The sequence below is a fragment of the Silurus meridionalis genome, chromosome 10 (genome assembly GCF_014805685.1).
Source record: "Silurus meridionalis isolate SWU-2019-XX chromosome 10, ASM1480568v1, whole genome shotgun sequence".
NCBI classification, from domain to species: domain Eukaryota; kingdom Metazoa; phylum Chordata; class Actinopteri; order Siluriformes; family Siluridae; genus Silurus; species Silurus meridionalis.
Window position 1 is genome coordinate 16,264,218 of NC_060893.1, and position 144,179 is coordinate 16,408,396.

Genomic DNA, 144,179 nt, shown 5'->3' on the forward strand with positions numbered 1-144,179 from the left:
AATTACCTGGAGAGGCAGCCATTTCCCCCAGATGTCAAGCAGAAAGTGAGAAGGCAAGAGAATGATCGAGCAGGCTTGCAATGAGTCTTTCAACCTGGGGAAAAGGAAAAGTGGGTGCGGTTGTGCAGCCTCATTCTGCTTTAACACAAGGAAGACATGGATTTAATCCAGAGCAGGTTTGCAGAACAGCATTCACACACAGAATGCTAAACATCCCAAGATTTTATACTAGTGCCATGTGACAGAGATCATGCGGATTTATGGTTTTCTAGCTTTCCTATTCAAGCATTACTCATTTCCTGTCAATTGTATTTAATGTAATGCATGCATCAGTGAGGCTGCTCATTATGCCCGCTCTTTTCATTGAATGTAAAACCCTCTGAGAGGCATTTGTGTATGGACCTCAGGGGCAGCAGTGGTGGTCATGGTCATGGTCCTGGTCAGTGGACCTTAACACACAAAAAGACAGGCACAGGAATTGTTTTTGACTTTAGTAACCCTCTTATGTTTCTATATCTAAGATCCCAGGCACAGCTTCACTGGCTCATCCTTCAGGTTCTAAAAATAAACCTGACTAAGAAAGAAACCCATTCATGTTTTAGAAATAGACAAGTATATGTATTGCCTGTGCCCGTTTCTGTTTTGTTATGCCCAAAACACAGACAAGACCTCTTTCATTTTCATTCTTTGTATTTTTCAATTATGCAACCTGTTTTTTAAAAGACTTCAATCTGCATTTTGACAGATATCACTGAGGATTAAAGGGCAAAATAATATGGCCACTTGGTTGTAAACCATATTGATTGGTGCATATGGCGTAGGCATACTTTGAATTCTATAAAGATTAAAATTTGTATATTTTAGAAATTGTGACTATTCACACTAGTCACATTCTTGAGACTAGAGGTGGACAAAACGACATTTGTACTGCAGTATGCAACAAATTTTTCATTACAAAGAGGATTTAAATTTATGGTCAAAAGTGAACTGTCGAGTATGAAATGTGCAGCACAAACACACATTTGTTACTGTTACTAAATTTACAAATATTGAACAATTATGACTTTTAATTATGTAAAATAAAAAAATTAATACACATTCCTGCACACATTTGTAGTTAAGATCAATTATACACTTGGTTGATGTAGCTGAGATTGATAAACAGTCAGAATCAGAAAGCACACACCATCACGATGGGCTTATTTCACTTGTTTCAGGTGGTGTACCGTACAGTAAGTCTTTTTATTTGATTAACACAAAAAGTCAATTTCATGCTTATACTGGTTTTTAAATCACTAAATTCAGATCAGCTTTTTATTACATCCTTAATATGAAAAAAGAAATATTCTCACAAGCAAATACATGGTCGAATATTAGTTATTTAGCTGTAATCATTCTTTCATTAATGACAAACACAGACTCCTGCAAGAGGTGAGGAAGAATTCTCATTAATCTTCTTTGTGAAAGAGGTTGAAAATATGTCAGGCTTGTCTCAGACACACTAATTGACCTGCACTGATGTTAGTGCACCAGAGGAAGTTTCTGTGATGGATTTTCTGTTGTATCATTAAAAGAATGGATGTTAGATGAGCTTGTTCAACCAGTGAAGTAGGCTAGTTTTGTTTTAAACTATTATGTGATAATCAATTAAATGCATCTTTATGTATCCCGCAGGAAAATTGTAATTGCGTTTTGCAAAATTTAAACATTCAATGCAAAAACACACAAACACACCCCTAGGCATCTAACGTCATTATTTATTTGTCTTCCTAGTTGCTCTAAAATGTTTAATATTCATTTAAATTGGACACAGTTCTTACAACAGTATAAGAAGTTGTGATGAGCATAGGCATAATAAACCTTACAGGGATGCAGTTTGAAGTCACATCAGGTAATTGATCCACCTAATGCGTCATAGTTTCTTTGGTACCACCATATCATCTATCTTCCTCCATCTTGGCTTGTCGTGTGCATTTGAACGCTAATATAAGCTGTGTAAATATACCAAAGGTGGAACTATTTTTAAAGCTGAAGGTCCCATCCTTATGGCTCCTAAAGATACTCAAGGCTTCCATTCACACTCCCATTTGCAAGATATTCATAATTTAAACCTGCACATTGCCCCTCTCATGCTATTCCACGAGTGAGGAGTCAGCCAGCTCTTTCCAATCATCTCAGTAGGAATCAGTTTTCTGATTTGTTCTTCTGGCAGGGGCTTGATTAGCATCTAGTTCTTTCCCACTCCCTCTCTCCACTTTTCATTATGGAGATCGGCAGAAATTCTAAAGCCATCTGCTACTTCTAGGAAGCTTGTGGATTTGCATATAAAGGTCTCTTTAAAATTTTTCTTCATGGAGAGAGAGAAAGAGAGGGAGGCTTGAGTGTGTATTGAAATTTTTTTATGGAAAATGACTGCCAATTACACACACACTTTAGGTAAGTAATTAGTCACAATAGGGTGTTGATTGTTTTCATATTTCAGCACACTGTAAAGTGTTTTATATCTCTTATGCCACAGCAATGTGCCAATTCTCTGCCAGGAAGTTACGCAGATATTATGTTCTTGATTTGTCAGTCTCTTGGTCTAAGGTCTTAGGAATGATTATTTTGGTGTTTATAAGTTTATTTTTCAATGATCATTATCAGCAGATGACTTGATTAGATTTTGAATTTGATTGAAATTGAATCAAGGTCACAGCAAGGTCCCTAAGAATATGGGTGAGATATTGGTCAGATTTATATGGAATTATCATTGTAAACTTTAGATTTTGAAATTGATCCAAACTGCATCAAGGTAATAAAAATGGAAAAACGCATGCTTAAAGTATATTTAATGAGTAGTTCTGACTTAAATTAGTAGCAAGAAAGGCTTGTTAGTGATTGAGGCTCCCATCGATGTAGCTCATTTTATTTATTAAATAGCTAAATGTCCTTAAAAGCCATAGCATTTTGTTTAAATAATTTGCAAACTTGTAAATTAAATATTGGATATTAAATATTTTCAGTCAGAATAAATATGTATAAGCTGGAATCCCTCTAAAGGGACCGGTGGACCAGGGTCATACCATCAAAATGCCACCCAAAATGTTTTTGTTTGCGTTTAACTATGATCAGGATATTTTTGCCAAATCCTAAGATTAACACTGCAAACTGAAACTACTTCACTTTTATAATGTATTCAGTTCATTTTGCACAACATTTGAAAGTCATTAGTATAAGCAAATACTATAATAATTAGTATGCATTATTGCAACCCAGGCATAGCATTAAGTCTGTTAGTTACATAAAATGAGAAAAGCTCAATGCAGGAAGCAGATGCAAGTGCAGATAAAGCCAATCTTTAAAAAAACAGGCAGAACAATTTAAATCAAATGGCAAATCTATGCTTAAAAAAAACATTGGTCAGGTGATAAGCAAGCAGCATCCAGAGGGTCACAAAAACAAGGCAAACAGTTCTGCCATGAGATATCAACACTTGGAATAAACAACTCTAAGTTTGGAGACCCTCTGTGTGCACATCTGTGCTCAATCAATAGCTAGAGGAAACAGAGCGTTGGAGTATGTGTGAGGTTTGGTAGTTGTATTCTGTGTCAGCCATATTGGGAGGTCTCGGTGGAGTTCCCAGCTGACTGAGATCTGACACTGTTACTAATCGGACCGGTGTGGTTTTTCTTTCTTTGGTTTTGTGTTTTATGTGTTTTATATGCACCTGCACCCACCTTAATACATGACCACATATACACCATAATTCAAATGCATTTACATTAATGTCATTTGGCAGATCCCCCTTTACAGAGCAGCCTGCAAAAATGCACTGTATATGGGTGTCTGCCAGATGCTATGTATCATCATGATTTTCATTACATTTTCATAACATGATGACATGACCATTATGTTTTATGCCACCTTTAGAGTATGTTTTATGTACAGCCTGGGGTTGTTAAATAAAATGCTATAGCTCTGGTTATAAACATTTAATTCATTTATTTATGTGCAGTTTATTCAGAATCCGAAGCCTTTCAAAGGAAAACTATTACTGTACCTTGCACACACATCACACTCATACACACCTAAGGGCAGGTTAGTGTAAGCAAATTACTACTAGCATGTTTAAGTGCTAGTTAGCAGCAAAGATAACAGAAGCTAGCAATAGTGAATCCGATTGACCACGCAAATTCTAATCTAACAAAACAAGTGAAGCTGACCGTACAGTCACATAAAATGAAAAAAAATAAAATGACCCATTAAACATCTGGATATATTTTGGCTATATAAAGATAAAGAGAATGATTTGCAGAATGTGGCAAAAGTAAAGAACCCCAGACCACAAGCTACACCATTATGAATATTCACAACAATCAAACATCTTACTGTACTGTGCTTGTTTGTCTGGATTTGATGCAGTTTGTATTTTAAAGTGGAATTAGTGTAAAATGCTAAAATCTTATTGTAATCAAAACTACATAGAATCAAAATACTGAATGTTTTCTATTTCTTTCCTGAATTATATGATTCTAATAGTCAGGTTATATTCTTTCATATCACTGGTTTTTTTTTTTTCTTAAGTTTATAATTGATATACAGTTAAAGTTCAGTTTAGTGTAAAATACATAAATGAACTTCCATTCCATATCATTATTTTATCATATCATACCTTATTGTACAACCTGCCTAATATTTTTCATTTTATATATATATATATATATATATATATATATATATTTGTACAGTTTTTCCATTGCCTTTATATTAATATACAATGCCTATATATAATAATAACCTTTCACTTGTACCTTTACAACAGTTGCATATTTATTCACTGTACACACACACACACACACACATTATATATATATATATATATATATATATATATATATATATATATATATATATATATATATATATTATTTATATATTATTTATTGCACTTCTTGTTATTGTTTTAGTATATATATATATATATATATATATATATATATATATATATATATATATATATATATATATATATATATATATATATATATATATATATATATATATATATATATATATATATATATATATATATACTAAAACAATAACAAGAAGTGCAAAACACATTAACAAAATCCAAAAACAAATGAACAAATCCAAAATCACAACGACAAGCCAGACAAACTGGAAAAGGTAGGTATAGGTTGTGAATGGAAACTTACCGATCATTGGACGAGACACCTGTCGTTTACCTGCATATCTTCAATGACCGGTGTCTTGTCCAATGTGTTTTGCACTTTTATCTATCTATCACACTTATGTTCGTTGTTGCTTGTCTAAGAACTTAAAATGAGACAATGATCCATCCCTGAGGATATTTTTCAACTTCATTTCTGGTTACATGAAAAAGAAAAATCCCTGCTTCACTGGACTTTGAAAATTATGAGGCAATCCTCTAAAGAGTATGTGGTGGTGCATTTAGTTTTGCTACTACGATAGAAATGCATGATAATATGCATCTGCAGCCGCTTGGCTCATCCACAGAAGGACATTATTTATTTATTTATTTATTTATTTATTTATTTATTTATTTATTTATTTATATTAATTCATCTTCACTTAGCACTTTATCCTGGTTAGTGTTTGTTGAATCTAGAGATTGGATACGATGGAATTTGATCTATCTTATTTGTTTATGTATGTATTATTTATATAGAAATAATACACAGACATTTTAAAAGAACTAAAATAGATGAAAAGGGTCACAGTCATTCTGGGTACAGGGGTTGTGGTTAGTGTTGGGCATAGCGGGGTTAAAATTGGGATGAAAAATCGAGTAGATGGTAGGAGTTAAGGATTTATAATAGGTGTTGTTTGATTTCTGGGTAATGAAAACTAATACAAAAAAATGTGTTGCAGAGGTTGAAATTTTTCCCTTCCCTGCTTTTTAAAATGCAAAGAAATGCAAAGCCATTTTTTGTTTACATAAACAATTTTGTTCTTAATAAGAACATTGCTGAGGTCTACACTATTCATTTTTACATATGACCAAATTGCTTAAATATTTGACCTGACTCTGTATTAAATCTCACATTATTAAATACCACTGTTAATCCAAATGCACATCCCTAATTTAAATATGTATTCACTCATTTTTTAATCAGTTCATTTTTCTTGGTCAAGGTTGCAGTGGGTCCAAAGCCTTTCCAGGAACACTGGACACAGGATAAGAGAATTTGCACAGGATGAGACAGCAGTCAGTTACAGCACACCACAAACGCACACGTTCACAAATTGATTCACCCATGTACACTTATGCAAATAATGAAATGCAAAAGTCGTCCAATGTCTAATACACACTCCTTCATCACATAGTTACACATATTATTTACCTTGTGCCTATTCATAACATGTAAAAAAAAAAAAAAAAAAGAAAAGAAAAAAATCCCTGATGTCATTAGCTGTCAAATGGCAGGAAGGCAGGGCAGTTGCATTTACATAAAGCTGTCAATCATAAGTCAGCCAGTTGACAGTTTAATTGGTCCATTGGGTTTAAGTGGTGACTGTATGGTCCAATAAGAATTAATTAGAAAAGCTGTTGAAGCCGTCAGTTGTTTTGAAGATGTTTATCTTAACAATAGATGCCTAGATGTCATCACTAGAGCAGCAAAAGTAGTGCTTTCTCCATGAGTTGAACAAGTTACCCATATAATTTGATCCTTATCTAATAACTAGCTTTAAAATGTATAAAAATCATGAATTAGGATAGAGTCCAATTTCACTAATCCTATATTTTGCATAAGAGAGAAGACGATCGCAGATGTCCTCATTGTAAAAGGCTCTTCTTAGGCTATTTGTATAAATAATCAACTATGCAAAAAATGCTTATTACCACAATACATAAAATGCATTCATAGCTGTAGATGAATTTTAGTCCTGTTAGTGAAGTCTATTGTATGGCACTAGACCTGCAATTCATATTAGTAAGTGATGAGTAATCCCAGAGCTATTATGCAAAAATCCCCTTGCAAGAGCATCTGTTCTCAGTAGAAATTGATTCCATCTAGTATACGGAGTCAATAGCCGGCATGCTTCAACTTTTAGCTAGCGTATTTGCAATAAATGAAAAGCAAATGTTGACAGTTACTGGACTAGATTTATTGAATAAGTATTAAACAATAAGATAATATTGATACCAGAAAAAGTTTCTGCTGTTACCTCTGTTGACCTCATGGTTAAAACTGTTTTCTAAATATTAATCTTTAGTAATTGTTTACCTGACCAATTGTATTCTATTTATTATTTGTATTATCCATATGTTTTAGGCATTTCCAAAGAACTTCAATATTATAAACTCTGCATGTACACTAACCTCAAACTAACCTTAAAAGAAAAACAATAAAATATAGTTTTAATGCTCACATGTGCCTTCTATGTAATAATAATCTGTATACTGTATTTTACTTGCTCTCTGTCTAATATAATTGTTGCTTACATTTACACCCATCCAGCATAATCTTACACTCACATTCAAAGCTGAATTCAGAAAGGTACTAAGATAAAAATTAAGGTTAGTGGTATTTTCTGGACCTTTTCTAATGAGTTCAAAACTCATAGTCAGAAGTTATTCTCTCTGGTAAATTTATACTACTTCCTAGTCATGCTGCATAAGATACTGATGTTTTATTCCTGCTGTGCCACTCTCTGGTTGATATAACTGTGGTGCACAATTTCAGTACATGACCACTGTGCTTTTGCATTTCAGTACCACCTTCACTTGCAATTTAGTTTTTAACTGCAGTGCATAACCATAGCAGGAAGCACTGAAGACTTGCACTTACCATAAATGGTGGTTCATGCCAAATATATACTATGTGCTATACATATTCTTTTTTTTAGTTCATTTTTTAAAGCTACTTTCTCTCAATATGTAGGTTAGAACTGTACAACTAAATTAAGCATGAATGTTCTAATCACTGCTCCTGTTTGCTTTGTGCCTTCGTGGCTTGTTTGCATGCACTCACTCTGCTTTCCTTTCTCACTTACTATGCCCTCTCCTTAAAGCTGAGCTTCTGTAATCCATCATAGCTATCCGACAGGATCCTTGACCCCATCATCCCTTTCCACTAAGTCTAACAACAGAGAGATTGAGAGAGTAAGAGAGAAAGAAAAAGAAAGAGATGGTTCACCTTGACTCAAGATGCATCTTAATTCCTGATTTCCTGGTGAATGGATCTACAGATACAGTTTAACGTATTCTCTCTTTTTAAAGCACAGCTGTCATAGACAACAACTATTAGATTAGGACTAATCTAATCCTGTAGCTGTCAACTCCTCATACTTTAAGGGTTTTCCTGAAGGGATAGTGATGTGATATATATATATATATATATATATATATATATATATATATATATATATATATATATATATATATATACATGAACAATTTATCTACCACTAATGTCTATATAATATTGTCTTTAATTTAACAAACAATCATTGTGCATTTTACCTAAAAACTAGAGAACCTGGCAGTAACTCAGAGACATTAGGAGAAACTGTTGAATAAACCAAGTAATGCACAAAGCACAACCAAAGCTGATCAATGATATCAGTATTTACAATACAGTTTAGCCAGAGGCAATGTAAAGAGTTGCTGTCTTATTGAAAAATCCGAAATCAAGATTATGTACATATAGAATTATACAGTAATATGGAGTTATGAACAAGAATCTTTAGCTTTTTTTATCTGTAGAAACCCGACAACTGTGTGTATCCAGAAAAAGAAAATTCTAAGAAAATTCAGCATCCTTAGACCTTCAAGAAAACTCACACAATCTACAGTTGTGTTCAAAATTATTCAACCCCCAATGCTGTAAATGGTTTTAGGGAATTTAGTGTACATTTGTAATTGTATTCAGAATGAAATCCTACAAGGACTTCTTAAAGAACCATATGCAACTAAAATGACATCAATTAGTTTTGTAATACAGTAGTAAATGTTTCTTTTGTGAATTCTTCATTGACATAATTATTCAACCCCTTAAAGACTACCACTCTGAAGAACAGAGGTTCAATGAAGTGTTTTCAATCAGGTATTGAAAACACCTGTGGATATCAGGGAGCAGCAATAAAGCCTAATAAGCACCAATTAGGCAGCTTTAAAATGACTGTGATACTCAGCTCCTTCTAGACATTTACTGGTGTGGTTACAAACATGGTGAGGTCAAGAGAATGGTCCAGGAAGACAAGAGAACAGGTGATTACTCTTCACAGGAAGGGCAATGGCTATAAGAAGATTGCAAAGATGTTAAACATACCAAGAGACACCATAGGAAGCATCATTCGCAAATTCAAGGCAAAGGGCACTGTTGAAACGCTACCTGGTCGTGGCAGAAAGAAGATGCTGACTTCGACTGCTGTGCGCTACCTGAAGCGTAGTGGAGAAAAGTCCCCGTGTGACTGCTGAGGAACTGAGAAAAGATTTGTCAGATGTGGGTACTGAAGTTTCTGCTCAGACAATACGGCGCACCCTGCGTAATGAAGGCCTCCATGCCAGAACTCCCAGGCGCACCTTGCTGTCCCCAAAGAATAAGAAGAGTCGACTGCAGTATGCCAAAAGTCATGTGGACAAACCACAGAAGTTTTGGGATAGTGTTCTGTGGACTGATGAAACAAAATTAGAACTGTTTGGGCCCATGGATCAACGCTATGTTTGGAGGAGGAAGAACAAGGCCTATGAAGAAAAGAACACCTTGCCTACTGTGAAGCATGGCGGGGGGTCAATCATGCTTTGGGGCTGTTTTGCTTCTGCAGGTACTGGGAAGCTTCAGCGTGTGCAAGGTACCATGAATTCTCTTCAGTACCAGGAGATATTGGATGACAATGTGATGCAGTCCGTCACAAACCTGAGGCTTGGAAGACGTTGGACCTTTCAACAGGACAATGATCCCAAGCATACCTCCAAGTCCACTAGAGCATGGTTGCAGATTAAAGGCTGGAACATTTTGAAGTGGCCATCGCAGTCACCAGACTTAAATCCGATTGAGAACCTCTGGTGGGACTTAAAGAAAGCAGTTGCAGTGCGCAAGCCTAAGAATGTGACTGAACTGGAGGCTTTTGCCCATGATGAATGGGCGAAGATACCCGTAGATCGCTGCAAGACACTTGTGTCAAGCTATGCTTCACGTTTAAAAGCTGTTATTACTTTAAAAGGATGTTGTACTAAGTACTAAGATTGAATGTCACTTGGGGGTTGAATAAAACTGATAATGATGTGAGCTCAGAAAAGACATTTGTGGTTATTTCATTATAAATGTTATGTTATATTTGTCTGACCTACACGTGCCTCTTTGATTTAATTGTAAGCAGGATGACTGAATGATCATAATCAATGTCAAACCGACCAAAACAATCAATTTCAGTGGGGGTTGAATCATTTTGAACACAACTGTATATGTGAATATTCATGATGTGCTGGGATTTCTGGACACATGATGTTCACCCATTAGCCCATATTTTTTTCATAATTTCACATTTTCCCTGAATTCTCATATATTCACATGGTGAAATAAGCAGCATGTTGACGCCATGGGTAGCATCACCACCCCACAGCTTCACTGTCCCAAGTTCGATCCTGAGCTCAATTTACTGTCTGTGAGGAGTTTGACATTTTCACTTAATATCTGCTTCTTCTTCCTCTTCTTCTTTCGGCTGCTCCCATTAGGGGTCGCCACAGCAGATCCTCTGTCTCCATACCCCCCCTGTCCTCTACATCTGCCTCTTTTAAACCAACTACCTGCATGTCTTCCCTCACCACATCCATAAAACTCCTCCTTGGCCTTCCTCTTTTCCTCCTTCCTGGTGGCTCCATTCTCAGCATTCTTCTACCGATATACCCCATGTTCCTCCTCTGCACATGTCCAAGCCATCTCAATCTCGCCTTCCTCACCTTGTCTCCAAAATGTCCTACATGCGCTGTCTCTCTAATGAACTCATTTCTAATCCTGTCCATCCTCATCACTCCCAATGAAAACCTCAACATCTTCAGCTCTGCTACCTCCAGCTCCACCTCCTGTCTTTTCCTCAATGCCACTGTCTCTAAACCATACAACATCACGGGTCTCACCAAGTCCTATAAACATTCACTTAATATCTGCATGTGTAAAAATATACAGGTTACTGGACTGGCTATGCCTAATTGCCCTTTGGTGTGAATGAGTGTCTGATTGTGTGTGTAGCGCTTTTTGCAATGAACTGGCATCTCTCCCAGGGTGTAGTTTAGACTAATTCCCAGTGTTCCCAAGATAAACTCCAGATTCACTATGACAGTAATCAGTGAGAGATGAATGAATGAATGAATGAATGAATGAATGAATGAATGAATGAATGTTATCAGAAATGTTTACATGATGTTTGACTGAATTCACATCAAATTTAAATCAAGGTAAGCCATTATGAAATACATTTAATCTATATAATTCCACATTGCTCACGTAATCGTTTGTGAAAAACAAATGACCACGTCATTTCTCCATTAGGGACATTCCAAGAATTAATTGATTGCGTCACAGCTCCTTAGCTAATGTGTTGTTTTTCTTTGTGCATGTGCTCGTGCGGCAATTAAGCGTGGCTTAGGTCACTTTGACTGTGTGTGTGTGTGTGTGTGTGTGCGTGCATGTGCATGTGCACGAATGTGCGCGCATGTTCCATATCTGTGAGCGTGTGTGGATTGTTTGATCAGTCGGTTTGTGCGTAAAATGCCGAAACTTTTCCTCCGCTACTTGTTGCACGCTGGGCTGGTCTGGCTTTTTAGATCCGAGCCTCCGATGTGAAAATCCACGGTTCCTCTCGCATGTGTGACGGAGGTCTTGAGACGGAGGTAGGTACAGTGCAGTAGAGAAGGAGCTGCTCCGTGCCCCCCGCCTCTCTCCCCCGGTCCACGCCGGGAGCTCCGCCTCTGTGGACCGCTCGGAGGCGCGGAGTCCTGGGCTGCGCCTGCAGCAGAGCTCCGGTGCGCCTTCTCTCTTCCTCCTTTTTCTCATCTTCTTCCTCCAGCGCGCGCTTCAGCACGGACTCACTGGAGGACTATGCGGAGCTGCGCTGCTGATGCGGAGTAGAGCAGCCCTGGAACATCTACCGTCATCCTCACACGTAAGTTCTGCCTTCAAAACTCTGATCCTGGGGGTTGAAAATGTAATCCGCCGCAAAAACATACCGTCTAGGAGGATTCGTCAAGAGAGAGGCTATTGCAACAAAGACCAGGATAGAGAATGGTTTATTAAGTACTTTTTAAAATAATTAACTGCAATAAACCTTTCAATAAAAATAATAATAATAATATTAATATTTATACTACTACTACTACTAATAATAATAATAATCAACAGGTGTCTTCTACTTGTTTTTTGTTTTTAATACTTCTTCTTTTTCACCACACGTGCTCTCCTATTTGTAAAGTGTGAACACTTAATTCGGATTCTACGTAAAAGAAGGTTTGTGCTCAAGCCAGGGACAATCTCTAATTATGTCCAGGCCACACAGGCCTGAAACACTGTTGCTCAGATCATTTTTAATTACTGAAACAGTTCAAACATGAAATGTTTGGTATTTACACAAACTGTACATGTGAACACAGAACACAAATTGTCTTACGTTGTTCCTAAGACATCTTAATAAAAGGTAAACACAAGATCATTATATTAAAAAGTTAGTTTTCTCACAATTCTACTTTCTTTGTATGATGCTGAATCATGCTGCGTTTGTGTGTTTGGATTTGTTCTTGATCCCAGTTTTCCAAAAGCGATAAAGACTGGATCGCCTTTATTGGTGGATATTTTAATGTATTTATCTGCATTATGCACTATGTAGAATTTTTTTATTGTCTTTTGATAGCTTTTGCTAAACTTTACCATTGCAAAATAAAAAATAAAAATAAAAACACAAAAAAATACATTTTCCTGTAATCTACAAAAAATGATATTACAATACAATACACAACAATTATATCTTATAAGAATTACTGTATTAATAACATTTACAAATATAATTTAACAACTGGAACAAAATACATATTTCAGCATCCTTATTGTGTGTAGCAATAGAAAGGTTTAGTGTTATAGACATACTGATGATACTTTTAGAAATGAATATTGTGTCATTTATTCGATTGCATCAATATTGCTATTCATATATGGTTATGGCTTCAAGCCATTGTGTACGTTTATATGCAAATTTATTAGTGCGTAGTTACTTTCATAACCTATTACTCTTTGGATTCTCTAGTTTTCAGGTGCCACACATTGTTTGGCAACTGTATGTCAGTGTGATCATTGGATGAATGCTATCATTTGATGTCACTTGTATTAGATGCTTTCTGACCATCCTAAGGCCAGTAACAATTGGCTTGCTGGCAAACTGATGATGATGTATTGCACAAAGCAAATCATTGTCAGTGTGTGGAATTGAGTCTAAATCTTTAACTCTCAGTTCTAAGACAGTTGATTCAGATAGATTAGCTACTTTTATGGACGTAACATAGTGACATAGCACTTAAGGGTTTTACTTGACTTAACCACATGTTATCATCATTCTAAACTATTATTTTAACCCTGGTTAGAGAAATGTTTCACATTTGGAAGCTTGGAACTGGATTCAGCACTACGTTTTACCCAAAATTACAACCGCATGCACTGTTAATCCCACATTGCAATGCTAAATATGTACAGTCTAAAAACGATGCAGAGTTATGGCGGGATGCTTTGCACCTAAAATGCACACAATCAAAAATTGATTGTCAGGTGTCTCATATTTTGTGTTTTGTACAGTATTAGAACACTGCATGTTGTGCGTTTCAGAATTTGCAACATTTACTTTTACGGATGCGAAAACACAAGGCAAGATATTATTTAAAGCATTTGTATGCTGTATTCATCCTGTCATCCATGCAAATAAGACTGTTAGTACAGCATTTAGGAATATACTATTAAATGATCAGGATTTATTGTTATCCCTGGGCAAAGAATGAGCTGTGTGAAAGATAATCCAGGATTCCCTTTCCCTGGGGTTTAGAATGACCCAGGGTTAACTATTTGAAGTGTGAAAAGAACAAGTGGCTTGTTAGGACACATGGGATCTTGAGAACATTGCAACTCCTGCTGTGCAGTCTATATCCACCTCTTTCTTTCACTTCATCTCACTTCCACATAGCGATAACTGTGATAACAGGAATTATCTGGATATCAGGAATAATTGATGCTTCAAAACATTAAATTTAACTTTAAACTTACATTTTTTAATAAATAAAAAAATATAATCATTGACAAAATCAGTGGGGTATAAGAGAAATAAACCACTGTGGAAATGCATATATGTTCTATACAGCTACACCATGCCATCCAATTATTGATTATTTTTCTCATATATAAGTATTTTTTTTCTTAGCTTACCAACCTTGATTAAATTCCCATGTGTCTCTCAACCATATACTCTATGTGAGTTAAGCGAGCAATTTTGGACTTGCTCTTCAGGTGAGTTCAATCTCTCACTACTTTCTCTCACACACTGGTCTTAATGATCATGGCAGAATAAGTCACATCAGCTCATCACATAGGCAGGGCGAGTCATATGGGTCTTCATTGCCACTGATAAGCCTGAGACACTTAATTGTGATCTGTGTCCTGAGTTTCTCCCAGTATCTCAGTCTGCTTGCAGTAATGAATTATTCCGTATGCCTAATGACCCAGCTGGCCTTGCTCTGAATGGTCTCAAATTAAAACACCACCAGTATTTCTCCATATGATTAATGCTATGTTTGAGTGTGTGTAAAGTTCATTTAATAAGTACCTTACTGTATTTAATGGCTGCTTTCTCAATGAAGGAACTGCAAAGTTGGAAGAAAAGAATGTTCACGTTTTCAGCTGAATTTATGTGTGTTGAAATGAACTGGAGAATGTCACTATACTGTACATCTGATCACTTCATATTATAATATACTAAATTGTCGAGTTTGCATGTAAAACAGATCTAGGGCATTCAATTCTCAAATATAAAGAAGCCCTGAGGAGCATGCTGTAAAAAAATACAACATGCTTAATTACCTAAAGATTATTTAAAGCTAAATAAGTCACATTACAAAATATACAGTAAATGTATTTCTCTTGTGCTCCATAAAGCAAGTAGAAATTGGACTAATAAACCCTTTTTTACTTTATACTGCATGGGAAGATATTTCTAAAACGAAATGCTAAGCTGACTTCTAATGAATTCAGAACTATGGGTGAAACAGGTTTTGCCCATCTTAACTTTTCAGGGAAATGGATAATGATAGGGTTTTTTTGTTGTTGTTGTTGGATTTCTTTTTTACAGCAGGACTGGTTTTAACCTCGAGCAAAACAGTGACATGTAATATGTGCAAAAGAAACATTTTGTCTCATTTAAATGCGAGGGGACGCACAGTTCTGCACATTAAACAAATCCTGCTATTCCAAAACAAACACTGGATTGGTGATATTATGATAGAAATTTTTGTTTACTATTAAATGTTAAGTGTATTTCTCATACAAATCAATGTTTTCTCATCTGATTGCACAATTCGAGTTGTGTCAATAAAAATACTTGCAGTTCAAAAAATCTAAGGCAATGATTTCCCGCTTTTTATCTATTTTACTTGATTTATTTATGCTGAGAATAATACAGCATTGAATCAATAAAAGTTAAATAAACAAATAAACAAAAAATGTTCAACTAGATTTTAGAGTGTGGTTGTGGAGATTTGTGTTCAAGCAGCCACAGTGGTGTAGTCATGTCAGGTACTGATGTAGGATGAGGAGGCTTGGAGTGCAGTCAGCGATTCAATAGAACAATTCAATATGTGTTCAATATGTGTCAGAGTTCTATAGTGGGCTTCTCAAGCTCTTTCGCTCCAACCCATGTATGCTACTGTATATCTTCATGGAGCTGACTTTATGTGAAAGGGCATTGTCATGTTTGAACAGGTTTTGGTCTCTTATTTTAAATGAAGGGAAAATGTAATTTTACCGCATTCAAAAATGTAATTGCGTGTCTCCAACTTTGTGGCAATAGTTTGAGGAAGAACTTATACAGCGTGAAAAGACCAGCTATAAAGATCTTTTAAGTGTAGGTTTACACTAATTAAATACAAAATACATTTGAATACATTTACATTGAAAACTTGAGTTGTTGTGTTTATTATTTGTGTTTTTATTTATTTTGTGTTCTGCTTATGCTGTATTTTTTGTTTCTTTGTCTGCATATTCATTCATAAATTATGCATTTCTAGACATTTCTGAAAATGTTCTTTTTTGCTTCACTTTGCTTCACATTTTAAATCAGCCATATCAAAAGGGCATCCTGTTGTAATATATTGGCTTTTGTTCACACAATTCCTCCTGAGAACTGGATAGGCTTCATATTTATAATGCATTGTTTCAGTGTTCAAGATCGTGCCTGGGTTGATGCATAAATATTGTTATGCAAAATAAGTTTTCAGACCTTGTCAATCCTGGTTTCATGTCAAATATATTTCATCTTAAAGAAAATCCTGTTCACTGTATATAACCTAGAGCCTTTGTTTGCCTATAATTGATTCACAACATTTACTTAATAATGCCTCTGTCAGAATTGGTTTATAAAGACATATGCAAATGTGTACTGTACCTCAGTCATTAAGCAGATCCAGTAGATTTTAAAGTGTTAATCAACAGCTTTAAAAGGATTTATTAGGACACTTAGATTCTAATACATCCTCTAATGAAGTGTTTATGTGAATTAGGCAGCTCTGAAAAATAGCACATGAGAACAACTGGTATTTTAGATTTTAAACAGTGCTGATATTTTTTTTTGGAGGGGAAATAAGATCAAAGCATTCATAATCAGAGTGATATTAGAAACCATGCCAGTATATGCAGGATGGATCAAGAGGGAAATACTGAAGTATATTACTAAGTGGGGAATTTTGATAATAAAACTGAATGAGACCAACATAGTTTTTTTGCATGTATTTTTTGCTCTGTTGCGAGTTGTGTAGTTGTGTTAAGGCTCAGCCGTAGCTAAAGTGCCATGAAGGTTGTGTGTCATGAATGATAAAAAGGCATGTCTTATATTCAGTAGCTGATGTATCTGTATGCTATTAAGTATAAAGGCTTAGTGCTAAGTGTAGTTTGTTCAGTGTCAAAATATCAGAAACTGTAATGCTCTTCCGTAGTACACTGTCTACCTCCTTTTGTCCTCTTTCTTCCTCTAGCTCTTTGTCTCTCTCTGTCTTTCTCTCTGTGTCAGTATCTCTTTTGCTATACTTCCATTGCTCAATTGTAATTCCAGCTAGAGCTTTGTCCTGTGATGGCCAACACGAAAATCCCATTTCCGTACATTCGCTGTCTGAGCGAGAGAGCAAGGGAGATGTAGACAAGAGGTCAACAAGGATAGACTGGAATAGGCAGAGTTATTATTCTTCTTTGTGTGTCTGTGTGTTGGGGGGTTGCTTTGATGTGTCCCTCCAAACGGATGAGCATTTTTACAGATTCTTATGGCAGTTGAGCTCATACCTCATTCCAGACTTACCTCCCTAAAAAGCACCCACCGTCAATTTTATTAGGAACACCTCTACACCTGAACAGCAGTTATCTGACTAGTTATTCATGTGACAGCATTGCAGTACCTGACAGCTTCCCCTCCTAACAGACCAAGAACAAGAACATCTATATCTATCTAGGCAATCATGGGCAGAGACTTACCTAAACTGGACAGCTAAAACTAGAAAAAATATTTTAGACACATTTCTACACCTGTTTAGTTTTGGAGTCTGTGGCAATGATAGCCTCAGGTTTCGTTTCAATTTTTCTGTTGGAACCAAATCACCCCAAAGTTTGATGTTGTGTGCATGCTGAGATTCTTTTCTTTACACAACAGCTGTAACAGCTGTTTCCTCAGATCTCTCTAATTAGAAAGGTTTTTCTACGACTAACTGTTGCTCACTCAGTGATTTTTGCACCATTTTGTGTAGGCTCTAGAGTTGGCAAATCCCATTTGTCAACAACCGCCATTTTACAGTCAAAGTCACTTTGTCATCTGATGTTTAATGTGAATGTTACCTACAGATTTTTTTTTTTTATTGCACTGCTACCACATAATTGGCTGATTAGATAACTGTCTAAATGTACAGGAGTGTATTAAAGTATTATAAAGTAAAATATGTATAAAAAAAAAATGGACGATAGGTATATCCATTTGTTCTACTCTGGGGTACATTATATAGCTTTACGGCTAGTGTCCACATTTTTTTGGCCTGCCCCACAGATTTGGACAGCCCCCAAAAGATGTCTGTTTAAAGGACAAGCTCTTGTCTGTATACGAGAGAGAGAGAGAGAGAGAGAGAGAGAGAGAGAGAGAGAGAGAGAGAGAGAGAGAGAGAGAGAGAAAAAGATTTAAAGCAGTGACCGATGAGTTGCAAATGTTATGTGACTCACCATGCTAGAACTGCTAAAATATGCTAACAACACTGACTGGTTCATAGCACCATCTGCAAAACAGACTGGTTCATGACCTGGTATGTAATAAAAATAAGAAATAAACTATACATTTTGCAATCCCAATCACAAATGAATCCAGGAAGCAGAGACACATTTGTGTTGTCAGAAAATGTTTCTATTGTTGAATCTACACTATTGGGCGAAAAATGATAATTACAAGCATACGTGCTTGTTAAAAAAACGATTTCAAATGCATTAGAATTATTATAGTTTATTATAGTTTAATATAGTTCATTCTCCTTGTTAAAATAATCTGTATTTATTATATTATTTATTTAGGGAAGATTAATATATTTTCAGTGTAAGCTGAACTATGCAGTTCTGTTGTTGCATCATTTTGGAATGGATGCCACACAGCTGTAGAATTGTTGATGGCATGTATTCATTATATTAATCATTCAGTGCATAAGTTATTGTCAATCAATTCTACCCTAAAACTAAATCAAATAAAACATTAGAAACAGTAGAACCTGAGAGCTAATTTAAATCTAAAATATTTAATAGATAGTTGGTTAAATATGGAGTCTTATTGATGACTTCGCACTTATATGAATATTATTAAAAAAAGCACAGCTACTGTACAAAATCATGTTATTAATACAGCTGAATAGCTTCTGTTATACTTTTCTAGAAATGCCCTATTACAGGGTGACTGTGCTTTCTGCAATTTTTTACTGTAGCCAGAGGTATTGGTTTTAAGTAGCAGAATAGATAATAATACCTTAAAAAATTAATTTCTTCAGGACCTCAGGGCTCACAAAATGGTGAGGTGACCTTGCTTTATATGCTAACCAATATTAGTATAAATATTTCACAGTTGTTATAAACGCAGCTGTATAAGTAGACATGTTTCAAAACCTTTGCATGGAATCCCACACTAATTAATTTAAGCAAACATCCAGATTTGGTGGGTGTGCTGTAGCCTATAATTATAGGGTTACAAGGTCCTTAGTGTTAGCAAAGCCCCTGAGCTGTGTGTGGTAATGATGAAGACGTTGGGTATCACTTTCCTTTGTGTGTTACACTGTCCTGTGATGGCGCATGAGTAACCGTTTAAAAAGATATGCTTGGTTGGATTTTGGAGGAAACCCTTGTTAGTGTTCACAGTTCCTAATTTGTAACAATTGTATAATACCGTTGGGTGGGATTTGATTACAAATAAGAAATAGAAACATTAACAGAATCAAGGGTTCTAACATTAGGATGTGAGGATTGTGACTTTAAACTTCAGCTTCAACATCCATTAAATACTGTATAGTGCTTTAACCCATACAAATTGCTACTATAGTATTTTATAGTTTTAACAGTCACATACATTTACAGTACATGCATAGGTATACACACACAAGATTCCACACAGCACTATGCAATCACTCACTTTTACGTTGTGTGACACACACTTGTTGGTCCCACAACCTTTTAGTCCCTCAGGAACTGGCACTTTTGAAAGGGTTCCATTTCCACTCTGTGTCTCATGTGTTTTGATCTCTCTGAATTCTGTGATCATGTATCATGTATTATCTATGGGCCTTATGCTCTATGAGCCTCCCTCTTTTCATCCCTTTTCTTTTTTTTCTACTCTGTTGAAAACAGAGATTTCTTGTAGAGACAGGTGCCTCTGAGGGGATAAACCTCAGCCAAGCCATATTGTAAGCTGTTATCAGGTCTTGATTTATTTATTTATTCTTTTAAGATTTTTTTTAAAAGTCCTTAAAACAGTCAGCAGATCAAACGATTAATTCAAAAGTTACTTTGGCAAAATCCATTCCAAATTGTAATAAAAGCACATTAAATCCCCCGACACAGTGTGCAAACAGAGTGCCAATAATGTGTCAGGCCCAATTTCACAGTTTATTCTGTTTTTTTCTTTCATCTTAAATCAGCGATGAAGAATTGTCTCCATGGGGATCAAACTGAGCATGTCCTGGAGCAAATCAGGCTAAATCAAAGAGAGAAATGCTGATCAATTCAGAGTGCTGATAGGCCAAGATTTCGTTGCTTGTTTGTTAATTGTCCTGAGACTGTTAAATCAATTCCTATTAATAAAATGTGAATCTGTGACACACAATATTAAAGAGCACCTGATTCTTTTTTTCTTTTTTTTTTATCTATGAATCTTATTTTTTCCATGCAAAATTGAATACAATCCTAGGTTTTAAGGGCATATTTGAGACCCATAGTAATGTTATGTTCTTCCTTTACCCACAGTCCGCCTGTGTCTGTATCTGTATCTGTTCAGTGATTCAAATTTCTGTACTGTGATTTTCCTGAATTTGGTTTAGACAAAAAAGTAGAACAACAGAGAAAAATTATAACAATTCTAATAATAAATTGCAATTTATAGAACATAACTTTATACAACACCCACAATTCTACACCCACAGTTCCTCAACCTCAACTACATTACTTGAATTAAGTCTCATGCCAAAACCTTGTGGAACATTCCATCATTCTATCTAGCAAGCTAGCTGTGTCTTTCTTAATCCTTTATAATGGCCATATAAAAAACTTTCTTTCAGCTCCTCCCGTTAGGGGTCGCCACAGCGGATCCTCCGCACATTTGATTTTGCACTGGATGCCCTTCCTAACGCAACCCTCCCCATTTATTTGGGCTTGGGACCAGCACTAAGAGTGGCTGGGGTTGGTTCCCTGACCGGGGATCGAACCCGGGCCGGAGCGGTGGGAGCGCCGCATCCTAACCACTAGACCACCAGGGACTTTATAATGCCCAAATGATATCTTTATAATGCATATTATATTTTAGTTAAATATCAAGTGAAAACATTTAATAAAATTTAATTAAATGTCAATTAATTTGGGGATAATGCAGTGGTGTAGTCACATTGCGCCCTCACAGCTCCATGGTCCTGGGTTCAATGCTGAGCTTTAGTTGCTGTCTTTGTGGATTTTATGTGCATAGTCTTATTGTATTCACACGGGTTTCCTCTTGGTCCTCCAGTTTCCTCTTACATTCAAAAAACATGCCAGAAGCTGGATTGCTTAAAATAAATTGCTCTTTGGTGAACAATATTGTGAATGTGGTGACACGTTCAGAATATATTCCTGTCTCATGCCCACTGAACCCAGGTCACCCATAATGCTAGTCAGGATAAATCAGCGAATAAGGGTACAGTAAGTGTAGATGATTTTGTGTAGACCCCAGTACAGACATGATGTACAGTAAATTTTAGCTATGTAGAGTGGCTGTTAAAATTTTAATAAACAAATATCTGTATTTTTGTTTTGCATATTATGTTCATTATTAATAATGTATTTATACTCCCCTACATCCCAAATACAAATATTCAGCTGATTGTGTTGTTCAAAGATTTATTTCCATGTAAAGCAACAATATGATTATGATTTATGGACATTCCTTTTCTAATTAAATCTGTGTGCCTATCTGAAACAATTTCAGCATAATTTATCATGTACACTAATATAATTTGGTAACGCTGTTGAACAACACTATAGTGGACCTCTACAGCAATTGAACAATATATTTCAAGCTTTTATACAAAAATTATGTGGGCAAAACCTTGACACAATTGTACTTCACTATTTTCCTAATGTGTTAAGCATTTACATGAAAATGGATAGTGTTATTTTGTAGCTGGAAGCCATTGTTTGGGAAATAGATTGCTCTTTTGTGGATGTGGAAATGTAATTTTCAAGGTAGAAACACTTGTCCCTGACTCTATAAGGTTTATTGACAGGCATATTATTTGTGTGTTCCTGTGGTCCAAAGTGAATGATGGTGTCTATGTGTGTGAGAGAGAGTCTCAGGTCTGTATTGAGTGAATAGATTTTCCGTGTGTTCCTGGTTACCCCCTGAGGATTCAGACAGAAGGGTGTGTGATCAAGAAGAGTTGTCCTGGCCTGAGAAGGTCACCTAAAGCTTCCTTACAGCACAAACACCAAAATTCACCAGCACATTAGTTCACAAACCACCTAAAAATCCTACCAATTTTGAGTGCAGTTGTAAAGGTGTTATGTCATGCATTTCCCTCCTAATAAAAGTTGAGATGTCAAGATCAATACAGGCTTAAAAGCTGGGGTCACTTTTAGATCAGAATCGACATTTGTATTAAGACTGATGCACTGGTTTTGTGCAGTGAAAATGTGTGATGTTCAGTAAGATATTGCTTGTGAACATAGGAGTTGTTTTAAAGCGTATTGCTATCATAGTGCAAAGGTTTGCATGAGGACATTAGTATTAGAACAGCATCAGGTATACACAAAGTCGTCACATAAAAGGGGGGAAAAAACGATTATTTTGTCAGATATTTTGCTGCTGTGGTTTGGCTCCACTTGTCATTTTCGAGGCATGAGTCACTACAAACCAGTACAGTCTATTTCTGAAACCTTTATCCTATGATAAAGCATTTTTATCCTGATGGGAGTGGTCTTTTCCAGGATGAACAGTTTGATGAGGATGAAAATGTCATCTAGTCATATTTTATTCACATTTAGTCTCAACCCAACTGAGCACCTATTGGAGATTTAGAAGCGATGTGTTTGACAGCACAACCATGATCAAAACACTACTTGAGGAAAGCATCCATCCTGCACTCCTTTAGAGACTTGTAGAATCAGTCACACATTAATGTATGCATTAAAGGGGTTTTAGTGGCTCCACTCCTTACTAACATTCTCGTATCAATATTTTGAGCAACAATGTCCGACAATTTATCAGTATTAATGCTTCATCATCTGTGACAATCCACTGATCAAGCCTGAGGTCAATGTGGTGTGTGTGTGTGTTTGGGTTGGTGTTTACTCTTCAGGATGAGATCTTTGAATATCGAGTCTAGGTTTGAACTAGGTTCTAGGTAAGAAACAAGTCTTATTCACTTACTCACTCTGCTCTTTTTTATTATTATTTGTAGTAAATCCCCAACATCTTGTTGTCTTTTTCTTTCCTTACACAGTACCACCAAGTATACTACTTTTTAGATGTAAAGATTTTGCTACCTGCTCAAGATTTGTACCAATTGATTCAATGAGAAATGAACAAAAAACATACTTCGATATTTTTTATTGTTACATTTTTATTTACTTTTGTTGTACAATTCTTTACTTGGCACCCAGTCACACATTAATTATTTCTCCATTTTCCTTTCAGACCAGCAATGATGCATCGCAGGCACACCACACTGAGGGAAAAGGGGCGTCGGCAGGCCATTCGAGGCCCTGCATACATGTTCAATGAGCGTGGCACCAGTCTCACTACAGATGAAGAGCGTTTCCTTGATGCTGCTGAATACGGAAACATCCCTGTTGTCCGCAAAATGCTTGAAGAGTGCAAAACGCTCAACTTTAACTGCGTGGACTACATGGGACAGAATGCACTGCAGTTAGCTGTAGCCAATGAGCACTTGGAGGTCACAGAGCTGCTCCTAAAGAAAAAGGGGCTTGCAAGAGTAGGGGATGCTCTGCTGTTGGCCATCAGCAAAGGCTACGTGCGAATTGTTGAAGCTATCTTAGCTCATCCGGCGTTTGCAGGAGGCCTGAGACTAACGTTAAGTCCCCTGGAACAAGAACTTAGAGATGATGACTTTTATGCATATGATGAGGATGGAACACGTTTTTCACAGGACATAACACCAGTGATTTTGGCCTCGCACTGCCAAGAGTATGAGATTGTGCACATCCTGTTAATGAAAGGAGCCAGGATAGAGAGGCCTCATGACTACTTCTGCAAGTGCAACGAGTGCACAGAGAAACAGAAGCGTGACTCTTTTAGCCACTCACGATCACGTATGAATGCGTATAAAGGGCTCGCAAGTGCCGCCTACCTGTCGCTTTCAAGTGAAGACCCTGTACTGACAGCTCTGGAGCTCAGCAATGAACTGGCACGACTCGCTAACATCGAGACAGAGTTTAAGGTAAGAGCTTATTCAGCTTTATTTGTTGTCTGGTTCTGTCAGCTAGCTGTAACTGAAACTCTGAACTCCTTATCAGTGGCAAGTAAAGAAACAGTGATTCTTTAGATAAATAAAATTAAATATATAATCATTAATTTTAAGAAAATTATTGTACCTGATCACTTAAAACCTACCAGTTACCTCTGAACAACAGTAAACTTATTTGTTATCCTATTTGTAATATTTGAAAACATGCCAAAATATGTCAGCTTATTAACCATTTAACTACTGAGAAACACAGTGTTCTTATGGCCACTAGGATACAACATAGCTAGCATAGTTACTACCTGGCAATAATGATAGTCAGATAATGTAAAGATGAGGGGAAAATAGCCATGAGATATACAATATCTTTTGTGAATTAGTAAATCCATCCAGCTACATCTAAACCATGTGCTTAATCAGTTGATCAGTTATGGGTAGCTATGTTGGCTTTCCTAGTACAGCATTTGGTTAGTGTTCAGTTACGGAGAACTTTTAATAACATCTTTGTCAAAGAGAACCAACGCTGGCAAAAGAGCAGTTTTTCTAACTAGCCTGCTGGTGCAACCTTGAACTATCAGACTTTCAGCCACCATTAATTACACCTTGTATATGTTGTTACAAAAAGCCCTTTTTGGCAATGGTGGGTTAAAAATGTCGATGTGAATATAAAATTGGTTAAAAATCAGGTGCCTTGACATCATTTTGCTACCTGGGATGTTGTTTAAATCCCAAATAATCTAATGAGATTAGGGGTATAACGGTACACATATCCGTACTGAAAAATTTTTCTTATTGGGCTTTTTTGCAATCCTTTTTACACAATTCAAATCTGAGTTCCCTCAGGAATGTATTAAGTGGTGGGCCAAGTTTGTTCAGTCTCCACCTTGCACTTGACCGCAATGTTTAAAATTATTATTATAAAACAAACACAACAAGTATCAAAACTAGAGTTAGCCATAAGTCTTAAAAGGAGAAAATTCTGACAGAAAGGATGAAAGGAATGCAATCATTTGTTAAATTGTCCTCAAACCGTTAAATTGTCAAATTGTCAAAATGTTAAATTGTCCCCTAAAATTGAACTGAACCGTGACTTAAATACTGAGGTACGTATCGAACCGTGAATTTTATGTACCGTTACACCCCTAAATGAGATCAAGATAGCAGTCAGGTTGGTACAATATTTGCATGTAAAATCAAGTAGCTAAATACTACTTATTTCCTTCTTGCTTATATTCTCCTATAGAACTATAGCTCACTATCCCTTGAGACCATGCCAGCGTGTGATTTGTCAGACTTTGTCAGCAGCACATTCAGCTATTTTTGGTAACCCCAGCCTTATTATCCACCATTGTTGTCCTGCTGTAATGGTTGACAGATGACCACCTCTTTCATAACATGTTCTATACACTCCCTCTGCAAAGGTTTTACAGACAGGCTTGTGCACATATTTTTTTGTGATGAAAAAGGAATTCAAGCAGTGGTTTTTGTAAACATTATACATTTTACACATTCATTATGCATTCTTTACTGAAATTCTAAACTTTTAAAACTTACAGATACTACAGATGGTTTCTATTTCATTTTTTTCAATTATAAACAAATTAAAATGATTGTTTATGAATTTAAAAATGAAACTGTCATAGTAAAAGTATTTCATTGATCTTGGCACAAGGTGGGAATATACTTTGAACATTACACTAGACCATTACAAGACACCATGTTTGCAAGGATTCATACCTGGAGACAATTTTTGGCAGTTGGAAGAAAACCAGAGAACAGAGAAGAGACCATGGGTAAGAATATGCACAAAAACCCCTCTTAAATGGCAACCTGAGCTGTGAGGTGGCTATGCTAATGGTTTGTGCCACCATGCTGCCCCCTAGCAGATATCTGCAAAAATATTAATCAAATCATTTCTTCACTTGGATGCTTACTCTTTAAATCTGTAGATTGAAAGAGTGCACATGCAGGAAATATTTCTGACCACATACATCATGTGTCAGGGAGCCACCAGCCACGCCTCCCTCCTTCTCTCAACACTCTCACTCAGCCTCTCTCTGCTACAAATCACCTACACCTGTCCTCCTCCTACTAATCACCTACACCTGTCCTCCATATACCTGTCCCCTTTATAAGGTCCCTATTCCCCTTCACTTACCGTCCGATCTACCAGTTACGATCATAGATCACCCGGACTTCCTACTTCTCCTGTTCCCTGTGCTTCCATGCTCCTGGCTACTCTTCAAAGGGAGCACTTAGTTACGTGTACCATTTGCTCCAGCCACATCTCAAACTCTCGTGTGTGTATGTTTGCACAATAAAGACATTCTATTTTGCTCCCGGTTTCTGACGCCTGGTCTATCCGTGACATCATGCTAAATAGCAAGTCTATTATGTCTAACAGTATATTTGTGATCGAGTGCCGGATGTGAGGAGATGCAGCGCAACACACAGCTTGATGTGTCTGCAAAATGTGCGTGCTGCGAGACTGAACTTAACATTACATTTTCTAAGACTGTAGCTCATCACAACTGCATCAATTGTGCTCGGGGCCACATAATAAATGCTTTCTGTGTGAAGTGCAAATTGTGGTTTAAAAGCCACTGTGAAGTAGGAGAAAAGGTCAGTCATACAACAATCAAAAGGTTTACTAAAGAGGAATTAAAAGTTTGGCCTATACAGTGCATGATAATAGACTAATTACTATGCAGACTAACAGTTTCTCTGCGTTTTTAATATTTCTGTGCTGCTGTGCAGAGACATCCATTGGCAAGCTGATAGACAAATATGTTTTTCTCTGCTGTATATTCTACTTTTATATTGATCTATATTGATTTTTAATCCTCCAGATTTACAGTACATAGTGTTATGCAGGTAAGAATGTAAATTATTCCACTGAACCACAGGACTTGTCAAATATAAACCAGCCTTCAGGAAATAAGGCAATATATCATGTTATGAGCACTTCTTTCTGTAGTGGCAGAGGAGAGAGAGCGGTCATTTTAGATTTAATCAAAGGAAAGTACTTGTGACAGTACATTATTTAGGTATATAAAAGAACCACAAGGTCCATTGTTGCATTATGCATTGTAGCATTGGTGGTGTTACCAAAGTGCTTTTATTTATGCTTGTGTCAGAATGCCTTCAGAACAACAAACCCATTTATAGCTGGATGGGTATGCTGTGGTTCTGGGGTGTCATCTACATAACACCTAAGTGTTTACAAAATGTTTCCCTTGATAAAGTACTGATTATTGAATTTTCAAAATATCAAAATATTATCCTCAGGTTCTCCAAGTGTAAACTATTGATAGTTTATTTATTTATTTGGACTTAGTGAACCTATGACTCATCTCCAGGGGAATATTGACTTCTGAAATGTCTAGTATATTATTCTAGGCTCCAAACTTTTTAAAGGCAGTTAATGTACTTGTTTCTTAGTAGAGGTAAATAGATTCTCTTTGCATATAAATAGCACATTACAGGTTAATTCAGCTCTATTTATATCAAGCTCTATAAACAATGATCCCGTGTTTTGTGTTTTGAAATAGCAAACCATTTCCTGTTAAAGGTGTTGTCATCAGACTCAGCCATCAGACTCGCCTCAACCATCGGTTAATAATTTAAGAACTGATACTATGATTTATTCAGATCATTTTGATCAAGGCACTGGTTCCCTGGTGGTCTAGTGGTTAGGATGCGGCGCTCTCACCGCTGCGGCCCGGGTTCAATCCCCCGTCAGGGAACCAACCCAGCCATTAGGGTTGCACAAGCCTTAGTGCCGGTCCCAAGCCCGGATAAATGGGGAGGGTTGCGTTAGGAAGAGCATCCAGCGTAAAAACATGTGCCAAATCAATCATGTGGATGATCCGCTGTGGCGACCCCTAATGGGAGAAGCCGAAAGAATGTTTTTATTTTGATCAAGGCACTAAGATAATATTAGCGCAAATGCTATAGTTTGACAAATGTGTTTTTCTTTTAAAGAATCTTTAAAGATCACATTTAGCTAGATTTTATCTTTTTTTATTAGAGAAACTTATCTTGTTTAATTATACTTTAATCATAGAAGCAAGGTGATGGAAGTTGACTTAAGATACTCAGAGATTGTAAGACTATTTGCAGCAATGTTTGCAAAATTACTGATCTAGTTTTTTGGTTTTGGAAAAATCCTTCAACATGCCTGGTTTTGATTAATGAATATCCTTGATATTTACAGGCAATCCATTATATAATACTATTAGCTGATCCCAGCTCTCATCAGCTGATATTTGAAATGTCCCAGCATGGCACTCGCATTTGTGTGGAAAAGGTTTCTAAATGATTGGATTTTATCGCTTCGTGGTTCCAGAGTGCAGTCACCCAGTCAGTGGGAAGTGAAATCCAATTGGCTCCTAAGACTTTTGCAAGGGGTATTGCATTGCTGTTTAAAGCAAGAAGAGCACTGATGTTTAGTGGGCTGTGAAAATGCTGTGAGGACATTTTTCAGGGACAAAGCTTTGGGTGGTAGTCAGTGGTCAAGCTGTTCTGTTGTTTATTTTGCTAAGCTCCACTTTGCTAAGCAAGTGTTCATTTGGTTCAGTTTTGCTGCCAGGACAGCTGAGTAAAGAGAGTAATGATACGGTGGGTACACATAATAACACAGAGGAAAATCCAGGTCTCCTCTTTTCTGGAAGAGAAAAGAAGATAAAAATTTAGTGGCAAGAAAGCTATACAATCTATTACAGGGTCAAGGAAATAGTAACACTAAATTCACAGCTAAACAACAATGTATCAAGAGGTCAAGTATAATGGGATCAAGTGTCATTTAAAAACAATCTTTCTGTCCTAGAGGATAAGTGAATGTGGTGCAAGGGTTGGCAGCATTTCGGGAGAAAAGCTTTTAAAACAAGTGGGTGGTCCCATTAAGGCCATTAGTGTAACAAGCTTGTATTCTGAGAAAATATAAAGAAATTAACACCACCAGAAAAGTATCCCCTTTAGGCAAGCGAGATGGCCAACAATGATTTTTAAAGATTTGTTGATATTTCATGCAAAATACCATCAACCAAAATATTAACCACATTTTGTTAGTTCCCAGCCTTGCTTCAGGGCATTATCTCATCAGAATAGTGTAAACAAGTACTCAGAACTGTAATCAAAAAGTCCGTCTTTTGCTCATCACACATATCTTATCCAATCACACTATCTGGTATCACCCAAAATTGTCTGCTTTCTCTCCAGGTTCCTTTTTGTGTTCCTCCAGATTTCTCTTTTTAATTTGTTTTAACATCATGTAGTACTTTGGTATGAATCATAATATTGAGGTATATTTAGGTGATCACTTACTAGTCAGTCAAAAGGCATAATTAAGAGAATGTAGATATTATTATGTAGATATTCTCATTGTCATTGCTCATGCTATAACTACGCACCTTTTCAAATGTACTGTAAAGATGTGCAGATCTGTAAATGTATTTACTAAACCTTTGTCTTGGTGCCAAATCCCACACCATAAGCTTTACTAGGAAAAAAATAAATGATATATCATAGTACAGAGGCGTCTGTGGAAATAGCTGAGCCACTCAACAGGACTTAAAAAGATGCTGCTTAGATGAATCTAGAAATATCTAATGAATTCGCTGTCGTTCTCATTCAGCAAAGATGTATGCTGTATTAAAAAAAGCTTTTTCTTTTTAAATGATCCTTGGGGAAATTGGGTCTATATATATATATATATATACTGTATGTGTATATATATATATATATATATATATATATATATATATATATATATATATATATATATATATATATATATATACATGTTTGTTCTTTAATGCTTATCTGTTTTTTAAGAGATTTTAGTACTTTTAAGCTTTGATATCTGTTCTCATTAATATAATTCTTCGGCCAATCTTGTGGGCATTAATGCTATTTCAGAGAGCAATAGTCTTGTTGATGAAGAAGCTAGTGGCTGTAGGCAGCTTATTCCCGAGATGTACAGCATGAGCAGATGGAATGGCTTGTTTCAGCACTTATATCCTACCTTCTGATTAAACAAAAAAAATGTGCCTTGTGTGCATTTCTCTAAAGTAATCCCGTTATTCTAACCAGCACAGCTTTCAGTGTACTTGGGATGCGTCATGTGTGCTTTGTGTGATCTTGTGAAATGCAATTACAATTTACTACACAGTGGAGGTTGTGTCTCACAGAACCCAATTGAGGAATGTCAAAAATTCTATGTTTTGTGCTGTAAAAGATTCTGGTCTCTAGATGGGTAATTTGTTTGTAGCAGGCAAGAAATTCATTTCGAGTGTCAGTGCTGTGTGTCAATAATAAATTCATTATCTGTTTATAGACATGAAGTTAGACTTATAGTCTTACGGTTACTATATGGGTGATTATATAACAGCTATATCAGAACTGTAAATAAAATTGTCTATGATTAATTAATTTGTAACTTTGTTATATTGCTTACAGATCATGTTGAAAATACATTTAGCTAGCTTCTCCCTTTTCTGAAGAAACTCTAGTGTAGTGTCTTTAATTATTGTGTTATTTTTGAGAATTGCCAGATCATGTCTCACAAAAACAGACTAATCTTATATGAGCTTGTCAGGAAATAAATATCATTGTTCTGATATACCATACAATATTATTTTGTGAATATTTGTACAGTTTGTGATGTTCTGTAGTCTGTAGGTTGTATTGAACATTCAATTCTGCTTATATCGCTTCTAATCTCCTCTTTACACGCATATGTAAATGGTGTGTAAATCTTAATTTTGGATCGAATTCTAATACATTTAATTGCCATTGTTTTAACAGGGAGAGGGCATCACCTCACACACCCTTCTACTCAAGTCCTGTGATTCTTTGGGTAAAATAAAACTTAAAGAAAGTCTCATTATGAATAAACTGCCTGGGATGGCATGATCATTAAAATCGTGTCATGACAGGATGTCACTTGTTCCTCACAATTCAAATTAAATGAATATTTTTTAGGTTCCTGTGGTGACTGAATAATATTTAAGCTCAGGACTGATGGACTGTAGCTTTTTTTTATAACATCTGGCGGTTTATAACATGTTAATACAATGCTTATGATCAAAAATTGCATTCATATTTTTAGAAAATAGTTTTTTTAAACCATTTTTTTAATCTATCAAATGACATTAGAGATGATATGTGACTGTAGTCTAAAATAGTCTAAAATAGTGTGAAAAGTGGGGCTGATTTCCTTTTAGCCCAGACTAATCAGCCCTTTCTCTCCGTCTCCCTACTGAACACTTGTGTTATGAATTGTATTGCTCACTGCAACTCAGGCCTCTGACATCAGTTCCTAACTTTACTAACACCTTTTCGCTGAATCAAACAAATCTTCACGAGCACTCTCTAAAATTTTGAGAAATGGCTACCCAGAGGAGTGGAGGTTTTTATAACAGCGAATGGGGACTAAATGCGGAATGACATTCAAAAAGAATGAGAATATAATTCCATAAAACTCAAGTAAAAGGTTGATACATTAAATGCATTAAATAAATTTTACAAATATTTAAGATGACAGGAGGATAATACAGAGGATTTAATCAAAACTTTGTATTTCTAAGGACACAATGAATAACATAAAAAGACAATTGGTATAACAGTTTGGAATTGAGGGGTCTTTTCTGTTTTAAATAACTATAATTAAAATATCACAGCCTACTAAAAAATCAAATGCATTAAAATATAAAATGTGTAATGCTTTTATAAACGTGTATTTGCTCATTATTAATACCCTCTGTATTTGGGTGTAATTACACTGCTGTCATGTTTTGAAAGTGGTAAGTGAGAAAGGAAATTTGGTTTGATATAAAAAGCAGGGAAAATGGAGATTATATATCCATACACATGACAATCCTGCTGTCAGACATTGTTTTGTATGAAAGGCTCATCTTTCATGAGTGTGACATTCTCATACTCCATAATCCATCACTCTCAATGACACCTTTCGAAGAGGCAGAAGCCTTTCTGTTCAAGTGAGAAAGAGGTGTATGAATAAAAGAAAGAACATGTGAAACCAGTAGAAGCTTATTCATCAGTTTATTAATGAGATATTTACATAAACAGATTGGTATCTCTTTAACATTAAATAGTAACACAATAATTATTGGAATCAGTTTTATTATAAATAGAGACACTTTCCAAGAACACAGATTTTACAATTATTTATATTGTTTTCTTCTTCTTCTTCTTCTTTCGGCTGCTCCCATTAGGGGTCGCCACAGCGGATCATCCGTCTCCATACCACCCTGTCCTCTACATCTGCCTCTTTCACACCAACTACCTGCATGTCTTCCCTCACCACATCCATGAACCTCCTCCTTGGCCTTCCTCTTTTCCTCCTACCTGGTGGCTCCATCTTCAGCATTCTTCTACCAATATAATTCATGTCCCTTCTCTGCACACCATCTTAATCTCACCTCCCTCACCTTGTCACCAAAACATCCTACATGTGCTGTCCCTCTAATAAACTCATTTCTAATCTTGTCCATCCTCGTCACTCCCAACGAAAACCTTAACATCTTCAGCTCTGCTACCTCCAGCTCTGCCTCCTGCCTTTTACTCAATGCCACTGTCTCTAATCCATACAACATCGCAGGTCTCACCACAGTCCTATAAACTTTCCCTTTCATTCTTGCAGATACCCTACTATCACAAATCACTCCTGTCACTCTTCTCCACCCACTCCACCCTGCCTGCACTCTTTTCTTTACTTCTCCAACACACTCTCCATTACTTTGCACTGTTGACCCCAGGTACCTGAACTCCTCCACCTTCTCCACCTCTTCTCCCTGCAACCGCATCACCCACTGCCCTCCCTCTCATTCACACACATGTACTCTGTCTTACTCCTACTGACTTTCATTCCCCTTCTCTCCAGCGCATATCTCCACCTCTCCAGGCTCTTCTCAACCTGCTCTCTACTCTCACCACAAATCACAATATCATCTGCAAACATCATAGTCCAGGAGACTCCTGTCTGACCTCGTCCGTCAACCTGTCCATCACCACTGCAAACAGGAAAGGGCTCAGGGCCGATCCTTGATGCAGTCCAACCTTCACTCTGAACCAGTCTGTCGTACCTACTGCACATTTCACTGCCGTCACAATGTCCTCATACATGTCCTGCACCACCATTACATACTTCTCTGACACACCTGACTTCCTCATACAATACCACAACTCCTCTCTTGGCACTCTGTCGACGCTTTCTCTAAATCCACAAATACACAATGCAATTCCTTCTGTCCTTCTCTATACTTCTCCATCAACATCCTCAAAGCAAATAAGGCATCTGTGGTGCTCTTCCTCAGCATGAAACCAGACTGTTGCTCACAGATGGTCACCTCTTCTCTCAGCCTAGCTTCCACTACTCTTTCCCATAACTTCATGGTGTGACTGATCAACTTTATTCCCCTGTAGTTACTGCAGGTCTGCACATCTCCCTTATGCTTAAAGATCGGTACCAGCACACTCCTTCTCCATTCCTCAGGCATCCTCTCCCCTTCCAGAATCCTGTTAAACAATCTGGTTAAAAACTCCACTGCCATCTCTTCTAAACATCTCCACGCCTCTACCGGTATGTCATCTGGTCCAACCGACTTTCCATTCTTCATCCTCTTAATCGCTGCTCTCACTTCCTCCTTACTAATCCTATCTACATCCTGCTTCACCAACTCCACATCCTCCAACCTTCTCTCTCTGTGATTTTCCTCATTCATCAGCTGCTCAAAATACTCCCTCCACCTTCTCAACACACTCTCCTCACTAGTCAACACATTTCCTCTCCATCCTTTATTGCTCTAACTTGCAGTACATCCTTCCCAGCTCGGTCCCTCTGCCTGGCCAATCGGTATAACTCCTTTTCTCCTTCCTTAGTGTCCAACCTCTTATACAGCTCCTCATATGCCTTTTCCTTGGCTTTCGCCACATCCCTTTTACCTGCTGCGCATCTCCTTGTACTCCTGCCTACTTTTCTCATCACTCTGTCGATCCCACTTCTGTTTTGCCAACCTCTTTCCCTAATGCTCTCCTGCACTTCCTCATTCCACCACCACGTCTCCTTGTCTTGCTTTCTATTTCCAGATGTCACACCAAGTACTTTTCTAGCTGCCTCCCTCATCACTCCTGCAGTAGTTCCCCAATCATCCGCACCTCTTCACCACCACCAAGCCCCTGTCTGACCTCTTCCCTGAACCTCACACTACACTCTTCCTCCTTCAGTTTCCACCATCTTATTCTTCTTTCAATCCTTACATTCCTCCTCTTCTTCTTCGCCTCCAAAACCATCCTACAGACCACCATCCGATGCTGTCTAGCTACACTGTCCCCGCCAACACCTTACAGTCTCCAATCTCCTTCAGGTTGCATCTCCTGCATAGCACATAGTCCACCTGTGTGCACCTTCCTCCACTCTATCGTCACCCTATGATCCTCCTTCTTCTTAAAATACGTGTTCACCACTGCCATTTCCATCCTTTTAGCAAAATCTACCACCATCTGCCCTTCCACATTCCTCTCCTTAAAACCATACCTACCCATCACCTCCTCATCACCTCTGTTCCTTCACCTACATGCCCATTAAAGTCTGCCCCAATCACCAATCGTTCTTTCCTAGGTACACCATCTACCACTTCATCTAATTCACTCCAGAATCTTTCCTTTTCCTCCATCTCACAGCCAACTTGTGGAGCATAGGCACTGATGACATTTATCATCATCCTTCAACTTCCACCTTCACGATCATCACCCTATCAGAAACTCTCTTCACCTCCACTACACTCTTACTGTACTCTTCCTTCAGAATCACCCCTACACCATTTCTCTTCCCATCTACACCATGATAAAACAGTTTAAATCCACCTCCAATGTTCCTGGCCTTACTCCCTTTCCACTTGGTCTCCTGAACACACAGCATATCTACCTTTCTCCTCTCCATCATATCAGCTATCTCTCTCCCTTTACCCGTCATAGTACCAACATTTAAAGTACCAACCCGAACCTCTACTCTCCTACACTGCTCCTTTTCCTGCCGTCTCTGTAGACATCTTCCTCCTCTCCTTCTCCTCCTTCGGCCAACAGTAGCCCAATTTCCACCGGTACCCTGTCGGCTAACGATACCTGTGGAGGTCGTTGTTAACCCGGGCCTCGACCGATCCAGTATGAAATTCTCCTTTGTGATCCGCATATTTGATTTTGTTTTATTACATGTAAATATGAATGGCATTTGTATTCTATGTATATTCAATGCACTTATATGCAGGGTGATCTTATTTGTTTGTTATTTGGCAAGAAATGTAGCTATATTGATGGAGATGACAAATGTCCCTCTGTTTGGGATTAGAAGTGTGTAACCAGAACCACAACCTTAATCATTAACATGCTTAAAGGTCATACATATAATATTCATGAAATTCAACACGATTGCTTTTAGCTGTCATTTGTCTTTTCTGACATGCAGTGCTGTTAGGGTAGTTATATTACTCTATATTTTGAGTTATATTTACAAAATAACAATATATTATTTACATATAGCAGCTATGCTTTTAACCTTATGATAGTACAATACAAAGGTATACATTTTTTTCCTAAATAAAGCAAAATGCCTATTGACCAAGAAGGAAATGACACAGGGTGTAAAAGATATTTATGCATTTACTTTCACCTCATCCTGACATTACTGTCTTGTGAGTCAATAGAAAACAAGTCTGTGGTCTCTCTGTGGTCTGCAAAAATAATGAAGCTGTCACTAATCATCACTCACTCACCTTTAACATCACTCACCTTTGACCTTTGCTTTGCTATTTGGTGAGCTACAGATTTTGGAGGACACTGAGGGGAGAAATTAGCTGGCTATCATTACAACTACAACCTTTGTGAAATTAGTTGCACAGTATGTTTATCGCTGGTTCATAAAAATACTGTGCTATTCCTTGGTATCACACAGAATGTTTGTCTGCATGCTATTGAAGTCTTTCCTCCTTTCAATAATTCATTTATGTAAAGACTAATTTGTATATTGTGTTAAGACTGTGTAAATTTCTACAAATATGTTCAACAGTGTGTAGACATCTTACTAATTTGCTAATTTAACCTAGATTTGAGTGTTAATTTCATAACCTAAGGTAAACAGACACATTAAAGCTTGATTATAAATCTAAACTTTTCTTGCAAATTGTAATTAAATATAATTTCTCTCAATTTGTCTTTAATATATATTTTTTTGCTTTATCTTGGAGTTATCTATCGACATACTTTAGACTAGAGCGCTTCTTTTTCTGCCTGCAAGGATTTTTTTGTTAACAATACTGGCACCTCAGACATAACCCACAATGAGCATGCTCTTTAATCTCTAATAAAGTGCTGCAGCACAGATAGAAAAAGGAGAGCCTATATGTGTGAGTGAATGCTAGATATAAGGCTTAGGGGTGTGTGTGTGTGTGTGTGTGTGTGTGTGTGTGTGTGTGTGTGTGTGTGTGTGTGTGTGTATCAGCATAACCCTAGCTTCATTGTAGGCTGCCTGTGTTGGGCAGAGTGCTGAATGTGTATGTATTGTATCATTTTACAGGTTGTTACACTGAATGATGCATTTCACACTACATTATACTGTATATTAATGGCCAGTTTACACCATGCATGTTTATAGCATGCCATTAGATACACAACACTTGTAGAACAAACACATTTCTTTAGTGTTGTAATTAAAGAAAGCTTCAGAAGTTCACTTTGCCTATTTAAGTCTATAATGATGCTTTTAAGCCTCACACTACTACTTTCTATACCATAATGTATAATGGTGTAATAATTGTGCAGCTTGTCTCTGTAAAGGAAAGTGCATAGTGTATAGTATGTATACCACATACTGTCAAATATATTGTAATGTTATATTAAAATTATGTAGTAAATGTCGATTTACATTAGCATTCAAGTTGAAATAAATTTTCAGTCAGGTCAGTCAGGACCAATAGTCTGATATCACCAGTGAAAGCCTTTATATTGTTTCATTATTTAAAAATTTTCTACAAATCTTACAAATGGCAAATTTTGTAAATATTGTTACAAATTTATCAATATGTTTTTAAAAAAATTATAAATTCTTTTCAAGATGACTTTCAGGGTGGTCTGACTTTGGGACCCCACATTGTGTTTTGTATTAATAATTAGGAAGGCAATTAGGGTGGCAGGGATTGTTTTAAAGGAGTCAGCTGTCACCAACAGCCACCATAATGATGAGTAGGTGCAGGACAGGTTCATGCAAGGCCATTTCATTAATTCCTATAGTACTGCTCTGCCATGAACTCTGCATAATCTATCAACCAGGAAGTTGGAATAGTTTGCATATAAGCAGTATGTCTTATCCCTGTACACACCTCCTGAAGCCCATCTAAAACTGCTATATGCATCTTTTAAACTGTGGGGCAATTTTCATAAAGGTTGACCGATATCACCTGGCACCAGTGCAGATGTTTGTAGGCTATAATGCTGAGGTAATGTTCAGTACAGCTTTTTTCAGTGTTTAATAATTCTGTTGATTAGTTCAGTATTAGTACAGCTGTCAAAAACATAAACATGCAAACCATTGCTGTCAGGAGAAAAGTTAATAAATACAAATATATTTGATTACAGCATATTAAAAACTCTTAGAAATTGGGTGCAATGCAATTCTTTTAATATAAATATTTTTCTCAAAGCTTTGCGTTTTAGTTTCTCTTTTCCCATCAGCAGTAGTTGGCATTGTTTTTGTTGAAAATCAATGTTAGTTTGGCTGGAAGAGCTGCAGCGACAATCTCTATGCAGTGTCATATCCTGTTTCATTTTCTTTCCGCTTGACAACCTATGAGACAATTTAGAAAATAGAAAATATGTTTCCTGAAGTGAATTCTTCTTTCTGAAGTGAATTATTGCTTAGAATTGCTTAGAATATTTAGATGCAAAACTTTCCATCAAATTCAGTACAGAGATGTTTAGAAGTGAAACATTTGAAGGAGATGATTTGGACTTGGTGGTGTCGTATCACTCCCTCACAGCTCTGTTGTGTTTCTTCTAATCTTGAGCTTGGGTTACTGTCTGTGTGACGTTTTGCATACTCTTTGTGCTTTGAGTGGGTTTCTTTGATGTTTTTTCGATTTGTTCCCACTGTCCAAACCAGGTGTGAAAATTACTCCAGTTGTATTCCAGCTACACTTTAGATTATGTTTAAATAAATGATGTGGGCTGACTGTAAAGCAATGCCAAATGCATTATTACACTTAGGTGCTGATTGGAACTAATCACAATAAAAATCCCAGATGTATAAATGCTAGTTTCATAATTATGATATGTCTATTTTAATAATCCCTGTTCACAGTAAGTTTCAGAAACCTTTAACCACAGTATATTAGTATATTTGTTGTTTATTTTAATGTTTGATGTGTGTGTTTAAATGATATGTATGATCAGTTCACCAACACAAAGAAATAAAACTCAAGGCTTCTGAAAAAATTGTAATATCACCAGCACATCCAAAACCCGGGGCATATCTCCATCAGTATAAAAGCATTTATATCCTATTCAATTACTTCTATAGCAATAAAGAGTATTATTTCAACCGATTATATCTCTATAATTCATACAGGCTGCATTCCTATTATTATTTCTGTAGAGAAGTCCATTCTAAGTCAAGGACAAAGTGTCAGCAACCATGCTCTTTCTCTCTGTCTCCTGACTACATAAATTTGTTTTCAGTGCTGGTCATCAGTCAAGATTGTGACATTTCTCTTTATTTTAGGTACATATGAGTGTGAGAAATGTAATGACTCTGCAAGCTCATTATGGGATACTTTATAAAAAAAGAAGAATGTGCAGAGAACTGTAATGAGATGGGTGAGCTTGTGTAATGAGGCACTCAGGAAACTTTTTCACCTTTTGTTCAACTGCACTGCTGCAAGGGAATGTAGCAACATATTATAGATAAACATGCCACGGCTTGGATATTCTCTCCACACTACCAAAGAGATGGATTATACTAGACCAGTGCAATTCTTTTTCTGTGAGGCAGATGAATAGTAAACACTGCATGATGAAAATCCTTTCCATATGTTGCGAAATGCTTGAATTCAAGTAGCAGGAAGAAGATAACGATTGATTCAAATGGAAAAAGATACATTACAATTGAAACTACTAGTGTTTGTGTGAAACTAAATGACTTTTACCTTTCTCATTACAGTCAAATCTAAAGGCTCTTTGTCTTTTTCTCTTCTCTTTGTTTCTACTTTTTTACAGAATGATTACCGTAAACTGTCAATGCAGTGTAAGGACTTTGTGGTGGGGGTGTTGGACCTGTGCCGGGATACAGAGGAGGTGGAGGCCATTCTGAATGGTGATGTGGACCAGAAGCCACCTCCAGATCAACAGCGGCCCTGCCTCAGTCGCATCAAACTTGCCATCAAATATGAAGTTAAAAAGGTCACTGTCACACATCGATAATATCTAAAAAGCTAAAAAATCTAAAAAGAGTTTTTTGCAGGTGTAGTTTAATAAAAATGCGCTCTCTCCTTGGGCTAGTGTAACCGAACAGGAATATGTAGATCCATAGACAGAGATTTATCAAAACAACAAATGAGTGTAAAGCCTGAAATAAGAAAATCTAAGAACCAACACTGTATTACAAAATCATAATGTGTGGAGCATTAACAAAAAAAAACTAAAAATCTAAAATATATACAGTATATATATATATATATATATATATATATATATATATATATATTAATTGATAGGCAGTTGATGTACACACTTTAACAGCTGGAGGAACCTGGAAAGGTTCTATGTAGAACTTTACTGGTGTATTTGATATTATTGTTTATATATTGTATATTGTTAAAGTAAAAGAGCTTAAACAACAATCATTATTCTAAGACGTAATTAGTAATGTCAGAGCTAAAGACATCTAATTCTGTTAATTGTGTATTGAACAAAGTGGAAGCATTTTAATATATTCATTCCACTGACCACCTCAATAGTAACAACTTTAGTAGAATACAGCTTTGCTCTTATTAATAACAATAACAATAGAAGGATCTTAATTGTTTGGACATTTACCGCCATACCTTATATATATGAACAGACTCAGCATTGGAAAGCTGTTAGATAAATTATGAAATAATTATTTACGCAAACAAAATTTGACATCTCATCTGCAAAAATGCAATACACATAGCAAATATTTTACTTCAAAGAGTAGATATTTGCATATCAGTAACTTACCCAATATGGAGTTAGAGCAAGAGTCCACATTATTAAACAAAATGAATGTGGAATTGTTAAACAGAATTATCTTAAAAATCTTATTATTGTTTGTCTAAATATGATTTGAAAATGTTTCACAAGTGTCTGTATTAGTATTAATATTGGCACTAGAACTATTATTAGAAATAGAATGTAATAGAAATGTTCTAATAGGAAAGAGTTTATTATTGTAAATCAGTTCGAGGAAATTATGTTAAGATTGTAAGTAATACGTATTAGAATAAAACATGTCATTTTTACTAATACATTATAAGAGACAGTAGACGTTTATCATGGTTATGCCAAAAGTTTGCACACCCCATCAGCAACTGCACCAAGTCATATGCTTGTTTGTGCACCTGAATCACAATGCCAGTTGCTTAACACTGATGAGATGCAGACGCATGACCACCGTAAAGACTTTCTTTCTATGACCACAAGAGATATTGTTAATGTCAGGTTTTATTTTAGAGTTTGCAAATACTAATGTTTCATTTTCATCCGTCCTATACTTTTAACTAGGTTTAAATGTCAAGCTAAAACACACACACACACACACACACACACACACACACACACACACTACACACTATACAAAGTAAGAAAAATCCACCAGTCTACTGTCAAATATTAATGCTAGGAGTTCCCTCTGCACATTGTGTGTGATGTGAATGCTAATACCCATTTAAAGAGAGTAAAGATATTGAGAAAAGCTACACAATACAAGCTCACACTGTTACTGAGGCAGCCAGGTGTGGGTTTATATGTTAAGAAGGTCAATTTACAATCACAGTGTCTATTAGCCTGAATTTTTGCATTCGAATAATAACATTTCTGACTTAAGTACAATCTTTAATATACATGCATTTACACAAATGCATTTGATTAGACAAACAACAATCATAACTTTCTCCTACTGAACTTTGATGGTTCATGCATACAACACTGGAGTTGCTAAAAGCCAGCTTTATTTGTATATTTATTAGATCTGCTACAATATATTTTTTAAGTAGATTCAGTCTGCTAAAATACTTGGTTTTGCAGTCCACCAGCTGGCAGCCCATAGTCCAGAGAAACAAGACAATAAACAGCCTTCATCTGCTGTGCAGCCGTGATGTTTAAATAATCTATATCCCATTGTTCATAAATAATTCATGCACCAGCTTGCTAAAGTATTCAACCTTCCTGGAATGTATTGAATATAATATACACATTCCCTTATAGTGAATTATCTAAGTCAAAATTAATTATTGCTCACTAAGTATTTCAAAGAATATAAGAAAAAAAAAAGAAAAAAAAAAAGGAAAACGTCGGTTTCATTTAAGTATTCAAACCCCCTAAAGTTCCGGCAGCTTCAGATGAAAGCCATTGTCTTTATGAGGACACAAATGACTTGTAATTGGCTGTCGCCCATGCATATATTATAACAGCTTCTATTTCTTAAAGAAAACCCACCTGTCATTACCTGTCAGTCTTCAGGAAATTACTAAAAGTGAAACAAAGGAAAATTCTAAGTAAGTTAGAGATAAGTTAATAGAATTGTAAAACTCAGGAATAAAGTGTAAATTTGCAATATATATGAGGTTGTACCAAATAAGCACCACCCAAGCCTTACATAAACATGACATTCCCTCAAAACTCAGCACCAAATGAGCTACAGCGGAAATTGGTGAGCAAAGCCACAGTGAGGCTAAACGTCTCTAAAGGTGGTACAGTGTACAATGACCAGGAGTGTCATGAAGGTGCACCAGACAAACATTTTAAGAGATTTGGATAAGTGTTTGGAAGAGTGGCTAGGAAGAAGTGTGATGAGGTTAAAATCAAGATTTGGGCAAATAACAACGTGGTATGTGTGGCACAAACATAATGCCGGCCAAACCTCAATTATTACTATCTCTACAGTGAAACTTGGGAGTGGTTGTAGCATCCTATTCTAGGGACGTTTATCATCTTCGGGTTTTGAACAACTTTCCTAAATTGAAGGGATAATGGATTGGCCAAAATGCAAAAGCTATGACAAGATCATCTACATTAGCTTGTTAAAAAATTTACTTTTTAACAGAACAGTGATTTCAGAAAAAAGGTTCAAAGCAACACAGGAGTGGTCTAATAGGAAAATGTGGCCAAGTCAAAGTTCAGAAAGTTATCCTACTGAGTTGTGAACTGAACTGAATTTGTGGAGCTGTTTCACAATACAGACAAAGCTAGAAGAAATTTATCACAGCTTTTCTGAAGTGCAATGCTGTCCTACTAAGCACTAGTCTAAAGAGATTGTACTTTTATGTCAGTTTTACATTTTTAATAATTGCTACTGATTAATAATGAATTTTGACTTCATTCACACATATTGGTTTGCTATAAAAAAAATATTGTATGTATCTTCAGTATGTACATGTGTATAATCCATTTAAATGTAATGACTTAAAGGGTTAAGGTTGAAGGCTCTGTGTTATAATAACAAGCATTGGAAAGATACGTTTTTTAAAGTGTGTAAAGCTTAGTGGTTTTTTAGGGCTTGTTTCTTTGAAAATGTAGTGCCTATTGAGTTCCTGTCCAGAAAGAAAGAGGGATTTCAGACATTGGTATGCAGCGTTAGAATTCAATTCCTTTGTCTTATAACAGACTAGCACAGAGGCAATTTGCAGTTTCAAATTACTTATAATTCAAAGCTATAAACCAATTGCACTGCCCAGATTAACGGTATTATTTTTTACATTGGAGAAAGTTTCAACCTGTAGGTTTGCAGGAAAGTTTAGTTTGTAAACAAATTAATATTAAGGGAGCAGTTCATTTTACAGCGGGATCATTTTGAACCAGGTGGCATGAGCCTACATTTTCAATAAACCCTTAAATGAGACGAATATATGAACAAATATGTTACATACCTTTATGCACAGTGTTTTGTGCTTACTCCTCTCTAATATTATTTAAGCTATTTAGTATTTATAGACCTGTTTGTGCTACCATTAGGATGTGATTTTGATAAAAAACTGAAAAATTATGGAGCTTTTCTCTCTGAATCAAATCTGTCTATACATATTGCAAATGCATTATTATAATCCCTCTTAAGTACCTTTATTTATTTTTTTGTCAATGTTCCTCATCCTCTTTGTCTATCTGTCTATCTGTCTCTCTCTCTCTCTCACTTTCTCTCTCTCTCTCTCTCTCTCTCTCTCTCTCTCTCTCTCTCTCTCTCTCTCTCTCTCTCTCTATGTATCTTTCTTTTTATCAATCTCTTTCTCTCTGTAGTTTGTTGCCCATCCAAACTGTCAGCAGCAGCTGTTGACTATCTGGTATGAGAATCTGGCTGACCTGAGGCAGCAGTCTATAGGGGTGAAGTGTCTCACTGTGCTAGGGGTAACTGTAGGACTTCCTTTCCTCGCCATTGCATACTGGATCATACCATGCAGCAAGGTAAAAACAGTAGTATTCCACACATACACACACACACACACACACACACACACACACACACACACACACACACCCTCTATGTGCCATGATCAGATTTAGTTATAATCCAGTTGAGTTTGTACTGAGCCTATTGTGGTATTGGGTGTCCAGGTGCTACTTTATATGTATAGAAATATGAAAGATATAAAGAAACTATGCAATAATTAATATAAACGGATGAAACATGTGTGGCCATGCTAATGTGGGGTTATTTTGATGAGGCATAATAGTGTTTTATTACTCTTGTACCACAGCTGTTTGTCAGTGTTTTTCCATTTATGCGTATAGATATTTAGATCGGTCGTTAGATAGATTGATGTTTTTGAATGTGCCAGTTTTCACTGTTTTTATAGAGACTATAAGCAAAATTTTGCCAGCCTCCAATACGGTAATGTTCTTAATAGCTGTTTTTTTTATCATATTACATGTTGAGACATTTTTTTAATTATGATGAGTTGTTCCTTTAGGGTTTTTTTTACTTCTTTGGTCTTATAGAGTGTGTTCCAGAAATGAAAATCTCTTCTCAGGAGAAAACTGCCAAATTTAGTTTGTAGACAGCTTATTCTATGGGCCACAAAAAATATCCATTCTAAATAACATAATGTTTAATATACATTTACACCATAAAAACATATAGTCTAGTGCTGACGATACTGTATACATAAAGGAGCAACAGACATCAAATTATATTGTGGGATTTGTATGTGTTTTTATGAGCTCTGAGTGTGTGTTTGTCTATAATTACTTCTCATTAAAACAAGTCCTTTGTCCCCATCTGACAAACCTTCAGTGAAAGACAACAATGTTTGGGTAATAAATATGTACAGGGGAAAAAGAAGCGCTTTACAGGGGTGTGCGAAAAAACATAGAGCAGACAGATCACAAAGAAAATAATGTATATCATTTTCTGTGCTAAACTTGGTGAGAGAAACTGTAGCAAGAGATTCAGTGTTGTTGACTTTCTGCTATCTAAGAATAAGGTGGGATAGAAGGACGACAAACACATACACTTCACACTGATTTCTGTACACATCAGAAAGCATCTATAGATAAACTGATCAATTAGTGTATGTGGGGTGGGGGGGGTTCTATTTTGACAATATTGATAATGTGTATAGTGTAGGCACTCTGAAGGCACATTTTAATCAATTTAACTGTTCCTTTTTACATAGTAAACATCATCTGATCCTGAGTTATGATTTTTATTGCCCACTGAATATTATTGCATGTGTGTATTCTTTTGTTTTCTTCTTCTTTTTAATCCTTTTTTTTGTATTCCTTTTCTTCCAGCTGGGTCAGATTCTTCGTAGTCCCTTTATGAAGTTTGTGGCTCATGCTGTCTCTTTCACCATCTTTTTGGGCCTGCTGGTGCTGAACGCTTCAGATCGCTTTGAGGGAGTGAAGAATCTCCCCAATGAGACCATCACAGATCATCCACGGCAGGTGTTCAGGGTCAAAACCACTCAGTTCTCCTGGACAGAACTCCTCATCATGAAATGGGTGCTGGGTAAGCAGTAATGCATGTCAGGAGAATATGGGGATTTGGGATGTATGGTGTAGAGTTGGTCATTTTTATTTACTGTAGAAGAGGTGAGTGGTTTATGTTCTGTCCTAATGATGAGAAGGAAGATTTTGCAATTTTGAAACATTAGCTGCCACAGAGCTGCTGTTATCCACTTCAGCAAGACTTGTTTGGCCTCTATGTGAATGGTCAGTGGTAGTTCTTTTAGTCAAGAGTCAAGACTTTTATTTTATTTGATTAGATATAAGAATGCTTTCATTAAGTTTTAATGGACCCTGTCAATGAACTGTAATGGATTATATTAAGTAACATTTACACCACAATTTATTGGTTAGTGTATAGTAAGAAACACTGGTTCTGTTTCTTGGGCCCACTATTAAACAGATATCTGTTGAGGCAATGGTTAGTGCTAATGACAGTAGCAATTAACAGCTACTCTGTGTTTGCTTCCCATCAGGCAGCAAATTCCTGATTCTTGCTAATTTGCACAGAATAAGAAGGTGGCCAGGAGAAGCTATAACCTCTCTTAAACAGCTTTATTTACAGTATTTTGCACTATATGAAAATTAAGCTTTAAATGTTATTGTGACCAAATATATGTACATTAGAGTACATCTTGCAAATATTGTTAGTTTATTAAGGTCACTGTTTCTCATTAAAAAAGGAACTTATTTGTAAATAATGCACAATCAAAGTGAAAATATTTCCAGATTAGCAAATAGTACGACTCAATTGTGAAAGTTAATGCTTAACCACCAATTTAAACTGTGTTTTGTTTCACACTGGGGTCTTGGTTTTATTATCTTAAATAGAATCATACCATAGACTCAGAGACATGTAGAGCATAAATAGCAGCAAAATATGGGGAAAACCTGAGCAAATCTTTGATATAGATGCACGTGTTTGGCTGCGACAAACATGCCATAAAAATGGCCAGAAATGGCCATAAAATGATCTTTTAAATAAAAAATAGTGCCGCTGAACCCAAATCATAAACAAATAGACACAACTCTTCTAGTATAAGGAACTACAACAGGCATTACTTAGAATTAGTTGTTTGTTCTTTTTTACAACAGTGAAAAATGGGGACAGAAGGTATTATCTTTTCTCTTAATTGAATCTGCACCCAACACGTATCTCTTCTACCCCAAGGACATCTTGTGCTTGGAGCATTCTGTGCGGTGATAATAAAGCAGACAGGAACTTTCCAAATCTCTTATCTAATGCAGAGTAATCACATATTTATTGTGTCCAATATGTGTATTGTAGTGAAAAGCTATCAAATCTTCATATCTGAGGATGAGCAGAATGAGCATTGATTCAGCCCTATTTGGACCATAAAAATAGGATATCAAAACGTGTGAAATCGAATATGCTATAGAATCCCATTGAAGACATTTATCAACAAAGTTCTATGAGAGTTGCATCCATGGACTTGCAATATTTGATATTTTAATTCACTGAATGTTGAATAAAATATGTGCCTAGTATGTTAGTGTAGAAGTGGAGCACAGGAAACATGTCAAGTTGGTCAACTAAACAAGATACAGAAATGCTGAAAAAAGTACTATTATTAATTAAGAATAAAATTTTAGACAGTGAACACAAAGTAGGTTAAACAAAGTGATTTAATCTTGAGATTGGTAGAAGCATTATTAACATTTACATTCCTATCAGTTACTCTGCAGCTCATCTAATGTTCACATGCTTTTTAAATCCCAATTTTACCCCGCACGTGTTGTCAGTTATAAACCATTTCATCTTTCTAAGGCAATCTCTCAGAGAATATGAGTTGTGTGCATGCTCAGTGTGTATCTCTAGGGGTGTGTGTTTGATTCTCATTGTGGCACATTATCTGTCTGCTGCAGTAATTATAGGAGAGATGAGGCTGATTAGAGATGCATTTCAATAATCTATTTTCAGAACCCCTGTGTGTGTCTGGTTTTTTTTTTTTTATTGTTTACAGGTGGCAGTGTTGTGCATCTCTTATTCGCTGCTTTTAACAATACTAAAAGTGATATGTTGACTTTGTGGACCAGTGTTGTAACTTTGAGAATATATTTGTAATTTATGCTTTGGGGAACCTAAATCTATCTGTACAATGCTTTTTTTTTCTCTTGTGCTCTCTCTCTCTCTCTCTCTCTCTCTCTCTCTCTCTCTCTCTCTCACTCTCTCTCTCTCTCTCTCGCTCTCACTCTCTCTCTCTCTCTCACTCTCTCACTCTCACGCTCACTCTCTCTCTCTCTCTCTCTCACTCTCTCTCTCTCTCTCTCTCACTCTCTCTCTCTCTCTCACTCTCTCTCTCTCTCTCTCTCTCTCTCGCTCTCAGGTATGATTTGGTCAGAGTGTAAAGAAATTTGGTCTGATGGTCCACGTGAGTACGTCATGCATCTCTGGAATGTTCTGGACTTCGGCATGTTGTCCATTTTTGTCGCCTCCTTCACCGCTCGCTTCATGGCTTTCCTAAAAGCGTCTAAAGCACAACTTTACATAGATCTTCATGTGCCCAATCATGACATCAGCAACGCCTCACTGCCTGCTGACATCGCCTACTTCACATATGGTGAGAGCACAACTCTACATAAGAGATTCAAATTAACTGTGGGGGGATATTTGTAAAATTGCTCTTAATTTTGAAAGTGGATTTTTATAGGGCAATTACAAGATCCTGAGGCCTTGAGACATATTGAAAGTTACACTAATTTCCGGGCTGCAGCTGTTCAAATATTGTACTGCAAACATGTGTACTGTGTATTTCCTAATTACTGTGTGTTTAACCAGATCACCAAGTACAAGAGAATAATTTATCATATTATCTTGATTTGTGATTCCTTATTTTGCACTACTGAATATGTACAGCTATTAACTGAGCTCAAGATTACAATTATAACAATTAAAATGAACAAATGACACTTTGATCTGCTTATACAGTAATTACATTTCTTAAAGCTCAGTTTCTGTTATTACTTTCATTCTAGCAGGTATAATCTGCTCACAAACTCTCTTTCTGTAAGCAAATAAATATATAAAATGTAGATTGTCATATTACTGAGTTCCTTGTTAGAAAATGTATTGACTGGTACAAAAAGCTAAAGATAATAAATAGTTCTATAAATGCCAAATAAACCTTTCATTTTAAATTCAATATTCAGGTGCATCACAGTAAAATAGTTGTTACATGAATGATAACTTTATTACATGAACACATTAATATAATTCTGTGGCTTGCACTGTAACCGAGTCTTTTGTCAGAACTGTTGTTATTTAAAAAGAAAAGAAAAAAGAAAAATAACACTGTATGAACAATCAGATTCAAGAACACTACTGTAGCATAACTAGGGACTTGGTTGAAATAGATTTAAGACATTAGCCAAAGGAACCTAATATGCCTTTAGTTACATGGCAGAAGTAAATAGATTTCCTCTTCTTCAGGTCTCACATCTGTTTTTGAGCTTGATCTGGAAAACTGTGTTATGTATGTTTTGGTATTGGGCTAAGGGCCTTGCTCAGGGGCCCTGGAGTGGTAGCTTGGTGTGGCTGGGATTTGAACTTCTTCAGACCAATGCCTTAACCTCTACCACCCCTTCATTTTAAAACAACCTTGAAATATTTCGTACCATTTCTTGTGTGGCTGTTTTAAGTCGAGTAGCAATTTGGCCACCATCTTTATAAGATACAATGAGATTCAGCTACAATGAGATCCAGCTTATGGAATTGCTCTAGACTTTAACCCCGTGCATACAGCAGCAGAATATTGTACACACCTTATGGTCCAAATCAATAAAAAAATCTTTAGACAGGAAACTAGCCAGAATTACACAAATACTGTAGATCCCAATCCTTGATCTATTAATGAGATTATTATCATCTTTTTGATGGGATTGTTGAATAAATAATGACTAATCTTATGCAGGAAAAAAATCCCCACTCTTTATATCATTATATTATAAAAAAAGATCATATATGTATTAATATTTATTACAATTGTAGTACATATTATAATAATAATATTCTATACCTTTGCATACAAAAAGTTTAAATAAGTGAACTTCCCTGTATTTTTCCCCCCAAAAAGATGAGCAAATGTAAACATGCAAGTACATTTGTTCTTTTAATTTTTTAAAAGATAATATACCCAACAATAAATTCTATGGTTTTTGCCCAGAGATTTAAATGACAGGTCTCCCACCATGACGCTGTTTGTTTTATTTCCTTCTGTGTGAGATGTTATCAATGCTGCTATCTACTGGTCTAAACTGGTAATAACATGGATTATTGCATTAGTGAACCATCATCTAAAAGACAAGCAGAACATAAAACAGTTTGGTGGCACAGTGAATGTGGCTCTGCATTATTCCAGCTGCCATGCTTGGGTTCTTGAGTGCCTTATACCTTACCTGGTTGTATGAATAACTGTCTTTAATCTGGCTGATTTATGTTTCTATTTCATGGTACAGTAGGCCATCTAAGAGGTAAAATATCTCAGTAATTTATCATGAATTTAATCTCAAATCTTAAATTTCTCTAAGTGAAACTGTAACACAGTTAAATTGAAGATGGTTTTCAGAACAAATACGGAGATACACCAGCCTGAGCTGCAGTTCAGTATGGATTGAATTAAATAGATGGATGGATAAGTGCACTTTATTGATCCTGCAGTGAATCTGTGAGAGTAATATTTTACCAGATAATAATGTGTCAGATTTATGTGACTGGGGTGCTTGTGAATAAATATGGCTAAAAGATATGCATTTTGCCTTCTTTCTCTTCCATTTTCTTTCTCTCTCTCTCTTTCTCTCTCTCTCAGCCAGGAATAAGTGGAGACCATCTGACCCTCAGATAATCTCAGAGGGTTTGTATGCGATTGCAGTGGTCCTGAGTTTCTCGCGCATCGCCTACATCCTTCCAGCCAACGAAAGCTTCGGGCCACTGCAGATCTCACTGGGGCGCACAGTTAAAGACATCTTTAAATTCATGGTGATCTTCATCATGGTCTTTGTTGCCTTTATGATTGGCATGTTCAACCTGTACTCATACTACTTAGGAGCCAAGTACAACCCTGCCTTTACTACGTAAGCACCTTATTTCGTTAATCATGATATAACACACACACACACACACACATTTGATTGTGAAGTGTTTGAGTTGAAATTTTAAAGTCTTGCTGTTGGCAAACTTGCATTTATGATGCCAAATTCATTGGTGAATTTTATTATTAAGCCCATCTCCTCCCTCTTACATGCTCTCACTTTCCCTCCAGCCCTCTGCTTGCTCTGTCCTTCATGGCTGTCATCTCTTATTGAGGAGAACTGCTCTGTATTGCTCTACAGATTAATGATATTCTCTCTGCAGATATGTTTGAAAGCCCAAGGGATCTGCCTGGTTATAATCTTTTCCAAGTTGTTTTGAAAGAAAGCTCTGTATGAATTCATCCAATTGAATTTAGTTTCAAATGATGCTAAAAACCGAACAATTCAATACCAGAATTATGGAATGGACAGGTGTTTTAGATAACCACAGAGCCACATAGGATCGAAGAGTATTTTTAATCTTATGTAGACATATGGAAATGCATGTCGCATATATTTTGATCAGAATTATCACTTATATTTTGAAAAAAAAAGAAAAGGTACCTCATTGATTCCTTAAACGATTGGGGGTCCAGGACAATATGGTTACTAAAGAAGAAGTGGGAACAGCCTCAGTTCTTTATAGCAAGTGAAATTAAGATTCCGGTCCATTCAGGTCTTCCTTCATACCACACTTTAAAGTTTCGACTACAAGTCAGATCTGGTGACTGGGGAGGCCAGTGAACTACACTGAACTCATTTTTTTATTTTATGTTCATGAAAACAGTTAATGCAGATGACTTTTTTTGTCAAATGGGTCATTATGGTGCTGGGTGTAGCCATGGGCTAGGATGGGTTCCCTTTTATGTCTGGTTCCTCTCAAGGTTTCTTCCTCAATGTATCACCAAGTTTTTCCTTGCCACTGTTGCCTATGTCTTGCCTATTAGGTATATAAGAGGGACTAATTAATTAATTCAATTGTATACTATTAATTTATTTATTTATGCTTTGCTCTAACAACTACAATTGAATTGAATCCACATCCCTCAGATAGGATGTCTTAAGTTTTCTAAATTTTCACCAGACCAATTGATGGTTTTTCCAGTCTTGTTTAGTCTATTTTGCATGAGCATATTTTTTCTGTATTTCAGTTATCTGTTCATTGCTTCTAGGTATTTTCACTCTTTTGCTATTGAAGTCTATCAGCCTCAGGGTTTAATGTATTGTCCATTCTTATTCCTTTATGTTCCATGTACTACACCATTCTTCCTACTCTAGAAGCTTCTACGCACAAAAATCTCAGATCAGTAGTTTGGCACCAAAAACTATGCTATAAATAAAGATCATAATTTCATATACATCACCATTCTGTTGTTTGTCATGGACATAAACTGAAGCTGCACTTCATGTCCACATAGGTTCTGTATTATTTAAGGATATGGATATTTTTTTTTATTTCTTAAAGTATTTAGCCTAGTACCAGCTGTGATTTCTACATCCTGCACAACTATTTTAAGAGAAACCGCAAAATTTGGATTGCCACTTAATGAAGGCAACCTTTCAAATCCCCTCTTGCATTCCTCCCATTATCTAAATAACATACTTTATTATTCTTAGGCTATCTCTGTAGTAACTTCCTAATTCTGTCTGTTCTTTTGAAAGCCATTGAGAGAATGCATTTGCCAGGACATTTAATCCTAATTACGGTTTTGTCTAGCTGCTGGCTGTTTTGTTCGCTTCAGGTGAAATTACCATGCTGATTAAAGTCTTGTTCCACCATCCACAGCAATCCCTCCAATCAGCTGGCCCGACAAGCAGTCCTTAAAACCCCATTAATGTAGTCATGGTTACTGTCTCTTTCTATCATTTTATTAACAGTTTCTGATGTAAAGTTTAAAAGAGGAGATGAAATGAAGCATTCGACTGTTTAAGTGAAGAGCTCAAGAGGAGCCATAGATTTTAGCCACTTCCTTTTTTTCTTAAAGACATTTTAGGAGATACATTTCATTCAGTGAAGTATGTTACATAGAACAGTGTTAACGGCCATGCGCTGACCTCCAGTCTTGACAGCGTCTGGGATAAAAGTAACGTTGACAGCTTTTGAAGCTCCCACTCATGATAAATTTTATGTTAATGCCAGAGGGGTGAAACTGTAAAAGCTTTGGTGAAAGCTTCTCCTGCATCTTTTTCCCTTGACCTGTTTGTGGAAGAATTTTCCAGGTTTGCAAGAGCATCTGATAATCAGATTTCACTCTAGCTTGAGGCGTTCCTACATTGAGGTGCATGAGCAGTTTACTAATATCAGATCAACATACACAATATTGATGTCTGGAAATAGAGAACTATCCATCAAGATATTGCACTTACAGGGGGGGGTTATAAAATAAGGGCTAACTATGTAGCAATGTAGTATGTATTTTTATTAATTTTTTTTTTTGGCTTGTTTGTTTATCTTTTGCCAATTTTAGACTAAAATTCAGGCTAGACCTCAAAGTCCACAAAGATATAATATAATTAACAATCAGTATAATAACCTGCTCGACCAGAGGCAAAGTATCCCCCCATCACCTGAATAGAGCATCCCACTCTTTTCTGGGAGAGTAGCCAGTATTTGTATGCACTGATTGACTCCCAGCTGCTTCTCTTAGCATTGAAACATTCAAGTATGTGTCACGGGTCCAGTTTGGATTCTACCAAGAGAACAAAATCATCTGTAAGCAATAGGGATGTTACCTTTAGCTTTCCATACTGGACACCTTTTCTGACCTTAGCTGTGTTTTGATATCCTGTCCATGAAATCCAAAATGTGGGTGGAAACAAGACATTGTCTGACACCACCTTAAATAATTTTGACTTAAGTGAGTAGTGAAATCTTCTTGCCTGACACACCTGATACAGCATGACTCACCATTTTTGTTAGATGTGTGACACCAAACTGCACCAGAATCTGAGTATACAGTACCAGAGATGGACACTTTAAACTAAGCTGCATCTTTTGAGAAAAAAAGCTAAAGGAATCACTTGTAAAACCAAACTTTTCTCAGCAATTTTCGTCATTAATAAATCACACAGTGGTGCACAATGATTCAACTCCAAATATAGATGAATGAATTATCTGCTATAAATCAAGTCCTTGTAAGTTTTGCTTTAAAATCTATTTTGCTGCCTGCTGCACTGAAAGGAATTGGAAAATGGGGCAAAATTGTCTCATGAAATGATGTGTCACCTCACCCGAGGTTGGCTTCTGTTGCAATAGAAGGTGTTGTGATATTCAGAGGGATTGGTGATTGTGGTCAAAATGGACATGGATGGATTGTCATTAACATCCATGAGACAATTCATTAACAAACTATTTTCTCTCTCTTGTGTATACAACTGGTTAGGAATTGCTAATTATAAATAATTGTATGTTGTAACATTTCGGTAAAGATTTGAACAGAAGCAGCAGAGGGCAGTATGACATTTATTTAGAATGTTTATTGAAATGGACAGGAGGTATGGCTCAGCCAGTTTGCTTATTGATGAGGCTGTTTTCAGCAAACACACATACACATATATAGCTTTCATATGATACTGGTACAATAAAATTTTCTCGATTGATGATGATACTAAAGCTACTTACTACTCTGCTTACAACCAAATCCAACCATAACTTTAATTTTAGAAAACATAAGGAAACCTTTTAGACATCTTAATACGAATTAAGAGGAAACCTCTTAATATGACTAGTTTGTTGATATATGCGATATATCATATCATTGATATGTTGTATGAATTATGTCTGTGTGTGTGTGTGTGTGTGTGTGTGTGTGTGTGTGTGTGTGTGTGTGTGTGAAAGAAAGAGAGAGAGAGAGAGAGAGAGAGAGTCCGGGTGTTTTTTAGATATTTACCAATATCTAAACCGATCCCTGGGTTTGCTTTAAAATCTCAGTATTACAGTCATGTCTCATGTATGTGTTAGTGTTTGGGGGCAGGTGGAAGTGATAATGATCTCCCTTGGGTCTGTGTGTATGTGTGCCTTTTTTGTGTAGGGGGTCTAAGAAAAGAGGAGGAGATAGCCAGTATTGGAATCTCAAAAAATGGCTGGAAGGACAAGCCCGCAAACACTCACGATGGCACAGTGAGAGGGTCGTCCATCACACGTCCTGATACCTGTGTAATGATAGATAGCTTGTCCAGGTGAGAACCGAAAGGACAAATGAATTCAAGCTAACCAGCCAGATGATACAATGGAAAGATCATAGGTAAAGTCGAAGCAATCCAGAAGAGCAGAAAGAAAATTACCAGGAAAGAATGGATGGCAAGTCAAACCCCTAAACGAGAGAGTGAAAATGGAAAAACAGAAGGAAGGAACAGAGATAGGTGAAAACAAATGACAATGGAGGGGATATCTGTCAGAGAAGTAATTATGAGAGATGTGCTAGAGAAGACAATAGGGTGAAATGGAGAAAAGAACATTAAGTGAAGAGAAAACAACCCAGAAAGAGACATGTTGTGAAAAGAATTTGGAAAGTCAGGTGACCCCAATATGACCTCACAATATACCAGTTAAATCAATATTCACCCGTTGCTGCAGATTAGCTGGGGAATGAGCAATGACTAAAAGCAAATCACTCTGGCATGTGGTCTTCATCATGTTTTTATAAGCTTTCACAGTATTCATGATGCTCATGATGCATGTTCATACATGTACTTCTTTGTTGTGAATTGAGGTCTGTGCTAGTGGCCTAAGCTACTATTGGTCTTTTATAAGACCTGACCTGATGTTGAAAATAGATACATTTTAAATGGATAACTATTAATGTCTATTTCATTGTTATAAATAAGACTTTCATTTTGACTATATTTTAAACTGACATGATGAAAATAAACGTACATTTCTTTGTCAGTTAAAAAAAAAATCACATCAGTAAATCTCTGAATACTTTCTGTGAAAATATTTCCCTTTCTGGTATAATGTCATACCCCATAACCCTGCTTTATCTCGTCTCTGCTTTAATGAGCTGCCTTCGGCTAAAAAAAATCACTATTATAGTCACAAAAATATTGACAGTTGATTTTTGGTCAGGCAGTTCCAGATACTTATAGTTCAATCCTCATCTCAGTGAGCTCTGTACTGGTATTTCATTAGCAACATAACTAGCTAGGTTGCAAGTTTGTCTGCTGAGCACCTCAATGGTGCCATTATTTCTGGCTATTCTATCCCTTCGAATGACTTCAGATAGCATTCATTTATTCAGTTATCTTCAGCTTTATCCTGGCCACAGTTGGGTGGTGGGTGTGAAACCTATTCAGAGACCACTGGCCATAATGCAGGAATACATGCTGAATGCTCCATGCACACAAATTTCCACCCAGTGTGAATACAGAGTGCCCCATAAACCTACTTAAACCTTTTTGGAAATACAATCAAAGGAAAAACAGAAAACCCAGGGCAAACCCACACAAACATAAACAGTAACTCAACACAGACAGTAACCAGAGCTCAGGATCGAACTATTTAGTCTATTATAGGACACAATGTTAGTGATCTAATTCAATGACTGAGGCATCATTATCTAATCAATATAATATATTGACAAAAGCAGACAGCTGTAAAAGTCTGCAGTTAGATAAGAATAAAAAGACAAATAGTTTAGTTATCATAGGACCATTACAAGTGAAGCAAAATCAACACATAGTTTACAAAAGGTCAGTTAATTTAGTTTCTATTAGAGCTACACTTATCTTTTACCAACCACTCCTGTCACCTTTAGCTATCTCTCTGTGTCTCTTAATCCCAGAGAAATAAATGCAAATATAAAATAAATCTCTGTAACAAGATCACAGGATTGGGATAGACAGATTGATGAGAAAAGTAGGGAGGAGTACAAAGAGATGCGGCAGCAGGTGAAGAGGGACGTGGCGAAAGCCAAGGAAAAGACATGGAGCTGGAGCTGTATGAGAGGTTTAACACTAAGGAAGGAGAAAAGGATATATACCGATTGGCCAGGCAGAGGGACCGAGCTGGGAAGGATGTGCTGCAAGTTAGAGCAATAAAGGATGGAGATGGAAATGTGTGGACTAGTGAGGAGAGTGTGTTGAGAAGATGGAAGGAGTATTTTAAACAGTTGATGAACGAGGAAAATGAGAGAGAGAGAAGGTGGATGATGTGGAGTTGGTGAAGCAGGAAGTGGACAGGATTAGTAAGGAGGAAGTGAGAGCAGCGATTAAGAGGATGAAGAGTGGAAGGTCGGTTGGACCAGATGACATACCAGTAGAAGCGTGGAGATGTTTAGGAGAGATGCAGTGGAGTTTTTAACAGGTTGTTAAACAAGATTTTGTAAGGTGAGAAGATGCCTGAGGAATGTAGGAGGAGTGTGCTTGTACCGATCTTTAAGAATAAAGGAGATATGCAGACCTGCAGTAACTACAGGGAAATAAAGTTCATCAGTCACAACATGAAGTTATGGGAAAGAGTAGTGGAAGCCAGGCTGAGAGAAGAGGTGACCATCTGTGAGCAACAGTATAGTTTCATGCCGAGGAGTTAAGAAAAGAGTGCAGGCAGGGTGGAGTGGGTGGAGAAAAGTGGCAGGAGTGATTTGTGATAGAAGAGTATCTGCAAGAGTGAAAGGAAAGTTTATAGGACTGTGGTGAGACCTGTGATGTTGTATGGATTAGAGACAGTGGCATTGAGTTAAAGACAGGAGGTGGAGCTGGAGGTAGCAGAGTTGAAGATGTTGAGGTTTTCGTTGGGAGTGACGAGGATGGACAGGTTTAGAAACAAGTTTATTAGAGGGACAGCGCATGTAGGACGTTTTGGAGACAAGTTGAGGGAGGTGCGATTGAGATGGTTTGGACATGTGCAGAGGAGGGACATGGGGTATATCGGAAGAAGAATGCTGAGGATGGAGCCACCAAGAGGGATGAAACAAGGAAGACCAAGCAGGCAGTTTATGGATGTGGTGAGGGAAGACATGCAGGGAGTTGGTTTGAAAGAAGCAGATGTAGAGGACAGGGGGGTATGGAGACGGATGATCCGCTGTGGCAAACCCTAATGGGAGAAGCCGAAAGAAGAATAAGAACAATATCACAATCCACGGATTATCATGTTGCTGAGCAGCAATAATCTTTTCTTTATATTGGCCAGTTTGTAAGAAATTCAAGGTCATTGTGCTGGGTCAGCCATGTTACAGGGGCACACTAGAACTCTTGCTTAAGGGCTCTACAATCTACCGGTGCTATGCCGGGATTTCCACTTTCACTCTTATAATCAATAGCCAAATCAATAGCCAAGAACGTTAACTCCTGTGCTACCGCTGCACTACACAATAAATAATAATAGCACAGTGCATAACAGTATGAGTGCACAAATAAATAAATGCAAAAAAAGACAGACTGTTCTCTTGCTTACCTCATGGCTTTTTTCCAAGTTTCTGTTTTGATGTTTGTACTGATGCGCTAAAGCTGAAACATTAGCATTTCTTTTTAGCTCAGTTCTGGCCTCTTTATAACCCAGTACTCTCATACATTTTCACTGATCTTTCACCAAAGAGAGGGTCAAAGCAATACAAATCCTTGTATGGTGCAAGCTTCTGTGGTGCTGAAGCATTTGCTCTTCATCATGGAACTTATAGAGCTTCCTGTACAGTCACAGTGTTAAATCGTAGTACTGCGGTAACAGGTCTTGTTAACTTTGTTAGTCTATAAGTCATGCTTGATTCTTCAAGGTCTAGCAACTGCTATAAATCTATTTAGCACTTTGCACTTAAGTGAAAATAAAAATCACTCTGAATGACTTGCATGTTAATCTTTATATATTTATCATATGATCTTCAATACCTCTACTCTACTCTTTTTCTTTTATGTCCTTTAACATTGCTGAAAACTTGTGAATGAGAAAAGAAGCTCTTGCTCTTTCATTTCATTTTATAGTGAAAGGTTTCTTTAAGATGCTTTCCTATTGTAAAATTTCAGTTTCTATACAAAATCCACCGTTAGTCTATCATTTTACCTGTTTATTAAAAAAGAAATTGATATTTTATGTTTTGTTTTCTAACATATTGATTTTGTGCTGGTTGCTAGGATGAGCAGTTATTATTATTGCCTCACCCTTTAATGTGTAAATGAATTTCAGTCAGAGAGGTAATAAAGGTAATAAGTATAAATGAGGGAAAAGGGAGTCGTCTACAGTTACAGGCGCTGCAGATGAGAATTGTTTTTACAATGTGTGGTTTATTTTAGCAAATAATGTACTGAGGCCCAGGAGTTCTCTCTTGCTGAGACAGTAAGCTGTAACTGACCGGAAACAAGTACCTCAGTGAGCTTGTTAAAAAGAAATGCATCCGGTGCTTTTAGGTTTACATCAACTTCCCTGGTGTCAGGCTTAGAATAGCCCAGTCAAGGAAGAGAGGAATGGAAGGAAAGGAAGAGAGAGAGAGAAAGAGAGAGAGAGAGAGAGAGAGAGAGAGAGAGAGGTGGATAGAGAGGGGGAGTGTTCTGGCTAGAGGTGAGAGGAAGAAAAATAAAAAGCACTGGGTAAAGCAGCAGCAGTGCAGGATCTATATTTAAGAATGAAGGAACAAAGAATAGATGCAGTGGAAATGCAGGCTTAAAATAAAATGTGGGAGTGTCTGTACACACACACACACACACACACACACACACACGAGCACGCATGCACAGACATTGAAATGAGCTATTTTTAGCATAAGACTTATCTTGTGTGTGTGTGTGTGTGTGTGTGTGTGTGTGTGTGTGTGTGTGTGTGTGTGTGTGCTAGTCTCTCTGTGCAATATATTTTTTGGAAGTACATGTAAGGAATGTGTATGGAATACTTAAGACATTTTTCCTTTAGACCATGTTGACAAATCAGGGATTCTGCCTCTGCATATGCACACACACCCGAAACAGCAAAATATAGAAACAGACCGCCGATGCAGACGTCGTCATCATTAGTATTCGCCCCCTGCTCAGGGCTCTCTTGAATTCTATGAAAATGGACAACTGTGGGAATATGTTTTTTTCAGACAACCAAAGAGAGTCAGAGACAAGGATGGAAGGAAAGAGAGGAAAGCGTGAGAGAGTTGTGAGATATTGGAACACAGAGGGAATTAGCTCAGTACCTGACTTCACTGGTGCATATGGCATGAAATGTGTGTTTGGACCTGTTCCAGCCCATGCCAAAAAAGTGGATACCAAACTTCTGAATTATTTCTACCACGAGTTAGAAATCAAATCACAAATAAAAGATTCAGGTGTGTACATTCTCAATTGCAGAATGAATGTGAGCTCACATGCAGAGAACAAATACTGCTCAGCTGCCAGAGTTTATTATAGATACCTCCCACTGTGAAATGGACTTACAAAGCCCAATAATTTCAATAAGATGTTCCAATACTCTAAAACAACTAGTTTGTGAGTAGATTAACACTGTTCTACAACTTTTTATGCAATGGTTTCCAAATGTTTAACTTAGTTTGTGTGTTTTGTTCTTAAATACCAATTTAGTGTTGTTATGAAAGAAGTTTTATTATTGTTCATTTTAAGTCAAAATCAAATCACTCAATCAACATGTAGTGAAATATAAATTTTTCCTACATATACGTTTGATAACGTGGTTGCTGTGCTATAAGAAACATCAACAAATGCTTTATTAGGAGCACCTGTAGCGAGACTGTGCTCATTCAAACACAGGAAATCAGCTAATTTTGATTCAGAAACCCAAACATACACGTTTATGCTATCCTGTCAACATTAGCAAAATTTACGAATATATCCAAGACTAATACTGTGTGAAAAGACCTTTAATTTGGTGAACTTGCTGTAACAGAGAAACTAAACATATTATCAAGAAAAGGGCACCATGCTCATTTGGCTGTCCAGTACATACAGGAATGCTTAAAGCAGTGAATTATAGTTTAATTTCTCTACATATATATAGAAAAATATCATTTTTGGCAAAATACATTTCTATAGCAAGATGGGGGTTTATGTGTGTGTGTGTGTGTATGTGTGTGTGTGTGTGTGTGAAAATAAGTGTTTGTGCTTTAATGTGTTTGTGTGTAGGTGTGCATACGAATGTATTTTTGTCCATTTACATGTATTTATATGGCAGATGCTGGTCTTGGCACATTTTGAGTGAGGCAGTGTACAATCCAAGCATCAAGCTGTTCATAGACTCGGCATTAATGAGAGATTTCATTTCTTTCTACTAAAAGATGTAGAAGGAAGAGAGCAACTTGATACAGTAATTAAATTAAGTGCTAATTCATGAGTTGGTCACATATCAGTCTGTAGATGAGCTACAGTATAGTCATTAAATATGTCGCCTTCTAGATTTCCATTTAATGACTAGTCTATCTGTCACAATGCATCCACCGCTCCGATATGCCTTAAAAGAGATATGGATAATCGAACGGCAATAAAAATAATGTAACCACAGCAGAATCTTTAGTGTGGGAGTATTATTTGAGAGGTGGATCATTCTCAGCACAACACAGCACATGATATTGACGTGTTAGTCACATGAGCTGTTATAAGGACATTTTTGTGGGCTTTTACATTATGCCAAGAGCCACAGGACCATGTTTCCTCCTCATCCCCTGAATGTCACATGACATAGTCTCACGTCACTGATCACTTGGGCCTGATCCTTGTTCACAGTTTTATATGTTTTGCACTTTAATAAATCAATTCGCACCTGAACTTACCAAAAATATCCAGCCAGCAGCAATGCTAGGGGCTAGATTTGTACACACACACACACACACACATACACACTGGGTATGGATAGATTAGCAGTAGCATCTAATTGCAAACATTAATGTTTATGAAGGATTAACATAGTGTGTGTAATAACATTGCCAGTACTAATACACAGTGTTTATAAAAGTGCAGCCCTCATGTTCATTGCACCCAGATGAGAATGATCCATCTACCAATTAACATGGTGATCTGGGAAAATGACCAAAATGATGAACAATACAAAATAACTTCTTTTTTTATTATTATCCAAAACAAAACTGTTACACATTCGTTAAGGTTTTATTACTTTCTACAAATATTACATTAGGAAGATAAGGAGCCAGGTCATATTGATTATTTTTATCACCTCATAACTCCAGGGTTCAATCCTGATCTTGATAATATAAAGTGGATACTGAAAATGGGTAAATTACTTAAGCAAATGCAAATGAAGTCAATGAATAATAGTAGCTAATATTCAACTGGTGTGTTTGCATATCTCCACAGAGCTGGACATTGCATCTTTACATTCAAATCTTATAAAAATATATGAGCAATTATCTCTCTTTTTTTTTACTTAAATGAGCAATGTTTAATAATTGCACATCTCTAGTAGGTGCACCTGATAAACTAGATATCATGGATTACATATATTTAGCTGAAAGGAATCATATGACTGGATTTAAGACACAATTACACTGGAAAATTATAGTCTGATATTGTTGTAACATTATCACACACGTAAAAACAAGTAGATATGTTACACAAATATAATAACTAATATGAATTAATGTTAATGTCAGTTTCCTTAAATACAAAATGTTGTATATGATCCACATCCTGGTGTGTGTTATATCTGGATTTCTGTATCATTTCTATAATGGCTATTTAATGCTGGGTTGATGTAATTCAGTATAACCTTAAATTGTGTTAGATGAGCAATTCAATTACTTTGAACTGAATTGAAGTGAAAAAAAAGAGGGCGAGAGTTAAAGAGAGAAAGAGTGAGCTCTGCTCTATAGGTTGGAGGAATTAGGGAATTGCAAATAGGGGAGATCAGCCAACTCGCCTTGATGCCAGAGGCAGATGGAAATGGGAGTGAATGAGTAAGAGGCTTAGCAGGAGAAGCAGAAGCATAAAAGAGAAAAGGCATTCGCAAGAAAAATATTACCGAATAGGATAAATTGTTATAATGTAGATGTTTGAAAACAAAGTGAGAAGTACAGGTAATGAAGAAATCCCATATCCCTGTTAGACTGCTTCAGTCAGAAAGAATAAGGCTTATGTGATTTAGAAATGATGAGAGAAGTAGGTATGGAGTGAGGGAATGTAGTGTTGCCATGCCCAGTCTGTGTGGGCGAACTTAGTCCTGATGCCAGCTAGCTGCCTAGAAGCTGGGAGAATGGAAAAGATGCGTCTGTGTGTAGTTGTGTGTGTTATCGTCTCCCGGTTTTCTATTGAAAAATAAGTAGAAAGGAGAATGGAAGAATTGAAGGCTGATGAAATAGGGATGCATTGAGAGAATGGCACTTGAACGATGGAAGATAATGCTGAAGGAGGAAGGAGGGAGAATCTTGGGTTTTGAAGAGAACGATAATGAGTTTGGTGGGAGCACTGAGAAAATGGTTAATGTGTTTGAAGACAGACGTGTAGTCAAAAAAGGAGAGAGAGAGAATGATTGATTTATTGAGGTTGACAAAGACATATAGGGTGAGATGTGGAGAAGAGCAGCATGCAGGAATGTGGGCAGGACAGACACGTTCACTATTGTTTTTTCATTGAAATCAGGTTTAAATTTCTTTTTAGGCAGAACGTATAACAATTCAATGCCAGCACCTTTAAAAAAGTTAGAGATACAGTACTGCAAGATGTGCTGCTTTAGAAAAATTATCAATTAGCTAGTGTAATAGTAACCTGGATTTGTTTTCTACAAATGCATGTGTTTTGTTCTTTTTATATGGAAGCAATTTGCCTTGAATTTACCACTGAGAAACACATTGGTTTGTAGTTATGATGTGGAATGTCAGTAAAACGTGGTAGTTCCTGTTATGACATTATAGCAGATAGAAAAGTCGTTTCCACACCAGCTTTTGTCACTTGGAGTTAATATATATATTAAAAAAATTGTACTGTATCTTGCTACTGACAACACAGAAAGTACAACGTTCTCTGTCCTGAACACTTTCTCATGGTGGAATATTGCACCATAAGACCTTAAAAGCAACTCTATACATTTTAAGTAAATTACTCCTTAATATTTGTTTTTCTTTGTTCAATCTATCTGATTTGTCTGTCCATTTGTCCACCTGGACATTCTATCCATCTGTCTATCAGTCTGTTCATCTATCAGTCAAGCAAAACGTGATAAAGAATTCAATGCCCAAAGCACTCACACTGTAGACTCCATTAATGAATGTTAAACAGCTCCTCACAGAATACTATTTTTGTATGGACTTTATATGGCTTTGTTTTTCTTTGTCAACTGTCAGTGTTTTTATAATAAAAGTTTTTTCCTTTTTTTATTAGTTGTAGATTTGAGCCTGTACAAAGCAAATCACTTTGTAAAAAGATATACTGGAGAATTATTCAGTGAAGAAAAATATGTTGTATAATATTAATCAATGCAATAATTCACCAGATTAATTATAAACAATGCTAATCTTTCACAAAATACTCCACATTTTCTGTATTATTTAAAATGCATAACTTTTTTTTAATCCATTTCCATATTAATTTTTCTTCTTCCACTTTTCCTTCTGCCGGTTAGTGTTTTACTTTTAAACGTTTAATAGTGCAAATCTGAAAAATAAATGTTTAAACATGTGCAGATGAGCCAACAGGGCAGCATGAACCCTAATTAAACCACCGCAAATCTCAGCAGCAGTTTAAAAAGTTAGACCACTGATTAGGGTGGAATAATATTCTTTTCACCTCAGCATTCACACAGAGGCCCACTAGCAGAATTTTCTGCATTTTTGAATATTTCAGTATTATGTATGTGTTTTAGTCTTTATGTCTATCAGTATAATCTGATACTAAATAATTTTTCTTTCTTTTAACAGATCAGGATTTACACACACACACACACACACACACACACACACACACACACACACACACACACTATCCATCAGTCCCTTGTTGTTAGACATGAGAATAAGGTCTATAGATGATATTAACTAGATGACAGTGTGACCTATATAGCTTTATACAGAAAGTTATATGTGGTAAAGTTTATCATGTGGGATGTGTCACTGTATGTTTCTGGATGGATGGATAGATGGATGGCTGGATGGATGGATGGATGGATGGATGGATGGATGGATGGATGGATGGATGGATGGATGGATGGATGGATAGACAGATGGATGGATGGATGGACGGACGGACTGATGGATGGATGGACTGATGGATGGACGGATAGATTGGGGTGGATAAAAGGATAGGTAGACAGAGGAAAGAAGGGATGGGTGGATTAATAAAGGGAGAGTGAAAAGGATAGATAGATAGATAGATAGATAGATAGATAGATAGATAGATAGATAGATAGATAGATAGATAGATAGACAGACAGACAGACAGACAGACAGACAGACAGACAGACAGACAGACAGACAGACATTCAAAGAGCCAGAAAGATAAATAGCACACTGATTGACTGGTACACCTTGGATGAATAAGTCTTGTATGTCACATTATGGAAATCTCCATTCAGAACTGTGTATGATGAGGCAAATACAATTAAACGTCCTGATATCAATCTGTCATCAAGTCAAGAGAGAGTTCCTATCATCATTGTGGTTACTGCTCTGATGGACATCTTATCTTCTTTTTAATATTTATACATATTTCAACATGTCAGAAAGAGAGAGAAAGAGAGAGAAACAATCATACAGCATGATAGACAGAAAGATAGATAATAATAATAATTTTCAAGTGGGAAATTGAGGATTATTTTAAGAAACGCCATGGGACTTGAAAAGCCAGCACTGTGATATCACTTTTATATAACAGTGTATCAACCAAATATAAATTATTCAGTAAAATTATCCTGGAGACTCCTAATGACACATTAACATTTCATTTCCTATATTCAGCTTTAATACTATTTATGATGCTTTGGATATAGAAACTTTCGATTATTTTTACATGTTGATTTTGTGTTAGTGCTTGTAATTAACATTCCTCCTCTGACTGTGTATTAAATGTCTGCCACTGGAAGTATTATATTATTTTTTGAGATGGAGAGAAGAATAGAAAAAAGGAAAGTGCAAAAGAGGGATGCAGGCTCACTGAGTTTTCCTTAATGCAGTTTCTCTTTTTAATAATACAATAATGGTGTTTTAATGCCTGTTCTCTGAACAATGTAATAACGATTTAAAAGAAATATAACACTCTATAATCGAGTTGTAACAGCTTTTGAAACAAAAAAACTGTTAGAACATTATTGCAGGCAAAGTGTAAATAAAGCCGGGTTTACATTATATATACAAGATGGCTTCAATAAAATCTTGGTTGAATTCTAGCAGACTATTTCTCAATGTTGGATTATACGACTACGACGAATCCCTGACTGTAGACCTGCGATAAATGTTCATAAGTCATCAATCAGCATGAACTAGCTTGTGCAGACAACAGGATTATGTAAACAGTTGGTTTGGGTAATATAGATATTTCTTTTATTATAGAATTCCATTCAAAATGCATTCAAATTCCTTAATAGCTTTAGATTACACAAAACAAGTCATAAACACACTCACTCACCTGCAGAAAACATTCTGCAGTAAGTCAGGCCATGATATGTGTGTGTTAAGAGCTAGGAATAGGAATATGTGCACAAACAGAGGGCCTTTCTACATGTTTCGTTTTCATGCACAAGGTGATATTACGAGGTCATGTATTATATTATATTATATTATATTATATTATATTATATTATATTATATTATATTATATTGTATTATATTATATTGTATTATATTATATACAGATTTATATATAGGTTTGTTCCTACCTTCCATAAACATGTCGGTGGATATTGGATGAATGGATATTAAAGTGTGTGTGTGTGTGTGTGTGTGTGTGTGTGTGTGTGTGTGTGTGTGTGTGTGTGTGTGTGTGTGTGTGTGTGCACGCATCTGTGAAAAGAGCAAGTATTTAACTGTGTTTAAGTAGCAGTGACACAATATGATTTCTTTTCCCCAACACTGATTTTTAATATTGAAAGTTAAAGCATTTAGAAAATTATTATCAATAATAACAATAATTATTATTTAAAATTAAAAAAACTAATCCTCACAAAGACATTCCACCAAGTATCTTATATGTGAAGGTAGTAGGGATAATACCTGCTGTCTAATGGCATGTTTCATTTATGTTTCTCCATCACTACTTTCGCAGTGGCTCCCATGCTATTCTGTTATTTATGATAAGTATCTAAGCAGCTCTCACTCTGTAAGATTATAATCTAAAGCTCTTGACACCGGCAGAACTTCTAGGAAAGTTCTAAGATCACCATTCATATCTTCTTCATTCACACATTTTACTTTGGAAGGTCATAGGATCTAGCTTTTCAATTCAATTAATTTTTATTTGTATATCTAACAATAAACATTGTCTCAAAGCAGCTTTACACAGATAATGTGGTGCTAAATAAGTTCTTTATAAGTAAGTTTGTCCCTGATGAGCGAGCCGGTGGCGACTGTGGCAAGGAAAAACTCCCCGAGATGGCATAAGGAAGAAACCTTTAGAGTAACCAGACTCAAGAGGGAACCCATCCTCATCTGGGTTGCACCGAATGTCCATTTATTACAGATAAACCATGTTGCCGGGTACAGTGATGGTGATCAGAACAAAGCTTTCTGAGTGGGAAAACATAAAAACCCTAATATCTCCAAAAATAATTATAAATTAATAAATTATAAAGTATAGATGTACTATTAATTATCAGTGGAATGTCATATAAGGATAATAAGACAAATGTGAGGGAAATGAAGTGTGTGTGTGTGTGTTTGTGTGTGTGTGTGTGTGTGTGTGTGTGTGTGTGTGTGTTTGCATGCACGTGTATATACATGTGGTGTTTTGGTGTTTCTGGGCAGGGATATCAGCACACATCAGATGGACAGATCACTCTGCCAGAGGGATCGAAGAATGAGAAAAAGAAAGGCAGAACGATGATAACAGATACCCCCATGTCAAATAGAGAGAGACGGAGAAAGAGTGATGCAGAGAAAGAGACAGATTAATTGGATTCCTTTCATCGTTGTGGTTGCGTGTATACCTATCATACAGAAAAATGAATCACGTACAGGAAGGAATGGTGTGTGTGTGTGTGTGTGTGTGTGTTGGATTTTCCTTAAGAACACACTCGAACACCATGGCAATCGTTAAGATGGTGCTAAGAGCTGGTAGGATCAGATTGCTAAATCCCATTTACAATTTGCAATTCAGATTGACGCTTATTTATTCAACTGCACAGAATATTTGCAATGCAGCCCTGAGACTTGTAGTTCACAAAAGTTAACCATACCACTGTGGATGTCATTATTCATTTAACCAGCTACAGCTGACAAGCTTCATCTTGTTTCATCTTGCTTTTACTGACATGCTGTTATTACAGAATTCCACCTGTACTACACTCAGATTGCTTATTGCTTTATTTTGAACTTTAACAAAAGAGACATAGACACACTCACTAACCTCCAGAAAATACTCTACAGTACGGCAGACAATGTCATGTGTGTGCTAAGAGTTGGAAAATGGGAAATGGGCTCATGCACAAGCAGAGGTTTTTCAGGGCATGCTCCAGTTTGTTACTATGTTAGTAGCTTGGTTGAATACCAATATATATATATATATATATATATATATATATATATATATATATATATATATATATATATATATATATATAGTTTTATTTTGTTGGACTCTGAACAGGATTTTTTCCCACAAAATCCTCTCCTCTTCATTATCAGTCTCTGTGCTGAACTTAAAAAGAAGCCAAGAAGAATGTCAGATAATGAGTTCAGTATGGGACCACAGAATTATAACATGGGGTTACATTTCACTAGCACATGGGTATTAATCTCCCAGTGGGAAATATATGACTTCATGTAACTTAGAACTTTTAATAAGCTTAGTATGCACACACTGTCTGACTAATGCGAGTCCACGCTAATGTGAGTTTTGGATGTGTACAGAAGGGCTCAGTGAGACAGAGGGTCACTCTCCCTTTCTCTCTCTCTCTCTCTCTCTCTCTCTCTCTCTCTCTCTCTCTCTCTCTCTCTCTCACACACACACACACACACATACAAAGCAAAAAATACATATTACATTCACACACACACACACACACACTCATCTTATGCAAGACTGAGTCATTTTCAAGCATGCCTTCAGCTCCCCTGGTGATGACTGATCACATGCTCACCTTTAAAAAAACTTAATTACTGCCCCTGAGAGACTGTTATTTTCATTATGGCTGCTGTTCGTATTATGTTTTTTTCTGTTGCTTTTTTGTTGATTGTTGTCTATTGTTACTATTAATATTTTGAATGTTATTGTTTTTTTTTTTTGTATGTATTTTCTATTTTCCTGATTTTAGCTGTAATTCCATATGTATATTATTTACTACATACAGACATGCCAATAAATAAACTTTAAACTAAACTGCCCTCTCTTTGGGGGAAAAAGAAAATAGAAGAAAAAACATGATTAATTAACACAAATCACTGTTCTGTGTGTATTTTAGGGTGGAGGAAAGCTTTAAGACCTTGTTCTGGTCCATTTTTGGCTTGTCAGAGGTGATCTCAGTGGTTCTGAAGTACGACCACAAGTTCATCGAGAACATTGGCTATGTGCTTTATGGCGTGTATAATGTGACCATGGTGGTGGTCCTGCTCAACATGCTCATAGCCATGATTAACAGCTCCTACCAGGAAATAGAGGTGAGAATTCAATTCAGTTCAGTTTTATATGTATCACCCTTTTAACAATGGATATTGTCCCAAAGCAGCTTTACAGAGGTTATAAAATTGTAATTTATATGTTACTGTATATAAGATGAGTGCCTGTTGCACAAGCTAGTGCAGGTCCCAAGCCCGGTTAAATGGGGAGGGATGCGTTAGGAAGGGCATCCAGCGTAAAATGTGGCAAATCAAATATACGGATCACGAATCAGAATTTCATACCGGATCGGTCGAGGCCCGGGTTACCAACGACCACCACAGGTATCGTTAGCCAACAGGGTATCAGTGGAAATTGGGCTACTGTTGGCCGAAGGAGGAGAGGGAGAGGAGGAAGACGTCAGAGACGGCAGGAAAAGGAGAAGTGTAGGAGAGTGGAGGTTCAGGTTGTTATTTTAAATGTTGGTTCTATGACTGGGAAAGGGAGAGAGATAGCTGATATGATGGAGAGGAGAAAGGTAGATATGTGTGTTTAGGAGACTAAGTGGAAAGGGAGTAAGGACAGAGACGGTGGGAGGGGGTTAAAGGGGGTTTTAACTGTTCTATCATGGTGTAAATAAAAAGAGAAATGGTGTAGGGGTGATCCTGAGGGAAGAGAACAGTAAAAGTGTAGTGGAGGTGAAGAGAGTTTCTGATAGGGTGATGAGCGTGAAGCTGGAAGTTTAAGGGGTGATGATAAATGTCATCAGTGCTTATGCCCCACAAGTGGTTTGTGAGATGGAGGAGAGTGGAAAATCCTGGAGTGAGTTAGATTTCAGGGGTAGATAGATGTAGCTAGAATTAAACGATTGGTAAATGGGGCAGACTTTAGTGGGCATGTAGGTGAAGGGAACAGAGGTGATGAGGAGGTGATGGGTAGATATGTCCTTAAGGAAAGAAATGTGGAAGGGCAGTTGGTGGTAGATTTTGCTAAAAGGATGGAAGTGGCAGTGGTGAACACTTATTTTAGGAAGAAGGAGGAGCATAGGGTGACGTATAAGAGTGGAGGAAGGTGCACACAGGTGGACTATGTTCTATGTAGGAGATGCAACCTGAAGGAGATTAGGGACTGTAAGGTGTTGGCAGGGGACAGTGTAGCTAGACAGCATCAGATGGTGGTCTGTAGGATGTTTTTGGAGGTGAAGAAGAAGAGGAGGAGAGTGAAGACTGAAAGCAGAATAAGATGGTAGAAACTGAAGGAGGAAGACTGTACTGTGAGATTCACGGTAGAGGTCAGACAGGGGCTCAGTGGTGGTGAAGAGGTGCTGGATGATTGGGCAACTACTGTAGAAGTGATAAGGGAGACAGCTAGAAAGGTACTTGTTGTGACATCTGGAAAGAGAAAGTAAGACAAAGAGACGTGGTGGTGGAATAAGGAAGTGCAGGGAAGTGCCAAGGAAAAGGCATATGAGGAGCTGTATGTGAACATGTATGTGGACATGTATGAGGACCGTGTGACAGCAGTGAATTCTGCAGTAGGAATGACAGACTGGTTCAAGGTGAAGGTTGGACTGCATCAAGAATCAGCTCTGAGACCTTTCCTGTTTGCAGTGGTGATGGACAGGTTGACGGACGAGGTCAGACAGGAGTCTCCCTGGACTATGATGTTTGTCGGATGATATTTTGATTTGTGGTGAGAGTAGGGAGCAGGTTGAGAAGAGCCTGGAGAGGTGGAGGTACGCGCTGGAGAGAAGGGGAATGAAAGTCAGTAGAAGTAATACAGAGTACATGTGTGTGAATGAGAGGGAGGGCAGTGGAGTGGTGCGGTTGCAGTGAAAAGAGGTGGAGAAGGTGGAGGAGTTCAAGTACCTGGGGTCAACAGTGCAAAGTAATGAAGAGTGTGTTAGAGAAGTGAAGAAAAGAGTGCAGGCAGGGTGGAGTGGGTGGAGAAGAGTGAAAAGAGTGATTTGTGATAGAAGAGTATCTGCGAGAGTGAAAGGGAAAGTTTATAGGGCTGTGGTGAGACCTGTGATGTTGTATAGTTTAGAGACAGTGGCATTGAGTAAAAGACGGGAGGTGGAGCTGGAGGCAGCAGAGCTGAAGATGTTGAGGTTTTCGTTGGAAATGAAGAGGATGGGCAGGATTAGAAATTGGTTTATTAGAGGGACAGCACATGTAGGATGTTCTGGAGACAAGGTAAGGTAGGCGAGATTAAGATGGTTTGGACATGTGCAGAGGAGGGACATGGGTTATATCAGTACGAGAATGCTGAGGATGGAGTCACCAGGCAGGAGGAAAAAAGGAAGGGCAAGGAGGCGGTTTATGGATGTGGTGAGGGAAGACATGCAGGTAGCTGGGTTAAAAGGGGCAGATGTGGAGGACAGGGGGGTAGGGAGACGGATGATCTGCTGTGGCGACCCCCAATGGGAGCAACAGAAAGAACAAGAAGATATAAGATGAGTGCCTATAAGTTTAACTCTTACAAGTTTATTTCTAATGAGCGAGCCAGTGGTGACTGGAAAAAAAAAATCCTGCAATTGTATGAGAAAGAACCCCATTCTTATCTGCATTACACAGAATCTACATTCATTTAAATTCCATTATCGTTGAGGTGTACTTTTAATTAATGGTCCTTAAATGCAGAACTGTTCATGCAAATTGTATTTCAAAGCCATTGTAGTAGCTATTGTGTGTTGATATTAGATTACAATCCAAAGACATCATCATAGCTTTTGCATTGCTCAGTAACTTTGTGGATCTTAAGGTTGTTCATGTGGAATGATTCTCAGCTTCACAGATTGGTCTCAAATTGGAGAGAAAATACTGGGCAGTTACTAATATAATTTCTAATATCATATTAAAGGTTCTGTTCTTGTGCACTGAGCATATTGCTGAGTGTGTTGAGCACAAGCCAGTTTGTTTCTCATGTTTGGTTTTGCGTGGTCAGAAATGAGCGTGTCTGTGCTGAACTGAGTGGAGCGACAATCTGTCAACATGGTGGGATTCTGAAACTCGCACTGATCCAAAACTGTATTAACATTATAGCCACCTTAGTGTTTATCTGGCATTAAAAAGTGTTTAAACGAATAAATAAATAAATAAATAAATAAATATTATTTCTTTCTTCCTTTCTTTCTTCTCTTCTTGTTCTTCTTATTATATATCATTATTATTATTATTATTATTATTATTATTATTATTATTATTATTATTATTATTGTTATTATTAAAAACCTGGAAAGTTTCTTACAAAATATTCCTTGTATCTCACAAAACTTGTGACATAGTATCAAGAAATTGTTATTGTCATTCTACAGGCAAAACCACCACCACTATGTTCATGTAACATCTCAAAGGTAAAACTGTTCAGTGGAATTTAGATGTAGATTTAGTTCCCCAAATGAGCAAGACAGAAATTACAGTGAGGGGAAAAAACTCTTTGAGATAATATATACACAGAAAGACTTTTAAGGAGGAACTAGGTTTAAAATGTGTAGACAGAATGCTTAGTTTGATCATAAAAGTGCTGGGATCATTTCTTTAAGATTGCAGAAGCTGTTAGAAGGTATAGGTTTACAGAATCAAGATGATTATGTACTGAAGCAACACGGCAAGTTTAAAACCAGTTTACAGCAGAAACAAGCATTTTAATCCACAGCATGTTGTGTCAAAGTCACGTTTAGTCAGTGCCTTGTTTAACATTTTTTCATATTTTATTTCTCCTTATGCTGAAGCGAATGAATCTACAGAAAACTACTTTTCTCACTTTAAATTAGATTTATGACTGGAAATATATGTTCTGGATATATTTAGGAGAATGTGTAGAACATGATATTAAAAAGAAGCACAAGTGGCTTACAAAAAGGTTTGTGAAATTGCCGTTCACTCTAGAATGCTTTGTTTGTTATTCAATGGGCCTTTTTATTTTATAGTCACTTTTCAATACCCTTTTAGTCCATTGTATTAGTATCCTATTCATGAAAAAACATTATATTGGCTATTCTTGGTGGAGCTTGGTGAAGATTTTCTTATCTCGTGTCCTATTACATCATTCTGTATGGCAATATGAACTACAAACATTAACACAGGAAGCTCAAGAGGAGGGAAAAAAGCCAGAAATGTATCTTCACCCACTCATAACGGATACATGAATGCTATAGTTGACAGAACACATTAAAATCAAACCACGCTGTTACTTTTCCTCCTGCAGTAGCTTATGTAGCAGTACAGCTGAGATGCGTCCGATGTGGACTGACAATGAGGTCTTGACAATTACAAGATGTATCCGGTGTGCACTCGGGGTGGGCGTAAGCTGTTTTTGGGGAGTACAAATCATTAGTGTAGCCACATGAGATCCATAACGGCAGGAAGTGAGTCACACATTCAGAAAGCTCCAGATGAAGAAGCAGGAGGAAGATTGAGTTAGGCAGGCTTGGAGAATGAGCTGCGTAATCATACATTAGAAAAATGTTCCTCTCAGGTTTTAGAAATGGGAATATGAAGAGTGTGTCTGATTTGATAATCACTTGACCACATATCTTGATTATATATTCATTGTAACCTATTTTTAACAATTATCCTATTTTTTTTGTCAGATTGCCACCTGCTGCTGTGGTCAGCGATATACCAGGAAGTGCCAATATGACCTTTTCTTTCGTTTATAAACATGAAAAAAGGAGCCCTGAATATAATTAATGTTTTCTTATTTTCATTAAGTGAACTTTAAACATATTATTAATGACCCAATATGACCCACATCGCCAGAACAAATAACATCAATTCATTACAGAGGAAAAATCAATCATTTATCGTGAGTGATGTCGCATTACATGTGTGCGTATTAGTCACAGCATTAGGGCTTTACAGACAGGATTAGTCAGTGCTTACAGATGGTTGATTTTCTCTCTGACTTTTTTTTTTCTTCCTCCCCCTTCTCTCTCTCTCTCTCTCTCTCTCTCTCTCTCTCTCTCTCTCTCTCTCTCTTTTTCTCTCTCCCTTTGTCCCTGTAGGAGGATGCTGATGTTGAGTGGAAGTTTGCTCGTGCTAAGCTGTGGTTGTCGTATTTTGATGAAGGTCGCACGCTACCCGCTCCCTTTAATCTGGTGCCCAGTCCAAAGTCCTTCTACTATCTGGCCATGCGCACCAAAGCTTGTCTTGTACAACTGTGTAAGGCCAAAAGTCATCGGCATGACAACGAACAGGAGATGGGAATGCTTAACTCAAGGCCAAAGGTTTGAGAAAACAAAAATACTGCCATGTTCTTTCTATAAATAAGACAATACAATTTAAATGTTACAGCTATGATGTTATGCACTGTTTTAACTGTACATGTGCATATAAACTTAAGTGCACCAGTATTGTATATCTTGGCAACTTTTCTGTCATTTCTATATTATGTATACATTATAAAATAAGTATGTAGTTCTACAATTGTGTTAGAATACTTTAGTTTGGGGAAAATTTTACTTCACTACAATTTTCACATGCCAATTCTTCACTTCCTTGAAATGAATACACTCTTCTGGAATGATGGTCCATTAGATTTTAAAGGGTGGTTGTGGAGATTTGTGCTCATTCAGCAACAAGGGCGTCAGTCATCGCAATGCTGTTCAGTAATGCTACTACATCCAATGACATCCTATACAATTGTGAGCCTTCAACTTTGTGGTAACAGTTACCACATATGGCTGGAAAAGTCAGATTTTGTCCATAGAGTGTATGTAAATTGTGTTTAATCATAACCTGATGTGAGACCACAGCTTTTACTGTGTGCCTGTGACAATAGAAAATCTATCCTTAAAAAGATATGATACGCATGAGAATAGAATATTGAATTGCATAAATTATTCAAATCTAGCTCTTACAGATCAGTACATTTGATACATTTAAAAGCAAAATATTTGTTGTACTTTTATTCAAGTAGAAATGTAAAAGGAGTACTTTCACGTAATCTGAATTTTTTTTTTAAGCTCCACATTTGTACTTTTACTCAATTAGACTAATAATATACTTTAATAATAATATAATATATTTGGTATGAGAATTCTGTGGCAGTCAAATACTCCTGGTGTCCCGTTACAACTGTTCAAACACTTGTTTCTCTGAATTTCTGGTTGACATATTCAGTTTCTATTTGAAATGGTTATTTTCTGCAATGGGAAGCCCACCACACAGACAGGGGGAATTTGTGACAGTTCACATAAACATACAGCACTGCACAATGCATTTACAGCATACTTAGTACCTGCCTGGTCAGTATCAATGTTGTATAATTACTAAATTTTTATATTCTTTTTTTGCCAAGTTCAAATAATAATAATAATAATAATAATATTAATAATAATGAGTTTAGGCATAATAGCTAAGCTTGTATTTTACACTACATTTTACACTACATTCTTACTACATTTATGTATTTTACATCACAACTACAGCTGTATTTTTTTCAGCACTTAGGAGTGTTTCCAAGGGCATAGTTCTCCAGTACAGAGAGCAGAGACACATGCAATTGCAGTAAAAGTGTTTAATTTAAACAGGCAGGCAGAGAAATCCATTAAAGGTCAGGGTCAAAGCCAGGCTTGGGTCAACCAATCAACAAACAGAGTGTCAAAGGCAGAGCACAAGAACCAGAAAACAAGATCCAAATCTCAAACATAAAATCACAATACGGAAATGTACAGAAATACTCGCCGAAGTCAGGCTCCAAAATAGTAAACATTACTTCACACCGATCAAAGAGACACAAGGGTGTAAATACACACACTAATTAAAGTATGTACCGAAAACAGGAGTGAGAGTTGAAGACACATGAGGAATACAACTAATCCCTCAGGACAGGACACAATGCAAATGTGACATGAACCAAAGCAGACACACACCTGGCCATTTCAACAACATGAAAACATTGAAGGGCTTCATAGCTTCATAGCTCAACAGACTTTTATGTATACTGAGTGTTTCTGCATGAGGACGAAATCCCTGACAATAGTGTTAGGCTTCAAATATAATAAAACCTTTGTGGATTGGGCCACACCAAGTTCAAGTTAAAATCAGGATACAGGTACTATAAACAGTAAACAGATACAGATTGTCTCATTCTGTAAATGATTGTGTGGTACTACTGTATCCTGTGTCTATATCTATCGACACATCATTATTGTGTACTTTATAGTCACTAATATAATTTGTGTAACTTACATAACTATTAGAGACTGTATATAAAGTGGTACAGTGAAAAATCTTTTAGGTTAAACGCACTTGTCACTACACTGCACTTGTGTATGACAACAGGAAACAGGTATACACGCACACACACACACACACACACACACACACACACACACACACACACACACACACACACTTTTAGAAACAGGTATCTTTGTGAGAGCAGACTAAATGTTATACGCATGGGTGCTGATTGCAATGGGGGCTTTATGCTCCTTCATCCTGCCGCAGGTCTAAAAAATTTGAATCAGCAGCTTTTTTGTTTTCCTTCCTGAAGATTTTTTCTGCACTGGCAAAAGAAAAAAAAAACAATTTATAATACAATTCATCTCAAGTATCCTCATAGATTTCTGAAGCAGAGTTCTGATATAAAGTATACGGAGTTGCCCGGTCATTTTAGATACATGTCCTAGACAAATACTTCTCTTTTGTTCTTATCTGAATGAAGAATAGCAAGTAGAGTGACAGTGGAATTTTAAATAAATTAGTTTGGAATCAGTAGCACTTTTCAAGTTTCAAGTATTAAAAAGAAAATCATCAGGCTTTTATAATTAGTTGTTTCTGTTTTACTAGAATTGCCATACTGTTTCTTGCACGTATTGCAAGTTCAGTGCTGTTCACTGCTTACAGTTTTTACACATAAGAAATAATTATACAAATAATTTTTGAGTTGTTTTTGCAGACACACCAATTTGAACCAAATGTGCACTCAATCACTGTACCATTCATGTTACACATTTTTTCTGCTCAGTGTTATTGTTTTTATGGACATTTGCAGCTCATAAATAGACAATACGGCTGGATTCTAGACTTCCTCTCAGATTCTAATTGAGAGGTCAATTATGTCTTTAATATTTGGCAAAGAGCGGCTCACATGACAAGATTTATCGCAAAGAGGAACGAGAATGCTTGAAAATATCATAAATGTCATATGTCATTGAACTGCTCACAGCAGACATCTGAATAAGTGAAAAACAACCTTGTTGCTGAAGTATGCATGCCCATCAATTAACACTTTTATTCCACTTGTCCTTGTTCCATATTTATGAAATCGGATCTCCTGTGTACAGCCCTTTTCAAAACATTCCACAGGATTCAGATCTGGGTTCTGACTGGACTCAAACATTGATCTTTTTTTTTAAGTCATTCCTTTGTTCTCTTGGATTTGTACTTTGGGTTGTTATCGTGCTGGAAGGTCAATTTTTCTTCTTTATACTTTTTTTAAAAAGAGGCCTGAAGTTTTTGTTTCAAAATAAATGTAAAGCTATCCATAGTTCCTGCTATTATGACCCAATTAGATCCTCAGTCCGAAGTAAAGAGAAGCAGCCCACTAGTGTGATGTTGCCACTGCCATAATGATAAGCACCACAATTGAACTAGGCTTGGTGGAATTTTCTTTTTTTTTTTTTTTTTTCTTAAAAAAATGTTTCTATCTAGCCTCCCTTCCACCATAGCTAAGACAATTTAGGAATATGATACATAATCATATGCAGGGATTATTCAAATCTAACTCTCACAGATCAGTACATTTAATACATTTAAAAGCAAAATATTTGATGTACTTTTATTCAAGTAGAAATGTAAAATGAGTACTTTCACGAATTTATTTTTAAGCTGCATTTTTGTACTTTTACTCAATTAGACTAATAATATACTTTAATAATAATATAATATATTTGGTATGAGAATTCTGTGGCAGTCAAATACTCCTGGTGTCCTGTTACAACTACTCAAACACTTGTTTCTCTAAATTTCTGGTTGACATATTAAGTTTCTATATGAAATGTTTAATTTTCTGCAATGGGAAGACCACCACACAGACAGGGGGAATTTGTGACAGTTCACATGAACATACAGCACTGCACAATGCATTTACAGCATACTTGGTACCAGTATCATGGTTGTATAAATTTGGCTCCTAGCTTGTTAAAATTTTACATCTTACCAAATTTTATATTAATTTTTATATAAAGACCTATAAAGAATATGAGACATTATCATATGCAGGGATTGAGCAGTGTTTATCAGTATTCCCGTAGCTCTTTTAATGCTGCTATTAGTCTCTCAACAGCCTTTCAGATATGTTTTCTTCTTGTACTTCTCAGTTTTGGAAGGGAATCCTTTAATATCATTATGCATGATGCTTGATCTGCTTGTCGATTACTGTGTTCAGTGGTTCAATCTAATGCTTCAGAACCAGGTTATTGTAAGATTGTAACTAGGAAGTTTCTACTGCACATAAATTCTTCATGATAACTGACACAAAATGGTATAAATATTTATGAAGAGCTTATTCCAGGAAACATCAGCTGCTGTTAAGTCTGCTTCATTTTTCAACCTGAATTACCATCTGATACAGATGACAACTTTGGTTGACATAATGTTGTGTAGGTGCTTTTTAGGAGAGTGTACATTATTGCAGCACATTACACACAATATTTTTCAAGTCTGTTAAAAAGTAAAACAAAAAAGTATTGACCTCTAATGGAGAGTGCCAATCACTTTATTTATTTTTTATAGAGGTTAGAGTGAAGTCAGGTGATACACTTGGGGTGAAGGGGACAGAGTTTAGGGGCAGTGGCTCACACTGAGCAAATGTCTGAAAGAAATAAATGATTGTGGTATAGTAAAAGATAAAAACAAGATGAATATATATGAGGTGAGTTGTTATTGTAGAACATATTTGAAGCAGCTCATTTTGCTTCTATTAGCTCAACAAAACTGACAAATATAAAAAAATATATATTTATGATGCCTGTTGTAACTAGCTTTCATAAATGTTTGTGTTTAATAAAAGGCTTGTGCAACTGTCATATAGTTCTATAAACACCACCTTTGTATGAACTGTTTCAACTGTATAAGCTTTTTATACATTTTATAAGCAGCACAGACTGTAAGTTGTAAACTAAACATTTATGAAAAGTTGTCATGTTTTTCTTTTTTTTTTTCTTGTTAAACATTTTTTTTTCCCTGGCTTCCTCTTTAGCTGGATCGATACCGAGCTAACTCAAGAATCAGAGAGGATAACACGGTGAAGAAACCCATCAAAAACCCCACACGCTACCAGGTACAGAGAGAAAACCAGAGAAACTGCCAGCCAGCCATGGAGCCAGGGAGGGCAAAGCAGAGGGAAATAGTCCATCCAGGGAAAAAGAGGGAGAGAATATTCTGAAAGACAGAGAGAAAGACAGATGGAGAAAAGGAGAGCGCTGGATAGCAAAGCCTGACAGAGTAAAAGATTATGTGAGAGAGACAAATAGAGAAAAGGATGAGAGAGCACAAGAGACAGGGAAAAGGTGATGGAGTGAGATGGAAAACTCTGATGAACAGAGAAAAACAGAGAGAAAGATGTTTAAACAGTGAAAAGTAGGGAGAAGGAGAAACTGGCATAGTATGATGGATAGATAGAAGGACTGCCAAAAAAGGGAGATGGAGAGACAAAGTCTGGGAGGCAAACAAACAAAGAGAAGTGGAGAGAGACAGACAAAATCTGGCATAAAATATAGAGACAGACAGAGAGAGAGAGGCCTGTAGACAGAAGTGGACGTGAATAGAATTGAACACATGAAGAGATATAAAAGATGTACTGGATGTACAGAATATACATTCAATTCTGTATATAAAAAAAGCTGATGCGGTAGTGTTTTAGCCAGGTAGTAACATTATTATTTATCAGGTTTATTTTTTAGAAATTTCTTATTTGATGAATAAAAGCTGCTGGCATTAAAACTTAAAGTCCAGAGGCTATAGTTGGACAGTAGTGGTGTTAGTAATTGATGAGGCTGTTAGAGTTTTGATATTCACATGCTAGAGTGTGGAAATGATATTAAATATTAGATAGTGAAAAAGCCTTGTACAATAGACACAGTGAACGTGAGGAATAAAACAGTTATAGAAAATAATCCATGTAGGGGTTGATATAATACAACCAACATGAAGCAGACTTACTGTTACCACCACAAACCTGATATCTTCCAACAACAGCACTTCCTGGTGTCTTATATTCTCCGCTTATACCACAGCGATAACAAGCTCCTCTGTCCTGAAAACTTACTGCCTGTTGCAGCACTGACACTCAGCAGTCCTTCCATAAAGGTTAAATAAATGTGAAACATCAGTCATACAAGTTCCTGCGAATGAGCTGTTACTATAGAAATGATAAACCTGTGATTTATGTTGTAGCTAAAACGGCTGCCAGAACTTCTGTTTTAGAAAATTAATCAACACCTGATTGGAGAATTTGACAGCATTGTAGTGTACGAGGTTATAAGATGTTATACTTTGACAGAGGAGCCACATTGGCTATAAAATTTTCTTGTACATAGAGCAGAAGGACAGTAAGCAGAAACCAATGGATGTGTCTGTGTGTGGAGGGAGAGAGAGAGAGAGAGAGAGAGAGATGCGTAGAAAGGATAAAAAATACCTTACACCGTTATCCTGTATTGAGACACCTGACAATAGAAAGACACGGGAATCGGATTTACAGAACATTCACAATTCTGTCCTTCCTTTTGTTTTTCTCTTTCTCTTTCCTCTCTCTCTCTCTCTCTCTCTCTCTCTCTCTCTCTCTCTCTCTCTCTCTCTCCTCCTCTCTCTAACAGAAGATTATGAAGCGTCTCATAAAGAGATATGTTCTAAAGGCGCAGGTCGACAGGGAGAATGATGAAGTTAATGAAGGTAAAAATCTCGTTTGTGTACATGTCTGTTTTAATTACTAGCATGTCAATTGCCTGATGGTTGTGTGTTTTGCTTGTGTGTGTATGTACAGTACGTAAGTGTGTGTGTGTGTGTGTGTGTGTTTGTAGCCACATGTGACAACATACAGACATACCAAAAAGCATAGGTTATCTCACAATGCAGAAAATAGAAACACAATACACACAAGGTATTCAGTGTGTGACACATTAAACCCATAGGGTGCCGTCATACCTAAAGGAGAATATTATTAGAACGTTCAGTGATTATGGAACAGGTTGTAAGAGGTTTAGTCTGTAACAAAAACAAACTGAATCTAATAACACTGTGAAGCAATGTATTATTTTAGAAGAATTTAGAATAAGGCTTTATTTTGGAATAACAGCAAATGAAAAAGTTATTGTTCGTTCTTGTGTAAAAATGGATTGCTTCAAAATGTTATTAAAACATTATACAAGTAGTTTTGGAACATTGCAGTCAATCTGTTCACTACTCATCGAACATTCTAGTAGCATTCCGTGTTATTCTAATGTTGTACTAAAGTTAATGTTAGTTCTTTTTTGTAATAATGAATTGTTTTTCCTTAATTATTACATTATGTAAATGTTAGTTGAACATCTTAATAAGTATAAAATGTTGCAGCATGTGCATCGACAAACTACAAAAGGCCGATTAAACATTCAGAAAGCTGTAACATTCCGAAATAAAATAGTTTAATTCTTTACATTATTAACCAACTTTAAGATATTTTTAATTATTCTTATACTAAAATGAAAGCATCGCGTGGTATAGGATTTATCGTGATGCTGAAATGGCCATCTTACATATAAAGGCGTGTGCGTGTGAGGAATTCTTTGTTATGTACCTGTGTAAACGTGCACAATATGCAGGCTCTTTGTATGTTTGCAGTTTGGACTTTATATGCATGAGTGCATGTGTGACTGTGTGTGTGTGTGTGTGTGTGTGTGTGTGTGTGTGTGTGTGTGTGTGTGAATGTAATATATATTTTTTGCTTTGTATGTGTCTTGTAGGTGAGCTGAAGGAGATAAAGCAGGATATCTCCAGCCTACGCTATGAGCTGCTGGAAGAGAAATCTCAGGCCACTGGAGAACTGGCCGATCTCATTCAACAACTCAGCGACAAGTTTGGCAAGAACGACAAAAAACAGCCCTAGGGGAGGGTGGGAGGGATGCAGACAGACAAAAAGAGAGAGAGAAAAGAGAGAGAGGGAGAGGGGGGGGGGGGTGTAAGGGAGCAGAGGTAGAGTACAAATCAAGCCAATATGGATTGATACAATCCTGAAATGTTTTCTCATTGGCTAAAACAAGCTCTTTTGTGGCATTTTAAAAAAGGAAAAGAAAAAAAAGCAATCACCAACAACTGACTACTGCACTTGAGAAGATGATGCTATGGTGTGAAATATCTACTTCAGGTTCTAAAAAACAGCCATTTTCTCTATTTCGTGCTCTGCACTTTAAAGAAATGGACACATTTCAGTCACTGGAGAAGTAGAAATTGAAAAACCTGGTTCTGTTTGATGAGTAATCACACTATAGGAAACAGAGCCTGTTCATCTCATCTCTTTATTTAGTTGTTATTCATGATTTGAGTTAATAAGGAATGGTTTTGCCAGATAGACAAAAATAAATTGAGGTCTATAAACATTTATAGCACAGCACTAATGAAGTCTCGATTCAAACTGGTCAGAAGGTGTTTATGGGTTTCCTGTAGCAGCAGCGCTGACAGGTCTGAAGACTAGAATTTAACTCACAGGCTTATATTACTGTGTATGTGCTCACTTGAATATGTTATTGTTTCTATAGTAACAGCTACATGTACAGACCACTCTACCTTCATATTTGAGTATTAGAAGTATACAAGTAAATATTTTAACCTTTAAAGAAGGAGTCCTTGGAGTCAGAGTTCGCAGTAGGCAGTGCTTTTGTTTGTTTGTTTGTTCCTGTCTGCATTTGTTTGTTTGTTTCTTTTCGCATTTTTTTGTTTGTTAGTTTTTTGGGGTTTTTTGGGGTCCGGGGGGCGCAGGGGGGTGTTGGAACTGATTCCCGATTGTTTTATTCTTTATTTAGTATATTTAAAGTAATACTGAAGTGGAATTAGATGACAAACTAAGCACTGATGTGGCTGAGGTGTATACATTGTGTTTTTTTATGTATATGCAAATGAGATATACATTTTATAGAAGGATAATAATAGTTAGTTTTATGGCTCAATCGTTTTCTTTCCCTGTTTCATTGAGGATATTAGAGCATCAGATGTGAAGTATTTTTCAGTTATTACTTTTAATTATAACACAGGGTAGAATATGATGATAGGGACCACAATACATCCATAATAATGAGTAGTATTTAATGGGAACTTTACAGTCAGCCTGTAATGAGGCTATTGCGCTTCATGTAATAATGATTTGAATCGCTTTTGACAAGGTATTTCAGGATGGGTCATTTGTGAACTTTGTTTCCAGAATTTTGCTCAAATAATTGCAAAGAGCTGTATGAGCTGAAGAGAGAGAGAGAGAGAGAGAGAGAGAGAGAGAGGCTCTCATTCAGGGTTGTGGGGCAAATAAAGGGCAACACAATATAAAGGATAAAGTAGAGCTTTTGATCCTCTTTCTTCAGCTCTATGTATGTAAACACTATGTATTTATTTTTTTTTCTTCTCTCATCTGTGCTTGTATTCTCTTCTCTCTGGGAAATCTCTGCAGGATAAGTACACTAATTAAATCATCTATTTGCTTTTGTTGATATAGTGAAAGCCTAATTAGGATGTTCTGTATTAGTTTACTTCCAAATAGTCTACATGACCATTCGTCTACATGACCTAAACATAGCATAAAAACTATGTTTTATACATCAGAAATTGATTGTCTTTCCTATTAAATTTTTAGCAAGCTATAGTATAATCATAAACTAAAAATAAACAAACAAATAAATCAATGAATGTGATGTGTTAATCTAAATACTGAAGAAAACACACTTGCACAATATTCTTTGAGCTCAACAAATATTTATTATTTTATTATGCAGATTACTATTTCATCCCAACTGGAGTTCAATTCACATAAAAGCATTTGTCAAATTCATTAAGAAATTCAGACAATATATGATTTGATTGATTAGTATTGCTAATATTTTGGCTAATCAATTGTTAGATGATTAGTGCCATAAGTCTAGCCGAGCATATCTCATAGAATAGAATTTGGTAAATGTTGCCAGCGTAAATAATGACTAGCCTGCCTCCTCACCCCTGCGGTGTTCACTTTCAGCACAAAGCTGTTCTACAGCCCTCTAGCCAAAACATTGTGATACTAAAATGGAGCTAGGAACTTTACACAATGTACCTGGATTTATTAAAACACTGATTAACTGGTGAAGAAAAAATGCTTTGGTTTTAATAAAGAATTGAATGGTTTCACATTCCAACTACTACAGCATTGTGAATAAATGAAGGTACAATAGACAGCTTGTTTAAACTTGATGCTATAATCTGCTATAATACAAGTTCATTCAATTAAAATGGGATTATTTAAAGCAGATGCACTCTCAGAAGAAAGTAACTAGACTCGGACATTTTTTCTTGCTGGTTGTAGTACTCTCACACAAATGTAGTTTCTTTGGGGTGTATCTTTTTCCTAGAATGGTATTTATTAGTATATATATATATATATATATATATATATATATATATATATATATATATATATATAAAACGCAATCTATCTAAGGGGAAATGGTAGCTCAGTGGTTCAGATGGTGGACTTTAGATCAAAAAGGTCAAATGAGTTTAAATCCCAGCACTACCAAGCTTCCACTCCTGGGCCCTGTATAAAGGTTAGTGCTCAGTTCTGTAAAGGTTTCAAAAGATACATGTTAATATAAAAGTTGTACTCTTGAGAGTATTTAACCAGCAACAAGAAATAATATTTAAAATATATTTTCTCAGAGCATTTGTCATACTAATTAACTAATACAGTTTAATTCTCTTTCATAACAATGATTGACTAATTAAATCAATTAGATCACAAATAAACAAAATACAATATAGTACTAACAGTATAATATTCCAATAAAGACATATCAATCATGGCATTTTATTAACATCATAATTACAAATGTACATTTACCCCACAGTGTCTGATCATGAGTCTGATCACAACTAATGTTATTTAGCACTAGTTAAATGCTAAATAACCACATGGGAATAATTTGCAGGTTCCTGGGCTTCTGCAACGTGTACATTTATAATACAATAAATACAAACTAGGCTAGTGTGCATTTTATATAAAATGATTTATATAATAGCAAACAAGCATAGCTGGAGTAAACTCATAACTCAAACTACATCATGGAAATAAAAATAAATAAATAGACACATGACGGATTGTCAAGCCGTGAGCCAGTTTTTGGTAATGGAGCAAAATAAAATGAATTATTTAAGTAGGCCATTTTTTTTTTACTTTTTAAAAATGCTTTAAAACTTTCTTTTCTTTTTTTTTTTTTACAAAACTTTCAAATCCTAAATAAATTAACCTTCTGCTGTAGCTTATATGGCCTGAATAAATAAATATTTAATGGTTTAACTGTCTATAGGTTTTTTCTTGTACATTACCAGAATGAAATTGTTCAAATCTATGATTTACTCTACACTGTGACCAGAAAAGAAAATCCAGTAAATGGCTATTGAACGTGTGTACATGGTTCATTTCCCAGCACACTGGACCCAGAGGGATGAAATAGACTCTTTACATGGATTTCCTTCTGACAAAAAGTTTACATGAAAGTAAATGAAAAATCATAGGTAATCCTGGTGTAATTATGAAAGAGCCGTAAACTTTAGCAGAATAATACCACAAAAGAATAGACATAGAAAAGTAGAAACAGGGTGCATGCTGGGACATCGTATTGTGAATAGTATGTCTATGTTTGGCTACGATTTCGAAAGAAATGCAAGAAAATGAGAAAACCACTGTGACATTTCTAGGGTTTTGTAGCTTGTAGAAAAGAAATGTCTTACTTGATGACCTGTTTTTTGTCGTATATACAATATATATCAAACAATTCTCCTGAAAGTAATGAACTGTCACTGCACTTCTACTCTACACTTATCTTTAATAGGCTGTCTAATTAACTCAGTACAAAGACTTTTTTCGTCTTTTTAATGCTTACGACCCTCTTGTAAAATGTGCCATGCTACTTTCACTGCAACCATGGAATTTTTAATTAAGTGGATACAGGATGAGTGTGTATTATGCCAATATTTTACCACAAAAACCCAAGAGCACAATATTTTCATATGAATGAGTTTTGCTAATATTTAACTAATATGCTGAATATGGCAATGGATTTGAGGCACAAGATGAAATTGACGAACTGGATTATATATGGTTGAAATGAGAACTATAATAAAAATTGACACAATAATTTAACATCAGCTGTTTTATTAGTAATAGAGATGCAACATATATAATGACATAAAAAAATTACTGGAATATAATTTTTTTTTGGTCAGTTTTTCACATGGATAGAATAATTACCATGCCAAATAACCAAGATCTAATCCATGGCTAGGTGTGCATTTTATGATTTTAATGTAGAATGCATAAAGTGAGTAACCACCTGACATGAAGATTATACCCTTTCTATGTAATCTAAAAAGGCATTCCTTTTTTCCTTTGTTTTTCTTTTCTTTTTTTTCACATATTTATGCACCTTAAAAAAACTGAATTTGTTTTCCATTTCAAATGAAAAAATGTTAACCACAAAGTGAATCTGACTTTATCTACTGATCCGTGTATCCTTTTTAAACCGCATATCAGTCATATGTACACAAAACACGTTAGTACATTTTATTCACTTTCTGCAAGTGAAATATCTACAAAGAAATATATACAAAATTCACTACTAATACCATATAACTTGTCTTACTGGTGACTCGTGTAAAAGCATTCTACTTTGTCAGTCCTATATGACTGGATGCTGCTGTCAATCATTGTGAAATTTGACACACCTACATTTTTTTTCAGTCAGGCATCAAAAAGAAAAACTTTTATAGCCTTAGTATTTATTTGGTTATAATTAGAGATATATGTTTTTGAAACTACCCTTTGCAGATAATTGAGATCCATTTTCAGACCTGTGTGAACACAAAACACCCCTTTTTAAATCACATGTAAACAGCTATGTAACAGTTATGTATTTTCTAACGTCGCACTTCAGCGTGCGTGGGTGTACCAATTCATGTTTCCTTGAACTCACCTACACATCCCCTGGAGAAAATCCAGCATTTATTCACCTTCTTGCTCTCATCATAAACAGCTCACAGCTGTTGGTCTCCCAAGCATATCATCTCTACACCGAAGTCCTGTGCTTCTGATTTGTTCATTTTATCCCCACAGCAATTCTGGACCATTCATCAAATATCATGGTTTTTCTACATATTGCTGGAGCTGAAAAATGCTTCAAACATGAAAATTGATGTTTTAAAAAAAATCTTTTGCAGTTTTAGACCAGAGATCTCAGATAAATGAAGCTCACTTATCAATGTAAAATTTTAAAACATGAAGCTAAGCTTCAGCATAATAATGCTGTGAAAACTATTCAGCCAGTTAAAATGAGGTTAAAATTAAAATGAGGCTGTCAGCAAATCACATATTTCCATTAATTGGGGAAAGTGAAAAGGTTCCCCTCCAACTCCCTTATTAAAAATATCACATCTTCTCATGTTGATTTTCCCCATATGGCTTTTAGACACTTTCACACATGGTGGTTTTCACACTTATTTTGTCATTATTTTTTTTTTCCCACATCGACTCAGTTTAATTACTTTTTACATAAAAGAAATGTGGGTTTATTTTCCACATTTGATCGTATAGTATTTACATGGCACACTGTCTGGTTCCTCTCAAGGTTTCTTCCTCATAACATCTAAGGGAGTTTTTCCTTGCCAAAGTCGCCATGGCTGCTCATTAGGGATAAATACATATCATTCACCTTAACTATTAAATTCTGTAAAGCTGCTTTGAAACAATGTCTGTTGTGAAAAGCGCTATAGAAATAAACTTGACTTGACACACTGGCACATGTTTATGATAAAAAATCCAATGTGGGAAAAGTTAGAACTCTGACACAATGTTTGCATTTTGGCATCTTTGTAGAATTTAAGATTATTGTCTTAGAACAGTTTAATATAAAGTTTATATAATTAGCTTTACTAAACAGAAGACATTTTACCAAAATTAGTCCATAATTGCTTTCACATGCAAAGTATCAAGAATCAAGACTTGATTTCAAATTGCCCAATTAGCAGATCACTATGAAGCACACTGGTATAGTTTCCAGTGTAATTATATTAAAATACCCAGTAGAGCTTTGTGGATGGGTCTGGTACACTGTTTCTTGTATAATGTGGCTATAACATGCACAGATAACAGAATTAAACGTGCAAATCTGGGAATTGCATTAAAAGTCTCAAATCTAAAGTGTGAATCAAATATAATTTAAGAAATGTTATATTACAATTGTTTAAATAAGCCAATTTCCTGACAGCAAATTTGATTTGAGTCACTTCACAGTTTAAAATGGCCTGTTCTCTCTTCAATTAATGAGAATATACATTTTTTGGACAAATGTTTGTGGACACCTGAACATAAGATTTATACATGCTTTTTATATGTGCATCCCATTCCACAATTATTTCCCATTTGCTGTTAAAATAACTTGCACTAGATTTTGGAGTGTGGTTGAGGAGATCTTTGCTCTTTCCTCCACCACCAAGTGTTAATAAAGTACTGATGTAGGGTAAGGAGGCCTGTAGACTTTGTTTTAACTCATCCCCAAAGTGTTCAGGAGGGTTGAGGTCAGAGCTCTATAGCAGGTCACTCACAGTCTTTTAATCCAATCTATTAAAAGCATTTCTTCATGATGCTCATTTTGTAAAGGTTTGGGTCTCCTAGTTCACATAAAGAAAAAAGTTTAGACAACCTATAGAATGTGTGTACCTCCAACTTTGCGGTTAACAGTTTGGGAGAAGCACAGGTAGCTGGAAAAGTCAGGTGTCCCAATACTTTAGTAGTGTAGTAAACCTCAATTTCTAAAATAATAATAATAATAATAATAATAATAATGATAACAAAAGGTATAGCCCATATTGATTGATTAATATGTTCTGGCAGTATCATTGCACAGACAATGCAAGAGCCATCTCACTGTCTCGATGATTCACAATCGCATTTATGAGACATCTTTCGTGTGCACATACTGTATCTTTGCAGCGAAATGACTCACATGCGCACATTTTCCAAATCAATAAGGTCACGTGCGTGATCCAACCCACCATATTTGTGAGACAGTTGGTGATTGTAATGTAAAAAAAAATAAATTTGGTGACTGAACTGAGCTCGAGTACACACTCAGAGGAGAGACAATTAGAGCTGCATTAATTATGGCATGTGCTTTTGACAGTAAACAATTAAAATTTTCGGCAAGCAGAACAGATTTGAGTGCTTACTTTTCGTGTTGAATCTGTGAGTACAGACAAAATCCTGCTGAGATTGTGCTCTTGACTTTTGGTAGTAAAATGTACTGTATGTGTACTGTATATCATACACCAATACACTCACCCCGAATTCTTTTCAATTTATTTACTGCAATTATTAAATTATCATTTGTTATAAAAAAACAATGTTCAGAATCTGTATTTTTCACTGGTATTGAAATATTGTAATATTTTCAACTGTAAATGAAAATGTAGGAATAAAGATTTTGTTTGGTTGATTTCAGATTGTAGATAGTAATTAATAAAAAAAAATATTTTCATTGTGAATTTGTATTTTAGACATTGGCATGTCTTTGTGTGCATTGTGTTTGTGTGTGCGCGTATCGATGTTTTTTCTTCAGTATATTACCACACAAGTTGTCGTCATGTTCTTCCTACAACTTGGTAGACATGCACAATTTTCCAGCAGAAGCTCTGGCACAGGAGCAAATTGACTTCTGTGCTGGCCATGCTGATATTTTTTAAACTGACAAGTTGTGCAGCAGGGGATGTCACTTTATAAAACAGGACAATTATGACCATGTCATATGTCACTTCTTCCTTTTTTTTTTTTTTTGACATAGTCCATTTTACAGACTTCATCACAAGCTCCAAAATCCATTAGTCATATTGTAGAATATCTTCTACAGACTTTGGGCTAGGGATTCTTTAGGCAGACATCTTTAGACATCTTTGACAGGTTATTTTGCCCTTTTGATTGTGCTGTCACTGGACTGCCATTAAGGTCATGTCAAATTTAAAGCTCAAGGAACTGTTACTGATGGAGCTGGAGATGGACAGGGCTTATAGTGACTTATTTTTCCCATAACCTGCTAGTCTGATTTCCCTCATGGTGAGGTACACTGTAGGGAAATTTAAACACATAGATTTGTTTTATTTACCGGGCCTATTTGCAATTAAGGACAAAAACATTTTAATACACTGCTGATTTTTAATAGATAGTACATTTTACAGCCCACTTTTCACGACTGCTCCAATTTAGCAACAGCATATTGTTCTTTTTCTGTTTTGTTTTGTTGACCAATGAAGAATGCATTCCTAATCATTGCACAGTGGTATTAACGGAGATGGCAAACACACAAATGATTCTCACACTGCAGAGCTACAAGCCTGAGCTTTTAACTACTCCACTGCAACAAGCAGTTCCATATTGTATTGCATCTATCATGCCACAATCCCACCATCCTCCTCTTCTGCATACTGCTCTCACTTCTTGGGACATTGTGTCCTGTTCTGCAATGACAGTCTGTCAAGAAAGACTAAACATCTGCTCGTCATTCACTTGTACGCACACAAATAGACATCCTGGACTCCGGAGAGAATATTTGCAAGCATATATACACACAGAAACACATGCTGAAAATGAATATTTATAATTCCGTTTATAGTATCTGGAAGGGTACCTGTAAGTCATGCACCTGTTATCAGTGTTTAATTAAATGATACTTGGTCCAAATTTGCAATTTTTACTGCAATATGCAGCAACATTGTGTCTAAAATGTATAGTAAGGAGTTTTTAGTTCATTCAGACACACAAACATTGCAAAAGCTGGAATCTGAACCTGAATCTGTGCATAGTATGCTACACATAATAGGTTTATTTAAAACAGGGTATGCTCTGTATCCAAAGAAACTTGGCTAAAAGCTGAATAAATGAATGAAGCTGATATGCATCACTATCGGATGAAATACACAATATCTGTACTTGAGTAAAAATACATATAGCCTTCAGTAAAAGTAACTATTCCTTTTACATTTCTATTTGAGTAAAAATACATAAGTACTTGCTTTTGAATGGACTTAATTATTAAATGTAAAAGTATTGATCTATGAGAAATAGATTTTAATGATTTATAAACTTTCTTTCGGCTTCTCCCATTAGGTTTCACCACAGCGGACCATTTGATTTGGCGCATGTTTTTACGCTGGATGCCCTTCCTAACACAACCCTCCCTTTTTATCCGGGCTTGGGACCGGCACTAAGGCTTGTGCAACCCTAATGGCTGGGGTTGGTTCCCTGACCGGGGAGCGAACCCCGGCCGCAGCGGTGAGAGCGCCGCATCCTAACCACATTTATGTATTCACTTCAAATTAGAGAGGAAAAGCCTGTTTCTTTTCAAATTCTGGTGAAGTAAAGATTTCCTAAAATAAAAATAATAATAAAGGTCATGTAAAAATTATTTGCACTGTTAATGAAAAATGTACCTAAATACAGTAACAAAATTAACTGTCTTTGTTACTATCCACCACTTCATACAGTTTCAACCGTTCACAATGCTTGTATGGCCAAAACTACTTTTTCTTACATCACTACAGAAAAAAATGAACAATTTCACCCCTGGCTCTATCTCTTAATTTTTAATTGATTAACCAGTGGTCTTTTTTTGTTTTTTTTTTTATTAAAAACAGTATATCGCTCAGCAGCCATCCGTTAACTGCAAAAGGTCTCAATCCTAAAAACAGAAGAATGAATTTAAATTATCTGCTGGTGCCTAAATATACTGTGTCCTTCAACCTTTATTTCAGAATAGACAGAAGGCTCAGCTAAGTAGAACAAAAATCTAACAATATCAAATTAAAAATTACATTTATAAACTTAATAAAGCAAAAATATTTTAGAGAATATCAATTACACACCCTAGATAGGATAACACTATATGATCAGTTTAAATTTGCCTTTATCATCAGGATGATAGAAGGGCACTAGAGAACTCTGAGGAATCCCGCATGGACAGAAAGTAAATATTAAAAAGTCCCAGACAGTAACCAATTTAGTGGTCAAAAACTGGGCTAAGATGGAGTAAAGTTCCAAGGATTACAAAGCACAAAAGCCACAACACAATTTAAACAAAAGAAATAAAAACCAAATGAAATAAAACTGCAGCATGATTTCCCACAACAAGAAGTCACAAATGCAAATTTTACAGTTTGCTTCTGTTGCTTCGGCTCTGCTCTGAATCAGGGTTAGGGTTCAAGACGCGTTCAGCATTTGTACCTCATACATATTTATTATGTATGAAATCAAACTAAGCCATACTGTATTGTTTTATTAATTACTTCTGAGACCTTGGAGTTTTTTATTGCAAAACAAAAACACAATTTTCTGAGACTGGGCCTTAAAGTGGTAAAGTTTTATAGTCCAGCAGTTGAATTCCAGCTGTGCTTTACTGTACCTTGGAAAACAAATAATCAGCTATAAATAAACATCCATCTAACTGTCGGTACTTCTGTTTGGGGGGACACCTCTATACTGACAACCCTAATCTTTTATATTCAATATGTGAACTTTAAACATTGTAAATCATCCAGTTTGTCTATTTTCTCTTTGTCTTGAGTTTCCTGCATCCTACCCGTAGTCTTTTCTTGCATAATTTATATATAAACAGAGTAATTTAGCTCATATTCTGTATATTCTGCTGCAACTTTCATGTTAACAACATTGTAAATATTACCATACTTGTTGTTTTTGCAGTGCATTCTGGAACTTTGATTTTCAGCATTTGTTGTCTCCACCATGTCTAATCTGGATTTCTCATTAATATGATGATGAATGTTGCTGGAAAACAGTGAATGATAAAAAGATCAGTGGGTTGTTACTAATCTCACTTATTATCTGATTATTCTTTTATATAAATCCTTATTGGAACCGTGCCAACAATATCTCCTACTAAGAGTGGCAATCTACTGCTCCCAGAAGCAACAATAATTCAAACACAAAAGAATATATAGAAACATATTCCATGTTTTTCGGGATGAATTAATCCTTAAATATGTAATTCCAGTTTCTTGTGGCATTAATCTCATTGGCATTTTAGGCATATTTGAGATTTGTATGTAATGCAACAGCTGTTTTGCGTTCCATTTTTGGAGATATCTTCTCAGCTGTAAACTACCAGATAATTACTGAGCAATTCTTGAGCTGATTTAATTGGATTAGACCAGGGAAATGCTTAACTATGCATAGCAACTGCCATGCAGCTCTTTATAATATCACTGAAATAAATGAGTATTTATGAGTTTATGAGTATGAGTATTCCATGTCTGTCTTCTGTTAGTTGGACCCAAAAATATGTATGAATTTGAATGAGCAGTGTGTAATGGTTGGTGTTTTGGTCGTTGTAAAAAGAATAACTCTATTCTAATCTAATGCTACTGTAAGCTTAATAGAAACGGCTTGTAATTAATCCACAAGTTTAACTCTTTGCTCTGACACAACTCTTTTTCTTAGGACACAGCATGTCCAATTTGAATATTTATCGCTTACTATTACTGTTTATCATGTTTGATTATTTACATAACTGTGTTCAGATTGTGGTTCATTGGCACATAGTTTACAACTGTTCATAAACAGATAGTGGAAAGTTTTATCCTTGGCCAAGTCCAACCTCATAGGTGACACAAATTGCACTGCGAAATATGTAGACAAAAAAGGGCATGCACCAACAAACCTAATAGCTGACGGAGTATAGAAACTGAGGTAATGAAAGAGAGAAAATCATAGTACGAACAACATCGCTGTAAAGAATCTAAATATCTCAATCTTTTCATGTAAGAATGAGGACCATGGCACAGAAGTGTTGAAGTCAACTGTCCAATAAAAAGTTTTGATGGAGCAGTGTTGTCGTGTAGGTCTAGTTAACTGTGTGTGTGTGTGTGTGTGTATGTGTATGTGTGTGTTGGATTGTGTGGGTGTGCACATTTCTCTACCGTCCTCTTATAAACACAGGGTAGAGCCTGCACTTCATCAGTTATAAACTCTGTCTTCTATCTAAACTCTTCTCTCACTTTTTCTCTTTCCTTCCCTCTGCACTTCTCTCTGTGTTTGGCTCATGCCATCTATCTCCTTCTGTGCTCTCTCTTTTTCCCTGCATGTGACACATGAGGACAGTCATTCCTTTTTTATGCTCTTCAACTCTGATGCCTAGTGTAGGAAGCAGTAAAGCCCATCTGTCAGCTAAAATCACAGATTTTGTTGCATATTTATCCACCTAGTGTCAAGAATTAAAATGTTTAGAAGCTCACTTTTGGAAACAAAATGAACCAGTTATATTTAAAAGTAGTTTTAATTATACAGATGGTGGATAGATTAAATGGAAAATTTAACAGATGCTAAATGTCAGGTTCATGCTACAGAACTACATCTCCCATTAGCCTCTGTACCTTATTGTCTCATGGGTTCACGCACCTGAATCACGTTCACTGTGCATTAGCACTTGTATATGGATTGTAAGATACCCTCATTCAGAGCGACTTAGTATCTCAGTTATACAGCTGAGCAACTTTGAAGATCGATTTGGACTGTAGTTAATGTCAACAGTCTGCAACATAGACTCAGGACTACAGTTTGCTTCTGATCACCATCACTGTACCCCGCAACATCGTTTATCTGTAATAAATGGAAAATTCGATGCAACCTATATGAGGATGGGTTCCCTGTTGAGTCTGGTTCCTCTCAAGGTTTCTTCCTTATGCCATCTCGGGGAGTTTTTCCTTGCCACAGTCACCACCGGTTCGCTCATCAGGGACAAATTTACACTTCCAAAGAACATATTAATTTTTTATCACCACATTATCTGTGTAAAGCTGCTTTAAGACAATGTTTATTGTTAAACGCGCTGTACAAATAAAAATGAATTAAATTGAGCCATTGAGGGTTAAGAGCTTTGCTCAAGGGCCTAACAGTGGCAGCTTGGTGGTGCTGGTATGGTACTGGGAAGTTAGCTAATCCATGTTTCTGGTTGTATTTGTGTTTGTATATTGTGTAATTGTTGCATGACATTTAGGAAGATGTTGGGACTCTAGGTAATCTCCAGTGTATCTAGGAATAGATCCTACACTTCTTTGGGACTGTACTGTAGCAATAACTAGTATGGTTCTGTATTCTCTTATTGTTTTGATGATGAGTGCTATCTTAATCATTTCTGAGAAATATCCTATAGGTTAGGATCTGTTGATTGTGAAAGCTGCAGCATATGACTGACATATTTTCATACCCATCAAAGATTCAGTAAGCCCTCATGTCCTGTGGATAGGAATGGAGCCATCCTGACAGAGCCATTCCTAATTGGATGGAACTGTTTCATATCACAGAATAAAGGTCATAAGTCAGATGAACACTATATTGATTGGTAGTAGAGTCCATTTACACCAACAGAAATCCTTTTGAATCCACCAGTTTGTCCTTTAATTTGTTACTCAGCTTAAAAAAATATATTATTCAGCTATTCATATTATTCATAAATTCTAATGCAGTGAAAGCAATAGCAAACTGTACACAGAATGAGAAATGATAGTGTGAATAGTCTGGACTAGTATGGATGTGTATATTTGCTTTACTCAGTTAGATCCCTAACCCTGAATCCTGACTTGGTCTGTCATCTAAAAGATTATTCTAACTGCAAATTTACCTTCACCCAGTGTTCAAATGTAGTCAATGAAGACAGGATTGTTTTTTGTTTTTATCTTTTTGGTATTTGCTTCTTTTCTTTTTTTTTTGCACAGGTACTATGAGGCTGATGTAACAAGGCTTGGAATGCTATCTCATCCAAAATCCTTTCCAAAAATATTCATTCACCTCCACATCTTAAAGTATGCAGACTTTCCAGAAAAACTCCAAGTGGAGCTGAACCTAGTAACATTGAAGGGGAAGCCATCATGGACAACTTTTCTCCTCCTTGCTGTATTGGAATGTGTATTTAATGACGGGAATATTCCAATAACTTGGAAGTTATGTGGATATCAATATAGATTTATTTATGTTTAGCAAATACAGCCTCTCTATTATTTATTTGTTTGATATAGATGTTTGACATCTGAAATTAGAAGTGAATCATTTTGTTTTATTTGAAAAAATTAATTTGGAGCATGTGCTTATTATCCATGTACCTATAGTACAAAACTAAAGAAAAATTATTTAACACAAAGATAATCTTGACTGATTAAATGAATATTTTAATAGACCAATATATTTTTTATTATTTTTATATGCCATTGAATATATATAACATATGACAGGGATAATATGATCTAAAAGAATTTAAGAACAATTTAGTGGCACTATTTCTCTGAACCTTTATCAAACTGTTTTAACTCCCACCACAAAGGAAAACTCAGCATGCTAATAATCATGGAGAATTTTTTTTTATAATTAAGAACTAAAAATAAAGTGTACATTCTGAACAAAATGATATTGCATTGTAATCAATTTTCCTGGAGCCCTATATAGTTAAAACATTAAAACAATATTCAACACTTCACTTATATTATATTATTTGCTATACCCCTTTATGCCATGAGGCTGTTTTTCAAGTGAATTCAGTATGAAATATTCCCTTAAATTTTATTGGGGGAAACAGCATGATTCATGGCCTCACACTCCAGAATACATTAGAGTTTACTTGGAAATCGCCCCTCCGGGAGAAAGAAAAAAGAAAGATGTAATCTTGGCTAAACACTGTACTGTGATCTTTTAAAGCTCTCTAATTCAAGTGTCTCGTTTTAGATCTATCAACTTAAACCCTCTATCAGAATAAATAAATAAATATTATAAATAGATATACAGTATCATCTCAAGCACCTCAGCATTGCTGCTCAGCATTAGAGTCTATGGTTCAATGATTCAATGAGCTGAGCTTAGGTTACTGTCTGGAATTTTTAAGTGAAGAGTCCTCCCACATCTGTAGGTGTGTTTATATATATAGACACATGTATCTATCTCACAAAAGTGACATTTTATATTTCACATTTCAGCAAGCATTTTAGTATATATTCTCAAGGGACAATACTATAGAAATGAAACTTGCATATATTTTAGAGTAGTCAGTGTGCAGCTTGTATAACAGTACAGATTTACTGTCCTCTGAAAAAACTCAACATACAGCCGTTATTGTAAAAATCATGGTAAAACAAAAGTGAGTGCTCCCAAAGTGAACAATGACAAAGAGTCAATATTTTATCTAACACTGATTTAATCCTCCTGTGCATGGAATTCACCAGGGCTGCACAGGTTGATATTATATATATATATATATATATATATATATATATATATATATATATATATATATATATATATATATATATATATATATATATATATAACCAGGTATGGCAGAGGGCCCTTCTCCACTTGATCCATCCTTGCATCAATAGGTATAATAATAATAATAATAATAATAATAATAATATTAATAATAGTGTGTTTACATTATATTCTGATTTGCCATGTTCCTTGCAGGAATAATAATAATTAGAAAAAGATTAGACACGCTATATTTTTTAGGAGATTATCAGCTTCAGCATGCATGGCATTTTCTGGTTCACACCAAAATTCCCTTTAGGAAGAAGAGCAGTATGATGAAGGACAGGGTAAGTAGGGGTAGTGATGAAGTGAGGTGTGTATGTGTGTCTGTGTTACAGGCCTTTGGCTGGCATTAAACAATGTATAAACAGGGCTAAACAGGGCTGCAGCACATGGCAGGGTGAGCTGCCATCCTCAGGGATGCACAGGCACAGACTGGCATGAGGCGTAACCAACACTGGCATGGATTTAGGGACAGCTCTAATTGTGTGTGTGAGTGAGAGACAGAGGGACTGATAGTGAAAAGGTGAGAAGAAGGATGAGTGTGTGGCCAAATGGCTCTGCAGGGGTGACAGGTCTGAGTCTGTGTGTGTGATTCTTTATCTTTGGTTCAAAATGGTAGAAGGACTCAGGGCTGGTGGCCAGTTAGCTGTGGGTCCATTTTCCATGCTGCAGTAAATCTCTATTTCCTGCTCTTCCTTCGTCAAACTGTTACTCGTGTGCATGTATCTTTTGATCCATTTTCAAAGCAGCTATATCACTGAGAAGTAATGAAATCTAATGTAATAGTTGACAGCATTGTGTTTCGTCAACCACTAAAATAAGATGATTTAAAATACAACCAACTAAGTGCAAGAAAACAGTTATCTAACTAAAGCCAACTATTCAATATGCTCTCTGTTAATGCTACAAAAACTGAGTGGTACATGAAGTTCTTTTGACAATCTTCAAACAAAACTGACTGTTACATCCATTAAGCAAAACATTATATCAATGTCAGCTGTCTATGTAACAAGCACTTTCACTTACATCTGCGCTATTGGAGCAGTTCTGGCTGTCATGTTTGTTAAAGGTTTCACAGAGCTTACACAGAGAAGCATTACAAGCAATGTTGCTTTTAAATACAACACTGCTAAAAATAGACAGCCAGAACTTGTTGTTGATTTAAGGTTTTTTGCTAGTCTACACAGGTATGGAGCTAGTTTAAACTGGATAGTGAGGATATTGCTGGTTTAGCTGGTAAGTAAGTTAGGAGACTAGCTAAAAAAAAGCATGAGCATACTGAGGGAAATGAGCATAACAATTTTTTTTTTGGCATTACAAACACCAGTATTTGATAGTGTCCAACAAACTATGATGTACAAAAAACACCAGCATGTGTAGTGACCAACAGAACCCACTACACACTGTGCAAAAGCACCAAAATGTGATGGTGACCAGGACAATTTCATCATATCCCAGGAATGTTTTGAGCATGTCTGTGGTTATTTTGAACATCACATCCTGGTGATGTGCAAAAACCAGTACAGTAATGTTTGAAACATCCATTCCACACTCAGTGTTCCAAGAACAGGTTCAGAATTTAAACAATACTCTGACCATAATAAATCAAATAGTGAAGATGAACGATTTACAAGTGCAATTTAAGAAAACATGTGCAAGGCTTAGGTTTAAAGGTCCAAAAGTAACTTCACATCTTCACTGACATGAAACCTTAATACCAGATATTTTGTTACTTGTACGCAAACTTTCCTTGGACTGTAAAACTTTGTATAACAGAGAAAATATCAGCATTATGACAGCTGTATTATATGTTAGACTAGAAGTACTCTTCTAGTTCCTTTCTTGTTGTTATTAAAGCAAAAGCTTTTTATTTAAGTATTATTTGAGAAAGAAAGAAAGATTAAGAGAGAGAGAGAGAGAGAGAGAGAGAGAGAGAGAGAGAGAGTAAAAAGATGGGGTATTGATTATACTGCAGGCCTACAGGGTACAAACTCGATGGTGGATGAAAAGACTGAAATGACACATATTCCCTTTCTACCTTGTCCCTGAACAACCCCAAATTCCACACAAACCACAATTTGTTTCTTACCCTCAAGAAAAGCATCTTTCATTATTGTCATAAGCGACATCATCATCTTCATCATCATCCTCTCTTGGTGTTTTTTTTTTTCCTATAATGTCACTTGAGTCACTTTTTGGCACAATGTTGCATCTGGATAGGTTTACAGACATACAGGAGAATGCTAGACTGTATATATTATTCATTTAGCCAACAATAATCATAAATAGATAGACGCCTTCTTTTTGTTTAATGACCTTTGGTGTCACAATTAAAACTTCAGGTGAGGTTTCATTGGGAGTTAATATTTATGCAAAGCATTTTGTCTCTTTTGTTCAGGTTGAAATATCTCACCTTTAATGAAAGTCCCACAAAACAAATTTCTACTCATATTGTGATGAATACATTTAGAGTTGGAGGCCTGTCCCGGGTACTTACCGCTCTTATCTCCAGGGATTTATTTTATAAAGAATTTCTATTTTGTATGTTTAAACTACATCTTAAGGTATGTCATGCAGACTTTCCAGAAAAACTCCAAGTGGAGCTGAACCCAGTAGCATTGAAGTGGAAGCCATCATGGACATCTTTTGTCCTCCTTGCTGTATTAGTATGTGTATTTAATGGTGGCAATATTTCAATAATGTATGAATAATGAATATTTAAATGGACCAATATATATTTTTTTCTTGCCATTGAACATATAAATAACATAAGAAGTCATCTATCTATTTATGATTATTGTTGGCTAAATGAATAATATATACAGTCTAGCATTCTCCTGTATGTCTTTAAACCTATCCAGATGCAACATTGTGCCAAAGAGTGACTCAAGTGACATTATAGAAAAAAAAATTGTAACAGCAAAAAATGTGCTTCAAATTGTAGTCTCTAGAACTGTACCTCAGCGATGAACACCATTCTTCCTTCTTTTGCTTTAGAAGATGGTCTTTTAGAGAAATGTTAAACACAGCACTCAACATTACATGCTTACATCACATTGTAATTCTTAAATGAGTTTACACTGGTATTGGTGATTTGTACAGACACAGCATAAACTATATGGACAAAGGTATTGGGACACCTGACTTTTTTTTTATCTATATGAGTTCTATCACACACTGGTATCACAAAGTTAAAGGCACATAATTGTATAGGATGCCTTTGCATGCTGTAGCATTAGATTTTATGGTTTGCATTTTTTTGACGTGGAAAATCTTGAGTGATCTGCTATAGAGCTCTGACCTCAACCCCACTAAACATCTTCAGGATGATTTGGAATGCTGACTGCACCCCAGGCCTCCATTAGATGTTCAAAAGCACATAAAAATCATATGTAAATGTGCCCACAAAACTCCATATAGTACATGACTTACATTTTTACTTACATTTTAATGCTCGTCCATAAGAGACAAGGCAAATCAGACATAATAAAAATAATCAGTTAGGAAGAAAATTGTATTTATATACAATTATGCTTCAATCTAGTAAGACTACGCAGACACTCATAATGGCAGCAAAACTGTAAAGAAAAAAATAGCCATTGTTTCTTCAAAATTGTCACCCATCTGTGTGCATATTAGTACAAAGGATTACAAAATATCCCTGTTTCTATGGCTCCTTGTATTGCACTAATGCACTCCCAGAAAGTTTAGCATCAAAATGTTCCCTTCAAAGACTTTTATGATGTACTTCAGTATACGCAATAAAATGTGTTTTTGTAAAGTGCTTTCATCTACATTTCAGGCATGAAATGTGCTATATGAATCAAAGTTATTATTATTGTCTTGCTACAAGTATATTATGTCCCTTGAAGTTGTTTGGTAAGAAATGGGTTTTTATTTTTTCAAAGAGCAGCTTTAAAGGCACAATGAGTATGAGAGTTATGAGGAAAATTCATAACTGTATAGCTGCAATTTTATTTTTTTTTTTTTTTGTCATCAAGTCATATAAGCCTGGTGCATTATCAGAAGCAATATAGTGCCAACATAGTAAATATACAAATTTATCTCATATTTAATGGTGTCTATTTTTTAGCATACATACACAAATAGCAAAGTGAGCTGCTAATATGTAATGACATAATAAACATATTTATAGCAGTAGAGGTCATAAACAGCAGACTGAAAGATACAGGTGCACATTAAACGCTTTATTAAAGTGTGTCCATGGAAACAAATCAGATGGGTGAAGTAATTCTCAAAAATCTGAATATAAAACAGGCACATTTTGGGCTAAGCTACATAAAGAAAATGTGAAAATAATGCAATGTCCAAAAATGCAATGAACAAAAGTCTATATAAAAAAGTAATAAAAAGGAAATTCTGAGTCCAGGGTATTCTAAGTGATTTGGGAGATAATGAACGTTATGACTAATATGACTAATTGGAAGTTAAGGTTTTAAATGTATTCATTCATCTTAATTTATCTTCATCAGGGTCATGTTTGATCTGGAGACAATCCCAGAAACACCTGTGCAGGATGGAATTGTAAACTGGATGTGATTTCACTTAATTGAGAGCATAACACACAAATACACATTTACACCCTTATTAACATTTAGAGACAATTTATTATAGACATCAACCAACTGGATGGTTTTCCTGGAGGAAAAAACTGGAGATTCAGGAGGAAACAAGTGCAGACGCTCTTGAACCCTGAGGCTGTATGGCAGCGATGCTATACACTGTGCCAGCGTGCTTTTCATTTAAATCTAATAAAAAGCCTTATGTTCCCTAGTGCAAGATTAGCACCATAAATACTTAATGAAACATAACAATCTTGAGGTTATACTGTGTAATTTGGCTTTTACAAGCCCTTAGTGTAAGCAGTTGCAAATAATTAAACAGAACTCTGTGGTTTAAATGCTCTAAACGCCACAGAGTCTCACACACAGTAAATAAAATCTCACAAAAGCAGCCAGCTCATTTTAAGAAGCTGCCGAATTTCAGTAAAGCTGTGTATTAAAGCACAAGAAAAGGATATTTCCTCTGTATGAAAGAAATCAATCAAATCTATCTACTGTACACTTTACAATTTACACACAATGACATGGTGCTTTTTTAAGCACTAAGTGCTTCTCTTGTTTTTCTATAGATACTGTTACAGTAATAATTTATTCATTTTACTCATCATTAATTTGTGTTTAGAACCCCTGATGTGTATGTGGCTGTGAGACAGAGTGCTTTCATAAAGGTAATTAAATTTATATGTTTTGAGAAGCGGCCCAAACTTGAACATTAGCATTCATTTGCATTAATTGCATTTGAAAGCTAGTATGTCATTAACAGGGCGATTAAGCTTCAGAGAAACAACCGGATTTCATTCATACAAACAGACCGAGAGGGAGTGGGTAGAGAGAGAGCTGAAAAGAGACACTGGGCCATATTCCATTTTAGGCAACATGCAGTTTGGTTATAATTCAATATAATTAGGCAATAGTCTCCAAAGCAACAATGCAAACAGTGCGCTTTTATATTGCAGAGGGATGGAAAGGAAAAAAGAGCAGAGAGAGAGAGAGAGAGAGAGAGAGAGAGAGTAAGAGTGAGAATTGCTTTTTGTCTCATTATCTTCCCCTCTGCTGCGAGTGTTTGGCCCATGAGAGGGCAGGTAGTTTAAGTTCCTGTTCTTCTCACAGACTCCACTCTGTCAAATCAGCCAAGCGCACAAAGATTCAGCAATAAACAGCCATTAAAATTCACCTGAGTCTCCCCCATGCTGTTCATACACACAATCTCCCAGTCACACACACACAACCATGCTGCTTTTCTTCTAGGCTCTATATAATACACTTGGGTGACAGATTAAAGCAAAAAGACACATCTCTATTAGACCACTATTAGTATAATTAACATGCATTTGGATTATTAGGTAAAGGGGAAAAGCAGAGTTTCAGTTTTATTCCAAATGTTTTTATGAAAATGTGAAAAGCCCATAAGAAGCAGAGAAGTGAGTTATTGTCTGCTCTTGATTTTGTATTGTCTGGCAAGTCTAGAAAAATTAAACAAGTCAAATTGCTTACCTTAAAGCATGATGATACATCTGTTTTCTCAAAAAACAATCCAATTTTTCAAACTGTCCACAGTTTGTATAGAATGAGTCCATACATGGAAATCTGAAATGGTTCTGAAATCATAAGACACTATTATATGAGGTGGCAAAAGTACACACAAATTTGGGCTCTAAAATGTACTTAAGTAAAAAGTAGCCATTACTACCTGCTTTAGTGTCATGCTGGTAACTAAATGTCACATCATTAAGAATAGGGCTGTTAAATCGATTTGAATATTTAATTGCGATTAATCGCAACTTAATCGCACATTTTTATCTGTTCTAAATGTACCTTAAATAAATACTTTACATTTTTTTTATACTTTAATCAACATTGACATGGACAAATATTGATGCTTTTCACAATTTACAGTATGTTTGTTATTCGTAAAACCAAACTCAACATAGAGCATTAGGTCAAAATATTCTTGTAATTATGGTGTTTTAAATTATGGAACTTATCAGGACAACAAACGGAACCTTCGCTATGTTTCCACATAGACGGTTAATGAGGTGATACCAGAGAATATATACCTCATAACTTTTATACGGATCACATAACCAGCGAATACTTTTCAAGCTTTCTATACATATATGTATTATGTCTGTGAGGCAAATATTCACTGATATTCAGGTTGTTTTATTTGTGTGTCTGTGAAGAAAGATGACAGAAATCACAGAAAGCGTTTCGCAGAAACGCTTTATGAGGAAAAAAAATGGCACAAAATCCCCAGCAGGTTAATTGGATGTGTGCATCATATTGGTGCTAATTTGAGACTTGTAACATCAGTAAAACAAATGTTTACTGCTGAAAAATTAATTCTGTGAAGTTTATTTTGAATAAACGTGTGTTTCGCTGAAGGTTTTAATTCCACTCTTTTATTTTTTTTATTTTTATTTTTAATAGAAATAGTCAAATAGAAATGTGTGCTGCATTAATTGCGCATTAATAAAACCAGTGCTGTTAAAATTAGCATTTTGACAGCCTTAATTAATATATTCATACAAAAGGAATTAAACATTTTGTTACCTAATAAATGTATCCAGGATGAACATCCACCATATAGAACACAAGCAGAGAAAAGATGAGGATGATCAAGTGATCAGGAATGTCTCTGTTCTCAGTCATGTTTATATCACTGACTCCCTCTGTCTTATCCACGTTAACCCCATACTTCTTGTTGTTAGCTTTGTAAACTAGTCTATGTCTGTGCTGTGTGAGAGCCAGGAAATGATACACCATTGAAGTGAAAAAGCTGCGCAAGACAGAAAATCGGTTGATTGGCTGAAAACGGCGCGCTATGAGAAGAAAGAATATTGACATTACACCAAATAGATTAAAACTAAAGTAACAAAACTGTTTTCTAAATGTAAGAAGTAGAAAGTACAGATATTTGTGTAAAAATGTAATGAGTAAAAGTAAAAAGTTGTCCGAAAAATAAATAGTGAAAGTACTGCTACCAGAAAAATCTACTTAAGTACAGTAACAATGTATTTGTACTTTGTTACTTTCCACCTCTGTAAGCCACACTCTTCATTAATTACAGTTGTTTCCATTAGAACAGATTTGCACATCAACGTCTGATTTACATCTACTTCACAGCCATTTACATTTATGGCATTTGGCAGACATGATTTTATAGAGCAACACATAATTATTTAATTATACAGTTTAACAGTTGAATACAGAAGCGCATTGCATTTACAAAGAGAAAAAAATCACAAAAAAAGGATCTCATAATTATGACTTACTATCTCATAATTATGACTTGGTATCTCATAATTATGACTTAATATCTCATAATTATGACTTACTAACTCATAATTATGACTTAAAATCTCATAATTACAACTTCTCTCATTATTATGACTTAATATTTCATAATTATGAGATCCTGATCTTATAATTATGACTTACTAACTCATAATAATGACTTAGTATCTCATAATTATGACTTAATATCTCATAATTATGAGATCCTTATCTCCATAATTACGACTTATTATCTCATCATTATGACTTAATATCTCATAATTATGACTTATTAACTCATAATTATGACTTAAAATCTCATAATTACAACTTATTATCTCATAATTATGAGATCCTGATTTCATAATTATGACTTAGTATCTCACAATTATGAGATAAGTTGGGGCAGTCTGTGGCAGAGAGAGCATTTTAGTGCATAACACCGGATCTGACGTTACTGCATTCTTTGCTCAAAAGCGCCTCATTGCGCAACAATGGAGATGTAGCATCTATAAGCAGCTTGATGACTGTATATTAGTTTAATTAGCTACTGGACATTAAACCATCTTAACACTAACATATACAGTCATCAAGCTAAACCATATGATAGCTTCTACATCCCCATTGTTGCACAATAAGGCGCTTCCGAGCAAAGAATGCAGTCAGATCGGTGTTATGCGCCAAAATGCTCCCCTGCCACAGAGTGCCCCAACTGATCTCAGAATTATGAGATACTAAGTCATAATTATGAGTTAGTAAGTCATAATTATGAGATATTAAGTCATAAATCAGAGATCCTTTCTGTGATTTTTTTTTTTTCTCTTTGTGAATGCAATGCGCTTCCGTAGTTGAGGGTTAGGTGGCACTGGTATTCGAACTCACATCCTTCTAATCAGAAGAACAACATTTTAACCACTGAACTATCACTCCTCCCACAGCCAGTTTATTAAGAACATTTATGCAATTATACAATCAGCCAGTCATACAGTACCAAGTTCCTGCACATACAGGTCAAGTCACCAGACCACTAGAGGGCAACCTCATTGATGTTTTGAAGTGTCTTTCTTATTGAATTTCTGTCTGCCTAGCTTCCTGTTTGTGCACATCTGTTGTGTGTTTCCCATAATTATTTCTCCAATAAGCAGTAAGTGCCCTGGTTTGTTACCTAGATTTTGTTTTCCTAATTTTGCTTGCTTGTGTTTGTTTGTGTATTAGTTAATCAAGTCAATCATCTTCACTTGCATCCAGCTCTCATACAGGCACATCTGTAAGATTGAAATTCTTCCGTTAATGTCCTCATTACACATTAGAATGCGTAGTGGATGGGATCTGGTTAACTTTGTTCGTGACATGATTGTTGGTGGTACACAGGCTGGCTGGCGTATTTGTTCTGCAGGTAAAAACATGAACTAGTTCATGCCGACAGAAAGTCTATGGTAAATGACCACTGTTTACAGCTGTGGTGAGCAGAAACGCATCATAGCAACAGACCACATTTAACATATTAAGGTGGATAGTCCACAATAGCAGAAGACCACATGTTCCAACCAGCCCATCTGACCTGAACAAACAGTCCACAGTCAAAGTCTGAAAAATCTATTTTTTTTCCTGATGCTTGATATGAATATATGAACTGTATCTGCATGTTTTTATTTATTGTTCTTTTGCTACTTGATTGGTTGATTAAATCAATTGCAAGTTTCTATTATTATACACTCTGGCTAACTTTAACAATATACAATATGCAATCTAGATAATTGATTGCTGGATTAATAAGATAGAACTGCATGACAACATACCTATTCTGCATCTGGTTTAATGATCAAACTACTATTATAATTACAATCTAATTACTGATATGGAAAACTTCAGCTGTGAATTTTCTTTTCATTCTGAACTGTCTACGCATTGCTTCACCTATAAAGGACAGAAGATCTGTAGCAACATCCAAATCTCCTAAAACTCTTCTTATTAAAGCTGTAAAATTGCATCAAGGTCTTCAAAATCTCATCTGGATTATCATCTATGGTCATTAAAGAATATTAAAAGAAAGCTTGGCTTGTATTAGAAAGAAATCAAGGCATTTGATCATATTTTGTGTTTCAGTGGAAAGATATTAATATTTCCCTGAGGCACTCATGGCACAGATTTAGTTTGTTACACAGGCTTTGATATAAGGGGGAGAGCTCACGCACACATTCTCACGAAGAAATGCACCCACGAGCGGTGCTCAGTGTTTTCAGTATCTGAAAGGTCAGCATGTGTTTACAAAGCATTTTCACAAGCCAATTTCTTTATACCAGTGTAGGTGTCCTAAGAGAAATCTAAACGTGCCTCAAGGCTGTCTCGCTCATGCTCCCTCTGTTCACCGAAGACCCCACAAGCTCCTCTCTCATTCCCTCCATCATTGTCTTTCTCTTTCCATTTTGCTCCAGAGCAAACTGAGAACAGGAATACGTCCCTTACCAGTGATGTGTTAAGAGCCCATATGTGCTGTTAATCAAATCTCTCACAGCTAGTCACTTCTTTTCATAGTGTTTCACTAAAACAAATATACAGGCACCCACCTTTCACAAAACAAACACCCGTATTACTATTCAGACACAAAAACACATGCTAAGAGCTCCAGTTGGCAGTCTAGATATCTTTTGTTCTTTTACACGCTACCTTTTCTCTTAATAATAGTCAGTCTGTGTTGATTTACTTGATTTTATTTGGACATTATCTCATGGAAGTAAAAAGCATTTAAAACTTGACCATGGTTGGAATTCATTTGCTGAAAAACCAACAAAAAAAAAGCAGTCTGGCACTGTAGCTACCGCTAATCTTTTAACTGTATGAGAACATGTTAATGAAAAAGAGAAAAAAAAACTTTAAAAATTTTTAAACTTACTTTGATTCTCATTTTTGAACTCACTTTTGAACTCATTTTGAGCTACTCTTGTTCTTGTCTGAAGGACTGAGGGTAGTATTTTAATATGTGCTGTCAATGGGCTTTTTGTTAATATGAGCCATATGAGCAATTGCGTAGGGTCTCAGAGTCATGAAGGTGCCCAGCAAGAAGAGTTTTTTTTTTCTTCTATCTTTTCATTTTGTCTGTTTTCATGCTCCCAAAAATGTTTTGTATTCAAATCTGAAAAATAATAAAAAATTCCAAAATGGTAAATTAAATGTAGTCAAACACGTAAATCAACAAGCAAACTAAACTAAACCCATTGCAGTGATCAACCAAATCAAAAAAGCAGTCAATCATGAACAAAGCTTAAAAGTAAAACCAAATAAACAGCAGAGTGCACAAAAAACACAAGAACAGGTGGTCCAAGCTCAAAATGGCAAAATATTAATCCTTTAATAGTCATTATTTAAACAAATACACTCCTTTGTCACCTTTTCCTCTCACTGCAACAAACTTTTTTGGGGAAAAACCCTGAAAACAATGAAATGTACTTAATCAGTTATTATATGATGTCACTGTCAATGAACCTGATAAGGACTCAGTGTGCACCTACCGCCCAGAGAAGTTCCTCAGAAAGAAGAGGCGGGGGTTGAGTGATGTCACCTCAGCCTTTAGGGTTTTCAGTGGAACAACTGACAAGACCCTGAGTACTGTCACATCAGTAAAGAGCGGTCCGAGTTAAGATTATGGATGACAAAAAAAGTTGTAAACTCTCAGGAGCCCAATTCAGGAAAAAAGAGGAAAGAATTAGGGGAAAAATGTGTAAAGGATAAAAGTGTATGCAGCTCATCTTATTGATGGAATGAAATAGGCTAACAGCTGTATACCACTTAGGTTATACTGTGTTGCCTGCTATGCTTTTACACATGTTTTGTTTTTGTTTTTATATGGTGGTTCTAGCTTGAATGACGCCCTGAGTAAACCACCCCATGACTCAACGTCTCCCCCAGGGACTAGTTTCAGCTTTGAAAAGCTTCTTCCTGCTTCAGCTACAGTCACTGATATATTTCTGGGAGCTCCCATTCCTGTATAAATATCACAATAAACGCATTTATTGCACAATTAAATTCACACGTCATTGTGCACAATTTATCAAACTCTCAGAACCAAAAACCAAACAACTCCTTAGCTAATTGTATCCATAAGATACATACAACAACTATATCCTTATAATATATGTCTTTTAAATGAACCTTTTAAGCTGCACTGGAGATTTCTCTTACTGAACTCAGGATCTATTTAGTACAATCACAGAAAACCTTTATGACATCACCTCAATTAAAGGTAACCAAATCAATAAGTGGTATTTTAACTACAATCCTACTAAACTTGTTAGGTTGTAATTGTTTTACACGTTATGATAAACTATATATTTAGCACATACAGTGCAGCATCAGTTTAACATCAAGCAGAACATTTTGAGAGGAATAAATGATGGAAGAAACTCCTGACTCGAACTTGGCCACCCGTGGTCTTTTTTGCACAATTATGTTTTAGTTGCTGAAAAGAAAGTTTTGGGCTCATGATCGTTTATTAGATATCAAACAGTGTTTAACTCAACAATATCTTTATATTAATAACATTAGTCTTTCCACATAAAATTAGTTAATCAAGCAAATGATAAGACATAAGAGCCATAATAAATCATAGTATTTGGATACTTACATTTGATGACAAAGTGCAGCTCTACTTTTAAGTACATGCTTTGTGTACTTCGTCCACCACTGCTATTTACAGTAGATATGTGATACGGCAAAAAGAACATCAATTTAGTTTCAAATCAGGTACCATGTAAAGTGTACAGATGCCAATGGAGTATATTTAAAATGTTTAAATGATCTTATAAAAAGACATTATCAGGAAATTTAGTCAACAGAACTGATATTAATAATTCATTATTTTTTAGACTCGTCACTCGTGAGTGCCTTTTACCTCAGGAGTAACGATATTCGATAATTAGAGTGAGAATTTATTCATTTATATTCTAGAAACAATTTTCTTCTAAGTAAGAAAGTTTTATGAATGTAAAAAAAAAAAGGCAGGGAACCATTTCAGTGGATTAAGTCTTTAAATACAACTTTCACTCATTCCTATTTTGAAAGTAACCAGATTTGTGAATGATTTAGAAGTTTATGTCTGGATAAGATGCATGCAAATGGTACACTTTGAGTGCAAATTTTTTCTTTTTTGCTCATCTTTTGTTTTACAAATCTAACATTCAAATAACATTGGGTTACATAATATTTGAAGGCAAACAGTAGATGGAATGCTATCAGAACTAGTCATCTGGGAAAAAGGCCCCCCAGAATCAACTGTAGGTGTCATAGACTGCACCACTATAAGTACCTGTAAGTAAACATGGGATACACTTCACATCTCCGAGCCACTCTTGTTTACAGTAAAGCTTTGAACAACTAAAGTGGCCTTATCACTAAAATCAAAACAACCATGGTATGTTGTAGACATAAAGTAAGTGAGTCAGTGAAGTGATCAAACAGAACAGTGTTCCAGCAGGAGATATGGTCTGTGTATTTCAGCTGTTTTTAGAGGCCTCAAAGAAGGTCAACTTCTTATAGCTGGGAAAAAGAGCGGCTCAGAGAAAGACATCGGGAGACATAGTAAACAGCTTTATGGATAGAACAGTGGGCACAGCAGGCAGATTTAACTGTCAGCTTGTGACTTTTATGGCAAAGAAATGAATTGCCTGTTCACACTGATCACAGACAGATACGCATTCCCTCTCATAGCCTGTGCTCACAAATCTCTGTAACGGAATGTAGACCTGAGATATGGTTCTCTCTGCACTCTCTACAACCCTGACCAACAGCCAGGAAGCTACAGTGATTTACAAACACCACCCATACTCTGATCTGCTTCTGATTCTGATTCACTGAGATTATTCTCATTTGCTTTTCACATGTTTATGTTTATCTATAAAGTAGAGCTGCTGAGTGCTTCTGCAAACTGCATATTGTAAACTGCTTGAACTACTGTGAACTGCTTGGAGTGCCAGAAATCCAGATTTTCCTTTTTTTTTTTTTTAAATACAAGGCTTTCTATAATACATAAAACATGAATTGGATTAAAAGCTCCATAGTTATTCCCAAACTGTTACCACAGAGTTGTAGGCACGCAATTGTATAGTATGATGCTGTTTCTTTAGAGACACATAGCTCTATGTCAATGAAGCTCTATGCTGTTTTATGTAGCACCAGTATTCTGGAGAAACGTTGTCTCATTTCACTGCGTCAGCTATATACTGTAGGGTTGAAATGACAATAAAAGCTACTTGACTTGATATTGGATGTCTTTTGGATGTTGTAGCATTACCTTCACGAGAACTAGGAGACACAAATCTGTTCCAGCCTGACAATGCCCCTGTGCACAAAACCAGCTCCATGAAGACATGCTTTACATGGTTTGGAGTGGAAGATCTTGAGTTGCCTGCCCTTTTGAACACCTTTGGGATGAATTGGAATGCTGACTGCACTCCAGGCCTCCTCACCCTACATCATGCCAGACTTTACTAACACCCTTGTGGCTAAATGAGCACAAAACTTTATAAGCACACTTCTTCCCAGAAGAGTGGATGTTATTATAACAGCAAATAGGGACCTAATATGAAATGGGATGTTTTAAGAGCTCATGTGAATCTTTTAGTCAGGCATCCTCACTAGATAGGGCAGTGAGTAATATAGAAAGTTATATATATAATATACTGCATGACAAACGCCCCCACAAACTGTGCTAGAAATGTAAAAAAACGTAATTAAAAAAAAACCTAATAATTTTATGAAGAACAAATAATAATGATTTATGATTATGGATTTATTTTGATAGCTTTTGCCCATTTATTTAAGGTGTACAGCAAAAGGTAAGTTATTTGCTTAATAATGTATTGTTATGAAAGTGTAATCCTGTAAAATATAATTTTGCTCTGCTCTTGATTTTACTGAAAAAATATTTTTGTACCCATTCTCTAGAACACATTTCACACTTATTTCCCACAAAAGAGATTGCGGTAAAAATCTTCATGAATGAAATTGTTTTTGATGAAGTAACAGACAGTTCCTCACTTCTATACTATGTATACACACTGCAATTTAACAAAAGAATGAAATGTAAATCTCCAACCCCAGATTTATCCGCATGTTCCTTCAGCTTCAGGAGCAGGATTGAGCCCAAGCTAAAATCGCTAGACATTATACTTGAACCTACTACAATATGTCACACATTTGTATATGTCTGTGTGTGTGGGCATGGGCTTAATATCTGCCCATACAAGGGAAGGAATATCTGACAAGTATAACCTTGTGGGGACGTTTGGCTAGTCCCCAAGAGGAAAACTGCTGGTCTTTTTTTTTTATACTAAATGATTTCCATATAGTTATTGTCTTTAACATTAAGTTAAGATTTTGGTGTATGGGCATAATTCCAATAAGCGAAGGGAACCTGTTTTTATTATTTTTTTTGGATTAGAATAAAAACAAAGCATAAAGTACACATGCTGACACAAATCATTCTAGCATAAGTTAATGATGTTGATCTTTTATCATTTGGGCTTCAGAAAAACCTTACAGATTCTACAATATTTTTCTTATTACACTATTTAACATTTCCAAATAGATACTTGTTAACCTAAAAGTATTCTTGGATGTATGTGTGATCTAAGCAAAAGCGTAGGGTTTGGCTCAAGTACAAATTTGTTGTCACTTGGGTGATATTCTCAAGAGGATGTCTTTTGTACATTTAGTAGGAGTTTGTTGAGGAGTATAATTATATGCATGCACTTGACACCCCAGGGAACACTTTCTTCTAAAGCCTAGCCTGTTTATTTATAACAATCCCTCACTTTATTAGTCTGATTTAATTGTTTTTATCCTCCAGGCTTCAGTTATAGTTTTATTACTGTATAAATGTGATGTGACTATCTTGGAGTCAAGGTTGTTTTATCCGTGATATTTCACTGAGCTGTGTTTGAACAACTAACACGCCAAGAGGATTCTTGGCCTTCACGGTCTTCTCTGCATAGTCTTGTTAAAAGCTGTCATCAGATCTGTAGTGATGCCTGAAACTAAACGTTTTGGCACAGCAAGCTGTGTGTCAGATTGGTTCAGGAACCAAACGATGGTAACGGAAGCACTTGAGCGATAGGACCTCTGTCCAATGATATCCAAATATCTAACGGTTTCTGCTTTTCTTCCCACGTTGTCCTGACTTCGCCTACAAAGGGAAAGACTTGTGGCAGAATTGGGGGTGACTGGAAATTGAGCCTAGTGCTGGAAGCTATTTTCGTGCCTTGAATTCACATGACAGTCTCCAGGCTGGAAGGTGTAAACATCCACTAAAATGTGTAAAACATTTAGTCAGCCGCTTCGGTTAGTGAGTTATGCTTATAAAATGAAGTTGGAGACTAACAAGTGGCTCGCATCCAGCCAATGAGTAAGGCTATTGCAGCTGAGACTTAAAATCTCATCACTGTGCTGCTCCCCTACCGAGGTCTTTCACACTCATCCACACTTCGGCAGTCACGTAGGCGGCTGCTTGCATTCTCCTTCCTCACCTTCACCAGTAGGCGGATGTTGGGTTTCTGCTCTTGGGCTGTGTGTTTACTGAGATTTCCCGTCACCCTGCGTGATTACGTGTGGCATAGTCAAGCCTTCTTTAACATGAAGAAACAAGAGAAAAGCTCCACAGTGCAAATAGATAGATAGATAGATAGATAGATAGATAGATAGATAGATAGATAGATAGATAGATAGATAGATAGATAGATAGGTAGGTAGGTAGGTAGGTAGGTAGGTAGGTAGGTAGGTAGGTAGGTAGATAGATAGATAGACAGACAGACAGACAGACAGACAGACAGACAGACAGACAGACAGACAGAGCACAGTAACTTGCATACCTTTGGGTTTGTATTGTAGCAGCCCTAACATATTTAGGTATTTAAAAAATAATAATCATTTGCTTCCAACTAAAAAATATTTTGTGTTTTAGTATTTTACAAACATTTGATCACGTTATTACAAATTAAAATGATACACAATGAGAGATCACAGCGATGCATGTTGTTAGAGGAAAATAATCTGCATTATCTATACCAAGGACCATGTTCTTATATTCAGTCCCGGGTATAGTTTTTACAGTTCACAGTACTGTATAACCAAGTATACAGTAGGTTTACTGGTCGGCACTATCTTGGTTATGTGTCTTGTCTTGTGTTGTCTGTCTGTACTGTTTTTTGTCTGCACTGTTTGCACCAGGTTGCACTCGATGCACTTAATGTAGCTTGTGTTGTGTTGTAGCTTTACGTTATTGTTTAGTGTAGCACCAGGGTTCCGGAGGAACGTTGTCTCGTTTTTACTGTGTACTGTGTACCACTGTGTATAGTAGAAATGACAATAAAAGCCTCTTGACTCTTGACTTGACTCTTGACTTGACCAAAGATGGTTATTTTCCAATTACAGAACATCCTGATGCGTTTATTACTATAGCAATTCGCTGGTGATCATTTTGAATTCATCAATAAACAAACATGCATTTTAATCCATTGTATTTTATTTTGATGTTGGGGGGCTTCTGCAAAACAAGCTCTTTTGTGTTTACATTTATGATTAACCTGCTGTGAACATTTATTTCATCATCTGACATACACTGATTTCTTACTTTTGAAGTTAATATAATGAGAAGAATATCACTTGTTACTAAGAAAGTACAGACTTTCCTTTCCTAAATACTTTACTGGAAAACAGATATAGTATAAATAGGATATAGTATCCTAGTATAAATAAAAGCACAATAAAAGTCCTTGATTAACAGTCATAGATTATGTTGAGTGTGTGCTATACAAGTCTCTGTGAATGAGCTGTTACTGTAGAAACGATAACATATTCAAATTAAACACAAACTGTGATTTTAATTACACCTGTCAGCACCTTGCTGTTATATAACATTAATCAACATCTTCCCACCAATCAGATATGAGTTCAGCACCACTGTGGTGTCAAATATGTCAAGACATTAATACTCAGTAATTATATGTGAATTCAATCTAAATTGAATAATCTTATTTTATAAATGCTTCAAATATTCTTTGTATTCTCTGAGCAGCTTTTGGCATCTTGTAGTTGTGATATTTGGCCCCCTGCAGCTAAATATTGCACATTCAACTGAGCCAGGTGTGATAAACAGACTACTTCAAATCAGGTCGGGCAGCAGAAATAGCCAGGGTCTCTTTTTAATGATTTTCTGTTTTTATAAGACACAACTAGATTACATTTTTTTAAAAACATGGCGTGTGCAAACATTTGCACTCATGTTGCAGTAGCAATAACTGAATGTGTCTTGTATAATACATTTGAGATTAAATAAATGACACTATTACAATTACAAGACACCTGGGGGAAAAAATGAATGCCATGGTATTGGTCAGTGGTAAGTAGATATTAACTCGTACACTTTGCAGGTTTTAATAAACAAAATGATTACAGTTTTATCTTGCATAATAAACACTCTTCATCTCTCTGACTCTCTTTTTCATTCTAATTGTTTTACTCGCATTCCATGCCCACACCAAGTATGAGGTCCATGACAAGCCTGCGAGTGAACAGGAGCGAGTTCGTTTGTCACAAAGTGTAATGTAAGGAGACGGATTTGGACAAAAGAGCGAGAAAGTGGGTCAATGCAGTAGCAAGTGTGCTGGAGGGTAGCACCCGCCTGGAGCAAAATAGACCTTTGGAGGAAAAGGTGTCAGAAATTCTTAGCTTTCTACCTTTCCATAAAAACCCGGTTTCCACTAGCCATTGTAAATACGAGTGCAGGAAGGCTGTCAGAAAGCACCATTGTGAGATTGTAGTTTCAGTGCTTTAGCTTTTCCTGTAAGTTGTTTACACAACGTGACAAGGTGCTTGCACACTTGGAGCACAGTGCTGTGGTCACCCGGAGCTGCTTTACTTCAGATTTAACAGTTTCAGACAGATTTCTCATCAGTTGTCCAGCTTCAGGAAATGTAGGTAGACTGTGGACATTCCAACAGTGCTGCATTTCATGCTTTCTTCACCAGCCACCTGTTCATTAGATTGAAGCCTTCCTTCTTGCACTGTTCGTTCCAAAACACATCTGATATGTACTTTTTTTGTGAGGGTGAAGGGGCTGTCTGTAATTTTTAAGCCCCCTTTGCTGCCTGTCAGGTGAATTGCAATATTGACCAGTGACACTGATGTATGCCTCTGTTATTGTGAGGAAAAGATGACAGTGGAACAGCTCTTTTTAGGCTGACAGTATATGCATCCATGGGCCATAAACCATTCACATTGTTGCAGGTCTGCTGTTACTCCAGAGGACCACTCACAGGCCAGCTGAAGGAAGATGCTTTAATTTTATCACCATTCAAATTAAGCCATCAGTATAGTGAGTAAAATCAGTATCAGATTTTACAACCAAAACTGTCTGTTTTTATCATCTGGAATACAGCTGTGGAATAATTTGGGATGCTCATGAGCTTTACAGGTGCTTATGAAATTAAAGATTGCAAATTTCCCATTTTTTTTCTCATTTTTCGCCCTTTTATCGCATTATATATCCTTAAAATGATTTATAGTAATTATTTCAGATCACTGTTATAGGTAAAGCACAGCAGTAAAACTAAAAGTCCACCTCAAAGGTGTTCTATGATGACTGACCGCAATGGCGGAAAATCATTTCACTGTAACATAATGTATATGCGACTAATGAAGACATCTCTCAATTAATTTCATTAGTAGCAGAAGTAGCATTTCTATGTTATGGACTTTACTAACTCTCTGGCATTACATTAACAGAGGAAATGGTTTCAAGAAGATTTGGAGAGATAATGGTTCTTTGCTTGCTCACAAAATTTGCAAACTGTTTCTTTTTCACTACAACTCTTGAGTGTTAGGTTTTTTTTTTACTGTGAGTCTGACTTATGAGACAGAATAAAAAGAAAATGTCTCCTATTTCATGCTAATAATGTACAGCGTGTCAAAGTTTTTTCAGGTATCTTTGACATGATGTTATTCAGACCTTCAATCCCTTAAAATCTCATCTCACCTCTGTTCATTCAAATTCAAAGAGTGTAGTATTTGGATATAGTATATAGTATATAGATATAACCAGAACTGAAGAGCTTTGAGGCCAGTGTGGCTTTAGCTGTCCTCTTTACTGACAGGGAAATAATAGCCTAGTGTGTGGGTGAACTGTAGGAATGTTTCAACAGCTTGAACAAGTTGCTGTGTCTCCTCACAGGACTATTTTTTTGTTGTTGTTTAACGGCTTCATAATTTTTTTTCATTGCAGGAGGTCAAGTCAGTTGTCTTGTGGAAATGTTTTGATGAAAAGTACAACCCTGAGGTCGGGGAAAACACCCCTTTTTCCATTATGAACTCAGGAAGGCAGATCTTTTGAGAAACACGTCTGATTTTGGCTCTCTGGATTCTTTGGTTTCTTTCTGAGACATTCCACACTCAGCTGACATTCTCTTGCTCACGCGCTCTCAAATTGAAGAGCTCTTTCTTGAGGACGGAGAAGCGCGTCACGTGCTCGAGGCTACCCATTTCTCTCCTCCTCTTTCTCTCTCTCTCTCTCTCTCTCTCTCTCTCTCTCTGCCCTAATCTGTTTTTCCGCTTCCCTGTGCGCACAGTCAGCTGACAGCACGGAGAGTCCAGAGCGAGCACTGTAACAAGTGCTGCTGGATAATTCCTTTACTGATCCGGATCAGGTAAAAACGAGACATTTCTCGAAATTGAGATTTTTTTTCTCCCAGGAGGATGTTCTCGAGTCAGAGCTGTGCTTTCCAGTCTTCACACTCTAGCCTGAGTTGCACTGCGCTCGCGCCTGTGGAAGCACGCAAACTTCCCCGGAGTGACTGGAACGGATTTTTCCCAGCAGAAGTCTGAGACGCACTGGGACTTTAATCTGCGGGGAAACTGAGAGGAAATTGCGCTCTTCTAGATTGTTTTTTTTTGTATCAGCTTCCTGATCCGTGAGAGCAGAGCATGCGGGGAGCGAGGAAACATGGACAAGCTGTTCATCTTTAGTCAAATTCGTTTCTCTGAGCTTTTTGACGTCTGATGTGCGAGTCTGGAAGCTGCTCTGTGAAGGACAAACGCCCGGTTTTATGAGATGCGCGAGATGCGTGAAATGCGCACACCCCGCGACCCGTCTACTCCACCTGGCCCTTGCGCTTTTGGCCGAGACGCACCCAAGACGAGTTACACGTGGAAGACGAAAACGTATAACATGCAGAACATCACGTATCTCTAAAGCGTAAATGCGCATGAGGATTTCTGGGTAACTACACAGCATAACTTTGCTGCGTCTGTTTTTGGTTGCTAGATTACAGCCTGAAAGGGGGGTTATTTTTGTTTGTTTGTTTTTTATTATTCAATTTTATTTATTTGCTTACACATTTCACTTTCTTCTTCGTCATGCTTCGGCAAATGCTCTTGAATTCGACGGCGGCGGCGGCGCGGGACCTGGATGCCATGAACCAGACGCATGCGCCGGCTCCCCTGGACGTGTCGCACGCGCCCGTGAGCGTGTCTGCGCTGCTGAAGCCGGCGGGTCGCGGAGGCACGGGCGGGAGCGCGCTGCGCGAGGGCGAGCTCAGCAAACCGGACCTGACGACCTACGTGGTCATGTGCATCGTTCTCTTCCTCCTAGTGCTGCTAATCGTGGTCTTTATCAACTGCCAGCTGCGCAACTCATTCTTCGCCTCCACGCCGTACGACCGCTCTTTGCGCGAGGCCCGGACCTCGTACAAATGAAGCCCGGCCGCGCGCCCCGCGCACATGCCTTGTGACAGACCCGGAAAGCGGGCCTCGCGCTTTGCACCGTGGAAACCCGTGTGGATTAACGCGGCCGTTTGGAGGAATCAGAAGCGACTCTGGTCTTGTTTAAGTGTCCCCCCCTGTCCACAGTGTGAACATGAGCGCGCGGACTGTAACGTCAATGCGTTTCTGTTCAACCTGTTCTCATGTTGTGTGTACTGCGATATACTGCAGGTTATTCTCTTGCATGCATTTAATCTATCATTAAATCTGATGTGTACAATCAACTGCGTTGATCAAGGGCTCTGATTGTACAATAAACACTGTAGCTGAACGCGTGAACAATTAACATCAGTCTAGTTTAATTATCGTCATTATTATCATTACAGATAATGCACGAGCTCTCAACTTTTTTTTTTCTGTTATTTGTACGCCATCTCCAACAACTCTGACCAACAACTGATGCATATTTGCTCAATCTGGACTGTGGATAAAATAATAATAATAATAATAATAATAATAATAATAATAATAATAATAGAATGCATATATAATTGCAATGACACTTCAGTTATCTTGACCTTGTCTTGACATCTCCAGCAGATTCGATTTATCTGAACAGAAAATCTTTATGCACATCAGCAGAATGTAATTTGTTTCAACATAAAATTCAGGCATTGTGTGCATACACCAGTTAATCGATACAGAATTTTATGGCCAACTCCTATACTGTGCCTGGGAGCAGTCAATCTGGCAAAATCTTGCAGCAACCAGAAGCATGCAATCATCACTCAATCATGCGTAATACCATAAGTGTGTGTGTGTGTGTGTGTGTGTGTGTGTGTGTGTGTGGTATCTGTTTTCACAAACCCTACCAAACGTTTTCTAATGCGATGAAACACCGAACACTGACTGCTGAGGGAAGTCAGCTGAGGCCAAGGGGTGCTCCAGTGTGAGCATCCATGTTTCTGGGGTTTTGTGCACAGGTGGGTGGAATGGGTGCAGAAGCCATGATAATAGGCAATTGAATCACATCAGCTGCAAGATGACCGAATTAAACCTAGGCTTGAGTCAGCACATCTTCCAAGCAAACACTGAAGAGGGCGTCATGGAAAACATGTCAGTGGATTTGCATGGGCTGAGTGGCAGTGTTCTCTGAGTGTGCCAGACACCTTTTAGGCAGGATTAACCCATACTTATTTATAACCAGAAGCAGAACAGCACACTGTTCTTCAGACTTAAATCTAATTCGGGTAAAATATATGATTTGAGCTTTGGAGCAGTATGAGTTGAACATGTAAAAATTATATAATCTCTTTAGAAACTGTTAAAAATCCCAATAATGTGTCACTGATTGTTGGAGGTATTCCACAATACTAGGTGGATAGTTGAACCTTTGTTGGCCTTTAAACCACTGGCTGCTGTTCATAGCCTTCACACAGGGGGGAGCTGTTCGCGAAAAAAGTGATTACACCCACACTGTGTAATTAACAGCTGTGCGGATTCAACAGATGTGTTCACTTTTCTAAACCCTTTGGATCTAATGCAGGTTTACCAATATGTTCAGACTGCTGTATAATCAGTTATAACATAATGAATGCTACAAATACAGTGTGTTGGAGTAATTGACATCGCCTCATCATTTAAATTAAAGCCTCAGCCAAAAAAGGCATTTCCATATATCTATAAATCAGTTAGTCAGCAAAGACATGTTTAATGTGTGACGTTTGTGCATCCCTGAGGGTGTTGTTAGGTAACAAAATGTCAATTTCTCACAGCTTTTACATTTCCATGTTTGTTTACATGTGTTGATGATTTCTTTCGACAGTAGTGCCAGTTGTGATATACATTTCCAGCATTCTATAAATGCGCTCATACATATATTTTATTGTTTCTATAATAACACATTTATCCTGTATTAGCAAAAGATTCACACGAATGGATTAAATACAGTACGCTTTCATTTAGGGGAACGTAATTTTTATATGATGACATTTTCTGGAAAGATAGTTTTATTTGATATTTATTGAAAGAGTCTCATGTCAAATGTCAACAGTCAAAAAGGTTTTCAACACAAAAAAGGCTTCAGAACAGGAACTTTGCACATTCTGGCTTCAGTAACATGACAAGCTGTTTTAATTTTGTCTAATATAGTGTGAAAAAGAAAGGATACAATCTTGTCTAGCAGCAGATTGACAAGGAATATATTAAGGCTGAGCAGTGCACTGTATAACAAATTGATAGCATAATAAATAGACTAATGCACAGACATTTACAAGTAGATGGAAGAGATAAAAAGAAGTTAATTATGTATTTTCTTTTTAAGCTGTAACAACAACAACAACAACCAAAAAAACACTGTCTACTGTTGGTTTCTTTTCTCAGGGCAAAAACTGAATTATAATTAATGAAGATAACCTTTTTGTATTTGTCAGTCCGATGACATGTTTTTAATGTGAAATTGAAATGGGCTGTTCAATATCCAAATTGAAATCAAATCTAGGGAGGATTTTAATCTGTATGATCCCCTCCCTGTTGTTGATAGATTTCATTAATCTGGAGTCTGGACTAGAAAAAAATCAGCCCCAGCCTCTTCTTTATATCATTCGATGTATTTTTCTCAAGAACACTAGTGCTGCAGTTGTGCTTAGTACCACAATGTCAAAAAAAGAGAAAGCTTACTGCATATTGACTTTGAAAGAAAAACGTGTCAATTATGTTCTACATCTTTAAAATACTACTAATAAAAAAAATAACCCACCTACACATGCACTTTGTATGTGTTGTATTAAGAAATAAGCAGACAGTTCTCTCTCCATGGTTGAGTGGAGTCTGAGCAGTCTGCAATTTTATATAAAAACTGTTCTTATGGTTATCATGGCGAGTATTCTCTTTCTGAACTGAACAAGTTCTAGTTTACTAAAACTTGAAAAACTTCTGCTATATTTTAGTGTGTGATCAATATTAGCCCAAATCCAACTCAAATTTCACTCTGTATAATCACCCGACTGTTGCTGGTATATTTCATTAATCTGTAGTCTGGACTAGATGAAAGCAGTGCCAGCCTTTTCTTTATATCAATCTGCATATTTTTCTCAAAACCACCATGTTGCAGTTGCACTTTTAAAAAATTAAAAAATGATATCTTACTAAATATCGGCTATTACAGAGAAAGCATCAATTGTGTTCATCGTCTTTAAAATCACCTTGAAGTACATTAAAACCTACACATGCACTTTGTATGTGTTTTATTAAGAAATAAAACTGCAGGTAGTGCTATGTCCATGGTTTTAAATGAAGCAATGGTTTTTAAAATTAGAGTCTTCTTCTTCTTCTTCTTCTTCTTCTTCTTCTTCTTCTTCTTCTTCTTTCGGCTGCTCCCATTACGGGTCGCCACAGCGGATCATCCGTCTCCATACCCCCCTGTCCTCTACATCTGCCTCTTTCAAACCAACTACCTGCATGTCTTCCTTCACCACATCCATAAACCTCCTACTTGGCCCTCCACTATTCCTCCTTCCTGGTGGCTCCATCCTCAACATTCTTCTACCAATATAATTCATGTCCCTCCTCTGCACATGTCCAAATCATCTCAATCACACCTCCCTCACCTTGTCACTAAAACGTCCTACATGCGCTGTCCCTCTAATAAACTAATTTCTAATCTTGTCCATCCTCATCACTCCCAAAGAAAACCTCAACATCTTCAGCTCTGCTACCTCCAGCTCCACCTCCTGTCTTTTACTCAATGCCACTGTCTCTAAACCATACAACATCACAGGTCTCACCACAGTCCTATAAACCTTCCCTTTCACTCTTGCAGATACTGTGATCCAAAAATGAGCAGCCTGCAGTTTTATGTAAAAAAAAAAACCTGTTCCTATGGTTTTCATGATGAGTAGTCTCATTCTGGATTAAATTCATTTCATTTCAGTAACTTATTAAAAAGTATTTAGGGTAAACTTGGACCTAGTTTGTTGGTGGAAAAGCTGGTGAAAAACTCTAGTTAAGTAATTGAGGAATTGTTCATTTGCATTGTCATTACTTTTGTATAGTCTGATTTGTAGCAGAACAGTCCAGTGACTACATAACATGCACAGTAAACACCAGTGTAGAAGAAGTGCAAAACAAAGGAATACACAAAACAAAATAAGACATAAGATCTTGTGGCAAAAGAACAGTGCTTGTGTGGAAAATCTACTTAAATACCATGCATTTATTTAAAAAAAGACAATAATATGAGATTAGTAACTAGTGGGTTATATTTAGTTAGATGTAGTGAACGCTTGAGGAGGTCGCACAGGGGAGGTTCAGGTGATCAGGGAGCGCGCACGTGGCCCCGCCCTTCCTCCTCCTCTTAGCCTGTCCTCGCGCTAACCTGTTACTCAAGACCGGAAGTGCTGAGCTCCTGGTGCTTGGATCAGCAGCACGGCTGGGAAACAAAGTTACCTCTCGCTTAGAAATAATTCATGACCGAGAAGGCGGAACATTCCTAATGACATCGAAAGGATGATCATTCATTTTATAGTGACAATAAACAACAATAAAATGCGTTTCGGCGCGCGCGACTGAGCTCTCTCGCGCAGTTGCGGTTTGTGTGCGCGTGCGCGCGACAGAAAGCTAGCTCAGTGAGTAAAGGCGAGGCGCAGCGAACTGATTACAAGCTGCTCACTGACACACCGAGACGCGGCAAGGCGACGCTCAAAGGATTAAATGTCGTTAAAAGTGCGGACGGGACACTTGTGGAGGAGTTTGGGTTCCGTCTGAGAGAAGTTTTCGCTCGGTTTCGGGGGTTTGGGCTTTCAAATTTCCCTCCGTTTTGTTCCCGGGGAGGGGAGGAGGGGGAAAGCCGGAGCTAATAGGGCGGCGGGCTAACACATTTCAGGCCGCAGGGGCAGCAACGGAACCCCGCTTACCTCTGAAGGGTTCTTGTTTATTTTTAAATAAATAGTGATTTAGTGACTTTGTTTAAAAGTTTGTAGTTCTCTCGAGCTTTCGGCTACTTCGTTAGTTTTGGATTAGACTCCAGTCATGGATCCTCCAAACTTCGGAAACTCGGCTTCTGCTCCCTCAGCCGGCGCGTCCTCCAAAAGCGGCAAAGACAAAAAGGCGAAGAAGACGTACGATGAAGGAGACAGCAAAAAGAAATTTGTAGGTATCCTCCACTTTAGAACAAGTGTGTGTGTGTGTGTGTGTGTGTGTGTGTGTGTGTGTGTGTGTGTGTGTGAGAGAGAAACAGTTTCCTGTTGCCTCTCTGAGCTCCTGCTGAACTACTCCGCCAGTTCAAAAGTAACCTGCGTGCTAACTAAGGTGTCATTAGACGTGAGGTAAATCTTATTAAACACTCAGTGCACAAATCAACATAATTATGACAGTGGACAGCCGGACACACGTCTCTGAGTGGCGAAAAACTTCCAGACTTACTCGTACACGTCAAAAGCCAAACGTGTTTGTGTTAGGACAGGTTCTGAGAGTTGTGTAGTTTCTCCTACGTGCCTCGACTTGGCTAATGAGGAAGTAAGTGTGTGTGTGTGTGTGTGTGTGTGAGAGATATGGTGAGAGAAAGTGTGTGAAGTTTGTTTTCAGATCATGTGGTCAGCATCTCCCAGCACATTTGTAACCCTTTCTAGGAAAACTGAAATGCCCAGTAAACCAGTGAATGACAGGAGACTTGATGGATCATCACGATTCAGTTCCCATGACACATGCCAAATCTCGCGAGATCAGTCACTTTAAACTCACTTTTACACTCAACAGTGTTTGGGTGATATTTTAAACAAATAAACTGCGTTTTATTGTCAGTCTGAATAACCCTGAAGTGTTTTCTTGAAAAAGGAATGTGTAAAGTGTCGAATGGTCCAGGCATTTAGAAGGTTATTGTCATTTTAATAACCAACATAGCCACATTTTTGCTTTCTGTATAAAACAGTATTGTGCTTAAATGTATGGTGGTGTATGTACACAGTAGTGACACACTTCTACAGGTCTGAGCAGTAAACACACACTTTCATCCTCGAGTGAGAACCCAGCCTTTATGTCGTATACACACCTATTTAGTAATAAAATGCAGCACAGACAGAAGTCAGATTACTACAGTAATGATAAAACTGAAGGTTTAAAAACAAGTGGTTAAGGCACTGGGTTGCTGATCATAAGATCTGGGGTTCAAGCCTCACCAAAGCCACTGTTAATCCACTGAGCAAGGCATTTAACTGTATCTGCTCCAGGTGCACCGTGCCATGGCTGATCATGCACTCTGACCTTAGCTTCTGGAATATGCAAAAAAATAACAATATCCCACTAGGATAAATTAAGTGCTCTTAATTAACCCGACTAACTATTGGTTTTGAATCATATATGATTAAATTTGACCAACACAATCGGGGTCACAATCACTGCTTTATTGTGCATCAGTAGTAGAAAAGGTTCTGTCCATCACACACATGCTTCTTCAGCTCTTCTGTTTCAGTTTATAATTGAATACAGAGTACTTTCACAAATTTGTTATTTTGACTGCCTGTCTGAGCCTCAGTTTCTCCTGGAAGTCTGGTCACATCCTTGGATGATGTGTAGATCATGTAGTAAGATTCAGGGTTGAGTAGTGAACTCTAAAACAAGATTCACAGAAGCTCATTACAGGTACATGAATAACATTACAGAGATTTATTTGTTAATTGTTTATAGGACAAAAGATAGAAATATGCTGGTCTCTCTTAAATCACCAGATTTCTGAACCGGATCGTCTTTCAGGCAAAAACAAAAACAAAACAACTGTTAGCCCAGAATACTAATAGTCTGTTTGTTTCTAGTATATTTTGAGTGAGAATATCACTGAACACAATTGTTTGACTGCCAAGTGCTGCTTCTTCAGTTAAATTATCTCATTTTAATATCAAATCTTCTTTGTTTAACCTTACAGGTTGTGAGTTAATTTACATTGCCATTTACATTTCTTCATTTAACACGATTTTTAAAATGTTTAAAACTCACAATTGAGTTAGAGTTCAGATCAAGACTCCAGCCAGCTGATGAGGGAAAAAGAGATGAAATGATATGAATGAATCCCTGAGAAACTGCTGCAATCACAGGCCCAACTGATGGTCAAAATCTATTTATTTATGTATTAATTAAAATTATGTTGCAGTCAGTGCACATGAATTTCCTCTCCATCCACGTCACCGATTCTGCAGGGTTGTGAGTAATTTGGACTCGGTTTAGCTTAACATCCAGATGCAGACAGAGTCAGTCATAAACCCCCAAGATCATCACATTTGTAATAAATTTTGAGGGAATTCCATTACATCAGACTCCAGGAGTGGTGAGTCAGGCGTGGCTAAAAATAACCACTCCACCACAGCGTCGAGCCTCTGGATGACAACGCTCAACTTGTTACACTATCTCCCCATCTCTCCTTCTGGAGAAAACTGATCTTCAGCCAGGAAAAGGTTACCATAGAGCCCCAAACACACCTGGCCTTTGACATGGTGTAGTAATGAAACCCATCCTCTCTTTAAGTTGTAAACATTAGACATGCTTTGTCTTTCTGCTTGGTTGTGAAGCAGATGTTTCCTGCATCCTGGAATAGCCACACAGTTTATTTGGCACTTAGCTTTTTCCATTGCAGTTCTTGATGAACTCGACACAATACTCATTTACTGTTTGAAGTAATTTTACAGATCATTGGTTAGAGTGTTAGGTAATAAGAATAATATTTTAAGCATTAAAGACATAGTGAATGAAGAATGAAGACTTCACTGAGGTTAAACCTCCACTCTTGAACACATTCAGTATTGCAATATTAGTGATTTCTGGTGCAATGCTGGTGTTAGTTTGTTGGTTGGATTTCTACTTTTGTTATTCCAGTGAGAAGTTAGCAATTGTGTGCTGTACTGACAAGTACATTGTTACTGCTAGCACATGTAGAACACGTTTCCACCCATCTCTAATATAGGTTGTAACGTTCAACAGAACCTTTCTTATCTTCAAGCAAAGTTTAATACCATATAATGAAGATTCCAACGTGGAAGTAGTGGCGCTGGAGCAAATGTTCATCTCCAGGTCGAAAGTTTTGGCAGAGAATCAGTTTGGCTATTTAAGCCTCTCAGAGAAGCCTCCGTTGAAGCTCGGAAGCGATGGCTGTTCTGCTGGAGCAGAGTGTAGTGTAAAGTGGGGATGAACAGGGAAGCACAACTAAAGTGCGCTCTTTAAGCAGAGATAAACTAAATGACCCAAAGGGCTAAATCCCACGGGCTGTTAATCAAAGTGAAACTAGAACAACATTTTGATAATTTAATTTAATTTATTTGAACAGTCTGGTCACCCAAACATAGACAACATATTTGTAACACATTCTTTTGTGTGACGCAAGCTGTCCTGCGTATCAGGGCCACATTCCATCTGTCAAGGGTGGTAAATTTCAGAACGCACAACATGAGTGCCTGGAGAATGGATGGCTTTTGAGCAGCTTAGCATGAGGGTAAAGAATGGTTGTGCAAAACTTCTGCATCAGTCTATAGATTACACAAGACCATACACAAGAAGTGGGTTAAAATGTCCACATGCGGTTTAACTGTTCATGCCTTCATTTTGAAAAAGGTTCCACATAAACAAAAGAGCAGCCTGATGTGTTTTTGTTGGTTAATATCTTGTATTACTGTTTACTGTTTCCTCAGGAACTGAGCGTTTTCTATTAACTGAAAGTAGTGAATCTTTCAGGTCGCTGTGGACAGAGCAGCTCTTCAGGCTGTAAGGACTGAATATTAGTGGCAGCTGCTTGCACAATTTGACCTCCATGTTTCATTTATAGACCTCATAGATAATGTATTGAGCTAAAAGTTCACGAGTTTTCTTCACTGATGTATTTACATGCATGCTACTGCTAAGAAAACTCTCAGAAGATTCCCTTGCTGGGCTTTTTGGTGTTATGAGTTAATTGAGTTTTGCAGGTTTTTAAATTCAGCACTGTCTTGATGTTGAGTAGGTCATTTGTGGCTTCATTGATGTGGTTATAAATGGCTATACTGAAGATTCTGATAGCTTTGTCATCCATGGATCAGTCACGGATCTGCTTTATACTGGTCAGGAATTCTGCAGCAAGAAACTGTGTGGCGTTGCAGACTTGACCCTTTGCCTGCCCTGGATTGTAGCTACCGTAATTGCCGGACCAAATATAAGCCGCACCCACTGAATTTTTCAAAGATTTTTATTTTGAACATAAATACGCCGCACATGTCTATAAGCTGCAGGTGTCTACATTGAAACTAAGGAACTTTACACAGGCTTTAATAAAAGACAGTGCCTGTTACACGGCTTGTATCTAAACAGTAGCCTACCAAGAAAGTAATTATTCACCGTCTTCCTCCTTCCTTTCACAACAATCTCTCTCTGGAGTTTATCTCTTGGCATCGTTGTGCGTTTAAAAAAAACTCCCGATGCCGTGCAGCTCAGAACACAGGTGAAGTGCGTTTTTTCATGCCCGGTTGTTTTCAGCGTGACGAATGATTCGCATTTCCTGTAGACAATCCGAGTGAGCGGCAGGTCAAACGTTAGAGGAACCTCAACCATATTTATGATGTGGTGCGGCCCGATTTAGTGGGAGCGCATCTGATTTAATATAAAGAATTTCATTGGTTCACCTAAACCCGTTCTGCACTTTCATTTGTCTAATGTTATGGGGTTCAGTTTTTTGGCTTGAAGTTTGTGAAACCGGGAAAAACCCAGGGAAAATCCATAAATTAGCCGCTTCGTTGTTTAAGCCACGGGGTTCAAAGCGTGGGGAAAAAGTAGCGGCTTATAGTCCGGAAAATATGGTAATAGCTGTAGGTTGTGCTTTAGGCCCGATTAGGATTGGTGATTACTTCCAAAATATTCTGTGAAACACAGATTTATTTATTTATTGTGATATTTGCATAATGACATTTCTTCAGCATTTCTGAGCAGCGGAGCTGTATTATTTGAACAACTCTTTAAACCAAATGGTCTGTGATTTATAATCTAAGGAAAGTATTTTTAACTTAACAAAGTAGAAAGGATGTTTTTACTGGCATGTCACATTCATTACACAAAACCTACATCTGTAATTTATATCTATACTGCAAAAATTCTTTGCTGTATTAGTAATAATAGATCAGTGTAAGTTTTTTTTCCACATGGGGTGGAGTGATATGATCATGTAATACCAATATTCAACTCTCTCCTAGTCCACTTTTTGAAGATAATGAAGGTTTTGTATTTTTACAGCAGTTAGGGGATTACAGCAGAGTGGGTGTTAATATATATTTTGTACTAAATGATTAACTAAACAATGCAGTGAGACTGCAAAATAATGCGTGCATATGTCATTCATAATGCTGCGAACAATCGGCCAGAACAGTCTTGGTGTTATCATCATGAACACACTCCTGCACATTAATAACTTCTCTGGGCTGCATGGTGTGAAGAGGTTGTACACCAGTGCAGCTGTATAATTTGGTTTGTGTGTGTGAGAGCGAGAGGATTGTAGATTGCACTCGGAGTACAGAGTTCGCAAATGTAAATTTTTATAAATGTAAATATAAAAATTATTTTTTATATGTATGGAATTTACTGGTAATCCAATATCTCCAACAGCACTGTTAGGATCACTGTAGGAGCACTGCATTCATGACGGGCAGCCACGACCAGTTCAGATGATACGTATGTGCTCATGGTCATCTGGTTGCTCAGTTCATTTAGAGGAAAAAAAAGTGCTCTTGACTCTTACACAAATGCACACACACTTCAGGTTAAAATGCTTCTCTTTTCAGTTGATTGGTCAGCATTTATTCACCTGCTAGAGAGACTGGCCACAAAATAGAAAAATCTGTCAGTTAGCTGTGCACTTGGAAATAAAAGAAAGCATGCACCATTTTTTTCTATGCATCTGGTGTGCACAAGGTAACTGGGTAAGAGGATGCTTTCTTCCCCGGAAAGCATTTAGACCTGATTGAAGTCTTTACGCTTTCATTTTTTCTCTTAGCGACATGGTTTGTATTTAAATTATAAATAAACAAACAATAAAACAGTCCATATGAAACTGGGGAAGTTGTAACTGGATATAATGAAAGTCGTGTTTTCTGTTCACTCCGGAGTTTATTTAATATGGATTATTTTTTAAACTTCCTATTTTTTTGCACTAGGAACAAACATGACTACTTCAGTGACTGTGCTTTAGCGTATTGGCTCTGACTGCGGAAATGGGATGTGGTTAGCTGATTAACAGCGATGCATCTGTCGTACTTCTTGCTTCAAGATTTACTCCTAGGATTAACTTCTCCTCCTCACTCTTTTACAACACATTTTTTTCTCTCAACTGTTTACTGAGATATTTGATGATGCTTCTTCGAGGCTTCTTAGGAATTTGGCCATGGGCGTGCCTATTTGCTTCTGGCAGGTCACTAAGCACTGCCTAGCACAAATTATATAGATCTATACTCTGCCCTGTTTCATCTCTAATCCTGTGGGGTATAACAGATTTATGATGTAAGCAGGTAGTGCAAAGTGAACTTCCTGTGTGGCTGAGGTATTTATACTGTTTACGCTATAACTGACTCCCCACAGCTGGGACCTCATGCGTATGATATGTATTGTTTTTGATTTAATATACATAATTTTCTATTCTTTAGACTTGGTACCATGACAACAAGCTTGTAAGCTTTAATATGCTCAGAAACAGGCGTTTTTCCACTGTTAAGATGAGTTTAGACCCATTCATTATAACAGTCATGTTTACGGTGTTAATTATGAAATATACTGTGCAGTTACTAATTGCAGTTAACCGTAATTTTTTTTTTTGCATTAAGTGCGCTTAAGCAAATGAAAAGTCATGTGTCTGTGGTACATAGAGTGAGTCTGTCTTACTTTTGCAGCTGTGAGAGAAACTGTATAAATAACTGTCAAATAATAAAACATGAACCATAATTGAGCCTCATTCTATCATTTTGCTTTTTTGATTGTCTTGTCACTTAGATCATTTGTATCTCAGCATGTATCTCAACATTCCTAAAAACATATTCACTTGAGTTTTGTCATAGTCGAAAAAAACATCCATCATGTGAATGTTAATATTTTTATGGCAGATAATCACTGAAACAATTAGCAATTGCAGCTCATATTCTGTCCTATTCTATTCATCATTTGGAGACTTGTGCACAAAGGAGTGAGTGAGAATGATGAAAGCTGCAAGGAAGAACTTTTGCAAATTAGAAATGAATGTTGTTACGTGACGGCCAGTGATATTGTTTTATTGTGGTTGTTTTAGTCACCGTCATGGTCAAAATTCACTCTGAGATGAGTAACAGATCATGGATCAATAATGTAAAAGAAACAGTTCTCTAAAATTAAAACAGTAGTGCACTGACTGAACATCAGCTTATATAAACCAGCACAGTATTCGGAAGATAATTGGGTTGTTTCAACGCTTGAATCGGCATTGAAATGGGGAAAAATTCACTGATTTATTAAAGTTGCATTCATTGAAACATACATGGACAAAAAAGCTGCAGTAGATCCAGAATGTTTTCTAGATCATGTCAGACAGAAGTCAGAGTACACGTATTGTCAGAGATGACCTGGGCAGAGAATTATGGACTGCATGAAAACTGCTTGTTTTTTGGAAGCAGTTGAATATTTCAGAAACGTCTGGGACAACAGGTTGGCGTTTCAACAAACTCTGCCCAAGGCTATGATTTTTATCATTCCTGGGCAAAGTTCATGCACTGCTGTTTACTCGTCTCATCCTCATGTTCTCTGACTTTTTCAAACAAATGTTTGCATTCAAAAAAAATCTTTTTTCAATTCATAATCAAAGCCTTTGTGGTTTTGAGTTTTACCTACTGACATTGAAAAACAAAACAACTAACAAATGACTGCTGGTACCTATTGGTTATGTAAAGAATAAAATGTGCCGTTATAGAAAAAATATAAAAAGCCGTACCCGCATTTCTTAATATTTTTTTGTCTCCTTTAAAATTAATATGATTAAAAAGCAGCTTGTCATTTGACAGAAACAAATCTGAAAAAAATGCTGTTCTAAAGACTTCCCAGTGGCAGGAAAATATAAAGTTGCAGCTTTATCTCTGACTGTAAGAAAGCAGTGACACTGGAGTCTCCTTCCATAAATAAATTCTGCTCAAAGATCTTTACTGAGTGATGTTACTATATAAATGAAAAATGTGTTAAAGCATGTGAGACCTGCAGTTATAGAAAATAAATCGACACTAGCTGACTAACCAGAATTGAGAAATAAACAGTGCTGGGCCTAATGCACAGTTATGACCAATACAGTCACTGTGGTGTGGTTGAGTAACTCCTAGTGAAATTAGTCAAAGTTACAGAAGCTAGTGAGTTAAGAAGCTGAAAGGAAAGTGAATGAGACAGAGGGAGGACTGAGATTGTCGTGCTGTGGTCGTGTTCTGGTTTTTTGTTATTTCCTAGTGATTACAGTAAAAGGTGCAGCCAGGTGGAGGGAAAAGACACGTACGCACGCACACATACACCAGACAGATTTATATCTTAGTGCTTACACCTGTTTTCATTCTCACAAAAAATCATTGAAAAAAAAAAGGAAAAGTGAAAATAATTGTGCAGAAGTGAAACTAATGATTTTTGTGCATTGTTTTATCTGATTATTTTGCAAGAGATATTTGAAGTGAGGCATGTTTTACAAAAAAAAAAGAAAGTAAGTAAAACGCATTAGAAATTAAGTCTCATGGTCTTATGAAATCTGATGGATTTGTTCGGCTCACCGCGGTTTGTGGATCTGCGAGGAAGTAAGCTGGAGCTGATTTTAACATAGCGGGTGGCTCCGGCTAACCTCTTGAACCTCTGGAAATAAGGATTTAAATCAATTTCAACAGGGATTAAATAAGAAGAATTGTTGGACTGCACAATTACACATGATTTATTCTTTAATTACACATAACCACCTGAGATATCGATGAGCTATTTGGTTAAAACCGGATCTGGACCGGATTAAATGTTCACAGTGTTCTGTGGTAATTTCCTATTTTATACATGATTGTATTTCTGTCCAGTGTTTTTCTACTCTGAGGAAATTACAGACCTGTTTTTCAAACTCTGTACTTTTAAACATGTTTAATTGTGACTTGTCATTTTTCTGTCACGTTGCTTAAAAAAAAAAGTTTTGTCTTCCTGTATTTAGTGTCATATTGTGCATATCATTGTTTTTCCATCAAACACTTATCAAGCACCAAAAAAGTACATACATGAATTATGGACTCACATGTTTTTGGAAACTACTCAAACTGGAAAAAAAGAGAAAGAAACTGCGACAATGAGTCTACTTCCGTGCTTCTTCAACTGTTTCCTAGAAAATACAACCTGTTAGAAACTCTCACCTCTTGTGGTCATTTAATGGCTTTACTGATCCAAGAGTTTTACCAGATAAACTAATCCGGTCTAAAGAGGGCAAGTGGAGTTTCTATTGCTACAGCTGGAGATGAAAACACTCTCATTGATGTTTGTGTTTTTTGATTTGCATTTGAAACATATGTTCAATTAATGTGATTAAACAGTATGGTTTCAGGATTATTGAATGAGCGTAAATTTATATTTATAATGTAAAATCACGAACAGCAGCATTTTGTCAATATATAAAGTACTAAACTAATAGAACATATAATTATCAATCTACAGATACCAATGATAAACAAAATAGCTGTTTTTAAAAATGTGATGAAACTGATCTGCTCATTAGGCCCTTAATGATTAATATAAAGGTAAGCGTAAAGTGAACACACTGAATGATTCAGAAGCGTTTGCTGACAGCAGTGTGAGAGAGTAGTGAGGTGAAGGGTAGAGTGAGGTTTTATACTCTGATTCCAGTGAATTCTGTGTCATGTTTTTCCAGTGTACTGTATATTTTGGAGTTGGTTCAATGTTTTTCATGCTCTTTGTGCTTCTTTGTTTTTGTCTTTCTGGCCTTCACCTCTGTATAAATGCATCCTAGTTTTTTTCAGCTTTAGTAAAATCCTTTGTTACAACGGCATGACCTGCTGGAGAGAACCCCGTTCTTTTTCCTGCTCTAATGCTACAGCTGACATTAGACAGATCTCAGCTGTCTGTGGACAATTGTACATAAGATTTGCATGTGTTTTTGTGACATAGCATTCCACATTTAGTCTTCATTTGCTGTTATAATAACCTCCACTCTTCTTTGAAGATGTTCCACTAGATTTTGGAGTGTGCTTGTGAAGATTTGTGCTCATTCAGCCACAAGGTTGTTAGTAAAGTCTGGTACTGATGTCGGATGATGACGAGGCCTGGGGGTGCAGTCAGTGTTCCAATTCATGCCAACGGTGATCAATAGTCAAGTCCGGAAGCTTTTATTGTCATTTTAACCCTATATAGCTGACACAGTACACAGTGAAATGAGACAACGTTTCTCCAGAACCCTGGTGCTACATAAAACGGCATAGAGCTTCATCACGCCACATAGAGTCGCCACCTGCTCGCTCATAGGGACAAACTTACACTTATAAAGAACGATCTTATTCATTCTTTATCACCGCATTATCTGTGTAAAGCTGCTTTATGACAACATTCACTGTTAAAAGCGATATTCAAACAAATAAGTATCTTTATTCAATTCATAAGAGAACACTGTGCTAAGGACTGAAGTAAGTTTTCCAACCACATAAAGTGCATCGTGTGCAAACAGTGCAAACAGACAACACAGGACAGTGAAGAACAAAACAGTGCTGCCAGTAAATCTACTGTATAAGGTTATACAGGGTGAGGGTTGGGGTCAGAGCTCTTTAGAGCAGGCCACTCAAACCCATATTATGCATGTTTTCATGGAGCTTACTTTGTGCACAGGGGCATTGTCATTATGGAATAGGTTTGGGTCTCCTCGTTCTAGTGAAGGGAAAATCTAATGCTACCGCATGCATGGACATCCTATACAATTGTGTGCCTCTAACTTTGTTGAAACAGTTTGAGATGACGCATGTATGGCAGGAAATATCAGGTGTCCCAACATCTTGGTTCTTATAGTGTAGACCTACACTTCCAGACACACCTGTACACACACTTACACGACACTACAGTATATTGATATTAGGGACATTGAAAAGCAATATGGTTGTGATTTAAAGTGCCACACTGCGACTAAAAAGCGATGATCCATGCATCACAAAATATCTTGATTTTATACACGCTTGCTTGCTTACTACATTTGTTAGCTAAAAGGGAAACCCTGCATTTTCAACTTCACAGAGTCATGAAGAGTTTGCGATGAAACGTGTAATTGGACTGGTAATTTATTTAGAACTTTTAGTGAGTCACATACAGACTTTGGCACTTGGTCGAGGGTTTTCTGATTAGCAGGAACAGCAGGAGACCTCCAACTCCAGATGGAAATGTACGGAGTGATTTCGCATGGCTGTGTAACAGTCTAGACATGGTGTCAGAATCATATTATCTTTTTATTAAAAAAAAAAAAAAAGATTTGTTATTGATGTCTGTGCATTGATGATGCATGTTTTGAGGAAGACTTGTGATTCTTTGAATAATCATTTTCTTTTCTTTTTTTTTAATTTATTTTATTTTATTTTTTTTTTAAAAAACCTCTAATTGACTTTCAATTCTCAACTAAACCTTAACAATGTGTAGGACTAATGTTGAACCAACTGTCATGAATGTTAAGAAAATAGCTTGGGGGCTTTTTTTGTACTTTTTGCAATTTCCTAGATTTTTCTGCTAATGATCAACTGAAACAAATGCAATTTTCTTTCATTGCTTTAAAATCACTCCAGGCTTTTCTCTGAGTCACCGTTTAATAGTTTCAGCTTTTATTAAAGTGCAGCCACAACAATTAAATAGCTGATTAATTATTCGTTTTTTTTCGTTGCCCTGGTACTCTCGTCACTCTGTCTTTCCAGATTTTGTGAGACTTTTTGCCATGCATGAAAGACTTTATCACTAAGCAACACATTTCTGGTTCATTTCCAAGTGAGAGGCTCATTTATGTGTAAATATTGCACTCAGCAGAGAGAGAGTGAGAGAGAGGAGAAGAAACATCGATCAATGCAGCCTTTTTAACCCCACAACTTTGTTGCTTTGGTTTCCTTTTAGTCAGTGTTTGCTGCTGGTTGGAGTTAATGGCAGAATCTTTTTTATTACTCTGAATGCAGTGTTTTGTGTGTTTATTATCACTGTTACTAATCCCTTCATCTGGAAGTGAAATATTTCATCTCTGCTACTCTGTTATGCAATTTTATTTTTATTGTTTGTTTCTGCCTCACATCTTTGTTTTTACTTGATTTTTATTATTTTTTGATGAATTTGATGTGAGATTTCTGGAAGGACTAATGATTTGCATGGTCTTTGGACACGCACGAGCATGTAGGTGTCTATTAACGGAACAGCTAGACTAGCTCCTGTGCTAAAATAAACACAGAGAAGGCTCAGACAGGATTAATGAGGCAGGATGTGATTGGGGTACACACACACACACACACACACACACACACACACACACACACACACCCACACACACACACACGCTCTGTCCTCAGTTTTACTTGTTATACAGAAATAAGAAAAAATGAAGTATTGGGATTCTGTACATGTAACTTAAGTGTTTGTTGAGTAATGTGTTATGAATTGTTTAATAAATGCTCAGAAGAAATCCTTTATTCCTGGGATGGAGAGATCATAAGCCTGAACCCCACTAACAAGCATCAACAAGCAAGAATTCAGTTTATTCCTGTGCATGTTCACACTACTAACATTACATCAGCCTTGTCAATTAGGTTTCCGAGCAAACTAAAATATGAGGCGTGGGTTGTCCTTGTCTGGTAAACTCGCTAATGGATTTATATTCTTTTTACTCCTGTGGCAGCAATTAGCTAATTGAGGATTGTGTTTCCATATTTACAGACCTTTTTAAATGCGACACTGCTCTTTTGCCTCACTTTGTTACAGAACAATACTTTATTTATCATTTTACATTTACATTCGCGGCATTCAGCAGACGCTCTTGTCCACGGTGACGTACAAAAGTGCTTTGAGTCTCTAACAATGAATAAATCTACACTGGTACGCTGGATTACAAACTTAAGATAAATCAGACTACAACTCGATTTTTAGAACACACAGTCTGATTCCAGAAATGATCTTTCATATTTTCGGTATGTTTAAGGGCAAAATCAGCAGGATGCACATAGTACTACTGTATTGCAATTAGGGCAAAACAAATGTGAAAGCAGTATTACTGCCGTCCCTATTTTTGGAAATGTTACAACCCATGCATGTCAGACCAAACGTACAGGAAATTGCTCTTTGACTTGGATTTTTATTCTCTCTCTCTCTCTCTCTCTCTCTCTCTCTCTCTCTCTCTCCTCTCTCTCTCTGACGTACTTGGGCCTCTGTTGTGCCATAAACATGTTCTCATTACATGTTTGCTCCAGATTTTCCCATTGAATCTTATTCAGTCCCCTCCTCGTTCTTTGTGCCTTATTGCCACAACAGATGCATTGATGCAAGGAAGGCCCACAGTCAAACTAGAAGTGTAATGTGATGTTACATATTTTATTAAAATGCATTAGTTTGTTTTTAAACAGGTTTTCTGCTTTCTTAGACATTTGCATGGATTTATTTTTTACTTGCCGGAGATATTTGCATAACATTTCAGTGCTAAGAAGATGGGGTACAGGGGCACTCTGACTCTGAGCGTGTTTTTTATTGTGATTATTTTTTCCCCCTAAGTTCATGCATGCCTTAGGTTTTTTTCCCAGCTGACTCATAATAATAAAGATAATAATACAATTTTTTCCTTTTTACTCAGGCATTCGGATTAATTTTAATTTTGAATTAAAATAATACCTGAATAAATGAATAAAATAATACCTAATCAAATGAATAAATGGAACAGTTGAGAATCAGACAGTTAGTAGATTTAGTTTTGTAGCATGAATTGTGGCCGGTATGAATTGTTGTTGGTTTGTGTAATTCTGTGTAGTTTTTAGGACTGCAATCATTCAGACTGTTTCATGTCTAATGCCGGTTTGAAATGTTATGTCAGTCTCGGATCAGATTTTCCCTTTTCCATATTGATCACCACCATTTGTTATTCCATGATTTCACATGAATACTGAATTAATATTTCAGGCTTTTAGTAGACAGACTTAATCAAAGCGACTTACAATTATCATTTATTTAATTGAGCAGTTGAGGGTTAAGAGCCTAGCAGTGCATGTATGCTAGTGCGACCTTCTGATCAGAAGTCCAACGTCTTGATCCCACAGGTAAATGTGTTGTCTTTTAAGCATGTGTGGTGCTGTTCCTGGTGTGGATAAATCATTAGACAGGATGACTTCCTGTTTGAGATTTTAGTTTCGTCACAATGGCAAGCAGATTCAAAAGATTAGCAGTAAACTGCATTTTCTTTTCTTGTCTCTTTGAACAGCTTGAGCATCTCGTGTTTGGTCTGACTGCTAGTGTGAGCACTGAGCTTATTAGTTAATACTTCAGTGTCTGATATTATTGATATGTAGCATTAGCCAAATAGATAAGACTCAACTCTCTCTATGATCATTGACATTTTTAATATGATACCAAAACATTGTTAGAATGAAAATGTGATAAATTGTGCATCTGAAGCATAGACAATGTCTAGTGCAGCATGCTGTTGTGTTTTGGTGTGTGTGTTATTGACGGTAGCCACTGATGTAGACTCTAAGCCTAAATGCAATTTGTTCTGCTCAGTTTAGTGGATTATCTGTCTTGCTGATTTGTCTGTGTGTGAGTGAGTGAGTGAGTGAGTGAGAGAGAGAGAGAGAGAGAGAGAGAGAGCGCAAGAGATTTCCAGGTGCCTTGCTTTCTGTCGAAGAACTAATGCAGTCATCTGTCTATATGTGGACAATACCTTTTCGTGTGTGTGTATGTGTGTGTGTGTGGTTAATCAGTGGATTAGGTAGGGATTATCTTGTCAGTCATGCAGTTTGACTCTCACATTTTCCTCCTGTATGATTACCACTAATCTACTGATGTCCTACACAATGCAGCAGGTGAACTGTGTGAGTGTGTGAATGTGCAAGTGTGGGTGTGTGGATGTGTGTGTGGGTTGTATGTCACATTAGCAGTTTCAGTGTTGTTGTTTGTCTGTTTACTCTCATTATCTCCAGAAAAGGGAACACTGTGAGAAAATAAATTGGACCCATCAAACGCACATACACTCCTGTTTCATGCTGTTTGTGTGTCTGTGCAAAATGATCATTTCTCTTTAGGTTTATATAGCTGTATACATTCCCAAGTGTGTTCTTCAGTATTTTGTGGTGCACAAAAAAGGTTAGTAATCTCAATTACTTTAACGCTAAACAATTTGTACAGCTGTAGGTAATCATCATAGACATAAATACCTAAAACAATAACAGGACACCTGAGTATAAAGTTGAAGCTCTTGTGAAGACAAACTGTGCTCTCCAAACAGTATCAGCTGTGTCTCATCTCCCTGGAAAGTTTTAATATCTTCAATGTCTACTTGCCTGGTTCTTACTTCTGTGAAGATGTCCTTCTAATAGGCAAAACAAAACAAAAAAAATATTTATATATATCTCGGTGGCAGGCCGTGCGTTTGGTATCTGGGCTTCAGTGGGGACTTGCACAACTTAATTTACCTCTTAATAACACCACTATCACGTCATAATTATAGAAACATCAATACTACACAAAAATGCAATATTACAATGCGTGACATTACAAAGAGTGAGGCATTTCACATATAGAGGGTGAATACCATTTTACTAAAGCAAGAAACCCTATGTCTGAGACCAAATAAATGTGTCTTCCTCCGTAGGCATAAAAAAAGTCTACCTCTGGTGTATTAATGTGTGCAGAGCTACAGACGTGTTTTGCCAGTTGAACTTGGCTGTAACAATTTCCCTCTGACCAACCAATTAGACGAGGAAAAAATGCTGACGCTATTCTGGACCAGCTAGCTGGCCCTGTGAGGCAAATATGAAATCTGATTGGTTAAAGAAACAGACCAATTCATAATATTCTCAATGGTAAAAGGGTCAGCAGTAATGACTTTGCAGGCCCTGGGCAGATTAGATTGACATGGCAGCACATAGAGGCTGAAATCTGATTTGACAAAAATAATTTACATACACGTACTGGAAACAGTGCAGCCAAGAGAAACACTACAAAGTGACGAGAATAAACAGTTGGGAATAAATTAATACAATTTCATGGAACAAATATTAGAATTTAGGTTGTAAATGTAGGTCAGTGTTTCTGATGGTGTTTAGGCCAGCAGAGAAAGCTTTGTTGGCCCTGACCGCCCACCACTGAATGAATATATATATATATATATATATATATATATATATATATATATATATATATATATATATATATATATATATATATATTAATCATTATGACCACTTGCTTAATATTGTGTTGGTCCCCATTTTGCTGCCATAACAGTTCAGTCCCTGAGCATTAACAGCATTTCCTTCTTCAGCAATATGAGCAAGCAGTAGCTTGTCCGGTGAACTGAACCACACGGACCAGCCTGACCATGCATCAGTAATTTTTTTCGACCTTCAAAGACCCTGTCCCCGGCTCACCACTATTCCTTCTTTGGAGCACTTTTGGTGTGTGTGTGTATATTTATGTGTATATGTTTGGTACGACTTTATGTAGCTAATAGTGCTCTAGTCTGCATGGATTGGCTCTGAACTCAGTCTGTAAAGATTGAATCATCGCATCACTCAGATTTTTATTCCTAGGATTTCTGGTTTTGGCTCATATTGCGTTTTTCTGTACTTTCATTTACAAGCGATTGCTTTGTTAACTACTAGTCATTTTAATGTATATTTTTCAGAGCTGTATAATCTGTAGCTATACATGTTTAAAATATTAATTCAATGTTCATTGACCCTCAGTATAGATTGTGGCATGATCAGGGTTATGGTGAAGACTCTATCCTGGAAACACTGCAGTAGGAATTGTTCTTGGGTGAGCTGCCAGCCCATAGCAGGACCCTTTAGATACACAGTTTCATATCTAGAGACAATTTAGCATATCCAGTCTGCTTACTTGTATGTTTTGGGAAACAGGAGGAAATCAGAGACCTCTGGGAAACCCCACACTGAGCATGTGAATTTTAACATCGATTGCAACTTGAGCTCAGGAGCTGTGCTTGATATTCTCCAGATATGTTCAAACTGATTTTTGTCTATTGGCCCTGTAGGAAATGTGCTGTTGCCATGGCCAAGAATTGACATATTCACCAGTTTACTTAAAATGCCCATTTTTATTTTTTCTCCCAGTGTCGTGTTTGTGAATTCCCATTACTAGTGCTCATGTATATGAGAACAGCCAGCACATTTTCCCTCTAAGACATGTGAAGACTGCAGCAGGGTGTGCCATCTGCCCTCTTTCGTATAACACATAAGATTATTGACCTGGGATTGGCTTGAGTCATTCTGATCAACAAGGAGGTAAAATCCAGCCAGAATTTTTATTTCAGAGACTGAAAAACTGAAAATCTTCAAAAACAAGTTTTTTTCGGGAGATTTATTGACTCTCGGTTAACACTGTGTGATAACTGCACATATGCTGCAAATGTAGTAGATTGAGAATTTAGCACAAAGTACGAATCACCGCAGGTCAGAGAACGTCAGGGAAATTGTTCCGCTGATGTCCACTCTGATGATTAGTAAGGAATCTACTCAGTGGTGCGGAATACATCATATACCATCGCTGCACAATTACCTGAAAGATCTGCAAACCACAAGCTAATGGTTCTTTCAATAACACTAATAACCATTTAAAAGAGCTCTTTGGAGTAATTGTTTTTCAACACTTGTACACATGAATCCTGTAAATTTCTTACAGAGTATCTATCTATCTATCTATCTATCTATCTATCTATCTATCTATCTATCTATCTATCTATCTATCTATCTATCTATCTATCTATCTATCTATCTATCTATCTATAGGGAATATTAGATGAATTAATTATAGTTCTTTTAAATCAGTTATAAATAGGTGTGTTCAGTATAAGAAGTTAATAATATAATGATGTAATCACTTCTTCAAAGCCATTGAACTAAACATGCCACACCAAACACTTACACATTGTTTAAAGATTATTCCCTGATTTATTGACCAGCCAGTTTTAATTACAATTGAGCAATATATCACACAGTAACGTGTTTACACTGAATCAGAGACATGCTGATCTTCAGTACAACAGCACAATTGTGAGGTCAATATTGTTCTATAAACAGAAAATTCATTTGAAGTGACATATTGGACGCATTATGGACCGATATTCTGTTTTGCTGCTTCCCTTGAGGAAATGTCCCAAAGAAAACACACTGCCATGCAGCTCACACTGATTTGCACATTCCTGGTAAAGGTGTTTCCGGTAAAGGTGCCCTCACCTTCATGACTACTGTGGGACACATTCCAAACTCGAAAGTGGTATTTAATGTGACGAGCACAATGGAGTGGTGACCCAGGGCGGTTCTACTAAATATAAGTGCTCTTGCAATGCTGTTTAATTCTTACTGTATGACGTAATGCTGCTTTCTTGCCGGTAACATGAACAAGTCTAAACATAAACCATTAAGCATCTCTAACTCTAGTTGTATGAAAGACATTTTGAGGCCAACGTCACACGGTTTCTTGTCTCTGCAGCATGTATGTTAATGCTTGATTTCTTCCTGATGATGATTCATGACTGGGTAAAAAAAAGCCCATTGAGGGTGTGGTTGCTTTTTATTAACAGCAGTTCTATATTATGGTTATTTGACAGAGAGCCTAGTTTGCACACTACATTCATATGAGTCATGCTTTTAATGGCTGTAATAAAGTTCACCCTGATTCATCCTTATTCTGTCCAGTCAGTGTGGTGGAAGTAAATCCAGTCCTTCTGATACCTGGGTTTGTTAACTAAAGAAAAATGGAAGAGAGCTAAATGCTTTTTGTTCAATAAAATGGTGTGTATTGGAGACATGTATCTTTTCCCCTCACAGCAGGTGGAATGCTGTAGCCAAGTCTCACTGGTGAGCAAATAGCCACACGGAACCCTGTGATTACACACTTTAAGTGTTTCACAGTGGGAGAGGCTCTGTTCACGAGCAAGTGCACTGCATGCCGTGTGTATAGGTGTCGGTGGGTGCTCAGCTGACTGACTCAAATTCTGATTAACAGCTTTCTGTGTGACCTTTGTAAAGTCCGAATGTTGACTGTAGACTGCACACACACATATGCACACACTATTTTGTGTTTGCGTGTGTGTGTACAAGCTGTGTATATAGATATGAAACCTCAACATTAGAAAAGAGCGCCTTTGTCTCAGTAGCATATGGCTGCAGAATATTAAGTGTGCGTTCATCCAGTTGTGAGGAAATGTGTGGTGTTGTGGGTTTTTAAATAAAAAGTAGTCTTTGTTTGGCTGAGCTTGGAGAACAGGGCGATTCAGTCACAGCACAAAAACTTGTGTGGTAACAGTGTAGACACTGCAAACACTTCAACAGCAAGGCTGAAAATATGCTTCCTTCCTTCAACTGTCATTCAAGTAAGACACAAACGAGCACACACACACACACACA

The 144,179-nt window shown here is 36.7% G+C and overlaps 3 protein-coding genes across 4 annotated transcripts in view; all 3 read left to right on the forward strand.

Moving 5' to 3' along the window:
- Window positions 1–11,802: 11,802 nt before the first annotated feature.
- Window positions 11,803–82,483, forward strand: trpc7b (transient receptor potential cation channel, subfamily C, member 7b). Its single transcript, XM_046858617.1, has 12 exons — window positions 11,803–12,135; window positions 23,656–24,418; window positions 39,728–39,910; window positions 43,982–44,146; window positions 45,476–45,692; window positions 48,037–48,270; window positions 50,515–50,779; window positions 69,255–69,450; window positions 74,397–74,618; window positions 79,601–79,681; window positions 81,216–81,291; window positions 82,341–82,483. Exons 2-12 carry the CDS (start codon window positions 23,663–23,665, stop codon window positions 82,481–82,483), a joined length of 2,538 nt encoding a protein of 845 aa, XP_046714573.1. The 5' UTR covers window positions 11,803–12,135; window positions 23,656–23,662.
- A 35,939-nt stretch (window positions 82,484–118,422) lies between these two features.
- On the forward strand, window positions 118,423–119,852 carry LOC124392727 (small integral membrane protein 32-like). Its single transcript, XM_046859901.1, has one exon. It carries the CDS (start codon window positions 119,224–119,226, stop codon window positions 119,560–119,562), a length of 339 nt encoding a protein of 112 aa, XP_046715857.1. The 5' UTR covers window positions 118,423–119,223; the 3' UTR covers window positions 119,563–119,852.
- Window positions 119,853–123,945: 4,093 nt separating this feature from the next.
- LOC124392726 (protein diaphanous homolog 1) overlaps window positions 123,946–144,179 on the forward strand; it is a 129,712-nt gene continuing 109,478 nt past the window's right edge. For both annotated transcript variants that reach the window (XM_046859899.1, XM_046859900.1), the window contains exon 1: window positions 123,946–124,716. In XM_046859899.1, coding sequence (XP_046715855.1) covers window positions 124,597–124,716 — 120 coding nt within the window. In that variant the 5' untranslated portion in view covers window positions 123,946–124,596. The remainder of the gene's footprint in view (window positions 124,717–144,179) is intronic.

Excerpts from the sequence above, each read along its gene's own strand:
- trpc7b (XM_046858617.1), top strand. The coding sequence starts at position 23,663 with ATGATGCATCGCAGGCACACCACACTGAGGGAAAAGGGGCGTCGGCAG. Across the intron at positions 45,693-48,036 it reads CATCATGAAATGGGTGCTGG|GTATGATTTGGTCAGAGTGT; the intron begins GTAAGCAGTAAT and ends TCTCGCTCTCAG. Across the intron at positions 81,292-82,340 it reads GAATGATGAAGTTAATGAAG|GTGAGCTGAAGGAGATAAAG; the intron begins GTAAAAATCTCG and ends TGTGTCTTGTAG.
- LOC124392727 (XM_046859901.1), top strand. The coding sequence starts at position 119,224 with ATGCTTCGGCAAATGCTCTTGAATTCGACGGCGGCGGCGGCGCGGGAC.